Source organism: Tinamus guttatus, unplaced genomic scaffold (genome assembly GCF_059628265.1).
Source record: "Tinamus guttatus ecotype Peru unplaced genomic scaffold, ASM5962826v1 Tinamus_guttatus_pri_ptg000153l, whole genome shotgun sequence".
NCBI classification, from domain to species: Eukaryota; Metazoa; Chordata; class Aves; order Tinamiformes; family Tinamidae; genus Tinamus; species Tinamus guttatus.
The window spans coordinates 1-129,519 of NW_028288687.1; the positions used below are offsets into that span (position 1 = coordinate 1).

At 51.0% G+C, this 129,519-nt stretch overlaps 1 protein-coding gene across 2 annotated transcripts; it reads right to left on the minus strand.

Annotated features, from left to right (window-relative positions):
• Positions 1-3,745: 3,745 nt before the first annotated feature.
• LOC104572611 (3',5'-cyclic-AMP phosphodiesterase 4B) lies at positions 3,746-114,870 on the minus strand. Of its 2 annotated transcripts, XM_088522397.1 has the most exons (16): positions 114,748-114,870; positions 112,582-112,817; positions 34,822-35,016; positions 33,690-33,726; positions 33,530-33,600; positions 31,819-31,868; positions 16,747-16,859; positions 9,915-10,008; positions 8,259-8,437; positions 7,708-7,806; positions 7,416-7,580; positions 6,936-7,035; positions 6,064-6,218; positions 5,830-5,952; positions 5,072-5,254; positions 3,746-4,172 (listed from the first exon to the last, which is right to left on the minus strand). In XM_088522397.1, the coding sequence occupies exons 1-16, from the start codon at positions 114,790-114,792 to the stop codon at positions 3,807-3,809; spliced, it is 2,211 nt and encodes a 736-aa protein (XP_088378523.1). In that variant the 5' UTR covers positions 114,793-114,870; the 3' UTR covers positions 3,746-3,806. The 2 variants fall into 2 exon arrangements, with proteins under 2 accessions (XP_088378523.1, XP_088378524.1); XM_088522398.1 differs by lacking the exons at positions 112,582-112,817; positions 114,748-114,870 and adding an exon at positions 98,628-98,878.
• Positions 114,871-129,519: the final 14,649 nt, after the last annotated feature.

Sequence of the window (129,519 nt, forward strand, 5' to 3'; positions counted from 1 at the left end):
CACCAGATGCATGCAAACAGTGGCAGAGAGAGGCAACTGCCTGGAAAATAAATAAATTAAAGGAATGAGAGGGGAAAAAAAAAAGAAGCAGCGAGAGGAAGGCGAGCAGTGAGTCAGAGCGCGCTGCTCGCGCGGAGCGTCATGCTCGCGGTACACGTGAGGCCGCGCGCCCGGCCGCGCCGCCAAGGTGCCTCCCGCGGCGCCGCCACAAGCCGCTTTGGGGCTGCCCGTGGGGATTTGCTAAATAAAGCGCAAATCCACCGGGCTCAGCCCGGGCAGCGGCGGCGCTGAGAAACCCGCAGCGGCGGCAGCGCAGCCGGCGCATCCCGCGGCCCTCGGCAAGGCCAGGGCTGCAGCCCCGCGCGTGGGGAACCTCGCTGCAGGGCTGTGGAGAGCCCCGGTGCCCCAAGGGCTGCTCACGGGCCAGCTGGGCAAACCAGCGAGCGCTCAACGGGGCAGGCTGAGCGCGTTGGCTCCCGGTACCACGTAGAGAGCAGAGCTGCAGCAAGGAGACCACGAGCCCCGGGGAGAGCCCGGGGATGAGGAAGAGGAGGAGAAGGGAGCCAGGCACAGGAGGGCAGGGGGTGCAGAGCCCCCCTCCAGGCCCCAGCCCCACATGACAGGGCAGCACAGGCCCAAGGCAGCAGCAAACCCAGCTCTGCCCTCTCCCGGCAGCCCCTTTATCCGGGGCCGGGCAGGGCGGGCGGACGAGCCCCAGCTGCGGCAGCCCCTGCCCTGGGTGCCCGGGGCTCTGAGCGCTGCCGCGCAGGGTGCATGCACCACGCACACGATGTGCGCACATGCATCGCACCCCGCATGCGCTTGTACGCGCCCGCTGCACGGGGCAGCGCGTGCGTGCGAGCAGCCGGGTAGCTCTCGTGCTGGGCCAAGGCCTGCGATATTCCCAGTGCGATTTTCCCTCCACCCACCCGGCATGCCGAGCTTAGCAACGTCAGACAGCTCCGAGCTGCCCCAATGTGGCTGCGTGCAGCAAATCTCCGTCCCCAGCAGCGCCCGGGCGGCCCCGGCAGAGCAGGAGCGGGTGGGAATCATCAGCCACTTCCAAGAACAAGGCCCAGGGCCGCTGCGCTTAGGGGAGCGGTTGAGGGTGCCCAACGCCCTGCGGGGAGAAGGGTGCAATAGCTCAAGAAAATATAGCCCCCCCCCCATGTCAGGTGAATGGGCAGCTGGAGGAGAATCAGGTGCAGGTGGCACCCGGCACATGGGCAAAGCGGAGCTGCAGGTGTGGGTGAAATAGCCCCTGGGTAAGACAAGGGCCCAGCCTTTGTGCACCCGGCCGGACTCGCTGCTCACCACAACAGCGCGAGGATTTCACTGAGGGGTCTGAGCTGCAGCGGCTCCGGCCGTGCCCGGTGCATCCGGCTGTGCCCGGTGCATCCAGATGTGCATGGGGGCTCCCGCTGTGCCGCCCGTGCAGTGGGTCCTGGCCTCGGCAGAGGGTGCTGTACAGCTGTGCTCCGCGCTGCTCCGCCGGCACAGGGCGAGTGCTGGGCAAACCGGAGCGGCCGGAGGCACCCGCGGCCACTGCGCGGTGCCCGCGGTGCCACCCGAGCTCCCGTGGGAGCCGGGGCCGGTCCCGGGCCTCGTTCCAGCTTCTGTCACCCCGCGCGGGCAGCGCCGCGCACGGCCTCGGCCCCCCTCAGACCCTGCAGTGCGGTCAGCGCAGGCCGGGGCAGCGCCGCGTGCGGTACCAGATCCTGTTTCTCTTGGGGAGCTGTGGGATGAGCAGCTCCCGAAGCCGGAGCAGCTCCCGGACACGGCTGCTTTGGAAAGATAAATGCCCGTGGCAGAGCACGACTTTCCCCAGCGTGCGGAGGGGAAGCAGTGCCCGGGGCAGCCTGCGTGCCCACACACTGGCACCGCACACGCTGGGGTGCTGCACGGTGCTCGGCAGCACGGCGCACGCTGTCACCGTGCCACCCCGGCACCGGGGTTTGCAACGCAGCCGCGGCGGCTGCGGGGAGAAGTGGGACAGGGCTGTGACGCTGCTGCTGCTGCAGCAGCCCCGAGGGAGCTGCCGCCTGCCAGAAATGGGTCGTTGAGAAGAAAAAAAACTAAAATGCATGAAGGGATGGGGGGAGAGGGAGCAATGCTCACCAGCGATGCACGCACCCGATGTATGCACCTGATGCACGCAACCATTGCACGTACCCGATGCACACACTCGATGCACACCCCAATGCATGCACCCGATGCACAAACACGATGCACGAACCCAATGCACAAACCTGATGCACACACTCGATGCACACCCGCAATGCACACCCGCAATGCACACCCCCGATGCACAAACGCGATGCACACACTCAATGAGCACTGTGTGCCCTGCGCTGGCAGCGCCGCGGTGCGCGTGGGCGCAGACGGGCACTGGGCACTGCGCTTTCAAGTGGCTTCGCTGGCAGCCGGCGGGTCTCCAGGAGGCCGGGCTCGCTCCGGGCCTCACTCCGGGCCAGCGCCCTGGGCACCATCGTGGCAAATTACAGGAGGAGAGGCTCAGCCACCCCCCTGCCCCTGCTCCCTTCCCCGTCCCCTCTGCTCTCCCGCTGCTCCCAAGGCTGCCCCACACGCAGAGCCCGGAGCCTCACGCAGGGTCATGCTTTTGTTTATTCACTTCATATAAAAATCTCTTAAGAATGCATCTGAGCACAATATATAATACTATAACATACGTCGTGTGAAACTTCTGGAAACAATAAAATAACCACCTGGAACAACGCAGTGTTCGACAGACATACAAACCCACCGATCATGCACGACTGTGCTACTGCCATCAGCTAGGTAGTCACGAGTTGGACCAAAAGCTGGGAACGCATTGTACAGACTGCGGGTGACACCGGCGGCCAACAAGCCTCGTCGGGAGCAGTTTCACAGCACGGGTAATACATGGGTTCACATTTTTGCCGCAGGATTCACATTGGGTTGCTCGGCCATCGGGACGCGACGCTGGGAGCCGGCCGGTCTCTCCTCCGTTTTTCCACGGAGGCTTCCGAGCGCCCGGCCCGGGGTCCGTATGTCTCCTCCGCTACGTTCAGGTTCGTTTATTTTAGGCAATACAAAAGGGTACGAGAAAAAAAGGCAACTCTTATTCCGAGTCTTCTACCCAATTAACATCACCGCTGACGGGCGAGGTTAATTCATATAAATTAATAACTTACAAAACATTACAGTATGTACATTACGTAATAAATACACTGTTATAAACAGTACTGGAGGTGTCAGAGCTCAAGGCAGTGCAGGAGAAGGACGGTGGACCTAGACCTAGGGGAGGTGAACGGCAGGCGGGAGAAACACAGATATCGGAGCGTGCAGCTTGCAGGGAGGCGCGGAGCCCGCGGGCCCGCGCACCCCGGCCTCCTCCTTGCTCTGCGGAGGCCGTTAACCGCAGCAACGGGCCGGTGCTGCCCGCGAGGAAAAGGAAGACTGCTTCTTTCGACAGGAAGAATCGGGAAAGCATCCGCCAAGGCGGGAACGCGCTCCGGGCCGCTGTCCGTGCTGACCTCCATGTGGGTGACGGCTCTTGCGGGGGGACAAAGAAGGCACACAGGGCTGCGGGGGCACCTTTCCTACGCCCACGAGGGGCCTCAGTAGTTTCTCCCAGTGCGAGGGGCGGCTCCGCGCGCGGAGCCTCTCTGCGGGCGCCGCTCGGAGCCGAGGCCGCCCCGTTCCTGAGCGAGGGCTGGCGGCGCCGGCCCGGCCCCGACTGCAGCCTCGAGACGCGGGGAGGCTCTCGCAGGCGGCCGGCGCGTCGCCGAGCGTTGCAAAGCCACGGGCGCGGGGGCGGCCCCTTATGTGTCCACGGGGGACGTGTCCTCCGTCACGATCTCGATGCCGGCCTCCCTCGGAGGCTCCTCCTGCCCCGCGCCGGCCACGCGGAGGCCGGCGGCGCTGCTGAAGAAGCCGCCGCTCTCGGCCTCCTTCTCCGGCCCATCCGAATCCTCCTCCTCCAGCGTGAGCTCGAACTGGAACTTCTCCATGAGGCCCTGGCAGTCGCGGCCGCGCTCCTCAAGCGGCGGCGAGGGGCTCTGCGGGATCATGCTCTGGTACCAGTTCCGGTTGTCCTCCAGCGTGTCCAGGATGTCCTGCGCGTCGGGCTGCACCAGGTCGGCCCACGTCTCCCACAGCGGGTGCACGATGTAGTCGATGAAGCCCACCTGCGGAGCACAGTGGCACGCGGCGTCAGCGTGACCCTCTCAGGAAACTTCCACTCTTTTGGCATGGCAAAAAAAAATGCTATTCCAAAAAAATGCTTTCTGGGAGGAAGGATGGTGAACTAGGGAATTCACCTAAGCCTGGCCAAAGGATTCGCTTCTTGTTCACTTACCAAATAAAACATTCTTTTTTTTCTTAGCCCAAGAGGACATTTGGAAATAATTATCATCAATTTGGTTACTTATTCAAGATGAAAAACCTCTCTGATGACTTGTTGAGGTCATTAAAAAACGACGACCAAGGCACCATCACCCAAAGGCTGGGATGTGCCTGGGCAAACGCGGGTCCCTGGCTCCACCACGGCCTTCCCGGGGGAAATGCCAGGGCTTGGGTCACACAGGCCAGAGCAAACCTGGCCTTGAACGTCCCAGCTGTGAATGAGACAGAACTGGGGCGGGCCAGCCAATGCTCCCAAACCAAGGAATGGCGAAGGGAGGGAATGCCTAAGGGAAGGGAAACGGAAAGGGAGCTCCGCTCTGCTCCATGGCTGGATGTTCCAGCAAGCTTTGGGAGCTGCTAATTCAGTGCCACGGGGGATGCAGAATGTCACCTCTCGAGCCCAGGAAGGAGAGGAAAGCAACTCGCCCTGGAAACGGGGACACGAACAAGGCAGGACAAACTCACACTTGGAAAGGAGGGGAAACCAAGGGGTAAACAGAGGAGTCTGAATAGCCCAGTGAGAGCTGATGAGCTTCGGGCACAGCTGGATGTCAGGGTCAATCAGAGCCAGCCCTCTGAGCTGGCTCCTTGCCTAATTGCATCAGGGAAAGCAGATGAATTTTGTCTCTGTTTTAAAAACACGAACTTAGGGCACAGAAAAATGCAGCTGAAGGCCAATTACCTGTGATTTTTCCACGGATGCCGTGTGCTTGTCACACATGGGGCTGATTTCCATTCCCCTTTCTCGCTCCTTGTCTCCCTGCTGGAAGAACTCCTCCATGATCCTGTCCGTCCACTGCCGGTACAGTTCCAGAGACTTGGTGGGATTACTCAGGTCTGCACAATGTACCATATTTCGGAGAACCTGCAATTGCGTTGATCAGAAAAGTCATAAAATTAAATGGAGAAAGAGGGCGATTTCAGGCTGCATGCACTCGCTTAATTCTATAAAAATATTAATATTATAAAATAATATCCCTTTCCAGATATGAGACCAGCCCCTAAAGTCTGCTTTAATAGTAAATTCTGTGCCGTATTTTGTTCAGACTACTCAATACCTAACACGCGTGGCGTTGGACTAATTACATCACATGGTTTTGTGCTTGAATGCAGGTGCTTCCCACCATTCAAAATTTATTTTCCTGTTCTCATATGGTTAAACGCTCCTACTTTATTAAATGAGTAATATCCCTTCCACACAAATAACACCTGCCTGATTAACTGTGGCTGGAAGGATGCAGACAGCCATGGAGTGACCTGTTTTATCATCATCATCAGTTTTAAATAAAGACGCCAAGAGGTTTTGCTATGAGCTTGTTGTTAGGAGCTGCCCATCAGATGGGGAAAGGATCAGGATAAGGCTCACGCTACTAAGCGAGCAGCTCTCTCCTGTACCACGCTGCCGTTTCTGTGAGTGAAGGACTGGATTATATGGAGCACCTGTATCCTGTCGGTGTAGTTATCCAGCAGCAGCACCCCCGAGCTCGTCACCTTCTTCGTTTCCACCATGGTCTTCAGGTCAGCCAGCAGGCTCATGTGCTTGGACATATCTGTTGCCAGTACCTTTGCAGAAGGGAAAACATGACCTTAAGTAGAGGTGGACACAGAAGGGAGCCAGGTTTTTGGTTAAGAGGAGTGGATCATGCGGGTGAGAGCACGGGGCGTAACGCGCACCATGTCGATGACCATCTTGCGCAGGGTCTGCCGCTGCTTCTTGGTGAGGTTCTGGAAGATGTCGCAGTGCTCCTCCTGGAGCAGTTTGAAGCCCACGGCCAGATGGTGGTTCTCCAAGACAGACTCATCGTTGTACATCAGGGCGAGCTCCGAATCTAGCAAAGACACATAAATATGAGACTTGACTATGGGAAATGTGGCTTTGAGCAGGAGCCTCAGATGGCTACCGATGCGTTTGTCCCAGCACAGTGAACCAGGGCAAGGTTTTTTCTTTGGGCCGTGTCAAGAGCATGTGGTTTTCTAATCTGAGCACATATGTATACAATATAAACAGTCCTTTGCTCAGTTCTATTGAACAAAATACTACTCAGTTTACTTAGTTACAAGCTTCAAAATCACTGACAACAGAAAGCATGAAGCCTACAAAGATGCTTTCCAACACAGAACAATACCCATATTTTGGAATCAAGATATGTGCTCAGCCCGTTGCAGAGCAACACACAATATTTAGAGGTATCGTTGTCAATAGCAATAGAAACAGAAAATACATCCTGCATTATCTGTCTATTATTAATGATAAAACTTCCAGGACTGGAAGGCTTATTATGCATAGGCAAGGAATAATATCCACAGGCTTCAAGGTGACTTTGCAAACTGTACTGCTATGCCTTCCTGTGTTTTGTTAGGAATTTCATTTTAATTGCTTCTTCATTTCAAAATGTGTAATCATTTCAAAATGTGTAGCTAGTTTACTGCATAATATTTTGAGAAAGAAATACAGGCTGAAAGTCATTTTTAGTGACCTCACTGTAATGGAAAATGTGTGCCAGGTTTGTAGATGAAGTTATTGTTGTATCTGAAGCTGAACTCACTTGTATTAATTAGAAATTGATTGGAGACACCAGGGTGATCCACATCATGAATTGCAGCTGCAAAAATCGCAGCAAGGATTTCCAAATCAGTGAAGACAGCCTAGAAAAAAAAACAGGCATTTGTCAGAAAAGCCCTTGTATGTTATCTCTCAACAGCTTGGGAGGCTGGTTTAGCAAAAACAAACGGTTTGTGCTTTTGAATTAGTTTTCTGAGGCCCAAGCAGTTACTCAGAAGCAGAGTCTGTGAGCAGCATGTGCAGATGGGGCAGGGATCAGGGACAAGCTGCTGCTGAAATTCCTTCACAGGGACTTCCAGCACCGAGCTGAGCGCGCACAGAGCAGGCAGCCTGCGGCATTTCTCATATATCTGAGTGCTACCAGGGACCGACTCAATTTAAGGCTCTTCTTCTGTGCCCACAATATTTTCAAGCAGCCGTGCAAAGCATCCCGCGGGAAGATGCTCCTAGCTGGGCAACTCACGTCCAGGGCAGGGGTGGAGAGCAGCACGTGGGTGGACTGGGCCACGTCGGCCGCGTGCAGGCTGTTGTGGTACGCGACGTCCGAGTGGTAGTGGTCTTCCAAAGTCATCATGTACGTCACGAACGTGTCCGAGGAGATCTTGAACGTTTTCAGCAGGTCCCTCTCCTGCACAGAAATGTTCAAAGTACAGATAGGTCAAATAAGGAGGTGACACTGCCGAAAGCAGCAAAACAGAAAGTAATCTGAAACTGTATAGTGTAGCAGAAAAGCAGGTGGGATCACAAACACTCACCTGGAATATAGCATACATGATGCAGGTGAGGGGCCTGTTGTGGGAATACCTCGCGACGTTAAATATGTTGAGACCCCACTTGTTCAGGTCTTCCAGCTCCTTTTGAGACAACAACAAGAGTTGCACTATTTTAACACGTGTCCATATTTTGCCAGACGCTTCTGCATTCATCACTTTCAAAAAAGTTGGGAAAAAACAGGCGGGAGCCCTTAATTGTTGGTAATTACCCAAGTGCACAAGGGATAAGTGACACCAGGGACTCCCGGAATGACATCCTGCACGCAGGGCCCTTTAGCTGCAGGTGTGTTTCCTAATGACTCTCCTTAGCCTTCACTTTGTTTTTGGCCATTTTAGTGACATTTTCTTGAATTGTATATATTTAAGAATATGCCATTAGGGCCTGGTACTATTAATTACAATATGTAATTAGTCACACCCCTGAGGGGTTCTTTACAAGAGGCAGTCGGTCCAGGCAGCCCATTCCCTGCTCCAGGATAACCCCGACTCCCCTCGCCAGCTCCCGCCGCCGGGACCCCATGGGCCCGTCCTACCTTGGCCAGGTGGTCTTCCTTCTCCGTTTTCACACCGAAGCGGGAAATGCTGGTGTTATTTAAGCTCGAACTGTGCATTAATTTCTTCACTCCGCTGATCTGCGTCATGAGCTGCTGCTTTTTCTTCTTCTCCCTGTCCTTCTGCGTGGGCGAAGGGATCTCCACATCGTTCTGCTTGTCTGAGGGGAGAGGGCAAAGGCATCAGCACCCATCAGACACCTCCCAAAAGCCCCCATCGCTGTTGCTGATCCAACAGCTCTGCTTCCATAGGGACCTTCTCCAATTTGGGGGCTGCTCTGAACAAAATTCCATGCGGAGCGGCAGTGCAGGCTCCTCCTGCGCGGCACAGTGATGCCCAGCGAGGAGCCTCCACAGCACCAGGTCTGCCCAAGATCAGACACCTCCATTGCATTTATTAACCATTTTTCTGCAAACCCAATGTACATTTGGGCAACACATCTGCCCCTAGAAAAGCACTCAGTCTATATTTGCAGATTCACCCTACCTACCAGGGCCAAGCTCAGCTCTGTGCTCAGGCTCTCAAAACATCAACCCAACTACAGATTGGTGCCATTGATTTATCAAAGGTTTGCCCTATATAGCACATCCAGCTCCTAAAAAAGCACAGAAAAACACGCGATTCCCAGGGCACATCCAAGTCTGAGACAGTGTCTGGGATAGCAGGAACACCAGCGCGGGTCACGCAGGTACCCGGTGGGCAGAGCTCGCGGCCTGCGCCCGCTGCCGCCGCGGTCCCTGCGCCGCCGCTCTCCTCCCTCGTCTCCGGGGAGGACGGGAAGAGCCCCAAGCGGCCGAAGCCCTTGGAGGAAGCGGCGACGAGGCAGCAGCAGCCTCGGCGTTTTTGTTCAATGTGCAGCACAACGTAGCACTGCTGCTTGCTAATACAGAAGGCTGCATAAAAATGCTAATATAGCTAAATATGCCAATTAAATAACCTCAACTTTTAACTGGCTTTTTGTAATGTTTAATGCAGGCAACTGATGGCTCTCTCTGCTTTCGCCACATAGCGACAAGCGGGCACATATGGGTATCTTCATTTTTCTCCAGGCGTGCTCCAGTCTCTATTAACTCATATTCGTGAGGCTGTGAGTAAGCTGGATGGAGAAGAGGCCCAGTGGATCCCTACAAAGCTGTCACTAATGTTTATGCAGGTTGCTAACACTGGGATGTGCCTAATGATCCTGCGATCTCACTGAAATGCCCCAGGAAAGCAGGATTGGGGCCTTGGCAGAGCGCTGGCATCCCGTGTGTGCAGCACTCCCCGCTGCTGCCACCGGGACACGCGGGAAGGCTCTGCGTAACGCTGCTTTCCTCAAGAAAACAGCCACCAATCCTAAAAACGCAGCAATTTATATTTCTGTAGCAGATGTACTTTGTGAGCGCAGAGAACCCATCCTCAAAACACTGATTCTTAACTCAGCTCATGCGGGTGAGCGATAGCTGACGACACGGGGAGCGCTCCGCCTGCCAGCGCTGCCCTGCAGCGTGCCCACGACACGCACGTGGAAACGGGCCATCCCCGTGCGCTCGGACAGGCCGAGGGAGGCCTCGTCCCAGCGTCTCGTCCCGCTCCTCCTTGGCGCCGCTGGGAGCGCGGGGCGAAGGCGCGAGGGCAGCGGGGGAGGCGGCGCTTACCCAGGAAGGTGTTGGAGATGTACTCGGACACCTGGTTCCCGGAGCGGCTCATCTCGGAGAGGTGGGTCAGCTCCCGGTTCAGCATCCGCTTGAACTGCGGGGGAAGCAGAGAGAGCGCGGGTTGGCGGGGGCTGCAGCACCCAGGAGGGTCTTGGAACAGAGTCAGCAACACGCGGTTAATCCAGACACTACCCAGCACCCTCACGAGTAGGTATTTCTGCTCAGTACATTATGCTACAAAATGAATTTCCCTCAAAGATGCATATTAGCTTTCACTGCAGCAAATGAGAAGATCATGTTTCAGGTAATTTAGCTCAACCATCAAAGTCTGGGATTGGCTTAATTCTGCATCCTACAACCTTCTTTTGTTCTCAATTTCAAAACGCAAGTTTGCTCTATTCTGAAGCACGCAAGTAACAAATAATGCAGGACATAACAGAGGAGAAACATGCCGTAAGCCTGAGGACGCGCTCGGGTCATTGCAGCACAGCGCAGGATTTAAGCGTTTTTCCACCCGGATTCCTACAGGACCGAAGCTCCTCATTTCCTCCGCGCACGTCTCCACTGCAGCATCCTGGTCTCCTGCGCGGACGCGCTGCCGCAAGGCAGAGCCACCCGCATGCAGGGGAGCCGCGCGTGCAGCCACCCACCTTGATGTACCCCCAGGACACGCAGAGCAGTGCGTTGGCTTCGGGCATCTTGGAGAGCAGCCTGCGGCGCCGCGCGGGGGGAGAGGCGCCGCGCGCGCCGGCTCCGCGCTCACCGCCAGCCCTGCCGGGGGTTAAGATGGAGGCGGTGCGGGCTCCGGCTCCGGCACATCCCGGCCCCTTCCCGGGGATGCTCCGCGCTGCGGGGCTCCCGCGGGGGGGGTTAAACTGGGTTTTCCCGGGCGCGTTCAGCGTGACAGCGCGGGGACAGCTTGCAAGTGCATTGCAAGGGAAAAGGGCTAAGCCAACGAGAGCCTCCGCTCTGAGCAATGTAAATACTGCCCCTGCACGCCAGCAATCGCCACCTTACATCTTGAGCACTTCTGGTAACGTTGCTCATACGGTTACATTCCAGATTCCTGGTTTTTAATGGAAGTGTGGCAGCTCCCTTTGGCACTGAGTGTGGCCGGGGCCGCAGCGCCCTCCAGCTCTGTCCCCAGGCACCAGGAAGGGCAGCGAGCTGCGGTGCAGCCTCCTCCGCACCCCACGTCCCCAGAGCCCTGTGCAGGGGTGCAGCGACTAATATTAAACAGCCCGCACAGGGCCCGCACATAAAGGACCTTTGCACTCGCATGTCTGATCTTTAAGCTGCAATCAGTCCCACCATCTCCTCTAGGAGCTTTAATGGTACTCTCTTTTCCAGGCTTTTAATCGGCAACCTCTCCTAAAGGCGGTGCAGACCAGGGCAGTGCCAGCAGCAGGCAGGGTGGCCACGGGGCGCCGCGTGCAGCAGCACCCGGGCGTCGTGTCCCTGTCACCGGAGCGCAGGGTTCCTCCGGAGTGGGGTGGTGCCCAGGCGGAGAAGCTGCTGCAGAGGCCCTGGGCAATCTGTTTAACCAGCCGAGCCTCCCCCGGCCTCGAGCCCCTGGTCAAAGAAGCTGCTCAGTGGCTGTCATTGCTCACGGGAGCCGAGGGCGAGCGCGGGATGCACGGGGTGCCGCGAGCCTGCCGGGATGCCGAGGTGCAGCCGGCCCCGCTGCGCTGTGATGGAGGGAATCCCCGCCGTGCCCGGCACAGCATCTGCAGCCCCTGCTGCCGGCCACGCAGCCGGCATCGCCCGCCGCTCCGACACCCCTGCTGCTCCACGGCTGCAGGAAGCCGCCACGCACAGGATCCGAGCTCCGACCCGTGTGCGAAAGCAGCTGGGCCCAGCCCTGCTGAGTGAACCGCTCCGGGAAATCCCTCTGGATCCGGAGGGTCATTTCTGGTCTCGCTCATTTCCACGGCGCCCTTCCTAGCGTCACGGGCGGCGGGGGAGGCGGCAGGAATGCTGCTCATACCTGCGCCGGCCGCGGGCAGCGGAGCCCCTCCGGAAACCGCGGAGGCACCGGAGGGAAATTACTCACGCGTGCAGCAGCGTGTGCAAGAGAGGGTGCCCTTAAACATGATGCTTAAAGAAAAAAATATATTGCAAGTTAAATCAACTTCAGATTGATTTCCAGATACACCTCCGTGCCTGCAGAAAAGTGGAACGGCTGCAGTCAGCTATCAGTCGTTGCAAAAATCAAATGTTTCTGCAGTTCCTCCTAGTTCTTGTTTCCTAAAACAATATAGTTTTTTAATGTGCGAGAAACTATTTTTAATGAGATACAAACTACTATTTGTTTTCTGTTTCTGCTTGTTTTTCCTTCAGCTTCTTTTTTAAACCAAAAAGTAAACACAAGGTTATGAAATCTCCAATTTCACATCAAAGGAGACTTGATTTATATATAGGTTCAAAGGAAGACTTTAAAGGAGGAGCATCATGACCAACTTGTTGGCCTTATGCTATTAGAATAATTTAAAAATCCACAAAGTAAATGTTGATAAATAAATAGCGCGTTGCCATAAATCAGCGTGTGGCTGCACATGAAAGCAGAGCTGTCTATCTGATGGGGTGGGAGGATATATATTATATATATATATTTTACCAGGGAAGTTTCAGTATTTCACCTGGGAGCGGCAGAAACTCCCTTGGTGGGAGGTATTTGGGCAGCCCAAAGCGCGTTGTGAAACGCAGGGCGAGCTGCGAGCAGGGCGACCGCGACGCTCCCGGTTCCGTAAGAGAAACGTGGAAAGCGGGAATATGCAAATTGCAGTAAAATGCCAGAAAAAAGACATAAGTGCACGGAGCACTGCACCCCCGGGAAGGCCGGGATGCGCCAGGCAGCTCCCGCACGGCGCCGGCGCCTCCGTCGGGCACCGCCGGGACACACGGACGCTCCCGCGCTCGGCGGAAGCAATGAGCATTGATCGGGGTTAAAATTTCCGCCTTGTTGTTTATGCCCCGGGGGGAAAGGGCGGCAGCGGCGATGACACAACCGGCAGCTGGACGAGTTTCAGCTTCCTCGGAAGGTTTGGTCCAGGCTTCCTCAGAAATACCCTCCTCGGACGTAAGACGCGGCCGCGCTGCGCCAGGCGAGCGCGCCCGGTGCCCGCGGCGCATCCCGAGCTTCCGCGGCCCGGCCGGCGCCCGGAAAGGCGGGCGAGCGGGAAGCGCGTCCAGCCTGTCCTGGAGGAGCAGCGCAATTAACAAGGCCATCTCGTTAAATGTGCGAAGCGGCAATTTAAATTTAATTTAAATTTGCATCAGGCTCCGCAGTCATCGCTTAGGCAAATCCAGCAGGGGTTTTACCCAAGTCGGAAAACAGGCTTTGGAAAATTCAAACAACTCCATGCCCTGAAATGACTTCTCGGAGACGGTCAGGAGGGAAACTCTGGCAGCTCCTGCTTGGCACAGCGGGTTTCCTCCCGGAGCGCAGGCTACGGAGTCGCTCTCCCCGTGCAAAATCCAGGGGCTGTTTGTGCTGGAGTGAACACGACCCCAGCACCGAGCCCCAGGAATGCACTGATTAATGTAAATGCGTTCCCAGGAGAAACCCGTCATGTAGACAGGCAGGCAGCTCTGCGGACGGTCGTTTCCTGCCCTTAAACCCTCCTGCCCTTACAGTGAGGAGCCTTTCAGCAGCACGTCCCAGTCTGCAAGCCTGGGTCGGCATGGGGCTGCCCCGGGAATCACATCCTGCCTTTTCCAGGATGAGCCAGCAGCCCCCGCCGCGGTGCCGAGCGCAGCCCCCGGGCTCCCCGTGTCCTGCCGAGTCTCCCGGCCGCGCGTTCCCGCCTGCCTCCCGCTAGGATTCACGGGGAAGCTGCCCCCGAGCTGCGTTTGCCGAGGTCCCACCCTGCGGGCTCCCACGTCCCGGTCTGAGAACGCAGCGCTCGGCAGGTGCCGGTGTCGCGTCTGAGGGACAACTCGACCCCGCGCCAGCGCGTGCCCACGCGGGGCCGCCCGCCTGCCCGCCACCGGGGCCCCTGGGAAGCTCCGCAGCGCCTCGGTGCCCGGCGAGCCCCGGGGCCAGGGAGCTTGCTTAGAGTGGGAGCAAGCACAGCGCCTCCGGGGCGGACCCCGCTCCTCACGATGGTGACTGTGTCCCAGGACACCCACGAGCTCCGAGGGTGTCCACAAGCCATGGCCACTTCCCAGCTCGGTGCGCAGCATGGCTAGAGCACTGCAGCGCGCCTGCAGCAACCTCGACGCGGGCACCGCGGAGCAGGCTCCGAGCGCGGCGAGCTTGCCAGAGACTCCGCTCCGAGCGTTTGTCCCGCTCCGTGGCGGGGAATCCCGCTGGGCGCGGGGCCACATGCCGTGATTCATCGCGGCTGCGCCCGGCTCGGGAAGCCCCGGCCCTGGGTGGGCGGCGGGGCCCGGCCGGCTGCGGGGCCCCTCGGGCACCGGGCCGTGTGCGGCTCCGCGCCGGCTGCTTCGGAGCGGAAGCTCCGGCTAAACATCCCGTCCGGAGCGCGGAGCCGTGGGGCGCCGGCACGCAGCGCGCTGGCACGCGGCCCCGCCGCCGTTTACACTAGTGTCCGCGTGCTCATCCGGCGCCATGGCCCGTGGCGAGGGGTGGCTGCACGCCCCCTGTGCCCGCTGCGACCGCCGCAACGCCGCTCACGGCTGCGTGTGCGAGCGGCGACGCACGGGGCAGGGAGGGTCCGTGCTGGGCAGCGCGGCCAGACGGCAGCGCCCGAGGGCATGGAGGCCACCAGGCTGGTGCTGCAGGGGACGCTGGGCTCGGAGCGGAGCACAGGCGAGACGGGCTGCACAAAGCCCCAGGTCACGCTGGTGACAAGGCCGTGACAAGGCAGCGCTCATGGCTCGGACACAGACGCGCTACGTGGGGTCTGCACCGCGGGCTGCACGAGACAGAGGCTGAGAAATAAAACCTCCTCTCTATTCCAATCCTAGGATCTTAAAGCCGCATAAAGTCTCCGAGCTGCCAAGACTGGTGTTCCCGCAGGGAAAACGCTCGCCCCTCTTTACTCCTCAGGGGGTGGCTGCGGCTGGCAGAGCCGGGGGCTGCGCCGGGCCTGGAGCTGAGCGGGTCCGGGCACGGAGGCTGCGGGTGGCTCCTCGTGCCACCGGCCGGGTTGGGGGCGTCCCGCAGGGGGGTCCTCTTCACGCGCAGGGATGGAGCCCACGGGCACCCCCTCCTGCCCACAGGAGCAGGGAGGCCCCTGGCCTCGCTGCGAGCAGCTCGCCTCGCAGGACGCCCGTACGCACGTGCGCGAACGGCCCTTTCCCGAAAGGTGCCAGCGCGCGGCCGGGCCGTGCGGCACGCGGCGCTTCCCCGCGGGCGCAGGAGTTCTGGGAAGCGCCCCCGGCCGCGCCGGCCGCCCTCTCCGCCTGCTGTTGTTGCAACTCTGGATTTTCTAAACTACGTCTGTCAGGAAGGAGACAGGAAATTCGAGTCACACTTGCAACAGCTGTGCCATGCCTACTATCAGCCTCCAGTGACGTAGGTTGGCCGCAGCGGCACGGGGCCAGCGGCTCGGCAATAGCAGAGGTCAGGAGATAGGTCGCTGTTTATTCGGCTCTTGCGCGCGGGGCCGTGCTGAGCCTATTTGCTTTCTTCCTATCTATCCTGTTTCTCCTTCCGTTCCTCTCGCGCGGCGCGGAGCCCCAGCATCCTGTTTTGAAAACAGGCGGCCGCTCGGCTGCTCGCCGCGGCGGAGCCGCGTGCCGGGGCCGCCCGCTGCCTCGGGGACGTCAGGGTGGAAAATGTGACAAAGGGGCGAGTGCTCCGGAGCGCGTCCCGGCGCGCGCGCTTCCCGCTGAACCGCTCGGCCACCGCGGGGCTCTCTTGGAACGGCAAGCCCCGGCTCATCCGTGGCGGCATTTGCCGCGGGAAAGCACTGCGGGACGTGGCGGCAGCTCGTGCTGCTCTCCCGGGGATGAAATAGGTCCCTGGAAGCCACCCAGAACTGGCAGCACTGCAGGGAGGGGGCTGAAGGCGGCACCGCGCCGGGGCTGCGAGGTGCAGGGGTTCCGTGCGGGAGCAACACGACTCCTCACCGCTGCGGAGGCCGCTGAGCCCCCCAGGTCCAGCCAGGGCACGCGGTGACACAGAGCTGTCCCCAAAGCAGGGACGTTACCGCCCGTGTTTCGGTGCTGCTCCTCCTGCAGCCTCCTGCCCTCAGACACAGCAGAATTCCCCTCTTGGAAGCTCTGTCTATAAAACTTTTATTGCTTCCTCTGCCCCAGGCCGCCGTGGCCATCGCCGACAGGGAGGGAAGTGGGGCCGACACGGGACTCGTCTGCTTAACTTATTCCACAAAATCACTTTATGAGGCATCATTTCTGCCCACAGTAACTTGCAGAGCCTGGCGGCTGCGCAGCACCGCGGGGCCGGGCAGCGGGGACCGGGGCCGCGGCAGCTCCTTGGCCCCGGGGGCTCCCGCTGCTCCGGGGGCTCCTCTCGCCCATCGCCACCCGCCTGGGCCCCCTCCCACCGCGCACCAGGGCGAGCAGGGGGCCGGGCGCCCCTCACCGCGCACAGGGCAGCGCGTCGGGGCAAGGACGTGGGCCGGAGGGGAGAGTCAGACACGAGGGGAGAGTCAAAAGAGAGGGGAGAGTCAAACACGAGGGGAGAGTCAAACACGAGGGGAGAGTCAAACACGAGGGGAGAGTCAAAAGAGAGGGGAGAGTCAAACACGAGGGGAGAGTCAAACACGAGGGGAGAGTCAAACATGAGGGGAGAGTCAAACATGAGGGGAGAGTCGAAGGCGAGGGGAGAGTCAAAGGCGAGGGAAAGCCAAACTCCTCTCTCCTCGGAGGGGGCGCGGGGGTCCCACCGCCGCGCTCTCACCTTGTTGGAGGCCATCTCGCTGACAGAGCGGTACGTCTGGATGGTCTCCAGCTGGTCCAGGCACCAGTCGAGCTCCTCCAGCGTCTCCATGGCCAGCTTCTGGTAGGGCTCCTCTGCCAAGAGGCGCGCGGACATGCGGCCCCGCTGCGGCCCCTGCCCGCCGCGCCGCTGCCCCATCCCCGCCGCGACGCTCCGCGCTGCTCCGCGCGACTCCCGCGCCCGCCGCGGCCCGGACCGCCCCGCTCCGCCCGCACCGCCCCGAACCGCCCGGACCGCCCCGAACCGCCCCGTGACGGCCCCGGCGGGGCGGCCGCGCCCGGCCCGGCCCGGCCCCCGCCCCGCGGGGCGGTCCCGGTCCCGGTCCCGGCCCGGCGCCGCCCGCTCCCCCAGCCCGAGAGCCCCGCTGGGCCCCGCTCCTCCTCCTGCGCCCACCCTGTGCCCTGTCCCCGCCACTCCGGCCCCTCCACGGCCCTGCTCCCCACCATGTCCCCGCTCCCGGCCCACCTTGTCCCGGCACCGGGGCCTCGCCAGCCCCCCAAGGCCCCGGTGCCGCCGGGCGCTCGCCCGCGGGCCCAGCCCGCGCTGGTCCCCAGCCCCGCCAGCTCGCCACCTCGCCCGCCCAGAAGGGCAACGCGCTCTTGAGCGGGCTCGCCGTAAAAGCAAAGCTTTACATAAGCGGATACAGTGAATCATAAAAATCTCCCTATGAACGCAACCGCTTCGCGCAGTGCCGGCGTGACACGCGCCTAACCCGTAAACCTCAGCGCGCGGCCTCGCGTTTCGGCCGGCGCCGGCCTCACGGGTGGCCGTGACACCGGGCTGGGCTCGCGCGGACACGCTCCGCGCGGCGGACACACGTGCGCCCGCGCCGGCTCCTCTGCCCGTGCCCACGCACTGCCAGACCCGCTGCCCGCAGAGCCGGGAAGGCCCGCAGCGAGGCTCGCAGAGCCCCCGTTTTCCTTGCACTCGTGCTGTCACCTCGCTCCGCATGTGAACGGGCTGAGCTGGAAGGGCTCGGGTGCCTTCCAATCAAAAATGTTTGCATTTCCTGGTAAGATTAACACAGCCACGATCATTACTTTAGGAACGGGAATAAAACAGTGAGTCTGACAAGCTGAGCAGGAGCTCAGCACGTGTTGGAGTAACCGGCCGCGACGCAGCGCTACGAGGCCGGTGCACAACGACAGCGCTGTGCTGGGCCATCGCTGCCTCTTGGGCACAGCGGGGCCGCCCAAACGGCACCCGCCAGCGCCGCGGCTGCTGCAGGCTCGTGCGCTCCGCGCGAGCGGGAGGATGCGGACGGTCGGATACGGCACTGACAGCGGGAGCAGAAGCCGCGGGTGCTCGGTGCGGTTCTGCAGTACGCCAGGTCCATCCTCCACGCCGCTGCCCTGGCACCCGGTGCTCCTCAGCAGGGCCTGGTCCCGCGAGCGGCACGGCTGGACCTTCCCTTCTCCCCCTTGGGCGCCCGGGGGGAGCAGGAGCGATGCGGTCCCTTGCTGAGGCAGTTGTCCCGTTCCTGCATGCGATCTGCTGGAAAACCATCTGACGTGGCCCCACTGGATCGCGTTTCAGTTTATATTTGGGCGTTGCATAACCGCGCTCTTACCAGCACGACCGCTTCCACGCGTTGCCGGCACTTCTGACATTTTTTCCAGTGCCATATGCAAAATCACTTCTGAGGTGTACGCAAGAACGCATGAAGGCCAATGGCCAATGCAAGGAGCTTGTTCCAGTTCTGCTCTAGCCTTCGGGCCAGGCTTTGGATGCCCACCGCGACGTGGCCGGCGCTCAGGCCACACTTTGCCGCAGCCCTTTCCAGGGATGCACGTGCCAAGGCTTTGGAAGAAGCACCATGCCCGATGCTTTTCACTCTGTGCTTAAACGCAATTCAAACCTATGCAAGGATTTTGCAGGAATTAGATTATTATTTTCCATCTTTTTGATCTTGATGAGATGATTAAATATCTCTTAGTAGAGAAGTGACTTACAAGTCCCTTTTTAGAAGCTTCCTTCCCACTCAGTGACCTGCCCAGGCAACAGTTTCTCACAGGGCGCGCTCCTAGCAAACATGGACTCGAGGCTTTTCTCTTCTTCAACATCTGCAAGGCGACGGGTGCTCCTTGCCGTGACCGGCACCACGTCACGGCCGCCCGCGCCGGCACCGCAGTTTCGCCCTGGACTTACCCGGGCCACAAGCCAAGTTAAGAAACACTTTTTTTTGCAACGAGATCCAAAACTCCCGAGTGAGTTATTCCCTCTGCTGATTCACGCCTGAGTCTCCCCAGTCACTCTAGTCACCCTTATACAAACAGAGACGCAGGATTTCCTGCTTCTGCCCCGAAAGTGGAAAAGCTAAAACGCGTGGCCGAAATGTCAGACTGCAAACAGGCAAGTAGAAACATAGGAGAGAGCTCCGAAGAATCCAGGAGATGCCAAATAACCGGGTTTCCCATGTTTGCATGTGCTAAGCACAGCGAGACAGGTCCCGCTACCTGCCCTGCGCCGCCACTGCCCCGTCTGGCAGGGGGAAACGCTGAACTCAGCATCTGCAGACACCGGCTCGCTCCAAATCACACACTGATTATACTGGAAAAAGACTTAATCCTCAACTCTGGAAAAAACAAAAGGGAAACAGCAACGCCTAAGGGGTTGTAACTTCAGCCGCAACCATGGGCAGGCAGAAACTCAAAAACAAAAGCTACGAGGCTCCACCAAAAAGGCCTGCTTTTTACGTAGAAACATTCAAAGAGAAACTTCTTACTGTGAAGGTTAAAAAAGTTCAACTTGCAGTGGTCTTCACCAGTTCTACAGCACATGCTATTCTGCCTGCAAAGCAATTTGTTTCCTGTGCCAGGAAGACGTCTTCTGGACTATTTACTTTTAATTGCGCCTTGGCTGCAATAAATTGCAGCCCTTGGTAATTACGAACTCTTTAACGTTTCCCCACAACGCGCAGCGCAGCTCTGCCTTTGCCGCGGCCGGCGGCTCCGCGCGGCCCCGAGGGCGCCGGGGGCCCAAAAGCAGCCGGTTCCCAGCGATTCCAGCGGCGCGGTGCAAGATGCCAGCGCTGTGCATTAACCTCACCTCGAGAGCGGCTCCGGCTCGTGACCAAAGCTGGTCATTTAAAATAAAGCAGAGCAGCTGTCTGCTTCGCCTGGGAGCGCCTCGCAGTGCTGCATCCGACCCCAAATTTGGCATATCCAGCTTGCCAACAGGTGGGCTCCGAGATGCTCCCTGAATGCGTTTGCTTAGCAAACGTAGGAATTGTAAGAAAAGCCCCCAAAAGCAGACCACGTACAGGGTCTGCTGAGCGAAGCACTGACACACTCAGGAAAACCCTTGCTAGCTCACAGCTGGGGCTCCCAACACAGAGCTGTCCTCGCAGAGAAACATGTAAATGTTTATCCACCGCCCCAAACTGCTTACAGATACTCGAAACGCTGCTCCGAGCGTGCCGGGAGGAGCCGTGGAAAAGCTTGGAAATAACCCACTGCAGCGGGAATCGACAGGACACGACCTGTGTTCCTGGGGGGTTTGGGCACAGTGGAATGTTCCCTATTTACAAATATTTACAAAACGTGACAAAAATGTTAAGAATTAAAACGCATTCAGACCGAGATGGTTGAAAAAAAAGCCATGCACTACGGAGCTGAGGAGCGTTAACCCCAGGGGATGCAGGAGAGGCCTTCAGGACGGGTCACCCCGGGGCTGGCACGGAGCAGGTCCCCGCCGCTCCGGGGTGACGAGGAGGACGGCGCAGGGCAGGGAGCTGCCGGGTGAGTCCCGTGCCCGGTGGCCGTGCAAGGCCCAGGAGGGCCAGGGCTTGGGGACAGTGGCTGAGCTGCCCCCCGTGCCCGCGGCCGCCGCGCGCTCCCGTTCACCCGCCACCCTCGGCGGTGCCGAGCAAACAGCCGGCGCTAAATAATTCATTTGTTTAATGCATCCTGTTAGCGCACTCGCCAGTGCCCATGAGCAGGGAGCCACTTCCTTGAATTAAGCCATTGTTCTAACAGATCCAGCAAAAAAAAATTGGAGAAAATACCCCCGTAGATGGGCTTGAAAATTCACAGGAAACACAGGAACCAAAGCAGAGCACAACCGCAGCGATGTGGGGAAAAGCTGGAATGAAAATGCCCAAGCCTCGTGGCATCAGCTCCTCCACCCTGACAAGGTCTAAAGCCCTGCACCTTGCAGCTCCGGGGTCTCCTATGGGTGCCTGGCAGGTTTCAAACTATTCCCTGTCTGTGTTTCCACTCTAGGTCAGATGTGCAATTTTTTCTCATCCACAAAAGCTAGAAAGGGAAAAAACCCCAGCAGAGCCTGGGCAGCAAGCCGGGCCTTGCCCTGCACCGCACACGCACCCGCGCAGCTCGCAGCAGGCCTGGGAGCGGCACGAGATTTAGATCCACTCTTCCTTCCCCCCAACATCTGATTGCATGCGATGAAACTAATTATATCTCCTGCAGAGATAAGTGCGGATGTGCTAAGGAAGGCAAAAGCCCGAGCACCGGTGGGACAGGTGGAGCCAGACTCGAATCTTGAGCAACTCCCCGAACAAATGGCTGATCCTGCCCTTCCGCCCCTGCTCGGCACCCGGGGGGACGCCAGTTCTGCGGGAAGCGCCAGCTGTCCCCGCTCGCGTTTCTCACACCTGCAGCTGCACTCGGGGCTCCCGGCCACAGAGATGCCGGGGGTGCCGGGCTCATCCCAGGCGCGGGGACGGGGGACAGCGAGGCTCAGAGCGCAGCGGGCCTCTCGGAGCAACAGGCTGCGCTCGGAGGCAGCGCAGTGAGAGAGAGAAAACAAAAACCCGAAGCGAAAGCTCACTGCTGCTCATTGCGAAAAAACGACAGGAAACGCGTGAGATGCTGCTGCCAGGAATAACGCTGAAACTGCTGGTGAAAGCGCTGGGCATGTGGTGAAACCTCCGGCAAAACACGGCCAGGATTTTGGGAGGTCTTTTGCGTTTTGTTCTTTCCCAAGCAGCAAGTGGACGAAGGCACGAACTCCTCGGCGGCGCTGCTGGGAATCGGGGCACTTGCGCCACTCTGGCGCCGCTTGAGAGGCTCTAAGGAAAGACAGGTCCTTTCTGGGACACTTGGTCCAGGGCACTGGGAAAGGTGCGGGGGAGAGCACAGCCCTCACCCGGGGCTCTGCGAGGGCCGAGGCGTCCTGGCGGGGATTAACCCAGCACGGGATGGCATGGGGAGCAGTGCGAGACAACTCACGCGGCGAAGGCCCGGGATGGCGCGAAGCAGCGTGAAAGGCAGCAAGAAAAATGTCCTGCCTGTAGGGAATGACACAGAAGCTGCGGGAGGCCAAACCACTTGCTGCGTCCCCGAGAAGAAACGAGCCACAGCTCATGTGGTAACCGGAGAGGCGAGGGCAGGCGTGCCCGCGGCAGCGCGCGCCGCGGCTGCTCGTCACTCCGCGGCCGCGCGGCGTTGCGGAGGCGGGCGCGAGGCCGAGGACGGCTCCGCGTGGGGCCAGCTGCGCCGTAACCCGAGCAAGGCCGGGGGGAGGTAATATTAGCCCGCAGAAATGTCACTGCGCGGGGAGCTCAGCTGGCTATCTTTAGCCATCTAAAAGTTAATCACCTAAGCTGCCTGCACAGTCAGTGGAAAGTGACGGGGACCTCCCGAGGGTGACTCTGGTCTATTCTGAGCGTGTCTCCTAGGACGGCTTCAATCACACCCCCGAGGTGCCGGGCTCGCTCCGATAGCTGCCAGGGGCGCCCGGCTACCCTCAAGGCCCTGCTGCGGGCTGTGCCGGGCACTCACAGACGCCCCTTGCTCTTCCCATCGCCCGTCACCAAGGGCACAGAGAGCCACGGGTCACGGGCCACGCCGCGATGCCTCCTGAGGTGCCGCGAGCCATGGCCATGCACTGCCCCGTGCCCCTGCAGGAGCAGGCCGGGCTGCTCGTGCGGGAGCTGCCCTTGCTCAGGCCGCATTCACTGATCCCGATTTCTTCCGTGCCCTTCGCACGCTGGGAAATGGATTCCCACAAACATGCTCGGTGACGTCCCCAGGCACCGCGTGAGTCTGACCAGCCACAGAGGCCAGGCCTCACGTTGCTTTTCCAAAGAGGGGCCTTTTCCCGGTCACCAGGGAGCTCCCTCAGCACCCTCACGTCTCATGACTGACAAACGAGGCCTTGCAAACACCTCAGCCAAAGGGTTTTCACCTTGAACCCTGCCCAGCGCTCTGGATTGGAGCAAATCCATCCCTTCGATGCTGTCCCTCAGCTGCTGCTCTCTCCTGGCTGCCTGTCCCTCTCCTTCCCAAGCCCCACAGAGGCCCAGTGGGGACAACCAGGACAAAAGAGGCATGGAGTTCCCCAGGCTTTTGTGTCCCTAGGCTGCCTCCCATGAACATCAATCACCCTGTATCTATCTCTGAACGTTGCACCACCAGCAGAGCCATGCTAGGATCCCTCTTGCTCCCCTCCGTGTCCCCAGCTAGCAATAGCTCCAGCTGGGCTCTGGGCAGCCCCATTCACCCCCGCAGGCCAGGACATGGCTCCTGCACTGCTCCTGCTACCAGGCCTCTTCTTGCTCTTAGCCTGCTCTCCTGCTGCATTTTACTTTGCTAGGGAGCTCCTTGCTTCACCGAGTTGCCTTCTGCTGAAATTCCTGATCTTCCTGCATAACAGGATGATTAGCTCTGGGCTCTCAGCAAGGTGTCCTTAAGAGCAGCCACTAGTTGAGAATGTTCTCTAATTTTTAGGTGGCTGAAATGAGGTGAAATGAACCTTATGTCAATTAAAGCATCTTGACATCAAGCAGTAGATGGAAGCCCTCAATGACAACCCAAAGAGCTTGTGAACAGCCAGGATGTGGCACTGGGCAGGGACCAGCCTCAGACCTGGCTTTGATCGTGACAGCTGTGGTTCACAGGAACGTCTCGGCGGCAAGAGGAGGGAATGGGTCACGGCAGGCGCTCAGCAGCGTGCTGATAGGAAACTCATGCCCAGAGAGCAGCCCGGCGCCGGGCTGCGCGCTGCCAGCCGAGCCAAGGGCTCGCTGCTGATGGAGCGGCGAAGGCAGAACCGGACAAACCTGCAGGGAGTCACGATGATGCCCAGCAGTGCCGGGCCGGCTGGGTGGATGGAGCTGGGTCATGGGAACCAGGTCATCCAGGGATCCACAGTAATTGGCAGCTCTCAGAACAGACCACTGACTGTTAGCAGTAACCGGGCAATTGCTTAGCAATTAATCTCGGGCTGGGCGTTAGCTGCTTATTATGTCCGGAGCTGGAGGAGTAGCTCAGGTCTCCGGACAATTAGGCCAACCTCTGTGGCAATAACCACCGGCGCCACAAGCAGCACTTGCCGTCCGCAGCACCTCTCTGTGGCGGCGCCCTGGGTCAGCTGGAGCGGCCATCAGGGCACCGAGAGTTTGGTACCAAGAGCGTTGCTTTTCTAGGAGAGGATGGTGACATGGAAGAGGCGACCAAGGGCCAGCCCGAGACGCCAGTCTGGTAAATCCCTGCAGTCTGTCGGGTGAGAGGCAGGCTGAGCACACAGAGGCTGAGGCCCCGGAACGGAGGAGGCTGTCGTGGCACTGCGGTGGCATCTGCTGCACTGCCCACTGCAGAACTGAAGGGACGGAGAAAGGGGGAAATGCCTAGGGCCTGAAGCTGCTGACGGAGAGCAGCAGCTGATGGAGTGCCCAATTGCCTTCAAGATGCTCGGCACACCACTCAAGAAACCTCTGAGCTGCGACAGCCCCAGAGAAGTGGAATGATCACTGCTGAAAAGACTAGAGAGCCCAAAATCAAACTGTCAGAAAGAACGAAGGACCTGGGAGAAGACCTCTCCTCCTGAAGCAGAGCTGTGCAAAGAGCCGGATTCCCCACGTTGCCTTGGAGAGAGAGTCTGAGGCCTTGGTAGGCACCGCAGCACGTTGTAGAGCATGTTCAGTCGTGATTCCTCCTTCTCGAAGAATAAATACTACTACTATCTCTCTAAAGCTGAAATGGAGTGCTGGAAACACACTGGAAAAGTTTAGCCAGCAAAAAGCTAAGGGTCTTGGATGCAGTTCAGAAAGCACTCCCCCATCCCGCTGTGTGCGCGCACGCATCAAAAGCGCACGCAAACGCTCCACATCAGCTGGGTAAACCTCAGCTTTAAATCTTTGGGTGCAAAGATGAAAGAGCGGGGCTCCGAAAACAAAGCTAGCGCTGCGCCTTGGGCATGGCGGTGAGGTGTAAACACTACGAAAACCTTCAGGTGGCTGAAACTTCTCAGGGAACTCGTTTCTGATCTGGAGATAAGCCCAGACACTTAATCCCGAACGCTGGCTAACCAGAAAGCTGGAGGAGCTCCGAAGCCGCCTGGGATGGGAGATAGCATCTCCCCCGGAGGGAGGGCCGGGCGCTCCAGCACGGGGCAGGGCCTGCGCTGCCGCGTCCCCCGCCGAGGCACCCACCGCCCGCGGCAGCGGCGCCCGCCGCCACAAATCAGCGGGTAAGTGACAGGGCTGCGGTGGTGCCAGATGGCAGCCCCGCGCGCAGGAAGCGTTCTGTCAAATGTCACTTAGCGGTGATATCACGGGCAGCCTGGGAGGGGGATTTGCCGGCATACTGGGAATGCCTCACTGGCCACGGGGAGGGAGCGAAATGGCAAGAGGGGCAGGAGCTAATCCTGGAAGGAAAGCTCGCTCGGCTCCGTCTCGAGCCTGCGGAGCAAGCGCACGACTCGACGTGCTCCCGTCTCAGGCGGCGGGCTCTGTTCCTCGTCACCCTGTAGTATTCCTGCCCTGTTCACAAGCATGGGGGAAACACGCCCGTAGCAGAGTCCCTCTCTTCCAAGCACCCCAGGAAGCGAGGGCCGTTGCGCTGCCGCACACGGGGCAGCACACGGAGCACGGGGACTGCTGCGAGTCTCCATGGGCCTCGGGAGGAACCTCTGCTCCCGATGGGGAATTGAGTGCTGGGATCTAAATCCCAGCTGCTGTTTCCTGCCAATCCAGGAGAGCCCAAGCAGCTCCCAGTTGTGCACAGGCCGGGTCACGGCCCAGCGCCCGTTCGCCTGTGCGGTAGCTCCGCTCTCTCCCCATGTGAAAGGCACCCGGCCGCGCTCTTGAACCCCCGCTGCCCAGGGCCGCCCGCTCCCCGCGCCCGGCCGGCCCGCGAGCCTCCCCGCGCCGGGACGCGCTCCGGGAGCAGCCGAGGCTGCCGGCGAGGCCGCGCCGCCTACGCCGATCAGCGCGGGCGTAACGAGGTGGGGCCGTGTGGCGGCTGCGCCACTTCCGGGGCCGCGGCGTGGCGAGGCGCCCTTGGCCCTCGGCGGAGCCTCCGGGTACCTCCACAGGAGGCCGCAGGGGAGGCGGGAGCCGCCGCAGAGAGGCCCCGGTGACCGTTTCAGCTCCGCAAGGGGGAGGAAAGCAGGGCTGGCGCGAGGGACTAACGGGACTGCGTTTCAGGGTTTCGTAAAGCTTTTGCAAACCACAAGCAGCAGTGGCTGGATTTGGGCCTGCCGCAAAACGTAGGTGCTCTGCTCACCCACGGACCCATCCGCAGCCACCGCCGGGCCAAGAAGCGAGCGCGGGCAGTGCGACTTAGGCACAAACGCCATGCGGGAAGGGAAGTCCTCTGAGCGCAGGGAAGCAAATGTCGGAGCAGGAAGGGTAAGGAGGAATCTGAGAAGCTCCCACAAAAAGTCTCAGTTGGCTACTGCCCTTGAACATAAAGACAAGGTCAATTAATTCTTTTTATGAGGTATATTCTCCAGAAACGCTAAATGGGGATCTGAATAGCGCTACCCTTAGCATGGCAGAACCGGCAACCGCTAAAAGGCTAGACCTGTAAAATCAGATCGGCTTCTAGAAGGGTTGCAATCTAATATAAAATTGTCCTCCGTTCCATCTTAATTTAACCTCCTTAGGGTCTTTGGGACCATGTTCAGAAGGTGGCCGCAGCAGGACCCGCAGTGACAGCTCGGAGGGGCTGCTAGGACATTGGCCCGTGCAGCGTGTGCGAGCGGCAGCCACGACCGCCGTGCTGCTCGCGGCCATCACGCAAACCGCTTCCATCGTATTAATTATAAAATACAATTAAATGGATTTTTTCATAGCTAAATGCAATTTCTTGAAAGCATTATAATTAAGGATGGGAGCTTAAAACATTGATTTAGCTTGGAATTTTCATCTGTTTTCCTAGAACGGGTATTTTACGCACTCAAAGGGCAGGAACGTCCACCTCCCTGATTTACCTTATCTGAAGCTCTGACCCTGCACAGCCTCAGTGCATGAAAATGACTGTTGGCTTTGGTGAGACCCAGCGATCCTCTCCTCTGCTCCGCATTCAAAAGGGCGATGAGGAGCCTGGCCTTTTCCCGGGTAGTTAGCTCCCACTCCGGACACAGGGAAACCTTTCCAAGTCTCATACAGTGCAGTTCAAAGGCAGGAAGCTGCTAACAGCCCGGGACATTTTAGCAAGAGGAATGTGGGGAAATACCTTGTCCGAAGAGCTTGCGTCAAGGTGGATGCCCAGCACAATCATCTGACGTGGACCCTGTTGTGTAAAGTATTCCTGCTGGAGTGGAAAACACTCCTGTTTTGACGGGGAACTGGAACCCGGATCCCTCCTCTCCAGGGAGGACCGCTGAGAGGGAAGGAAGGAGCCCAATCCCTGCTCAAACGCCAGCCAGAGCGAGCGCTGACCACGAATGCATCGCGAGGGAAAGCAAACCGCCCTGGCCGAGGAGCCCCGCTGAACCTGCACTACGGTCTGGGCTTGCAGAGCCCCTCGCACCGCGGGGCTGCAGGGGACGTGCGGCGGCGGCGGCTCCGGGCGCTCGGCAGAACGCCGGGATAACGCCGCTGCGGAGGAGTGCGGAGGTGGGGAAGGCAATTTTCATGGGCACAGATGTTTCATTTCCTCTTGGAAAGGGATATGAAATGACAGGGGAATATTTATATTAGAATATCTACATCAAAAAAAAAAAAAGGCAGAGAGGCTTTTTAATTAAAACTAACTACCCAAGTAGTTAGTACTTAATAACGGCTACTGATCACGGCTCCTAGGAACCAGGGAAACCACAGAACAAGCCTGCAGCCTTGGCCGCGCTCAGCACCGACCTGCTGCCCGGGGGCTGCCCGGGTTTTACACGGTGAATCCTGCCCGTGACGAGCGCCCGCACGGCACAGCCCGTGCACCCAGCACCAGGGGGTTTAGACGTTACAGGCTACTCCATGGGGCCACATTTCGATGCATTTTTAACTGTGCTGCTTGATAAATCAAAACCTTTGCAGACATAAGCATTTTTCCAAGGAAATGAATTAACTCGAGAACCTGGCACGTTTTGTTAATAACCATCAATAATTAACAGTTGTTTCGTTCTCGTCATAAAAATGGTCCCAATTACACACTTTTTAGGAGAAACCGCCATTTGGGGGCACATCTGACAGGTCAGTACCGATGAGCACGGCCTTCCTCAGCAGCTGCACCGCGGACACCAGCAGTTTCACCTGCGTTGTCCCCAGCGAGGGCCTTTGCTGGCGCAGGAGGGTCCCCTCCGTCACGGGAACGTCCTGCTGGTCCCCTCCGCCTTGAGTGACACGTGGGCTCCCATCGCGGGCTGCACCTCCACGTCACCTGCGCGGGGCAGCTCCTCCCTGGTGGCACCGCGGGAGCGTGACGACGGCCACGTGCCGGTGCTGCCCGCGCTGCCACCAGGTCACCTGAGCGCCCGCCACCCCCACACACAGCGGGGCCGTGTGCTTAGGCAGGGGTCATGAAATCCATCCTCACGGCAGTCAAAGGCTGGGCAGGTTTGCCGGAGCAGCTCCCGTCACTGGATACGGGAAGAAATCCAGCCAGGAGACGCAGAATGGGTGTCGTTTTTCAGCCGGAGCTGATCACAAAACCGCACTCTTTAGCCCCATTTAGAGTTGTTTATGTGCAGGGTAACATAACAACAGCGTCTTAAATAAACGCAGCAATTATCTGAGCAGTAAAGGAGCCTTAGAAAATTAAGCAAAAAAAAAAAAATAGCCGTATTGCAAAGCACAGTGACTTCAGAAGAAACTTTTCCCTTATTCTCTCAATTGCTAAAAGAAAACCTGATGTTCTTCTTTTAAAATGTGTCTGCCTCTAGGTCGTTGGCACAGGTTTGCTGATGGGAGGGCCGGCAATCTATTTAATGACTGCATTGACGTCAATAGCATAACTGAAATACTTACTAAGAAGCATGAGTCCAACTTTCGGGGGGGTGTGTTTGCCGGCAGGACGAACACGCGAAACGGACTCGGGAACGAACTGCGGCGATGGCCCCGTCCCCCGGCGCCGCGGCTCCGCTCTCGCTGTCGGCGCTGCAGGTGACCTCGCTGGGGAACGCACTGGGCTGCTTGGTAGTTGGGCAGCCCTGGTTTGACTCGCGCAGGGCATTAAGGTGACTTCTGCTTTCTGCTGCAGCTTTGCTGGTCTCGGGTTACCTGCATTGCTATAGCACTGCAGCCTTCAAAAATCAAACCTGCGTTATTCTCCAGCGCTTTATCATCGAATTTCCAAATTTCCTGCGCACAATCGCTACCTTTTAGCATTGCTTTGCTATTTGGCGGTCTGGAGGAACAGGGCTCCACACGCTCGTTTGAAGCCCGAAGCACCATGATCTGCTTGGCTCATGCGACCCATCTCCACGCTAACTAGCCAGACCCTGCGGCCTGCACTCATGGCACGAGCTCGGGGCACCGTTTCCAGCTCAAGCCACTGTCCTGTACGTGCCCCGCGCCACCACGGGATGCCCGGCCCCACGCACCGTCCTTGGGGCTGGGGCTGACGTGCGGCTCCGGGTGGGCTGGGATGCAGTTTTCCCTGCTCCGCCGAGCGGGGCTCTGGCCAGCACGAGCGCCAGCGTTATCCAGTCTTTTGCTTCTGCTCCATGCAGCCCTTCACGCACGGGGCCGTGCACGTCGCACGCCCACACGAAAAGCGAAGGAGCCCAGGCCTGGAGCTCGTGTAAAGGCATGTGAGAAGGGCAGGGGTGCAGGGGAGCGGGGCCGCGGCACCGGTGGGCAGAGACACCCGCCGGCGCTGCCCGCCCAGAGCAACTCGAGAGGCGCTTGAGACGCCGGCAGCGACGTGTCCCGAGGTGCCACCCGGAGCCTCGGCCTGCGCGGGACCAGCACGAGTGCTGCTAGCAGCGAGGCCGGGCCAAAAGGAAGGGGCACGGCGTGCCCGCAGCTGGGAGATGCCCCTGGAGACCTCCCGGCACCACTCTGCCCTGTCCCGAAAGGACCCGCGGCAACGAGGCCACTCTTGTTACAAAGGGTCGAGTATATGGGAAAGCCACGTGGCGTTGGCTTGTGTGCAATGTGCTCGGGCCCGTTTCGGTGCCCCAGGCCCGTGGCTGGGGAGCCCATGGGGTCCCGGCGCTGCAGCTGCCCGGGGACCTCCCAACCTGGGCACTGCCCGAGCTCATTAAGGGTTTCTGCACTCTGCTTCTCTACCTATTTCCATATTGCGCTTTCTTAGTTAATGCATAAAAGCAATTCTGTTTGTTCCTCTGATCTGCAGTTTTAACAAAATAACAGGAAAAATCTGCCAGATTTACTTAAGCTGATACCAAGGACAAAACACAGGATGTTCAATACATATTCCTCTTCCTTTTATGGCCTGGTCATAACGTTAAGAAACCTCTGAAACTTGCACTGACATCACTCTCGGCATCGAGAGCGTTAGTCTCATGAGAAGCTCAAGCAGGATTTTTCACGGTTTCAGGAAAATGAAAGCCAAAATTAGAATTTGCAGCTCTCCCGCTCGGCCGGGTCCTTGTGGTGCAAGTCCTCGGCACCACGAACGGATTTGGCTCCTCTCACTTTGCAACAACTGACAAATCCTGTAATATTCTCCTCTGAGTAAACAGCTGGCATGTATTACTTCCAATGCAAACTCTGAATGTAATTTATCTCCCTCCGGGGTAATTTTATTAATGCATGCTAGTTTGCTTTAAACCCCGAGTTCTGTACTTTCCATAACAGGATATAAATCACTGCACTAATGACAAATCAAAGGAGACAGATACGAGGTGCTCACACTGATGTCAATTGATGCTGGTAAATCTCTGAATCAACTAGTGACACGGGAGAGCGAGACGAAAACGCTGATCCTGACCGGCTACCCAATCTGCGGAATATAAACACATTGGATTTCAAAACACATTCTTTTATCTAGAAGGATGTAAGGCAGCTTAGCCCCAATCAAAACATCACGGCTTCCTTCTCCAAAACCTGCAGGAAAAACACGCCGCGTCCTCCGAGGCCTCGGAGCCGCTGGCGCAAGGCAGGACGTGCTCTCCAAGGGAAAGCTCTCCTGCCTTCCCTACTGCCCCCATCGGAAGCCCAGCTGGGGAAAGAACGCTGCAAACACTGAAAAAGCCCCTAAAAATCCTGGTTCTTGCTGCATTTAAGTGGCAACTTCCTCAGAAAGTAAGGGGCCATCGTTTGCCTCTGTGGCCCCTTCCTACCTAGTCCCCACCGCACGCGGAAACGCGGCTGGCATGGCCCAGCGCAGACCTGCACGCTCGCTCCACTCACGGCAGGTAAGGCGGGAATAGATCTCATTTTAGACCTGCGAATCCATCTGGATATACTCGGAACATTAAAACTCATGAAATGGCCAACGGAACGCTGAACTCCTGCATGAGGACGCTCAGACCTGGCGGGGAAGCCATGGCGCGGCCCCGGCGGCCGCGCTCGCCCTGACGCCGCGCGGGCGGCACTCGTCTGCTCCACAGCTGCGAGGCTCAGACCGACCCTCCGCTGGACGTGAAGCGGAAATTCCCCCATTTTCCCAGAGCGGTGGGAGCGTGGGTGAGCTGGAGAGGATGGGGCGTCCTGCGGCTCGCTCAGATGCCCGGAGTTAGGAAGGCTGCAGTTGGGATTTCCGAGGAGTCTAACACGAGCTCTCCGCACGCCCCAGCCGCAACGACAGCGCGCGGGGCAGCGGCAAAAGGCCGAGCTTTGCGAGTCCCTCGTGGCGCGGGGCGCGCGGGGCGGCCCGGGTGGAGGGCAGGGCTGTGGGAGCAGGACCCGTGGGCTCCGCGCGCCCCGCGCCGCACACCTACCTTGCAGGCTCACACGCGACACGGGTGGCTGGCTGGCGGCCGGAGATCGCCTGGGGAGACAGAAAGGGCACTCTGAATAGGTGCCGTTTAGCACAAATGGCCCTTTTCCTGCTCACCCGCAGCCTTAAACGCTGCAGGATGGTTTGGTACTCGATGGCCCATCGCAAGTTAACAGAAACCCCGCAGGTTACGTGTCCCCGGCTGCCGGATGGCCACTGGCCCAGCCCCAACTTCGCCAAGGCCCTCGGGACACCAGGAGCCCCAGAGCCTGGCTCGGGCCTGGCTAGCAGGACTCCCTGGCAGAGCGACCCGGTGTTTCTCCAAACGGCCAAATATTTCCAGGTGAGATTTGCCAAATAAAACTCTCTATTTTTTTTCATGTTGAACCATGATGTGTTTTTTCAAGCTCTCATTTTTTCCGGCTGGGGAGGCAGTGGCCGCGGGCCCCGGCTGCTGCCCGCTCCGCACATCTGCCCCGGCCGCTCTGTGCGGAGCCTCTCAGAGCCCTGCAAGCCCTGGAGGGCAGGGGCCCCTCGCGGGACCCCGGGAAGGAGCCGCGGGCAGGGGGCCGGGCGCCTCCTCGCACGCGTTCAGCTGCCATTAATCACGCTCGCCCCTTCTCCAGGCAGGAAACTGTCCTAAAATCCTCACACCAAAGTCCAAAAAAATCTGCGTTCCGGTTGTGCTTTTTTCCCTCCATCTGTAAGACTCAGATTTTCCAGCAGCTCCTGAGGGAGAGCGTCCTCCTCTGCTTCTTGGGAGGAGGAACACCGAGGGGAGGGGAGAAGCAGAGCTCCGATTCTCATGATCCCCAGAGCGGAATTTTAGGAAAAATTCCCCCTATCATGAGATGCCCGGTAAAACCCTGGGCTATTGGCAGGTGCAGCCGGGAGTGAGCGCGGGCCTCTGCGGACCCACAGGCCACGGCATATCCCATGGAGCGCTTCTCCTCGGGTCTTCGGACCGAGCCCTCGGCCAGTGCCGGGCAGGGCTTCAAAGGGAGCCTGTGTCACCCGGGCCACAGCCCGGCTGCCTCCTGGCCCCGCTCCGGCTCCTCGGGAAAGCAGAGCGCGGAGGAGGCACCGCTGCGGGTCGAGCGGCTGCCGCGCTGTCCCCAGGGCCCTGCTGGAGCCTTCCCTGCTGCCTGATCCCCATGGGTATCTCCTCTTTATCCGCGACTCTGTTCCTTTAAAACGTGAGTGAAAATGTAGGTCAGGCGCAGAGCTTAGCCCAGCGCGAGTGACGTGCGTGCTCTGAAACCGCGCGGTGACGCCAGCCGGGGGAAGCCCAGGTGGCAGAATGGAAGGGATATTCTTTCTCCTGGCTAAACGAAAAGGATATTCTTTCTCGTACAGACCTAATCTTCCCAGAAGCGGAATCTGCTCCTCCTCTTCGGAGTCACTACATTTTCCAGCGCCTGGAGCCAGACGCGATGACTGAGCGGGAAGCAGCAGGGCTGGCCTGGCCGCCCGGGGGCGGCTCTGCCGGGCCAGGGAGCAGAGCCTGGGCCCTTGGGCGCTGACACACATGGGGACACGGGGACACACACAGGGGACACAGGGGGACACGGGGACCCAGTGGCACGCGCCGCCCGCCCCGTTGCAGCGCTCTGGCGCCTCCTGGTGCTCCGCGGCTCCGCTCCCGACCCCGCTCGGGAACGCCGCTCCGTGCGTATCTGGGGAATTAACACAAGGAAAAGGGGGGTTCTTACTTGTTCGCTGTCCCGTGCAAATTGGTGAGCAACGTGAAGTTATTCCTCACGCTCCGCAAGCTTGCCAGGACCTAGGGCGAACGAGAACGGAGATTTCACGCGACTGAAGCGAGGGCTCTCAAGCGCCGTGTTAACGTGAGGCTGCGGGCGGCAAACTCACCTGTGCGAAAGGTGTGACGATCAGGTCGTCCCCGTGCCTAGGGAGAAACGAGAACCTTGCTGCGCAACACAGAGCATTCCAGGGACGCGTGCAGCGTTCCCCGGCCGCGCTCCGTCGTGCAGCCCGGCTCGGGAACCTGCACTGAGCCCCTCTGCCGAGCCAGTGCCCTTCGGCACGTGTAGTGCCAGGTCCTTCTTGGTGACACGGGGCCACGGTGCTGTGCAAGGAGCTATGCACCCTCCTCCTCGCCCTCCTCTGTGCAGGGACAGCTCCATCCCGCCCTCTGCGAGCTGCAGGCAAACGCTCATCCTGAACGGAGCTTCCTCTGCCTCGGGGACAGGGGCTTTTGGGGCCCTCAAAAAAGCCTTAACCCACGGGGCGTTTCTCTGTTTACTGTGGCATGGATGCTAGTTTCTGATGGAACCTCCAAGAAAACCACTCTGTCATGGTCCAGAGAGGCTGTGTCCGGGGCTACGGCGGAGATGCAGGCACTGGGCCCATTGCCTCGGCCTGGGCGTCAACGCTGCCGATCCCCAGCTTTAAATAAAAGTGGTCTCAGAGGCCACGTCTAGCACAGGCCAGGCAAACCCATTCGCATCTGGAGTATTGTGTCCAGTTCTGGGCTCTACAGTATAAGAGGGATGTGGAGCTGCTGGAGAGAGTCCAGCGCAGGGCTACGAGGATGATCAGGGGCCTGGAACATCTGCCCTGTGAGGAGAGGCTGAGGGAGCTGGGCCTGTTCAGCTGGAGAAGAGAAGGCTGAGAGGGGACCTGAGCAGTGTCTAGAAGTACCTCAAGGGAGGCCGTGAGGAGGATGGGGCTGGCCTCTTTTCACTGGTGGCCACCAACAGAACTAGAGGCGCTCAGTGCTGTGCTGATCCGTTCAAGCTCCGCCATCTGCCTCGGTTCCTCCCTTAGTTCTGATACTTTGAGAATATGGAATATTTATATTTATTTATAGAATACTTAGAATATGGATTCGGAAATTCTTATTAAATGTATTAAATGTTGGAGCAAAGGGGTCTATTCCCATGTAGGCCATGAATGCGAGTGGCCCCGGGCCTCTTCCCAGGAGATCGCGGGAAGCTCCGGGCTACGTCTGGGATGCAGCAGGAGCCACACGGGCACTTACTGCTCGCTGGGCAGGGAGGAGTTCCTGGACATGGTCTTGGGCGACAGGTCGTAGTCGCTGTCGGAGCGGTAGAGGAAGGACTCGCGGCGCTGGCTGTGGCCCGGGAAGGTGGTGTGGAGCACGAGGCCCGACGAGGAGCCGGCCTGCGGGTCCAGCGGGCTGCGCCCCGGCGACGGGCCATTCTCCACGTCAAAGCTGCGGAGGGAACACAGGCGAGTGACCGCGGTGACAGGGACACTCGGCCCTTCCGCGCCACCTGCCCGGCAAGGTTCAGGGAGCTGCGGGATGGAGGGTTGCTCCAAGGGCAGCCCCGGCCTCCAGCAGCCGCTCTCGTGTTTCCTCACGTGGCTGCTGCAACCCGAGCCCGAGGTCACGGCGGCACCCTCGTAAGCACGGCAGGACCGGGGCCTTTTAATCTAACACACCAAATACCTCGTATCAGCCGCGGCCAGCAGAGCCGCTGAGGAGCGCGTGGCTCAACAGCAGTAACAGCACGTGTTGGGCACTGCAAACTTTGCTTCAGCAACTGTATTTTTAACGTGAATATTTATCTATATGTGTGCGTGTGCTGGGGAGTGTTGCAGATAATTGTTTGTGATGCCCCCAGAAACCGCTCCTCGGGGTGCAGGAACGCGGGACCGGCTCTCCTGGCAGTTGTGCTGCTCCTCGTGTGTAGGGAGAAGATAAATACTTTGCTCCTGTGCTCTTTGCTCCTACGTGCGGGTCCTCGAGAATGGGGAAAGGCCCGAGGAGAGTGAGCACAAGCAGCAGAGCGAAGATTTTTAGACCCCTAAGAAACCAAGTACATTGCAGCATCAGTACAGCAAAGGTATACATCACCCAGGGGGATTCCCATGTGTGTCGCGCTTCTGTAAGAGTTTGCTTCCCAGACTGCTAAAGCACCCCTTGAGGCTTGCAGGGGCTCACATTATATTATTTTTGTTCTTTACTATCTGTTCTTTCAGTAACGGCAGCAGGAACACACTTTATTTCTGCTCAAAGAAACAACAGAAGGAAATCAGCTCTATGACTCCAGTACAAACAGCTGCCAGCGGGGAATTAATCCATACCCATCCAGAAAATGAGCTCCGATTCCTCAAAATGTTTTACGGCAAAACTTTAAAGCCTACAGACGACAAGAGCAAATATTGCCGTGAGCTAAACCTGCCCACCTCACCTTGCCTTTCCCTCCTGCACTGACCCTGCTCTTCCTTGCCCCCTTTTTTAACATTACAACCGCTGTTCCTTGTCGGCACCTGCCTCCAAGGCTGCCACAGAAATTCCCATGCCAGCGCAGGGATTTTCCATCCCTTCCATCGCTCGGAGCAGTTTTCCAGCAGGAAGAAGCCTTTGGCCTCTGCTGGAGGTGGCGGGACGCTCCGTCTCGGCCGAGGTGACGGGGCTCCCTGGGAAGCAGCTCTCCCTGCTCCGCTGGAGTTCTCCGCTGCTCGCGCTGGGATGAGCGGGAGATGCTCAGCTGCTTCCTGCAGCACCGTGGGATGGTGGAATCGTGTTATGTAAACACAGAGGGCACAAACCCGTGGCTCTATAAACCGCTGGGGCTGAGTTACGTAAGGCCGGGCCCGGCGTGCGCTGCCTGCTCGTGCTGGGGCCGGCAGCAGCACGGGGACGGCAGGTGGCAGGCGTCAGCCGCTGCGCCGCGGCCAGATGCGCCTGGGTTGGTTTTCCCACAGGATGGCTTCCACGCGCTGCATGCGATTCCGAGGCGTTTGAGCGGCCGGTGGTTGCAAGGCACCCGGCCCTGCAGCCCTGCGCTAGGCGATGCCGAGTGGGCGAAGCGAGTCCCTGGGGCCCCAGGCGGGCGCGTTCTTGCGAGCGCGGCAGCCGCGACGCTGCGAGCGGGGCTGCCACCTGCCCGCTCCCGAGGGTCCCGTGCGGCTCATCCTCCGCTGCAGCACCAAACACCCCAGGCACAGGGAGCCCTGGGGGGCAGCGAGCACCGAGGAGCCTCCCGCAGCCACTGACTCCCCTTCCTGGATTCCTGAAGCCAATAGGAATGAGGAAGGAGGGAGCTTCCGCACCCGCTTCTCGACACTCTGTGCCCTGCTGCAGCTGGTTGCAGCCCAGCCTGCTGCTTTCGCTGGGTGGTTGCTTAGGTGTTAAGGGCTGTTCTTGCTGCAGCGTTTCCTGAGGCAGGATGACACAGCCGGCACCGTGTGGTCCCGTGTCACCCGCCGGAGGAGCCACGCTCTGCCCGTCACCGGCGAGGAGGAGCTGGGTGTCCCCGGGGTGACCCCCCTGCCCCGCTTGTTCAGGACTCACAACGTCGACCGTCCTTTGCTGCAGAGCCCGTTACTGAGCTCCAGCCTGCAATAAACCAACATCAGGCGGTTGTTTAAGTCCCTCAGAGAAGAAATCCCGGCTCCCCTAAAGCAGTTGCTTCTCGGAACACATATCCGTGGCTATTTTACCATCTGCCCATGGCATTACTGCCATAATCTCTGGAAAACGCAGGGCACGGCACAGCAGGGATCCCCCCACCCTCAGCACTGGCAGCAGTGATGCCACCGCCCAAGGGATCTCCTTCTGCCTTCTCCTGAACATCTGCCCTGTGAGGAGAGGCTGAGGGAGCTGGGCCTGTTCAGCTGGAGAAGAGAAGGCTGAGAGGGGACCTGAACAGTGTCTAGAAGTACCTCAAGGGAGGCAGTGAGGAGGATGGGGCCGGCCTCTTTTCAGTGGTGGCCACCAACAGAACTAGAGGAAACAGCCACAAACTGAAGCACCAAAAGTTCCACAGGAACTTAAGGAACAATTTCTTATCAGTGAGGGTGCCAGAGCCCTGGAACAGGCTGCCCAGAGAGGTTGTGGAGTCTCCTTCTCTGGAGATCTTCAAACCCGCTTGGACGCAGCCCTGTGCCACGTGCTCTAGGTGACCCTGCGTGTGCAGGGGGTTGGACTGGATGATCTCTAGAGGTCCCTTCCAACCTTGAGCACTCTGTGATTCTATGATTCTCAACAGCAAATGGTGGAGCTGCTGCTCCATCCCCCCTGCTGCTGCCCAGAAGACGGGGTAAAAGGCCAGGAGAAGTGGAAGGTGCTGCCCAGCAGTGCAGACTGGTGCCCTTCAAAGACAGGGCACTAAAACTGGCTTCGCGGGGGTCCCTAGCAAACGCGCCCACGGCTGGGATCGCGGCGGGAGGAGGAAACGGTCCTGCCCCGAGGCGCCAGGTACCGCTCACAGAGCTGTCCCCACACCGGCTGGGGGAGCAGTCAAGTGACGGCAAATCCCGGTTCTCTCACGGAGAGCGTGGATTTTTCCGTTGTCCTCGGCTTAACCTGAACAGCAAGGGAAGGTGTTTGTGTCGTCAGACTTGCACATTTTCTGCGCTAACATCTTGAGCTACTCTGAGCCCACCTACGGATACTGAAATCAGGTCAGGCCGTGAACGTGGGAGATGCCATTGCACCAAGAACTGCGCCAAGCCGTTTCACTTGGTCCGTAAAGTCACTATTTGACCAGGTTACTGGATTTATTTCCATAACTTGTATCTAAACAGCCCCAGTTCAGAGCATGTTCAGGCTTGCAGCAGTCTCCGTCTCCCTGTTTCCAGGCTGTCTCCTTGCTGAAGTCCTGCCTTGAATCCCAGTCCCTCTGTAAAGCCCTTCAGGAAAGCTCCGAGCTCCCAACCGCCCCTCATCAGACCCACAGCATCCAGGCATCCTCTCCCCTCTGCATTTAAAAAAATCTCTTGGGAAAGAATTACTTCTGTGATGCGAACACCGATAGCGCACTGCTGGCACCCAAAATATCCTTTAATAACACCGCTGGTTTCTCCCAACCTGCAAAACTTCTCAAGACCTGCTTCAGGGCTCACTTTCATCTTACTTGATTAGGGATCTCTCAGAAGCTCTATCTCACACTGGAAACCATTTGATGGATTTCCTACTTAGGAGTCACTAACGCCAAATCATAAAGCCAAACTGTTCAAAAGAAATAAATCTGTGGGAGCACTGAGCAAAACACTTGGCAGTCCCAAACTGTGAATCTGTTAAAAGCAGCAATCAGTCCCCAAGTCCTGCAGCAGCAAACAGTGCAGAAATACAGCCCTCCACACCTGGAGTTTAGAAGAAAAATATTAGGAGAATGTTTGCTACAATTGACTACAATTTAGTAATGCAGCAGGCGAAGTATTCAGTGTGAATAGGTAGAGATGTGCAGGCATGGCACAAAATCATTATATCTGATTGCGTCTTAAGGTTCAAGTCATCATAACAAAAGCTTCATTCCGAGGTAACAGAATTTAGTTGTTCCGACTATTTTACTGTGTTTACAAAGGTTTGTACAGAGATAACGAGCAAAGAGTTGGCAGGGGTAATCAAAGTCCAAAATGGTCCCATTCAAAAAAATCAAGGAACTGTGCGAGAGCATCGAGCGTGGCAGACCAGGGGGGTTATATCCCGGGAGAACAGGGGTCAGGACGCGCGGTGGCCGCAGCGGCGCCCGTGTCCCGCGGGGCTCAGCCCGCCCCGATGCTGGACCCCGTTTACAGACTGGACTTTCCTGCCAGCTTCCTCGAGCCCCAGCACAAGCCGGGCTGAGACCTTCTTTAAAATGAGGAATGGGCCAGCTCAGGGCTCTTGGGCTAGAAAAGCTTTTCTCAAATGCGTTTATGGAGCTGAAATTGGGTGCTGTCCAGGAAGGCCATCGGTCACGGGACTGGCTATCCCCGCGCCTGCCTCTGGAGCGTCTGGGAACGATCAAGATTAGCAGGAGAGGGCAGGAGAAACATAACAGGCATTCCCTTTCCAGGGGACCGCGAGGACAAAACGGGACATGCTGCATTAAAACCCGCGCAGACCCTCTCCCAAGAGGTGCTTCGGGCTCTCAGTTTGCGGTCCCTGCCGTGTTCTCCATGACTTTATGTAACTCTACAAACCAACCTCTGCGCCGTTAACCAGCCCTTGCAATTCCACAAGTTCCCTTTGCTGTCGGATAATCATGGAAACCTCCGTGAGAGTCTAGCCAAAAACCAGCCTGGTCCCTCCAAGGGATGAAGAGCTGACCTAGCTCCTAAGGCATCCTGCTGACCCTGGAAAGCGGTGGCTCCTCAAGCAAATTCATAACATAGAAAATGGGAGTAAGGGTAACGGAGCTGCTTGCTGACTGTCAGGATGTAAGAGATTTCAGTTGATTAACCAGAACAGTTCGTCACAGAAATCCCGCGTTAGCAACGCTCCTTCCTGGCCTCTTGTAGCAGTTGCACGAGTGTCTGAACAGCTATTTTGTACTTGAGCCTCTTGCGAGCACAAAGACGGTGCAATAATAGCACTGGAGTGCAGAGAGTCGGCCTGGCTCCACTCAGGCTTCACAAAAGCATGAAATTCTTGCGGCAGTCTAAGGAAGAAGAATCACTTAGCACTAATAAGGTCTTTTTTTAAACCACTGATTAAATAGATATTCACAAGACTGAGTACAACAGCCTTGATGGAGGCATTGCAACCTATTGCGCTCCTTCTGGGCCTCTGAGAGCTTTTCCTTTTCTTTTTTTTTAGTTACGGAGGAAAACGCTGCCATGTAAAGGATATTAAATTGCGGAGAAAGGTGCGACTGGTGAGCGCGCGGTGTGAAGAAGCCAAACGGCCCCGCGCTCGGGCTCGAAAGGCCGCCGTGCCCCGGCGAGCCGTGGCGAGGCCGTGCTGAGCGTCACGGTCCTCCCGCGCCAGCACCAAGGACCAGAGCGCTGGGCCCGGCCCCACGCTCCAGCCTGGCAGCTCGTGTCCCCAGGAGGCGGCAGGGACACGGGCATCGGCCTCCAGGGACCCGTCGGGACGTTGTCGTGGGGAGCAGACACTGCAGCAAAGACGCTGCCGGGTCTCAAGCTCTATAGTAAAACTTTAAGGAACGAATGATAAATAGAAGCACTTTTTTTGTTTTTTTAAATCTTCCTTAACAGAGATTATGGCTAAGTAACGCTTATCCAGGCTAAAGCGGAGCGTGGAGCTGCTCGGGGCTCGGCAGCCGGAGCAGCGGGGTGCGGATGGGGATGTTGTGGTGCGTGTCAGGCCCCTCCTAAGCAGCCGAGAGGCGCATGACGGCCCCTGCTTCGCGCCACGATGGGGACGTTTTGTTTCTTTTCACCTAAGGACGTGTCAAGGGGCTCTGCAGGACACAGCCAAGTGAGGCAGGCACGGGGCAGAGATATGTCCCGTTTTAGTAGACGGCACAGAGAGCTCGTGCTTGTCCAGAGAGCTGATAAGCGTAGTTGTTTGGGAGGTGTTTGCCAAACTTTCCAGCTCCGATCCCAAAGAAGGTCACGGGGGACGGATTTCGGGTCCCTCCGAGGCCTGCAGAGCATCGCCAGGCACATGGGGAGCTTCTACCAGGGCAACCCAGATGGGCTGGGCAGCCCTCTGACCTCCGAAGGGACCAGGGAAGGGGGCCCAGAGTCTGCTGATGCTGGAGGATCAGCCAGAAAAAAGTTACCTGCAACTTCACTGCTGAGTCTGCTGTTGTTGGTGACTCTGCAGGTGTAAATCACGAGCGCAGAACGGCTGGAAGGGACCGCTGGAGCCACCTAGTCCAGCGCTGCTGCTCACGCCTTTGCACGGTCTCCAGCAATCCCGTGCTGGCATACGCGGGCGGGAGATCACGGAGCCGCGTGGGAGGGTGCCCGGGTGCACAGCACCCCGGGGTGCACGTGGGGACACCCCAACGGGGCAGCGCAGCGCTGATACTGTGGAGAAGGATGGATGGAGACACGAGGAGGGGAAGCTCTGGGCGGTTCCTGAGCTGGGAACACGAACACAACCCTGCGCGGATGCGGCAAAGCAAGCGGGGAACGGGGCCCGCTGGTGCGGGGAGCAGCGGGGCTCCCGCGAGCCCCGTTCGGGCACGGAGCCGCGGGGCGGCCGCGACCACCTCCCCGCCTGCCCAGGACGGAGCAGGTGCCCACGGCCCAACGCTGGTTCTGCTCCCGGAGGGACCCAGGAAAGAATCCTCATCCGGAAAACAGGCAGGAGCTGCGGGGGCAGCGCGCGGATCGGCTGCGGAAAGCCCGAAATCAGGAGGCGCCCAGGACGGCGCCTTGAGAACTGCGGACTCGCTCCTTCTCCTCCGAGGAAACGCGGAGCTGCGGCTCCAAGATGGACTTTTCCCTCCTACTAGTTCCTCCCTAAGCCTGGGTGATTCTGCCACAGGTATTTGTTTATAAGTGTATTAAACTACAGAATGAGGGGCTAAGCATCTTTGCAAAAAAAAAGGTGAAGTTTGTGCAACAACATCTAGAAAGCTGTATTATTAATTGATAAAATAAAATAAAATGAACATAAACAAGGTAAGATTTAATCTTGTGGTTCTTCTTGCATTAAGTCATTCTGAGGGCTTCATTTTAAAATACAGAAGTGTTCTGAGAATATTTTGTAATTACAAACCAATAAGAAAAACCATCCAGGAGGAATAATTACATAATTTCTAGATGAACTCACTGCTTAGAAGAACTCGCAGCTTAGAGGAGCGGTAATAAATAGTTCCTCATATCATTACTGCTGCTGCAGCTGATGACTCACCACTGTTACTGGGATCATATCCCAGAATAGTCATGCTACTCTGTGTACTGCATGCAAAATGAGTCAGGAGGGACTTACTATTAAATGGAACAGATTTGGGGTTTTAGGATTCATGGGGTCATATCACAAAAAAAGAGCTGTTAAATATTGTACTTGAACACGGTGAATTTTAGATGCCAAAGCTGAAGTTCTCTCCTCTTGCTCAGGCAGAACTGGCATCTGCACATATTGACTGAATTGATTCCCAGGTAACCACTTCACTTCATAACCACCTGGTATTGCAGCGCTCTCAGACACTGAAAATACCTCTAGAAAAAAATGTTCATCATCTTCTAGAAGCGTCAGGGAACGAAGGGGACGACCGAAGAGCATTTATCAAGAAGAAAGAGGACAACTAATTAAAATAGATGAGCAGAAGCTGGGATAATGGTGTGTCAGTTTGATAAAGCTGGATTCCAAACGCGGAATGAAGCAGAACACAAAGTTAGCAGTGTTGAAGCCTCCGGGCGCTCCCTCGACCGAGTGCCTGCTTAGCCGCACCGGGAGCTGCTTCGGGCCGCGTCCAGCAGCGGCTTCTCGGCAGCTTTCAGTAAATAACCAAACGCTTTACAAGCATTTAGGTGAATCTACAGGTAAACCATGCAGAAAAGGAAAAGAGGAGAAAGGAGTTCTCCCACCTAACCTTATCGTTTAACTGCCAGGTATTATCTAATCATCTTCTCATATCCGCACCCGATCGCACGTACATCCTTCTCACAACACATTTACGGGAGGAGTGTTCAGACACCCGATGTTTAACTTTTGGCTGAAAAATGCCCTCTCCATGTGCGTTACAAAGTGAAGTAGTATAAATTACAAGTGAAAATACCCTTTATTTGTTTCTGAATATGTTTTGCACACTGTCAAGCTCACCCCGCGCTCCTGCAAGCTCTTCCCGGGTCTCTCCCAAGCCTCTCGGTAAGTGACCTTGAGTGCGTGCCCGGTGCTGGCACTGAAGGCTGCTGCGACCACCCTCCTCCTCCTCGCTGAGCCCTGGGCCTTTTGGGGACTCCCAGAGCAAACGCGGGTCCCCGCTCTGCCCTGTGCCCCGCTCCCTCCCCGGAGCAGCCCGGCTGTCCCACCACCGCGTCCCGGCTATCGAAACCCTCTCTGTCTGCTGGGGTTTCTTCTCCACCGGCTCTTCTGCGCTCTGAAGCCACCCGTGTCCTGTCTCTGCTCCCCGTGGCCTGTTTGTTGTGTTTCTTCACATAACTTGCCCGCAGATCCCCGCGCCAGGAGCACCCGCGCTCATCGCCCGCCGCGCTCACCCGCAGCACCTGCATCACCAACCAGCCCCCTTTCATTCAAGGCTTCTAAAAGATATTTTATAGCTGAATCAAAGCCCCTCGGTTAAATTAACTCACTTTTCCATTTCCACCTCTGCTGCCTGCATGTCGGGCAGCAGAGCAAGCGGGTTCAAATGTCTCCAGGCCTGAGGACTAGCTCCTCGCGCCAACCCCAGCACCATCCTCCCTCAGTTCACAGCACATCTCGGGGCCTGGCGCGTGGTGTTTAATCTCAGGGCCTTTATTCTCTGTCACAGGAACGGTGAGCGTCGCGGCGGCTCTTTGGAAAGCAAAGCAGGGAGGTTTAAAGCATCATTTCACTCCTGAACTCTGCATGTGACACTTGTATAATAAACATGATCATGCTGATCTATAATCCAAGCACACACATCAATAGAGAGGCAGAGAGCAAGGGCAGCGATCCACCGCGCGCAGCGCGAGGCGCCGGTGACGCTGCACAGAATCTCCTCCCCATGGTATCCACCAGGACAGAATTAGCTGTTTCATTTCTGTTGCTTCTGCTTCCTCTGCCTGTTGGGCTTGGCGTTGAGGGCCAGGCACGCGGGACGTCCCAACACCTCGGGGTGGATGCGCAGGAAAAGCCCCCGGCTCCCAGCCTGCGCGGAGCCTCCGACACGAGCCCGGCACCATGAACCTGCCTGGAAAGCTCCTGCGAGGACTGTGGAGCTGCTTTCAAGAATCAAATTATGCAAAACAAGCTCTGCCCAGAATAACAAATGGTCTGTCAGGAGCTATCTGCAGGTTTTAGGCTGCTTTTTTCCTTTCCTTTCACACAATTGCTTTAAAGGTCTAATTTTAAATTTGGCAAGGGAGCTCTGCTGGCGTCACCAGGGATAGATCTTTCGCCCTCTGTGAAAACAGGCCTCCTTGCTGACCCTGATGGAAAACCCAGCACCCCCGGGGGCCTTTTCCACGTGTTCCCACACCAGGCATGCGGGGGAGGAAGGTGTTTTCCACGGGGCGCATCACCGCGACGCGAGCACAGCGCGACACCTGCGACGTCCCGCGCTGTTTTGCCGGACGCGGGTGCTGCGTCCTCGCCGCGGAGGCTCGTCCTGGCCTCCGTCAGGTCTCGGCGGAGCCGCGGGGGCTCCGCTGTCTCTCCCGTGGGATTTTCCGCGCTCCTCTCTGGGTTTCAGGCTGCAGATCCGCGGCTGGAAAGCACCAGGATTTCCTTCATGACCCTCTTTCCTGGTGGTTAATATGGGGATGAGGACTTCCTTCGGCAGCCCTAGTTGGCAAGGCCATCGCGGGGCAGTCACCTGTGACACCGAACGAAACAGTAACGCAGCACAGCTCTAAACCCAGCTCTGCAGAAAGTAGGATGAAACTCGGGGGAGCTACAGGATTGTTTTTCATCAGAGAGGTGCAGAAGTGCCGTGAACTCTTCAACTCACTGTCCCACGAGCAGCTCCGCGTTTCCAAAGACTCCGGGCCCCCGTTCATCCTTCACTGATGGGAAGATGGAAAGGCCGCGGCAGGGGCCGTGCGACCTTCCCCTGGGACAGGAGCTGCAGCTTGGAGCTCGGTGCCGGCACAGACCATCCTCTGTATCCCAGCTGGATGGGGACCGTCCTTGGGAGCGGAGGCGCCAGCCGGAGCTGCCTCGCCTGCTGTTTGCCCTCGTTTTGCCCTGGAAGCGCCCGGCTCCGGCAGCTCCGCGGCGGCACCCGTGCTGCGAGGACGAGCGCGCAACACAACACAGCGATGGCAACAGCGCGCGTATTCCTTATGAGTATTGCAAAATTACCCTCTGCACAGTCTGAACTACAGTAAAAAGGGCATTCAGAGCATCCATCTGAATGCAGGCACTGCTGCTGCTTAGCAATGCAGCGGTGTAACGAGCTCTAAGGCACCTGAGCTGAGCCGGCTGCTGTAAGACATAGCAGCATCATCAGAGCTCCAGAAACTAGAGCTGGTTTGTGTGAGCATCCAGTGAGATTACTAAAATGCTGCATTACGGCACTTGGTAAATACTCGTAATAAGCATTTTCAGGCAGACTGAGTCGCGTGTAGCAGGTAAGAAAGAGGAGCCCCTTTCCTGCAGCTCTCTCTCCAGTCTGTTCTTCTTCATTATCTTTATTGCCTTTAATTTATCACAGACAATCCCTAATGCTTATTACAACCGTAGTCTTATTTTTTTAATACTAACTGTACAAAGGATGCAAAAACTGGAGCAGATTAACAAAGGGTTTTCCTGAGAAAAGCCTATTTTTATTGTGGCGAGCTGGCTGCCGGGCCGGTCCCCGCGGACGCGCGCGGCCGGGTGATGAGGGCTGGCACATCCCACCCACGCTGCCCCGAGGCCGCGCCACAGACTGCAGAAATGTGACCCTCTCACTGCAGCGCTGCTGTTTATGTCTCCATAATCATCCTGTAATGCTTCTGAAAATCCTTACGGAAAGCATTTCCCTGTAATTAGGCACTAAAATAAAAGGGGGGGGGAAGGGGAAATATAAACATTCCTAAAAGCCGGGAATGTGAAAAGCAGGATGCCGGCGCTCGGGCAGAAGAAAAGCAGCCGTCTAATCCGTCCCCGGATGGCGCATGAGGAGCCAGCGCCGCTCTGTTTTTCCATTTCATTTGTGTGCAGGGTTGCGAGCCGGCCCGGCCGGCTGACGTCAATGGGCGCCGCGCGGCGCGCGGGGCCGCGGCGCTTTCATCCTCCCCGCGCCGGGTGACATCCTCCCCTTGGCGGGGGACGGCCGAGACGGATCGCAGCGACCAGGCGCTCCCGCCGGGAGCGCCTGGTCGCTGCGATCCGTCTCGGACGTCCCCCAGCGTCACCCCAAGGGTGGAAACGATATTACTGATGTTAAAAACCGCAGATGGCAACGTATTAAAGCATTAGAACTGCATCCAGCGTTTCCAGCAGGTCGAGGGAGGGGATCCTGCCCCTCTGCTCAGCCCTGGTGAGGCCACATCTGGAGTATTGTGTCCAGTTCTGGGCTCCACAGGACAAGAGGGATGTGGAGCTGCTGGAGAGAGTCCAGCGCAGGGCTACAAGGATGATCAGGGGCCTGGAACATCTGCCCTATGAGGAGAGGCTGAGGGAGCTGGGCCTGTTCAGCTGGAGAAGAGAAGGCTGAGAGGGGACCTGAGCAGTGTCTAGAAGTACCTCAAGGGAGGCAGTGAGGAGGATGGGGCCGGCCTCTTTTCAGTGGTGGCCACTGACACAACTAGAGGAAACGGCCCCAAACTGAAACACCAAAAGTTCCACAGGAACTTAAGGAAAAATTTCTTGACAGTGAGGGAGCCAGAGCCCTGGAACAGGCTGCCCAGAGAGGTTGTGGAGTCTCCTTCTCTGGAGATCTTCAAACCCGCTTGGACGCAGTCCTGTGCCACGTGCTCTAGGTGACCCTGCGTGTGCAGGGGGTTGGACTGGATGATCCCTAGAGGTCCCTTCCAACCTTCAGCCTTCTGTGATTCTGTGATTCTGGAAGCTTAATTTGGGGGTAAGGCAGAGTTGCAAAGGGGCAGAATTGCTGCTTTGCTTGGGAAGGGCTTTGTAACGCCTTCTGCAGGACACACGCACCCTAAACCGCCCCAGGTCATTTCTACAGTTGTGGCTTTTTATGTAGCTCCCAACGCAAATTCTAGAATGGAAAATGACTGCAAGTGTTTAATAACATTTCATCTTTTCCAGCTCCTCTCTTTTTTTAAGGGAAGCATATGCAGACATGTAAATTCTGGTTAAAGATAAAAATGACATCAAGAGGAATCCAGATTCCAAGGCCATTCGATGTTTTGGGTGAGGGATGCGCAGGCAAGTAGGGCCGTGCGGAGCCCGGGTGCCAAACGCTGCCGCCATTAGCCCAAAACTCTTTTCTGGTTAAAAATCACGCCTTGGCCAGGCATGGCCTTCAGTGAGGACCCTGCCACACACGTTCACTCTGCTTCCTGCAGCTGCTTCTGTGCCTACATGAGCAAATATTTGGCTTCCCCTTTCTAGCTTGTGCCTATAGATTCCTGAACTATGTCTCTCAAAGACACTCCAGGCTGATAAATTCTTTCTTTGCTGAGGAAATTACCTGTTTGTAGAGGATGCTGCTGAACTAACACAGCGAGACCCCCACACCGCTCTGTCGCAGTCCTCCAAAGTTAGAGCCAAGTCCCACCAGAACGAGGGGACCTAACAGCACGAGAGATGTTACCGGTGACGTTGGATGGGGCCAGCTCTGCTGCTGCACCTCCATCCCGTGGGGAAACACCTGCCCCGGAGCACCCCGATGTTCGGACATGGTCCTGCCCTCCGGCACCTCCTCTGCCCGGCTGCCAAAGGGAGACGGCGGCTTGTTGAGCTCCAAAGTGTCGGGAACCGACTCGTGGCCATGGACCACGTTAGGGGACAGGGGACCTGCAGACACCAGCTGGGTGCAAGGAACAGGATATGCACTGAGGCCAAAATCCAACCAAGCTCCGACACCTCCAGCACACAGAGCAATTCCCGGTTCGGTTACAGACCTGGTGAGGGGAAAGGTGCCGCGTTTGGCTCCTCTAGTTTTAGCACCCACCCGAACGCACGCGGGTGCAGAGAGGACGGCGGTTCCTGCCGCCGCAGCCATCCACCGTCATCCAGGCTCCCCTGGGCACCGCAGACACCCCCGAGCGCTCGGGCAACGCGACAGCCGCCAGCGCCGGGTGGTAACCGAGGACAGCGGGACGGCCCGGGGCCTATTCCCGCAGCAGAGACCACACCAGCCCCAAGGAAACCCGGCCAACGCGGGCGACCCTCCTCCTTCCTCCCCCTCCGCTGCCTCCAGGTTCTTGCCTCCAATTTCTTAACTTCTGTCTCAACCTCAAGGCTTCTAATAACGTATTTTCTCCCTCTGCACTGATGCCTTTTTCCTTTTCCCTAAATATTTACGTTTTCCTTCCCTGCCCCTGGAGCACCACACGCTGCCTTTCTTGACTAGTGAACTCTAGGGAAAAGGAAACCTAGGTGCACATCTTCAAAGCCTGGATATTTCCATTAATACATACAAATACTGAGCTACAGAGGGGTCCGTAACTGAATGCACGATAAGCAGTGAAAAGAATATGTAGAATAAATCCTAATTTAAGCACAAAATAGGTGTACATGGATATATGTAGATATGTAAAGCTACTTTATAGAAAATCATATTTAAATACATAGAATATAGTTTTATATGTGTTCTATAATAAGTATGATTATAATATGTGTATCATATGTCATGATATACGGTTTTTATAGCACGGATTTCACACCTGAACAAGGGCAATGCACCTGTCCTACAAACCCAGAGCCAGGGCCCTCGAGCTCCGCACGGGCTCCCGGCCCCAGCGGCGGCAACGCGGGCGGCTGCATCGGGTCAGGACCATGTGAGACCAGTTGATAACGCAGGCAAGAAGTCCCAGCAAAGCACCGGGAAATCATGCCGGGGAAAGGACGTTTCGGTGACTCATTACAGCTCCAAATCAAACATTTATTTTCGCACAAATGACTTGAGCCCGAGCCCCTTTCGCTTTTGAGTAAGCCTTCCAAAACAGGTAATTGGGAAACGGCCCGCACGTATTCAGCTCTGCGAAGGTGATTCAGCAGCAGGTATGACATGCAGTGATTACAGCCAAAAAATAATTAAGCACAGTGCAAAATCTCATCTTCTTTTCACCACCCTACCAAATTACTGGGATTCTGTGGTACTAACAGTACCAGAGCAGGAAGACTCAGTCAGCTCGAGATGCTGCAACCCGAGGCTGCCTCTCGCAGCTGCAAACACACTCAGAACCTGCTCCTCTGCTGCCGATGGGCATCGACCTGGGCAAAGACGTGCCACACTTACCATATCCACGAATGGCGGCGACTAGGCACTAAATTAATATTCAACATCTTGCAAGGTGGTATTTCTCATCCAATAGTCTGAAAACACTCCGTACAAATCCCGCGTATTCCAAACTTCTGTCTGCTCTTAGTGTTCTTGGTGCGTCTTTGGGGGTTCTTGGTGTTTGGGATCCCACGCCAGCTCCCCTGGCAGGGTGGACATCACTTGGTGCTCCGGCGCGAGGGACGCGGCAGCCGAGACGCCCGGGCGCACGCGGATCGTCCTCTAGAGACTCCCATGTTTCTTCAGTTATATCAGAAGGAGAAAAAAAAAAAAAAAAAGCTATTTCTGGCAAACCCCTGCCTGCAGTTTCCTGCGCTCATTTGTATAATCCCTCGCAGCGACGCAGACGGGGAGAGCGCCTTTCCCCAGCGACGGGACCGGCCCCACTTTCCTGTTTACTCGTTCCTGAGCGCGCTCGTTGCTCACCCGCCACCACCTCGGCGAGGGGTCGGGGCCGCCGTGTCCCGCCGGACGCCCCGGTGACACCTGCCCCGGCGGGACGAGCGGCCGCGGCGGCGGCGCGCGGGAAGTTGGGCTGCTCTTCCGCAGCAGCAGCAGCAGTTTCGTAGTTTGGGAATGTTGAAAGCGTGTCTGCCCACGCGGCTCTGCCCACGTCATGCCTCTGCCAAGTGCAGAATGAGAGCAGGAAAGGGGGTTACTCTAAGGAGGCTGGAGTAGCGCCGGCGCTTCGGCGCGCGGGGAAGGCGATGCCGGCTGCGGGGCCGCGTGCGGCAGCACCGGCAGCGCCCGCCCGGCGCCCTCCTGCCGGGACATCCCACGGCGCCTGGGTTCGATGCTCGAAAGGACCTCAACCCAAATGTCACTACTGAGCATCCCAGGCACAACCTAAGACCCAACGGGGTTGGTTTTTAGAAGGGCAGATCCAGCCCTTCCGGAGACACCGCCGTGTCCTAAGGCACAGCTCTGTATTTTGCAGCTATGCATTAAAGGCTAAGAAAAAACAGAGCTGTGAAGAACTACGCGCTCCTCTTCCGTAACCACTAGTTAAGTGGAAACATGAACCCGTACTGCACCGCTTTGCTTGACATTAAAAATCACTTTATAAAAATGTAGGTAAGACCTTGAAATGCAATAAAAAGTGAGTGCTTATAAAGGGGAAGGGATCGCCAATATGTAAACAGTTTGCACTGTCCCAGCTGCTTTCCTACATCTCTATTTCTGCCATTAGTTTTGAAAGGAGCCAGTATTCTCCACACTGCTTAATGATTTTGTCTTTCAAGTCCCTCGAGACCACAGATTTCTACATCTTATATCCAAAACAACACCAACCCCAGAAGCATTTACAGATGGGAGATAAATATCCAGGTACACAGAGAGATGCAGCGCTCCAACCCCAGCACCCCGAGCTCCCTGTGCATCGGGTAGGGACACAGATGCCCATTTCCACACGCAGCCAAAAGAGAGGCGGATCCCACTGCTCTCGGCTTCAAGAGGGGAATCTACATTTTCCAAAGGGATGTTTTGTTGCCCCTGAACAGAAATACCTGTTGATTCAGACAGTTGAAAATAGACTCATGAATAAGAGACATTAAGGGAAGGCTCAGGCTGAGCTCAACGCAAGCCGCATCCTGGGGCTAAGGACAGCGGTGGCCCCTGCGGCTCCCGCACGTCCCTCTGCCCTCGCCCCATCACATCTCGAGCAAACGAGCTCCAAACTCACAGGCTTCAGCAGCACTCGCGGAGCCGCTCTTGCATTCATATTTTATATGTTCTTCTTGCCCTGAACGCTTTCGCCCTCGTTGCTTTTCCCCAGCTCTCAGAGTGCTGCATTTAAATATTAAACCCTCCTAAAAGGCTGTGCTACCTGCGGCCAGGCAAGGGGAGTTCATCTCCCTGCTCCCCATCTTGCTGTGTGCACAAAGCCCCAGTTCGGGCCTCCACGCTGGCTTTTAACAACATCCTTTTTTTTACTTTCTTTTTTTTTTTAATGAAAGAAGTCAAAATCAGCAGACTGTTAATACGCCAAGGGAGGTTTTCATGTGCTCTTGCTCCTTTTGCAGCCGACCACAGCCAGGTTCTGCATTTGCTGGCCCTGTCCCTGTTTTTCCGGCACGCTGCTTGGCGCTTGCAGCCTCCTCCTCAGCCAGGCATCCTCAACTTGATGCGGATAATTGCAGGGAACATGGCAGTAATCAAGCGGTGCCGGGGTGGGAAGGATAATAAGTCTTTCTCCTGTTTTCTTTTCTCCCATAGCTTCTCAGACAGTTAATAATTACTCTCCACTAAAGACCCAGATGAAAGACTAACAATTTCAGCCCCAACATGACAGAAAGGAAGGTAACTCTTCGGGCTGTGTTCAGGACCCTGTTTTACCTTCATTGTGCTCTAGCCACTGCTGGCTGCCTATTCCTGCGCCTACTCCTGTCCTGCACGCTTGGAAAAACCTTGCAGATGTTTTTTTTTTTATCTTTATCCATTGGGTGCTACATGTTTAAAATGCTTATAAAATAAGAGAATAAGTTGGTTTTGCAGGCCCTACCCATGATGAGTCCTGGTCCTGGCAGTTAATTCTGGAAACCCCAATATCAGTGCTCCACACACTTCCTGTGCTCTGTGAAAAATTGCACAGATCTCTCAAGAACATTTAGCTGCAAAATAGCCTATAGTATTTGTTCCTGCCTTTCAGAAAGGTTTCACCATGCTGCTGGGGAGACCGGACTGCAGTCACGATGGCTTAAAATGCTCCGTTCTTGGAGCGCTCTTTTACCTTTATCCCCTAAATCCACAGATTGGTGCCACGGTACAGCAGGGCTGCCCCTCCTGGGAAGGGATGGATACAGGAGCTGGGAGAAAAAGCATCTGACGCTGCTTGTATTTTGAGAAAGTAGATGCACAGCGCGTATACAAACCGCCTGCACGTTTAATGGTATCTCCTTTGAGATTATGGGCCTTGCGATAATCTGTGATCATTCTGGGGGTTTTGCCTACGATAAATAAATAAATAGATGGATAAATAAATAGAATACTAAGCCTGAGTGGAGGAATACTGGTGCCCTCATGCTGGTCGTTAATAGTGAGATATTCACCCGCTCCTGCGGGCCACGCTGCTTCATTTCAAATGTCCTGTTTTGCTTCCAGATTGGCTGCCTGGGAACGGACCCACGAGCTCTAATCACGTTACCTTATCAAGCCACGTGCTGAATACCCGCCTTGTGCGCACAACATGGGAAAAAACGCACATTTAAGAAAGCCCAACCGCAAAACCCGCATCTATTTACTGTATCAGGCATCCTGCTAACAGCAACGTTTCTCCTAGCTCTGCAACCCCGTTCCCAAAAGGCCAGCCCCGCGTTGGGCGCTGCGTGGCGGTGCCGGGAGGGACACGAGCCCCAAAAGAGCCGCCGCTGAGAGCCCTTTGGCAGCGGCAGCCCTCGGTTTCTGGAGTGGGGCTGTGAATATCCCACAAGTTATTTTACATCAACAGCACATCCAATGGCATCTTCGGAACGCGCGTTCTCAGCAACAGTGCACTGCAACCCCACAGCTATGAACACGTCACGTTCAGAGCCCTATGGGGCCGAACGTCCACCACGTGGATCACGTTGGGAGCTGCGGCTTTGCGGCACCTTTGGGGAGCCGCAGCCTCACGTCCCGCTCCGGACACGCTCCCGCCGCCCCTCCACGGCGCCGATGGACGCGTGGAATCGCTGCTGCGCTGCACGTCCTGACACGGTGACGTGGACCTTGCTCCCTGTGAAGAGGCGGGTGACGAGGCGGCGCGCGCTGCTCCGGGAGCTCCGGGATTTCCGCACGGAGCCGGGGCCGCGGCGCTTCCCGCCGCCGCGCTCGCCACCCTCCCCGTGCACAGACCTGCTGTTCTGCCACCTCTGATCCACGGCTGCAGAAAAGGCCCAGAACGGACCCAAAATGTGCTGACCGAGCTGGATTTCCAAAGACTCCGCAAGCAGGAAATGAAAATGAAAAAACATATGGATGAAACACGAAAAATACAGAATTATCCTCCTTCTGAGGGGAAAATAAATGTCAGCTCTGCAGAGCCTGGAGCAGTAAGTGAGTATAAAGAAACACCGGGGGAAATGACTTAAACCCACTGTCAGTGTCCAGGCTTCTCGCCTGAGTTGAACCTAATTAGCAAAAACTTAATAAAGGTCTACCCGGACAGAATTTGAAAGCAAACCTGCTTATGTTTCCAAGCAGAGCGTTTTCACAGACAGGACCCTTTGCACCGGCTAGCGCGAGCGTTTCCAGCAGCTTGTCCTTTAGATGTGCACCAACGAGGCTGGGAATGCTGCGGCACGGCAAGTGCTGGCCCATGTAACGCTGCTTCTCCCAGCACCGCCCTGGCAGGGGAAATCCACGCAATTCCCGGAGCTGGGAAAGCACGCAATTCCCAGAGCTGGGAAATCCACGCGATTCCCGGAGCTGGGAAAGCACGCAATTCCGCGGGCTGCCCTGGCATCCGCTCCAGCACCTCCTCACCTTGCTCGGCCGCTGCCGAGAGCTCCGCTTCTCCAACCAGATCCGTGTCCAAACTTAACTCCCCAGTGCGTCGCTCTCCCAGAACCGGGAGGATTTCCGAGCGCCGCCAGGCAAATCCTCAGCAAGAAACTGGGGCTGGAGCTTCGCGCCAACGCTGCCAACCAAAACCCCGCCGAAAATACACATCTATTTTAATGAAGTTAACGAAGCCTGGCATCATATCAACGTTTTGAAAGCGCAGTGACACCGCACGCAACTTGTTTTAATACACAAATATTAATTTGGGGCAGCTGGCGATGACAAGGCTCGTAGATGCCACCAGCTCATGAGCACCCCACGGAAGAGCCTCATCTCTCAGCACTTTCCCTAGGGACCGCGCTCCTCTGGCTTCGGGATGCCCTATGGCGGATCAGAAGAAGTCCTATTCCGGAGCAGATTTCGTAAAGAGGTTGAAGTCCTTCAAGGGACTCACTGATGCATCTCGGGACAGCTGCATCGCAGCCCTGCTTCGGGAGCGTATATATTTAACTTATTCATTAGCACTTACATTCTATCCGCTAAATAGCACTATCTCTGGAATAGGTTTCTTCATAAATGTCTTCTATTTTGGGGAAAAAACCCTGGAATTTTTGCACCTGGAATCTGTCCAGTTAGTTTTCCTCTTACACCATGGTTTCAAGCTATTTTTTCTTGTCCTCTTTTCCCTAACACAACCAAGTTGCGGATTCACCCCGGGCACTGTATTTCCGAGGAAAAGGCAACAAGGCAGGAAGCATCCCTGCTGCGGAGCACATAACACGTGTGGACTTGTACATCTGGCAAGAGCAACACATGGAAATCACAAAAACGCAGGGCTGAAAGAATCTCCCCAGCTAATATGAAAAATAAAAGCTAAACATAAAAGTAGGCTCGTAAGATAATATTTCTCAAGTGCATTACTTTAACTGGGGAGGATGCTCTTAAATGCTGCGTCTTCCTCCAAGAGCGGCGAGAACAAACGAACAAAGGAAGGGCTGCTCCAGCAGGCGACAAATCCTGACATCCCAGAATTAGTATTCAAATCCTACGCTGCTTTTTTAACCGATCCAGTGATTTAAGAAATACACTAATAGTTTCAGGAAAACACAAAGCCAAATGTTTTAGAAAAAGGCTCCCAATACATCGCAGTTACCTTATGACACGTTATCTCCTGGGAACCTGGTTATGGAATTTTCTTACAGGAAATATTTTATGCAATGAAAGTGCAGTGCATTTGTTTCCTTGGAAACAAACCCTTTCAACCTTCATTGCACAGGATCTTAAGCAAAAGAAAACTCTGTAATTAGGCCCAAGGTCTAGCTATTTTAAGCCAGCAAGATGTTAAATCACAACTATTTTATTAGCAATAGGACACAATGAAAATGCACTTATCTCAATTATTGGAGTAGTAAATCTTCAGCTCACCCCAAACAATAAATCTATTGAATTAAATGGAGAAAGGTAATTGCTTGCCCATTGAAAGGAACGTGGCAGCCTGTGACTCGGCTGTGCAGTGACACAAGGAACTTCCCAAAGGAACCGCGGCGTTCCTGCCCGGGAGCCACCCGCATCCACTGCGAGGGAGCAGGCTCTGCCATTAGAATCACAAATACAGGACCGAGGAGCTCGGATAAAAGGAACTGGAGAGTTTAGTTGAAATAGATTGTCTAATTCCATTCCACGCTTCCTCCATGTTCTCCCAGCAGAAAATACTACATTACTTTCCTATGGAAAGTTCTATACAATTTCAACTAGAAAGAAGCCAGAAGAATTCCACAAGAAAATACCTGAAAAGGTACATGGATATATTTGGGTATTAAATGCTGCTGGGAAGCTGAAGGTCTTTTTGCTACATAGTGCAAAAAGTACCAAAACATTGTTTGCATTAAATTCTACTAGGTTACTTGGGGGTAGCTGGCAATTAAATATATCTATTTATAAAAGTATAACTTTATGTTCCAAAACTGAACCTTGGAAGCAAAACTGTTTTACAGTGCTTAACTTTTATTTGCCATTCTCTGGAGATTCTCTTGGCTCTGATAGATTTTCTTTTCCTTGTATAAATGTTTTAGAATGAGAAAGATTTATTCTCTGACACTATGTCTCCTTGAGTAAACATTACACTGCTGTTTTTTTCTGTAAGAAATAAAGCAATTCTCAGTGAAAGGAAATGTCGTGACACTTCTGAGCTCAATCAGATGAACAAAACACAGGTAAATCACAGGGGAAGGAATTTTTCTTCCCACTTGCCAGTTTGAAATCTGGAAAAAATATCCTCGCTGTGAATTTCCAAGCATGTCTCGGATAACCGCGGGGAAAAACAAGGAGAGGCAGGGAATGGCAGAGGAGGGAAAGGGATTTGAGCCCGAATTTCCCTGCTTGCTGTCACCCACACACGCGTGTGGATGCACCGGCTGCTGCCACCGGCGTTCGGTTTCAGATCCCACCTCGTGTTTGGCCACGGGGGTCAGTCCGACGCAGGGAAGGGGAAAGGCCCACGTGGAGCACGACCCCAGCCAGGAATCCCGGCTACGAGAGGGGCCGTCAGCCGTCCCTGCAGGATGGACGTCGCTTGCAGGATGAACCTCAGATGAATCCATCTTCTGGCCTCTTCGGCCAGGGCGCTTTTGGACTCCTGGGAAAGCTGGAAAGGGTGGAAGGCCATGGAAGGAGGCTCCCTGCAGCCTCCCGACCTCAGCATTTCTGCTGTCGCTGTGTGATTCACGCAGCAGTTGAAGGGGATCGCTGCAGAAGGGCTCCCGACGTTTCCAAGCCCTGCAGGGGACCTTTCCCACCCGCATGTGTGAACGCAGCCCCCCGGCCCGGACCCCGTGACTCCGGTGATGGGTAGGGAGCGCGCTGAACGGCCAGCCCGATGGCGTGCGCGTTATTGCAACGGCATACAGTGCATTGCTGCTTTCCCCGAGCACCAAGATCAGGTATTAAATTGGCTTTTTTCTCTACCCTGGAAATAACTGACGCAACAGCAGAGAATTCCCAGAGACGGGCCCGGTGCCCGCAAGGAGGCGAGGCGCAGCGAGACCCCGCGCTGCTCTGCCGGCCTACGACACGCTTCATTAGAGGGACAATTCAACCCCAGTGCTCACAGAAAAGAGATCCACTTGTTTAGACCCTACTACCACGCACCTCTTCAGCGGCTCCAAACAACAGCTGCACACAGGTCTACCCAAGGCAAAGAGACAATCTACCTGCTGAGACAGAAAATTGCCCTAGTTGTCACAGAAATACATAGCCCAGGAAGCAGCTGGCGTGAAAGCTATTTGCTTTTGATGGATGGGATGCTGAGCTGCTTAGGATTTTTTATTCCTCCAATCTCTAGCGCATATTGGATTCCATCCTGCAATCCCTGGCTTAAGTGCACTGCTAACACGGCTGCTGTTGCACCGCGCTGTCCGGGTCGCTGGTAAACACGGGCGCAGCGGGACGGGAAGCGTGTCCTCCCTGGAGCAGGACCCTCTGTCCGGACACGCCGAGCAGCTGCCGACGCTCCCGGGGCCACGTCACAAAGGCACTGAGGCCAATTTTTCTCCCCGGAATCAAAACATCCATGAAAATGTCATATTTGAACATCTGAAAACCTACAATGCTTTGAAATCAGAGGTGCATTCGCTGTGGCGAGCAGGATGCGCTTGTTCCTGAACACTGGGGAAGGGAATTCACACAGACCAGGTTTCTCCCTCAGTCCATCACGTGAGAAGTATGTGTGGAATAGATTAGCCTTCCATACCGGTGAGCTTAGATGGAAAAAAATGGAAAAAACGGTTTCTAGAGCATTCGGGAGCAGCTCAGAAGTGTTCATGTCTGATATGAGCTGAAATTATATCTAGCTAATAGCATCGGAAACAAACAAATTACATGTCATTTCTGCTACAGAAAACAGTAACATAGAGATTAATGTTTGCCTAATTGTACATGGCAGTAATTCTACCGAGGGGGCTTCTAGCGACACTAACGAGATCGAGGGGGTTATTAATCTCGCAGAGCCCCGTGATGGCATCTCAGCACCACATGCATAATTCAGCTTGTTTAGAAAAAAACAGCTTAATATGTATTTTATTCCAACTTTTATTAGGAATCTTCCCCTCCCTGTGCTCACGGCTTTCCAAAGTGAAGCAAGTAACCTGGTGAGCCGCATCTCCCATTGCACCGATTTTAACTCCTTCCTTGCCGGAGCCGGTGCCTTCCCGGAGAAGCTGCTGTGTCTAACTGCCCTGGACTTCCCTGAGCCTTCCCTGAACCCTGGGAATATCAGTGCGTCTCTCCTGGAAAGGCTGAGAAACCAGAGGCTGCTCCATCAACAGCAGCTGGGAGATCTGACTGGAGGCAGGGAGTAAAAAAAAAAAACATATTTTGCTCCCAAATAGTTAAACAACCGGCTACATTTTTCCAAAAGGCCAAGCATCAGGAGCAGAGCATGTCAGAGCTGCGGTAATTCCTGCTAATAAAAATGCAAAGTTCATTTAGCGTCGGGGCGGGTAATTAGGAAAGCATTATTAAATTAACTCCCGCGGGCCCCTCCTTGCTGCGCTCCGCGCGGGGGTCGTCCAGCGCCGGCCGCGACGCGGGACACGCTGCTCCGGCCACGGCAGCTCCGGCTCCGCAGACCTTGGAGCACTTGGCCTCATCGTTTCTTTTTGAGGACAGCACAAAACTGGCTGCCACTTAAAAGCTGGTTTATCAGCAGCTAAACAACCCGCTCTGTACTGAGATCCTCTGCTCCGGGTACAGCAAAACGCAGAGCCAGCAGGAAGGAATCGCTGCAGACAACACCGTCAATCCGCAGGCCGGGTCCTCGCGGGAGCTCCCTGCGGGAAGGGGGAGCGCGCGGCTCGTCCACAGGTACCTCTGGAAAACCGCACTCAACAAACCCATCCTCGCGCACGCGAACGCCTCTTCGCACGCTGTTAGGCATTTTAAAACCCATCCTGGTTGAATATTGCCAAACTGCACCGCTTTGGTATTGAAATGCAACATGAATATTGAAAAAGTGACTACGGCCAACCCCCCCAAGCACAGGTATGGTCAGAACACCCAAATCCACAAAATGATCCACACGAACCTCTGAGATGCACCTCCTTTCCCCGCTTGTTGCCCGCGTGCGGCTGTGGGGCTGCCTCCCCAAGCAAGGTGTCGAGCCCGGAGGGTTGTTGAACACAGCCGCGCTTTAACCGGAGAACTTATTTTAAGTCAAGTCTAGTAAAAATCTTTAGTCAAACAAATGCAGTCGTAAATTGTAACCTTTTACTATTTTCTGTTTGCAACAATTTGCTGGCACTAACATTCATTATTCCAAACATGAGTAATATAAAAATATGAAAATCACATACTAGGAAAACATCAAAATGACAGCAGCAGCAAATACATAACTCTTTAAAATTAGAATCTGCTCTTTGCAATGAAGTACGGCTATTTTCCATCGCTGCAAAGTAATGTGTAAACCAGTAATTTGATGTGCACTGCAAGGTACGAGATAAGAATTCAATAGCACTTAATGTTTACAATAAGCTTTGCACGTGCCAGATGTGAGCACCAACTTAAAGAGCAGAGTTTCTGGAGCTGCAGAGAGCGGCCCACGGGCGGAAGGTGCAGACCTGCCCAAGAGCTGTGTGTCACATATAGAATCATAGAATCACAGAGTGCTCAGGGTTGGAAGGGACCTCTAGGGATCATCTAGTCCAATCCCTGCACACACAGGGTCACCTAGAGCACGTGGCACAGGGCTGCGTCCAAGCGGGTTTGAAGATCTCCAGAGAAGGAGACTCCACAACCTCTCTGGGCAGCCTGTTCCAGTGCTCTGTCACCCTCACTGGGAAGGAATTTTTCCTTAAGTTCCTGTGGAACTTTTGGTGCTTCAGTTTGTGGCCATTTCCTCTAGTTCTGTCAGTGGCCACCAGTGAAAAGAGGCCGGCACCATCCTCCTCACTGCCTCCCTTGAGGTACTTCTAGACACTGCTCAGGTCCCCTCTCAGCCTTCTCTTCTCCAGCTGAACAGGCCCAGCTCCCTCAGCCTCTCCTCATAGGGCAGATGTTCCAGGCCCCTGATCATCCTTGTGGCCCTGCGCTGGACTCTCTCCAGCAGCTCCATGAAGACCCATGGGAAGCCCAAGGGGAGTTTTTGGCAGCCCTGCTCCACGCTGACGGAGCACGGGGCTGCCCGCAGCTCCCCGCATGACCCGGGGCTGCTGCTGAGCACAGGCGAGTTAGGGAAGAGCCGACGTCCCCGCGTCCCCGCGTCCCCGGTGCTCGCGCGCTCACCAACACCCCTAACCCCCCTCAACGTTCCTGTTGCTGCTGGACTCACAGGCGGCACCACCCCAACACCCCGAGCAGGACACTTCCAAACCCCGCGCCGCTGCCACCGCCTGTGTTTACTTTCCATGCACAAGCACAGGTCACGCAGGAGCGCGGGACGGCGCAGGGGGAGCTCCAGCTCCCTCGTCGAGCAGCCGGGACACGAAGCGAATTCCGAACAAGAACCAGCCTAAAGCTTCCGCAGCTCCCAAACAGCCTCTTACAGCTTCGGCTGTTGCATTTGACATCAAATCAGTAAATTCTGAGGGCCGGTCGCTGGGGAGTTCATAAAAGTAGGATTTTTCTCTGCAGAAACTACTCTGTACATCTCTGTTATTTTTACAAAAATAACACAACAGCAAAAAAGCTGGTATGACACCTGCGGATGCCTCTGGTTTGGGACCGGGAGGCCAGAACGGGGCCTAGACACCCCCAGGTCAAGAGGAAAGCAAATCTTTATCTGAATACGACACTGCTCTTCTGGAAAAGAAAAACAAAAAATCAGTGATGTCCTTTGAGGCTGCCATACAAATAAAAATACCAGTCCCACCAGAGGTAAGGGCAAACTTGCACCTGGAAGCATTCCGAGCTGCCAACACCATCATTTCTGTGTTCGCTGCGGCTCCTAACACAGACATCCAGTGTAGTTAGCACTGCTGTCCATTCGATTAAAGGCCGTTCCATACGTCTCATCTTTATTTACTGCCTGGGAAGTTTTTAAGAAGTGGGTGATCCCATCTAGCCAGTAGGAACGGTGGCTGCAAAGGGGTCACTTGCACCCAGTGAAGCAACACCCAGTCTGTACATTTTAAATGCACAGGACTCTCCAAGTAACCTGTAATGACATCTGTGTGGGACGTTTAATACAGCCTGGGCACTGAGAGTGCGTCCGAAGGACGTCCCTGCCTGGGCACAGCGGGGACGGGGTGGCAGGAGGGGGATGCGGGGCCCGGAGGGGTGTCCTGGGGAAGCAAGGAGACCTGCAACGCTGCAACCTGCAGCGCTGCAACCCGCAGCAGCAAAACCCGCAGCACTGCAACCTGCAGTGGTGAAACCTGCAACACTGCAACCTGCAGCGCTGCAACCCGCGGCAGCAAAACCCGCAGCAGCAAAACTTGCAGCACTGCAACCCGCAGCAGTGAAACCTGAACACTGCAACCCACAGCAGCAAAACATGCAGCAGTGAAACCCACAGCACTGCAACCTGCAGTGGTGGCACCCGCAGCACCGCAACCCACAGCAGTGAAACCTGCAGCACTGCAACCCACAGCGGTGGCGCCCGCAGCACTGCAACCCACAGCACTGCAACCCGCAGCAGCAAAACCTGCAGCAGCAAAACCCACAGCACTGGTGCCTGCAGCGCTGCAACCCGCAGCAGTGGCACCCTCGGCGCTGCATCGCCCGCAGCGCAGGCCGCATGCAGAGCCAGGGCTCCCCTAAGCCTGCAGCTCAGGCCGGGCCTGCTAAATAGCTGAGCCTGGCTGGGTTGTTCTTTTTTTTAACAACCCTTCCGAGCCGTTGCCTGTTTTCCCCTTTCTCAAATCAAAAGAAATACAGAACTAAATAAGCGACTGCCAACTATTGAAATCAATATTACAGGGATAAACACCCAAGAAACTCAGCTGCCAAAATGAACATTCAGCCTCCACACGTATCAAAGGGCTTGCAGAACAGACGGAGGCTACGCCTGCATTTCCCTGTGCATATGCTGTAATTACCTCCCATGAAACCAGGGCATTGCCCGTGGCACTGCGTTACACAGGGTGACAACAACCGCCGGTCCCAGCGCAGCCGAGATGCGGGACGCAGCGGTGAAGCCTCCCGTGGGCCCACGGCTCCGGGTGCAGGCAGAAATGTCAAGGCCTGAATTCAAACAGGACATGACGGCGAAGGGACCTCACGCTCCGCAGGCTGCTCCGAAACGCAGCTCGGCAAGGCGGGAACAAAGCGGGTAAACTGCTGGGGATGAACCACTTCAGAAAGCACTGATCTAGTATAAATAACGTTTTGTATGGTGGTTCCTAGAAATTAACGCGTTTTAAAATCTGCTTTCTGACACCTGCGCCGTAACCTATCTGAAAATAACTTCAGTATCTATTGACTTTGACTGACTGAAAGGAAACATAAGCAGGGAAACCTCTTGGACCCCCAGCAGTGAGTCTAGACAAGGCGAACCCCTGCGTTTTGCCCAGCTTTCCTCCCGAGCGTTTCCCAAGCCGCGGGTGCCCATTCCCACGGAGCTGCCGGAGGGGACGCCGTGGCCACCAGCCGCACACGGTGTCAACCGGCATGAGAAGCCATCGGGCAAAGCGGGGCGAGGAGACACAGCCACCCCGTTGCCATGAGACACTCAGTTATTTTCAGACAGATTACGGCGCAGGTGTCAGAAAGCAGGTTTTTAAAAACACATTAATTTCTAGGAACCAACATACAAAACGTATTTATATCCTCTTACTGGGAGCTAATCTAATACAAAAGTAAGAAGACAGAGGAACACATTCTGATACCCTCACTGGAAACTCAGATAACAGCATTAGGTTTCAAGCAAAACAAAATGCTTCATTTTTTTCTCTCCTTCTGATTTGCTCCAGGTTACACATTAACCTGCTGCATTTGGGAGGCAATCGCATTGTGCGGTGTGTGGGAGTCGGAAAATTAAATTGTAAAGCTTCTGCGAAAACAGTCTACCCACGGAGAACACAAAGAAATTAAAATGGCAACAAATAACGTAAATGACTGAAGTGAATGAGATTTTCGGCTTTCTGTGTTTTTCCAGGTAGGCATCAGTTATCACTTGCACCAAGATCTTTGTGACAACCTTCTCCATTTGGAAACACCCTCCTCTAAATAATTAGACCTCCTTACATTAGGGTTATTTTCACCTAAAATCTAGCTTTGTGTATAATAACAGGAATATATTCTTCATCTTACTGTGCTTTTGTTTCCTGGATTTAATTTGCAAGGAAGCCTGGAAATGCATTACCTGTAACTCAAGAATTCCCAGGGAACAGAGTTGCCAGGAAACCACGGCATTACCTGGGATGGAAGAAACCCCACGAAGCTCCTCCAAAATGGATTAGCTCGGAAAGTTAATAAACTCTTTGGCTAGTTTTTAGCAAGATTCACTCCTTCATGGCCTGCTGAAAATCTTGCAGTTTATGACACCGGTTTTGAGCTATTTGCAGGAAAGAACAGCACTGCTTGCAGCTGAGATGCAGAATGTTGTAATTACATCACACATACAGCTTACACCTGCCACCTGCTTCAGCATCCACACCTCTCCCCTTTCCTTCCCTTTTCCCATTTTGCATGTTTCCCATTTCCCATTTTTAAGAAATACGCTCCTCATGCCCATCAGCTCTTTCCGAACAAGCAGCAGATTTTTGCAATACTCATGGCCCAGCTGGAATGGATTTTAATTGGATCTGAAGCAGGAGCTGGGGAGATAATTTATGTTATCAAAACACACATTTTCATGAGCAAAGGATGCATGCTGAAAACTCAGACTTTAAAAAATACTATCGGCTTAGTGGACACCCACATAACAGCCATGAAAAATATGCATCCTTTGAAACAGCGTATAAAGGTTTGGGTTTAAAGACATATTGGCTCTTCCAGTAGCGCCACTAGATATTCTATGAAGGATGAATAATGCATGGCGTGTGAAAGGAGGAGATTATTTCCCGCTCGCCTACAGCAAATAACGGGGTCAGCGGCGCCGCCGGGGTCGCTCGGCGCGCTGGGCCGCGCCGCGGACGCTGCCCCGTGGCGCCGGCTCCGCGCAGCCCCCGTGGACGTGCAGGATTTGCACGTTGATTTGCTAGTAAAAAACGAGATTCAGCACCACGTCCTGGCAGGTGAATGTGCAAGAAAAGCCAGGCCCCAGCAATACCCCACGATCAGTTAGCAAAGCGGATGTGTGCACCAGGGGATGCTACCCAGAACTAATGTTCGCGGGGGGATGACTTATTTCCCCAGATGTTTTTAAAAACCTGATGCTTTCAACCTACGGCTGCAAGAGCTGCATGTGAAAGTAAATAATTCACAGCAGCAAAACCTCTAAATTCTATGCTTTTTTTTCCTAATAGTTATTATACAATTAATTAAAACCTCAAATTCAAGCCTGTATAACATTCCCTCTATTAAGGCGTGCTGAATTTCTGCAGGAAATATTTTGTTTTCAATAATGAAGTAGAACAACACTTTTCTAATTCGAAGTTAACACATCTTTATCTGTAAGGTAAAAGGCTGTAAGATATTGGGGCCTTTGAAGGTGGTGCTCTTGAGTCACGCCTCTGAATCGCAGCACGGCTTCCCGCAAACAGCCAGCGAGCACAAGTGCTTGTCAATAGAATTTCTCTTTCAGGCAGCAGAGCTCCGTGTTTCTTGTTCTCGGCTCGTGGTTCTTTCCTATCTACAAATTAGTCTCATCCAGCACTCGGCTTTGACAAGCCTGTTGCAACGCAGCAGATGGAGGAATCGGAATTTCCTCACAAACGCGTTTTTCCTGGAGCTGCGGAACATCTCACCCCATGGAACATCCCCCGAAGGTTCCTGAGGGTTAACGCAGCCCACGGCCTCCTGCAGTGGCCGCAGGGCCCGTCGCGGGCACGGACAGTGTCCACTAGTGACTTGTGCCCAGCCTGCTCTCCCTTGGGTCCCTTATTTGACCAGGATTATAAACGCATTCAAAAACTCATGCCAACTAGTCCACACTAGTATTTATATCATCAAAGGGAAACTTCAGAAGGATTTCCTGGCCGGCCTCTGTTTCCATTCGGGATGTGCACAGCGGGGTTTGGAAGCAACGGGCTGCGCTGCACAGGGTTATCCCGCGTTCCCGGGGGATCCCCGCCGCTCTTTTGGGTTGGGTTTGGGCAAATTGCGGCTCTGCGCGGAGGGTGTCCGCAGCGCGCGAGGCCGAGCAGGGCCAGGCTGCTCCGCACCGTCCTGCCGCACGCAGAGCGTCTCCGTACAAGAACCTTCTTCATAACAGGTGAAGCCTTTGAGCTGGGGATTAAAAACATCACTGAGGGACTTGGGGAAAAAGGCAAAAGCATCTTTTCTACTTAGGTTTTTTAATCGCGCAATTCTGCTAAACCTGCTAATGGATTCATTTTGTTCTAAAATAGAAAGCAGGTTATTTATCTGTATATTCCAATACTCTACGCAGTCGTTTTCCCATAAGAGACAAGAGGAACCCGTTCAGCCCCGCGCAGCGTGGATTTGCCGCAGCGATGCGCCTCAATCCTGCTAGAGGCGGCTGTGCCACGATTTCATTCTGGTAGTATCAACATCACCCGTTTCCACGCAGAAAAAACGAGGAACAGAAAGGGCCAGCGGAGCTATGGATCAGTCCCTGTATCACATCTGTCACGGAGGACACCAGGCTCATGGTTTCTCCTCCCCAGCCGCTGCCACATGCTGCTAAAGTATCAGCTGTCCTACAAAAACAGGAGGAGGAAGCTCTCTCTGAAGCCCTCAACCAAACGTCAGCACAGGGAGGAGTTCCTCATCCCCGCATCACGCAGAACGAATCCTTGCTCTCACACCTGCTCTTCCGGAAGACTTTTCCAGAAGGAAGTGAGATATTCAGCACAGCTTCCCCAAGGCATCTTCCTACCAAATCTGACCCAAAACGGGTACGTTCTGCACGTGCAGGATGGCAAAACTCCGGGGCACCTCCTGGGACAGACGCTGACCATGGCAAGGGAGCGCAGACAGAAGCACCTCGGTGACACGTCTCGAAGCTGCAGACACCTTCAGCGCAGGAAGGGTCTCCAACACGGCTTCCATCTGCTCCATGCAGAACCCGTGCTCTAAAAGCCTAGAAGACACCCTGTAAGAACCCTCTGCTTTGCCTTGGCGGGGCAGCTATTCCCGACGAGAAGGGAAGAGGGCTGCAGAGCAGCTCAGGAATCCCGCGCAGGGACAACTCGGACCGTGGGAACAGCAGCCTGGCAAGATCCAAGCGGGGCATCCAAGTGGACACAGCAATTATTCCATGACAAGGACACTGCATGTGTTCTTAAATACCACTTTTACTTACCTCAATGAATTTATTTTCATTCAGACGGATTTTTTGCAAGCTCTGTTCAAGACGGATGAAATGTAACGGGTGAAATGCTTAACATACTATTGAGGCACTTATTTACACAAACCAAAATATTTAACAGCGCTTGTGTTAACAAGCGGAACCAGAGCACCACAAGACACAGCGCAGAAGGCGAATGTTTCTGTGACAGGGAAGGGCCGCGCGGGAAGGCAGCGCTTGGCCAAGATCGAGTTTAAACAGGAAAACATGAGCAGGAGCATCACCATCCTCTAAAAACACAGAATGAATAAAAGGACATGAAAGAAAAGAACCTTTAAAGAATATTTAGCTAACTTTAAAAACATAATTTCTATGGAGTATTTTCAAGGTGCATTTTTGACGCTAAAGAGCCTTTACTTAAGCAGATGTGAGCAGCTTTGCTTTATGAGGATAGATCTGTCTCAAGTCGGAGTATTGAAATCTACACCACTGATTAAAGTGATGACCATGAGGGCAGCTCACAGCTCTTAGCAATCATCTAGAAACCGGGTGTTGGGAAGCCGGCTAACGGGGTCGGTCTGGGTCCCCTGGTGATAGAGGCGATGCTTCTGTGACTACGTTTTACTAGAGGGGACGTTGCCGGCCGGGGAGGTGGCGGCAGCGCCGTTCCCGCATTCCCGCCCGCTCCCGGCCCCGCTGTACCCAGGCAGCGCGGCAGCCACCCTGCAACGTCCCAACTGACGCGTTCCGCGTTAAAACGGGGAACGGGACCGACCCCAGGGCAATGCACCTACCCCGGGGCAGCACGTGCTCCCAGCGCAGCGTCTCCCTGGTGCCGGTGCTCACGCCTGCACTTCCAAGCAGCAAACTTGCTTCACAAACTCAAGGATTTCCAGGAAGCAAGTGTCCAAGATGCACCAAGTCTGATTATGTATGATGTAATTTGCATATAAAGTACATTTTAAATCAGAGAAGAACTTTTAAACATTCGCAGTGCTCATATCAATGTACATTTTCCCCAAGGAAACGGAATTTGTTGTCTACAAAAATTGTTTAATCAAAACTAATTAGCATTCAATGGTAATTAAAAAAAAAAAAAAAGCTGAAGTGCCCATCTGCCAACAGCAAAATGCCCATCTTACAGCAGTTTATCAATCAGATTTAGACAAGCACTGTGTGTATTAAAAACATTCTCCGGGAACAAAAAGAATCTTTAAAATGTTGGATGTTTGGTGAAGTATTTTGTTTGCCTCGAGCAATGTTTCTGCGAGCCCAGGAGACGCCGAGCGGAGCCGCTGGCACTACCCAACGCTGCTGCAAAGCCACCCTGGCCACCAAGTCCCCACGTTTTGGCGTCGCCGATGTGGACCCCAACCGACAGGGACATCATCCGAATGTCCGCAGGGGAATGGGGCACCGGACCCTTCCGTCTGAGGGAGATCTCCCCTTTTTTGGGTCGGGTTTGGGTGTCTCTGAATTTTTCCCTGCGTCTGCGCTTTAGGCTAAATGTTTGAGGGTTGCCATTGAGTAATGGTGATTCACACCTAGGTGACACACGGAATTTTGTAGGATGAAAACTGCTATATATACTTACATTTTTGTAACAAAGCTTCAAAATCTGACTTCCCCTGAAATGGCATAAATATTACATATGGCCACTGAACATTTTTTAGTGTCAGAAACACATGGAAAAATAAATCCAAGCAGTAGTTTATGGCAGGAACACATCATGAATCATTTCTGAGATTCAATTATTTGTAAAGATCACAGCCCAACATGGAACTAAACATCTCATGCTTTTACATAATTTGTAATGAAGGCTCAACGAGGAATAAACATAGGGTGACATTATTTGTTTTTTAAGTTATAGCTCTGGTAGCACACGGGTAGAAACATTTCCACGGCCTTTTGCTTGTACTTTCTGAGTGAACACGGTACTTACTGGCAAGCAGACACGCTCCGCTCAGCTGCACGGGGCGCTCGGGTAGGACATTGGGAAGACGTCGAAGTGGATTTACCTGTGGATTTACCTTCAGGAAAGGGGAACCTGCAGGCTGGCAGCGGGCAGATATGTGCAGAATAAAGCTTAACACAACTGCTCTTTGCTTAGCACAACTGCTCTTTGCTTAGACGTATGGACGTTACCGTTAGAGCTCTCCAGCATGTAACGCGTTTCCGAAACGAGGACCTGTTCCATTCACACCGTTCATTCCACTAGGAGAATTTAAGAAATGACTACACAGATCTCTGGCTCACATTCTCAAGATGCACAACCATCTATTTCCATAAGAGGAGGGCGAGCACAAACTCAGCTCTTATTAAAAACAAATCCTACTTTACAGGAGAGACCCCATTAAACACGTCCAGAACCCGCTCAAGTGCCAAACCCCCAGGGCAGGTCCGGGAAGCAGCAGCACCAGCTCACGCTAGGTGAGGAGGAGGCAGCGCTAAAATATGTGTGACCTGTTTTATGAGGGCTCCCCTGCAAGACCCAGAGCGGGACCGAGGCGCTCCGGGTGGGAACCGCGCGGATCAGGAGCGCTCGGGACAAAACGGGGACGATGCCGACCCCCTCGCACCACCCGCACGATGACAACAGGGACTCCCTCTCTGCAAACAAACCCCCAGGACGGGTCCGGTGCTGCAAGCAAAGAGCCCATCCCGTCGAGCTGTTCTTCATTAACGCCTGCACATTCACTTTTGGTCTGACTGCTGAGCAATGGATGCAGCTGCCTTGCAAATCACCTCCACTTTCCTTTTGTAAAAAAAAAGGAGGGTTTCAGAGATATTCCCCAGATAAAACAAAAATGAATGAGGTTGAAACACGGTATTATTGGCATAAGTGATTTTAATTAAAAGTATGGAGTGATCTTAAGCTGCACCAGAAGCTTGTTCAAGAAACAATAGTTATTTTCTTAAGAAAAAAAAATCTGCAAATGTCCATGTTTCCATAGAGACAACCTCTATCCTTCTGTGCTTACTAATCTATCTTGGTCGATCAATACTTTATGGTAATTGTTTCCATGGTAATTTCAACTATAATAATCCCCCTTTTCAGAAGAAAAGGAATGTATAAAAGCAAAAACAAAAAAACTTGGGAAACAGAATGAGTCTGCAAAACGGACAGCAGGGCATATTCCTTTATCGCCATCAAAATAATCTAAATTTTTGTCCTCTGTTAATGCAGCTGCTCTTGGCAATTTTGGTGCCCTTTCATATGGAAATTCAGGATGAGTGTCACCCCTAGTGCCCCGCACAGAGCTGCCCTCAATCCTTTATCTTAGTCATTAACTTAGTCATTAACTTATCAAAATGACAATTTAAATGTTTACTATCCTTCAACTAAAACAAGCTATAAAATGAAGCAGTGATGCAGCCTCCGTGCTGGTCCGTACCGGGCAGCATTTCAGTTCCAGGTAACGGGGAGAAGGCCTCCCAACACAGGTACGTAAAATTAGATCTTAAGTAAAACTGTTTTCTAGTTTTGCCCTTTATTATCTAATTTTACAGTTATCTCAGTTTATTGGTGCACTTTACCTGCATTAAAAAACGAAGCTTTGAATGCTACCTTTTTGCACAGTTAAGAGCTGTGACTTCCAGACTGGTACTGCCACGTCGCTGAATCTCTGAGTAGTAGGGGAAAGGTAACATAAGGTAAAATGAATTCAATCAATATAAAGACTAGCAATTAGCAGCTACCTAAAAAGGAAATTGCCTAGGATATTTAGGGAAAATACTCCCTCCAAATTAGGATCAATTTTGCAATCCCTGATAGCTTTCCATTTTAGCCAAGTACAGCAACAGTGTAAGAATTAATCACGTTGATTATGTACTTGATTACAGTGTATTAAGAAGCATTATACAAGTGCGATTCCCATGACAGTGCAAATGGAGCTACTGCTGCTTCCCAGACGGCTGCCCTGGGAAGCCAGGCTGGCTGCACCTTGCTCCTCGAAGAAAGAAACTGCTCACGTTTATTTTCCAACCGAAACATCGAGAAAAGCTGAAACAGGTCGTTCCGCCAGGCTCACTGCTTGAGCTGTGCGTCAGGTCTGCTACATCTACACAAGCAAAACTGAAAGATTGAAGTAGTCCTGAGCCAAAGTTTACATTTGCTGCCTTGTGTCGATCCATTTGCATCTGCGACGCCAAATGCTCTGAAAAGAGCTGCAGTCCATCACTGTCAGGGAACGATCGTCATCACACCGAAACCTGCGACCAAACAGCACATATATATTCCTTCCTTTCAATTAGAACAAAAGCTAAAAAGAAAAAAAACCCAAAGCTTATTTGGCAGGGAGAGGAGCAGAACTGACCCGTGTGTTTATGCGACGTTCTGCGTCACACAGAATTCCCCAGCCCGTCCTGGGGCTGGAGGCGCCCGCTCGCCCATCGTCTGCATGTTTTAGATCAATAGCTCAGCTGAAAAAACGCGGGGGCGAGGAAAACGTAAGGGGAGAAATCTGGCAGGCCCAGAAAAGGCTAATTCTGCTTTCCCAACAGGTCACCTATTTTAAGGACGGAGTTGCCAGGGAACCCCAGGAGACAGGGAGCTGCCAAGAGGAATCCATCAGCGCCTGGGGGCCTCTCCGCAGCCCGCGCTGAGCGCTGACCCTCTGCACCGCTACTGCACCGCGCAAAACAGCAAACCGCACCCAAACGTGGCAAATGAGAAGCCATTTTCCTGCCCAACTTCATGCACGTTTTCTGAGCCATTCTCTTGAGGGAGGCTTTTAAAAACGCTAGGTAAGTTTTGTTCTCCGTGGCCCTGTGTTCGAGAGCCGCGGGAGCTGCGACCTGGCACGGCGCGGTGGGGAAACGCTCGAGCTGTTTGCTCATTCTGCAGCCTGGTGTTTTATGGTGCGCAGGCAGCACGGCTACTGCTCAGAGCCTGCACCTCTGCCTTCCTCCGTGGGAAACTGCTGCTCCTGACACAGGGAGAAAGGAGGAGACTACCCACCCCAGCGCTGGAACGGGGAACTCTTCCATAAACACGAGCTTGCAAAGCACAGGAGTAAGAAAGAGCAAAGGAAAACGCATGGGCACCACTCGTGGTGCATGTGTGTGACCAATACAGTCCTGATTTGGCCAAAGACATTCCAGTGCTTGAATTATTTAAGGCCAAACTCTTTTCAAAAATGATTTAAATGTACTAGGAGTTATATAAAACATCAAAGTATACTTCTTTTGGTGTTTACGAGCCAGAATACAGAGTGACCAAATTTTTAAACATAAAGGTCAGAAAAGGTCAAACGCATAAAAAGCCCTACTAAATACCAGGGAAATATCACGGTGGTATTTCCAGCAGCGCTGCGCACAGGGCACGCCGGCGGCCACGGCGCCCCAGGGCCTTCACTCACCCACACCAGTGCCTGCAAACTGGAGCTCAAGCGTCTCAGAGACCCCACGGGTTTCCTGGTCACGTGCAGGTATCCCCTACTGGTATCATTTAATTCTACGGAGACCTCAGATGACGACCAAATGAATTTGCATGATTTATTTTAATGAAAAGGGGGTTTTAAAGGCCTTAAAGACACTCAGAGGCGCTGGAAAAATGCAATCTGTAGTTGCATCAAACCAAGGGACAGGAGGCAGAACTGGAAAGCAGCAATGCCACGAGTAGAAGCCGCAGCTTCTGTTCTTCCATCTTCCTACAATCATGTCACACCTAAAAAGCCAACCAAGAAATTGTATGATTTTTTAAATCTTAAATTGTTGATTTAAGAAGGAAGACCTTTTGACAAGCTCCATTAGATGACTGAAAAACTATAGCTGTAAACAATATTTGATGGAGCTGTTTCAGTAGGCGATGTTTTACATTAACATTATGTTGTTTGGGTTCAATTAGAGAGATGTTCCCTGGGCGTTCTTCCTGACAACCCCAATACTCGCAGCACAAATACCTACTAGGAGAGCTCCAAACGATATCTTAAAAAATGAATTTGAAGTATATGTCCTCATCTTCTCAAAATCCTCATTAATGAAGTTCATTTCTCTTCCTCCTTCTCAGATAGCAGATGGTAGTAAAAATCACACTTCCACACTTCCATACATTGCTGGAAAGCAATCTGAATAAATATGCCTAATTTTTTAAAGCTGCCCGTAGCAAAAATATGAGAAAGGGGGCTGAATATATGCATCAGATGGACTGCCACATTCCAGGTAAAGTGAAGAGGTAATTTCAAAAATTAAGTAAAAAGTGCATATAGCTGTATATATATGTATAAGTAATATTCTTATCTCACTGGAGGATCAGCCTTTGTGAAAAAATGGACAACAAAACGGTAACAGATTGCATGAAGTAAGACAAGCCACTCTGCATCTGGAAAACCAGCTCTTTCCATCCTTACTGTGAGTCAACAATATATTGTTTTGATAATGGAACAAAAACAGACAATATTCCAAGAGCCCTGCTAGGGCTTCCTCCAGAAACCCATGGTCCTGGGCAGCGGCCCCAGCAGCACCAGCTCGGGGTCACTCTCCGGGACGCCGTGCATCGCCCCAGCTCTGAGCGGCCTCTCGACACCGCTCGCACGTCCCCTCCGCTCGGAAGCCTCCTCCGGTGCTGGAGTCGTGGCCTGTGAGCTCATCTCCTGTCTTTGCTCTATTCTGTCCTCCAAGGAAACGCTCCAGGTAGGATCCTGTCCCGTGCTCCCCTGAGGGCAGGGGAGCTGTCCCGGCCGCTGTGACCACCTCAACCCCTTTCCAGTGGAAGTTCACCCGAACGATCCCACAGCAGGAATGTGGGAAACAGCACCATGCTCTTTGTAGGTGACAGCATCTGCAAGGCCGTCGTCTAGGGCCAGGGCTTTGGTAGCTCTCGGCAGCGCGTCCGCTGCGAGCGGCGCTGCGCGCGTCCCCCGCGGCACTGCGTGACCCTGCGCTGAGTGACGAGGCTTCTCAGAGCTAGTGCCTGTCACAGCTGTGCTAATGGTGACTAATTTCCAAGGGCTGCAGCCATGCATGCTAATTCCCATCCCTCGACAGCACTGCTACGACGCCGGCGGCTCCCCAGGTGATCCCAAGAGTCACCAACATTCTTTCTCCTTGTTAGATGCATTGAAAAATCTTATAAACTGAACTACTGACGAAATTCACACCAACGCAGCTTTAGCTGTAACAGAATAAACACTGACTGCACCTGTCAAATATATAAAGTCATGGGCAGTGCTTGATATTCTAAAATACAGGCTCCAGTTCAGTGAAGAGCTGGCCTTAGCTGAAAACCTAGACTGGAAATGTAAAGCATGAATAGAAAATGAGAAATATTTCCAACTTGAGAAGTTTACCTGAGAGGTAAAAAATACTATTATTAAAAATGCTATGTAACGTGGTTACCACAAGACAATGTTAGCAGCTCGGACGCTCGGGAGGTTTGGATTCGCTTGCCATGTTGTGAGCAGGGAGTGAGAAGCCATCGAGATACTTCTGCCACGTTACCTGCTGGTGCTCAACACGAGGACCTGACATACGGCTGCGTTACCGGAGGATGCTCCTTGCTCTAATAGCACCCTGCTGCACTGCAGCAAGCCTGGAGTACGTATGCAGGGCAATCGTGTCAGGAAATCAGACAGAATACAAACGCCAGGCACGAGGCCAGCCCTCAGAACCGAATCGACGGAACAGCCACTTATTTTGCCCTTCTGAAAGCGGTTTTGTGAGCTCATGGCTCCCGTGCCTCTCGCTGCTCACTCAGAGCCATCTGAAGGCTCTTGTAGAGCAAGAAGCAGTCGACGGAGATCTAATCAACGACGCTAAGAAAGACAGCGTGCAGACAGAGGCAGCTTTGAGCCACAGAAACAGGAGTGCAAGGCAAATGACCAACTGGTTTTGGCAATACTGTCTATGATGATTCAAACTCAGCTCTGCCTTTACTTAAGGGATTTACCTTTCTTCTCAGGTTGAAAGATCTTTTTTACCAGATGATACGTAACATTTTGATTCCTTTCATGTCTGTTATTCTATGTTAAATATATTGACTCAAGCTATGCGTGGTGCTTGTTGCCAGGAGAGAAAAGTTTCTCTAGAGCCGCTTTCTTTGCGGGATGTTTTGATATGAAGGATGAGTAAGCTAAAGAGGAAAATGAGTCAGACCTATCACTCAATGAGCAGCAGGGAAGAGAGCCTTTGAGCTACCGGAGACGAGACCGAAGCCCTCAAATGCACTGGGGAAAACTTGCACAAACGCTTCCTTCAGCTGGGATGATAGCATGAAAAATTGCTTCATGGAATACAGGGTACCGACCTCGTTGTCTCAGTTATGGTATGTTCTTAACATATGCTCAGTGGAAGAAAATGTTCCCTTAGCTCAAAAGTGAGCACGCAAACCATTACACAGCTCCAAACGTTTAGTGTAAAAATATGTCCAGCTTCTCGACTCAGAAAGCCCACATGAATGAAAAAACCAAATTCTTACGCTTGCAAGCATTTTTGCTAAATCCATTCCCTGAAGTGAAGCTTTCCTTACCTTTTTACCAATGTTTTTCAAAAGTCCTGAAAATGTTCAAAAGTTGTATGTCATTTATATTCTAGAGACAGAAAAATACCTATCGCCAACCTTACTATCCAACTATTGAAGGCAGGAAAGAGCTCTACTAATAACTTTTATTTATTAGTTCTGCTTTTTGAAAGGAGGTCAAATGTCCAAAACAGGAATTAATCTTTCTCTTCATTCATTTTGTTAAGCATCAGTAAACTTTGAATTTTCATACGAAAAAGACATTCCCTGCAAGAGGATTAGCGACTCCGTGCATCTCTGGGGAGGCCGTGTCGGACTTGCAGCACTCGTAGGCTTCCCTTATCACAGAATCATAGAATCACAGAATGCTGAAGGTTGGAAGGGACCTCTAGGGATCATCCAGTCCAACCCCCCTCCACACGCAGGGTCACCTAGAGCACGTGGCACAGGACTGCGTCCAAGCGGGTTTGAAGATCTCCAGAGAAGGAGACTCCACAACCTCTCTGGGCAGCCTGTTCCAGTGCTCTGGCACCCTCACTGGTAAGAAATTTTCCTTAAGTTCCTGTGGAACTTTCGATGCTTCAGTTTGTGCCTGTTTTCTCTAGTTCTATCAGTGGCCACCACTGAAAAGAGCACCATCCTCCTCACTGCCTCCCTTGATCATTATTTACTATTCTTTCTCATGCTGTGTCGCACGTGACCTCCCGGCGAACAGCTTCCTTATGCAAAATGTGGGGTTTCCTTCCCGTGCATTGCAGGTTTGGGGGTTCTCTGGTAACGTGCTCCCTGTTGCGAGGCCGCACAGGGGAAGGTGCCCGCGGCCTGCGGCCCTGCCTCACGCAGCGCCGCTCTGCAGGCTCTGCGGCTCCCGCTGCCCCGTGAGGCGCTCGGCGCCACCGTCACAGCGCGGCCGCCTCGCCGGCCTCCCGGCTCCCGCCCGCGGACCCAACGCGGCGCCGGCGCGGCCCAAGGCTCCTCCGCGGCCTCGGGGCCCCGCCGCCATCCCGCGTTCCTCAGAGCGCGGCCGCTGCGCTGCAAAGCTCGGCCGGCAGCACGGCGAGCGCCGTCTCGCCACGTCCCAGCACGGGCCCTCCGCCTCTCCTCTACAAGGTGCCATTTCAGCGATTCCACCTGCTATTCTACCCCATGTAGAGGTATCGGGCAACTCATTTTTCCTCTCGGCAAACCCTCACCCACCTAAACCACCAGCCTGCGAGCAGGGGGAAGCTGACCTTCCCACAGGGGTGTCATGGACCTGCCTTCACAGCACTCATCCAGTGTTTGCGTATACGCTGCCTCTCTTCCATGGACTTTTCAAAGCTCCATTTGAACTTTCCAAAAGTTTCCCCTCATCTCTTACCTCCTTCCAGAGTCGAGTATCATAACGTTATCCTGGTCAATCTTTTTCTTATGTATTATCTTCTTATTTTTCACATTACCAAATACTACTGGCATTCCACTACTAGCAATATTCAAACCAGAATCAAAGGAGGGTTTTTCTTTTTATTTTTCATTTCCCTTTTTTTGTTTTTTTCTTTTTTGTTGTTTTTTGGGAGTTAATGACTCCCACCTGTGTCTTTCAGGGTGGAAGGCATTAATTAAATCTGCAGAATTTCAGACATTTTCTTGACACAATGGTTGCTTACCCATTATCAGACTACCATTTTTCCTCCACCACTATTCTTAAAATAACGAGCAACTGACAGGCACGAAATGTCAGCGCAGAAAACTGGCAGATCAATCGAGGGAGACTTATGACTACATACACTTCACTAAGTCTGGCCACCACCTCTGACTTAACATCAACATGGTTAAAACTGTTGTTCAAGCAATTGTGAAAAGGGCAAAATCTCCACCAGCAGGTTGTGGTTTGTTTTCTCAGTCAGCTGAAAGCGTCGTGTGCTTCATGGCTCAGACATCCTCTTGCTCATTCTGTGGCCAAAGGAAAAGCAGAGGCCATCCCCATCTTCCTGGGATTTGCTGCCGGCGGCTGTGCCCGCATCAAGATCAAACACACAGGTATATTTAGGTATCTCCCTGATGAGCCACAATATTTTTATAACGTGATTTACTTTCCAGTTTCCTCATACGTTTTCCCTGTTGGCAGGTTTTCTTTTTCCCACAGAACACCAAAAAGGCACAGAAATCCATATATTCAATATTCTCCCCACAGCTTATCTGATCCCACTCCATCCCCTTCTTTACATTAGCCAAATTTCAGTCTTTTTCTCTTGTACCTTCTCTCTCAACTCTCACTACCCCAGTGCACTCCAACCCTGGTTTCTTAGTGCTTATTTTGTTTGGACCTTAAACTCTGGCTCTCTGCAACTGCAGATCTCCCTGCTGCCTGCCTTAGCCATGAATACCATTTCCACGCTCTCTCTATAGCTATTTAAAGGTCAAAATTCCCAAGCAATCTCTTTTCCAAAGAACTACAGTAAAAATATCATTTGTGTGCATATGTGTTTCCAAGTCTTAAGCATTCCTCCTTATGCTTGTGGTAAGAACTACTGCTTAATGAAGAAGGGGACATTTAGAAATCACTCCCAGCACTCACTCCATTTCAGTGAAAAGGAACAAATCATAATTCATTCTGCAAAAAAATAAATGCTACAAATTAGTCCTCCTCATTGCTAACCCACAGAAATCTGCAATCATTTACCATTGTTCTTGATTTGTTTGCATTAAACTTTCCTGTATGCACAGACAAGATGACCCTGCCAATGTGAAAATTACATGATTTGCTCAAGAACAAGGATCTCCATGAACAACCAGCAAAGTTGTGAGGACAGAACAGAGCAGGAAGGACAGGCAGTGCCGAGACAGTCATTCCCAAAGACTCTCAGAAGCAAAACAGATCGTTTTCACTATATATATGAATCTATAAAGTCATCTTATGGTGAGAGCGGAAGGCGGGGGCTGATGGTGCTAAAGCACCACCCAGCAAAGAGCAGACGGGTGGTTTGACCCTTGTTGCTCTGTGATAACGGATCCCGGCCACCCACCGGAGCTGGGAATGGAATAACGGGGCTCCTTCCTTCGGGGTGGAGGGCTGGCCTTCCCCGCGGCTGCCGGGACCCGAGCCCACACGATGCTTCTTTAGAGAGAGCCCGTCCATCAAACAGGGCATTGCTAAGAGCACATCAACTCCTGCAGTTACCCCTTCTTTCGGGGGCGCCCATAATTAGAGGTCAAAACTCTGCTTATACTTCTCCATTATGTAAGTGACAGGTAGAGGCTTGCAGGAAGAGATGCCGACAGTTAAAGGAAATAATCCCTGTTTTACAACATGTAACACTTACAGAATACTTAATTACTAGAAATTATGTTTAAATTTTTAGTTAAAAACAGAGTCTGCGTGACTACCTTGCTGAACAAAATGCTAGGAGAAGGAACATACAGCACGTCAGGTGAAACAAAACAGCTATTAACTTAAGAGCAAGTGACACAAAATACGGAGAACACAAGTGTCACTAATACAAAAGGAGGACGGCTTGACTGGGGTTCACAGTGCAAGGCCTACTGGAGTTAAAAATAAACCAGACAAATATATTATTGAGGCTGGTACCTAAGTGGTTACATTCATCCAGGTTGTCAATCGCCAAGGCAAGATGCATTATAAACAAAATAAAAGCTTATTAAGAGATGTAATGTTATTGTGTTCCAAATCTGTGGTAGGTATATGCAATTCTGGCCAGAACAGCTGGTATCAAGTAGAGCAAGGGATTAGCTGCAAAATTATAATTAACCTCATATAAAGTGTTCCGGGCTAACAGAAAGAGCTGCCTTTTATTCTACTCAGTAAGACAAGAAGAAACCCAAGAATTAGATTAACAATACAAAGATTTATACTTTAGCAAGACAACTATGAAATGAAATCCTGGCCTCATGGGTCCTTTGACATTAGAGGGCTAGACTTCCAGCCTGCATCCCAACAGGCCCCTAACCAATTTCAGCTTTCTGTGAAACTGGAACGAATAGCAGTGCAAAAAAGAATGCAAACAATTATCCTCTGGCAAGGAAGGAAAACAGAATCTGAACGTATATTATGTAACTTCTCCATGAAAACGTTTAGAAACAGCCACTATACTCTTTTCTCTATCACCTACTGTGAGCAAGCGTGGGCGTTAATGGAACCCCGGCTGGTTTCAGGCCAGAGTAACCCAGAAGGGGCACTCCAGATGCCCACAAGGTGCCCAGCCCCTGTGGGACAATCAATTTGTGGGTCCAGACTCGAGCTGGTCCGAAGGGAAACCTCCAAACCACAAGTACTTGGACGCTGGCTCCTCAGCAACGTTCTGACCTCTGCATCCGCTCCTACTCCTCCTCCTATGACCATTATTTATTCCCATGGACATACTCTTAGCAAGGCCACCAAGATGAGAGCCCCTAAAGACCAAACTAAATCCAGCCTACCTGTTGGACAAGAATACATTTTTTTCCTCCCTACAAATCCACCAAATACATGACAGTTCCATTAATGTTAGTCCTCAGCAGACACTTTATTGGCTCTATCAAGGATGCTTTTTCTTCCACTCCTCTTTAAGGATGTTAATTGAAAAAAATGTTTGCCAATATTCTCCTTCCTTTGGAGAAAGGACTTCGGTTGCATTAAAGAAAGGGGACTTAAACAGCAGAGGGGTTGGTAATGGAATAGGGCTTTTCAGACACAACACAGATGAAAAATATTGGGAGAACACAGAAAGGAGCTTAGCTGCATCTTACGTAAAAAGAAAAAAGAACAATTAATAAAATGTCCTACTGAAGAAACGTGGAGGATTTGGAACTCATAGGGTTTGCCCTGGAGCTCAATAAATCTACACGAGTTACAGTCAAATTCAGGCTGGAAATGTTACTTTCACAGCACCTCAGACGTGTCTGACAACCCCAGAATATGACTGCAGGGGCAACTGCAATGGGATTCGGGATCTGTGCTGTCTGCATGGCTATAATCAATCTTTCCAACAATTATTTTCCATTCTGCCCTACGGTTCAGAAGGACAGACACATTTGTAAGGTGACATGAGCCCTCCCAGTACGCACGGATGAGAGAGACACTTCGGAAGCGACGAGCAGCAGCCACGGGGCTTTGCCCACGGGAACGGCAGGGCTGTCAGAGCAGCAAACGGGAAAGATCCTGTGCGGAGGGGAGCCAGGAACAGATCAAACTATCTGTTCCTGCACCAACGGTACCAGGAATGGTAAGAGCCTCCGTTTCCACCACACCGAACACCCTCGCCAGACTATTTTGACAAGGCAAATACACCTGTACCTTAGAGTTGTGTGTACGCCGGGGTGTTGAACAGGGAAAGGTGGAGGGATGCCGATGCTACAGGCGCGACTGCTACCACACGTCTCTGCTCTGGCTTTTCTGCAGCAGAATGAGATCTGTCCTCAGCTCATGTGCACCTATGAAAAGGCTCTTTGAGTAGATTAAGCAGTATTTACACGAGTAGTATTTACAAAAAAAGTTTTTAACTTCATTCCTATTATCTTACTATACATACTACACTGCTACAGAAAATCTCTTTAAAGGTGCCTCAGAAGTTCTTTGTAATATCTAAATTTTTATCTTTTTAATCTTTTTAATATCTTTTTTTTGAGCAGAAGGACAGATCTGCAGGAACATAACCTCTGATTTACTGCTATTCTACATATGTTAATTAAAAAGCACCTTGAAAATCAGTATCTTACACTGCTTCAAGTCTAGAACTTTTCTTCGTTTTGTAAAATTTCATACAAGCAGCATGTGAAAACACAAGTAATTTGCTAACCTCCCAGGATGTTTTCCCAGGGTCCTCTAGTGTTAGATTCATTTTTCTTGAGACAGAGATTACAAGTGAAAATATTGCCTTGCCAGCCAAATGGAGATATGTATTGAAAGGACAAGAAAATTATTATTGTAACGGATTACAATGCACAAAACAATACGCTTCTGCTGCTGTAGGCAACAGTATCTATCCACTCGGTTGGCCTAATATCAGTAATTCAATATTAAAGCAAGGAGGCCTTCCAAAAGAGTACAGGCTTTTCAGTGGAAGTATTCTTCAAATGTTGATATCTGTACTCAGACCTGACATGCACATCACAACCATGAAATTCGTTAAAAATATTCTAAATTAATTTAACCATTACAGATGGGAAAATGCATATGGATTAATGAATTACAATTTGTCTTATGAATATTTTCTCACGTAAACAAGCTGCAAAATGAGTGCATGCTATTGTGATGGCTTATTCAGGAGCGTTGCAGTTCCTACAAGAAAGCAAGGGTGAATCATCTCAACAGTCATACTTTCCAAAGGAAAAAAAATACGCTAAAAGAATAGATTTCTCATGACTCTGTTTCCAGAGCCCAAGGAAGCTCTGCACAACCCAGTGCCGGAGGGTCACCCGGCCAAGGCAGCACAAGGCTGGAAGGCGCCGAGTGCCATCTTCTCTACCCTGGAGTGGCCGCCAGCAGCCAAGACAAGGCGAGGAGTCTGCACGACGCCAGATTTGTGCCCTTTCCCTCTCTTTTCTCGTTACGTAGGTGAAATAATTCACAGAGGAGGCTGCTGGAGGCTCTCCGTGCAGTTATGCCAAACACAGATTCCACTAAGTCTTTTTTGTGTGGTTTCAAATGGAGGTCAACAAACCAGATACATTTGATGCCCATAAAGCCTGACCACGATAATCAATACAAAAAAGCCTATAGATACAATTTACTTATATCTGTAATACTGTATCACTTGCATTACTGAAACGCTACTTAAATTTCATGAGAGACTTTTGCGGATGACTAGGAGCTTCAGAAAGGAAAAATCCCAACATGGGAACTGCACGCGAGCCCTCACGCTGGAGCTGGCTAAACCACAGCGGGAGGCACCAACAGGAACCCTAGCAAACGGTGCAGCCGTCGGGCTGATTTCTGCTGGAAGCGGAACAGAGCTGCACCCTGTTGGGCAGAGATCATCAATTACATAGAGTCATGAAACAATTCCCAGTTTACACAGGCCAGATATCCACCTATTACTTGGAGAAGAACACTGAAATAATTCTCATTTATACTCCGTCCGGACAGCCCATCAATATTTTCCACACCAAAAAGCTAATGCATTAGACCCAAGGACAACCTAGACTGCGTAACAGATTGTTTTTTAAACTCATGTGAAATGGTGGCTTCACAAAATCCACTGATGCTCTGTCAGGGACTGCAGTTTTAACCCTGGTTGGTTTATACGGAGATATTTTGAGAATGCAAGAACAACATATAGATACTACACTACTTAACAGTGTGAGCCACAGCACTATAGATTACTTACTAGGGGACAAAAGGCCAATTAAAAATAGCAAATGGCCTTAAGCAGTAATTGGCGATAGTAGTGCATTCAGGCCACTGTTTCAATCACAGCACAGCACCCTGCAACGCCAAAAAAAAACGAGGGATAAATGTAGTTTAAAAAAATGTAAAGTTAATCTCCTCGCACACATGCGATGCTGCTTTGGGATAATCTCCCAGCACAAGCCAAGGCAGCCCCCGACACGGGAAGGCAGGGAGGGCACAGCCGGCAGCGCCAGCGGCTCCCGCGGGGCCGGCTCCTCTGAAGAGGCCGGGAGGGCCCGTGTGCGGCCGCGCCGAGGGGCCGCGGGGGCTCCGCTCCCCGGACACGAACCCGGGCCCTGCAGACGCCGGGTGACAGACGCACGCGGTGCCAAAGTGGCCTTGGTGAGGAAGGATGAAGGCTGACGAGGCGGAGATCGCACTTGGAGAAGGTGGCAACGCGCCGGAGCGGCGAGGCCCCACGGCGCCAGGAGGACTCACGGTTACGAAGCACAGACGGCCCGGGGCACGCGCGGGTCCGAGCGCCCGGCGAGGCGCGTCCTGCGCCAACGGCCCCGCTCCGGCGGGCGCGGGGCTTTCCCGCCGCCCGTCCTCAGGAGGCTCCGTGATGAGCCCGGGATTAATCTCCTGCGTATAATGGAAACCCATTGCAGAGGCCACGCACGCAAACCAATCAGCCCCACCAGTTGAGCAAAGGATTATTGCAGGGGAATGGAAAAAAATATACATACAAGGCATTTTTATAAGCTAAGTAACCCGCCCAGCAACCAAAAGAACACTGAAAGACACAGCGATGTCCCCCGTGCTTCTAAAACATATATGCAAAGCAAAATAAATGTGAAGTCACTGCATTTGAGGTCGGTTTGGATTCCAATTCACATATTTTTTACAAGGCACAAAACAGTTAAAAGCAGCAGTGAAAGACAGATGCTACGGCTGATTAGAGCTTCAGCTAAATGAATTGTCTGCAGGAAAACACATTAGCCTGCGAGCCGCGAGAACAGCGGGACGCTTGGGCAAAATTAGATTCTTCAGATAGGTCTGAAACATTCATAAAATTCTCCTGATTATCAATAAAAATTAATATGATAGAGACTCTGCAGGCGGAGAAAAACAGACCGAATATTGACAACTGAACTGACAGCGTGTGCTACAGATAAATTAGATGGGTTTGAAAGCAAATCAAAAACACACATAGAAGGCCCTGTAGGATTAATATCAGGAAAGATTAAAATAAGATGGCAGTCATCTTTTATGCATGTTATAGCTAATACAGTTATAGCGATTCTCAACATTTGTTTCCAGGTATTAATACGATGAAGTGAAAAACATAATAGTGGTAATAGATTAAAGCATTGCTAGAAATAATGGGATGAAATGAAGAATAAAAATCTAGGCTATTAAGAGTTGCTTGTAGATAGCCAGAACGGTCAGAATGTAATTGATAAAAAACTTAAAAATGTGCGAAGTTTGATCCCAGTTTGGGTACCAAGCTTGAGCATCAGCAGGGTTCTCTTTCTACGGACTTCAACTAACTCCACAAAAAGCTTTGTAGTTCTTCCGTAGTCAACTCAACACCAAATCTCTCTCTTTGGACCCCTCCAACAATGTTTCAGAAGGTCTCAAAGGCTGCAACTGCTCCATTGCTCGAGCCTCTTTCCCCTGGACACCGCCACAGTCCCTCTTCAGGACGCTCTGCCAGCGCAGGCTTACACGTATTAAGCACTAAGAAGTTTTTAATCTTGGTTATTCCTTTCACTGGAGTCATTACCAGGATACTTTACTGCCTTCCCAATACGATTATTAGTAGGGACCTTTTTAGAATTGGGAATGATCTTTTCTGCATGCCAAGTATAATACCACACGTTAAACTAGAGCAGCACCCCAATCTAAGTAGAATAAGCTCTGTCAACAATTAATTTAAGAAAGTCAAACAAAAGACTGTCATCGGTAGCATTTTAATTAATTCCTCCTTTTTAATAGCCTCCTCTAGGAAAGAGTTACTGCTGACTAAACCAACCACAATTGTCTCATCGATTTCATTCTTTTGAAAAAATTCAAACTTCGAGTAGCTGCAAAGATGAGCACGTCGACATCGTAAAATCCTCCCTGCTAGGTCTCCTTGTTTCTGGATCCTAGAATAAGGATCTAGATTGGGCAAACACTATGAAAGAACAAATTGCCATTAAGACACATTTTTATCACCTCTTACAAAAAAGAATTTGTGCCCCAAACACACAATTGTACCAGGCCCATCAACAAAATGTTACTTGAAGAAGGTATCTGCCACAAGAAAAGACTCACTGAAATGTAGCGAACAGCTCTGAAAGCTCTAGCAATCATCGCAGTTATTTCTTCTCATCAAAATGAAACCACCTCTAATTTCTGAAAATGGCTCCTTTGGAGCAGCCAAGTCTATTCAATCATTGGGACCTACAAAATCCCCAGCCCAGGGCCCTTCCTGTGGCAGGCAGGTATCAGATGGTTGTTTACACTGGGTCACTTGGAAATAAAAAGTAAAAAGTAGCACACACTACTTTGTTTCAAGATTTGTAAATAACTCTTTTTAAACCCAAAGTTCCCCCAAAAATGTCCGTCTGGAAAGACAAAGCGCGTATGCTGCAACGAACTGTTCCTCAAGCCTCCGTGAGATGCTGCTCGCGCTCTGAAGTCCATCGGACTTAATTCCTAAAACCGTAGATCCAGTACAAAACCAGGCCGTTTACAGTGCAGAAAAAGTGTGTTTTTTAAAGTCTATTCCTCTAAGTAAAGACAAAAGCTTTTGAACCTGGAATTCTGCCTGCGCTCCTCTCTCCTGGAAGCGCTGTGCGTGGGAGCTGGCCCCGAGGGCTGCGGGCGGCAGCGCCGGGCACTGCTCTTGCACCCCGGACGCTGCCCTCCACAGGGCCCATGTCCTGCCCAGCCAACAGGGACGTCCTGGGCCGGGCCGGCCCTGCAGCCCTCGTCCCGCCGCGCTCCGGAGCCGCGGGCCGGGTGGCGACGCTCTTTGAGGTCCTCGAAGGTGGCTTCTAGTCTGGATGCTTCACAAATTAGTAACGCTGAATTATTCATTAGATATTTAACCAAATGCTCCACCAAAATCACAGCAGTTGCATCTCAAAAATACACTCTATATTCTGTTCTTCTTTCTAAAGCACTAAATACAATATTTTTGAAGGCTTCCTTAAGAGACCACTAGATTTTTACCTTTTTCAGTTGCTTATTGTCCTTTTCCTTGAACCATTAACATAACTAAAAGCATGAATGTAACTCAGCTTGTTATCTTTGCAAAATCAAATACATTAGACAGGGTATTATTTGCCTCGGGCGATGCCATTTCAAGTTTGTGTCACCAGCAGCCGGAGCCCTCCCGTGCGCAGAGAAACGTGGCTACGACAGGGACGGCTGCTGCTCATCTGCAACGAGCAACTGCTCTTGCACCAAAAAAACGCTTTTCCACCCCACTTTGTCCATCTGACTGGACAAACCTGTGGGGTTTATTACAGAGGAAATACTTTTATTGAAATAATTAGGATTTCTCTTCCTTTGCCTTCATAACACACTACCAAGAGAAACACGGAGCTAGCCAAGGCCTTTCTTATGGCAGCAGATTTAACTTAAATTTCTTTAAACAAAGGAAATTTTTAACAATGAAATAGCATGTTCACTTGTTTCAAAATGAACTACTAAAAAAAAAATAAAAGATTAAATATCTGGGACATGAACCTGCATGTTGATAGCTCTGATCCTCACCAGCCCATTGGGGAGAGGGCCCTCAGCATGACAGTCGTTTCGAGTGCCTGGTCGCTCGTCTCAGTCCAACTTAGATACTTTTGTACGTAGCCCCGTGCTCCTCTTGACCCACACGGTTCATCCAGTACAGCACTTCAAAACTTGGGAAGATTAGAGAGGTCAGTACAGAGCCCTGAAGCACTCGCTTTAAAAATACAGAATATTTCATAGTGTCTTGCTGGGAGACATTGATACAACGTAGTGGAAAACTACAGTACGGAATTACGAAATTGCCTTCTAATAGAAAAACAACATAACCATGGGTCCTCGTTCACTCAACTTTTGTAATTTCTTCCACATCTATTATTACTCAATAGATCCATGATCTTATTTCATATTATTTTTCAAATTGCACTTTGTGAATTAACATCAGTTTAAGTCCTTTTAATTCATTCTAAGTTATTTTATCCATCCATAAAAAAATAAACCCATTTCTCAAATATACCTCAAGGCTTTTTTGAGTGAACACATTACAAAGCAAGTACTTTATCAAATATTGCTACTGGTTAACATTATATGAATCCTAAACAATACAAATATGTTTGGAATATAATAAAGATACCTATCAGAAAACATTTTTATCCTACAGAGCAAAATTCAGACATTTTTTACTTCATTTTAAGTAGAGTTTTACTTTCCAAATTTGGAATAAATGAAATTTTAAGCCGAAGACTAAAGAATATTCTCAAAAAAGCTTCACTGCTCTCTCAGCACTGCCAAAGAAGATTCACCCTCGGTGCACAAAAGGTTGCCCAATGGAAAGCATTAACATACAACCTGATAAAAAATTCTTTCCTCTAGAAGGCCTGACAAGCACAAGACAAATGGTAATAATTGTCTGCTGCAGACATGCAGGGAACTGCAATTGCGAACGCACAGAGCAGTGCGGGAGCCTCCTTTGGGGACACGCAGTAAAAATAGCAGAGCTTGACATTTAGAGATTTCATTTTTTTCCTCGTGGAAGCAATTTGGAAGAACAGTAGTTTAGATTTTCGTCGTTCCTCTCTTGCAAGGCAGGGCAAAGCCTCAGGTCCTGGTGACTGGGGAAGGTATTTTTGTTGCAGGCAGAGAACGGGAGAAAACATCCTCATGTCTCTGGAGGTGACAGCTTAGCCCTGCCGTGAGTTAGAAACAAAATGGCAGCCGGCTGCATAGCCAGGACCTAGAGATGCGGCACTGCAGAGACGGCTGCTTCAGGATCACATCTGAGAACATGGGGGCTTCTCATCACAACCGCTTTGCTCCCCGGTGTGCGGCTCCTGGCTTTACTGTCTCCATCACGCACCATCTTCTCACTTTTACCCCTTCCGTGTCGCCACCTCAGCATTAACCACCTTTGTTGCATTGCCAGCATGATGGTGAGGAGATCTCAACACAGAAGAATTGGTCCTCCTGTATTTTTAAGTATATGTTTACCTCTATTTTGTAAATATCAACTACTCTGCTCTTCGTTTTATTTTTTTATTTATTTTTTATTTTTTGTCAGGACACTGTTTGGTGTTGGTTATCAGCTGTCTTTAAAAGCAAGCATAGGGAAGGTGTTGGCACCGAGGCTCAGCCAGGCATCCTCGCCCCACAGCACTCACCGCACTCAGATTCAAAGTACCTCACAGGGAAGAGACAGCCATGGAAAACTGCCATTCCCGTCTCCGGGGTTGCAGGTGACGGAGACTCGCCGCTACAGCGAGCACAGCTAAGGCACTGGGTGACTGTTTGCCTTGAAGGCTCCTTCCACCTCACACCAACTGCTACAGAAACACTCCAGCGCGGAGCGCAAACGCGGTGCATCCCCGAGCGCCACAGTCCATCACACCCAACGTGCGGCCTATGCCACGGGTAGCTGGCAGCTCTGCTTCCAGCGGGGAAGTGTGTGCTTTCCAGCCTGTGTGTCCACATCCCTGCAAAAAGTCACAGCTCAGGAAACTGAAAGGCTCCAACTGCCCTCTCACTAGCTGGCCTTGAACAAGACAGGTAAAGTTTAAGTAGATAGACTTAACTGGGTATTAGGGAATAAACCCTGCCTCACTGTGCTCCTGCAGGACTGCTGTACTACACCCCCACAGTCTTACCCTAGGGATCCAGGACAGACACCACAATGCTGGGATTACCAATGCTGCCAGCAGCTTTGCTGGAAAACAGGGTGGAAAAGCTAAAGCCAGCCTAGCCTTCCTCCCTTGGGGTATACGCCCTTGCTGATGCCGCCCGGGTCAAAGTGTCACAGCATGTCCTTGTTCCCACAGTCTCGCCAGCACCAAACTGCTGCTCTAATGTACCAGCTTCCTGGGGTGAGGACACAGCCGGATCCATGAGCACAAAGTGAGTCCCCTCAGCAGCAACGGCCGGGGAAGGCACCGCGGCCGCGAGACCCTGCGAGCAGGTACCCCCAGCCTTGGCTGGCGGCTGGGACGGGCACGGACACCGACACCGCGCGCGAGGCCTCCCGGGCCAGAGGACACGCAGCGAAGGGGCCAAGACCTCAGAATCGAGTTGTTGTACACACGGTGAAAGCGCTCCTCATAATCACCGAGTACGTACAAGACATGAGCTTCCCTAGAATTATTTGCTTCATGCTTTTATACAAGTATTCTCATTTCCTGCCCATGTGACTCTCCTGAAGGAGGCAAAGGAGCTGAAAACCTCTTAAATGAGCACTCCTGTGCTTACGGGCAGCAAGGAGACCCAGGGCTGATCCCATCCTCGTGCCTGCAGCCGCCGCGCCAGCCGCGTGGGGCAGGCCATGCCACCCACCCTGCAGCACGGAGGTGTCTCCATCTGTGGTGCACGGGAACAGCTTGGGTTTGTGACAGAGAGGAAGCACCGCGCTCACTCCGTCTGCTCACACTGATGGTCATTGCACTGCCATCCCTGTTCCCCGAAAGCTGCAGTACGGACAGACTTGGATGGAATCTGAACACGTCTCCAAGTTGTGAGGGAAGGGAAACCCATAGAATAATATATGCCCAGAGGAGTAAAATCTAATAAACTGAGGTTATCTGAAGCTGTAAACAAGAGATGCAAATGTAGACACCAATATGTAACTCAAAAAAATTACATAATCTACCTTGTGCCTGCAGCATAGTTGTGAGAAAACAGCAGCATTCTACGTATCTACACTATTGTGCAGAGTAGCAACTCCAAATGCTGGAATAAATGCCTGGAGATAGCAACTGCAGTGGACCGCCAAAAGCAGTTGCTTATGTAAGGCTCTCCAGAATACCTTCCCAACGACACGTACCTATATGTCTTAAGCAAATACTTCTGCCTGAGTCATTACCCAAGGCTCCTGCACTTCAAATCAAATGATATTGGTATGAAAATTAACAGGAACTTGCTTTTTCTAGATAACATTCTGGTTTTTGAAGATGTGACAGTTGGTAGAGCTTTTCAGGTTTCTCATGCTGTGAGCATTGCTTATTTTCTCAGAAGTTTTGCAGTGCTGCTCAGATAGCATCAGAACCTGGATCTGCTTGATTCTGCCTCCTTAGCTAGGTGAATTAGTCCCCACTCTTTCTCAAACATTCAAACACCAAGTGTCTGCATATATGTTTGCAAATCATCAGGGAAGACACGCTCAATTCTCCCAAAAGCTGGTTCAAGAAAGGTCTTGAAAGCCATCCCTGGAAGCCGGGCTGTCCCTCGCCTGGTTCCCCTGCACTGACACTCTAGGGAAGGGACAGCTGTGTTAGGAGCCAGCCGGAGGGGAGCACAATCTGCTGCAGATACAAGGAATAATGAACTAGGTCCTCACCTGAGGGAAAAGGACAAAACCTCCTCAACAGCATGAATATGAGGCAGCATTTCAGAGGTGATGGTCGGACCCAGAAGGCTAAGCAGTAGTCCTGGTCACCCCTTCAAAGCTTTTCCTCTATCAGTTGCTTCGTTCTTCATTAATCCCTGCAACTGGCTTTCCTATCAGTAACCACCTATGGACCTTCTGTCACACGGAATTACCTGACAAACGCACGTTGATCCAAGTGGGATTGATGCCGTGAGGGATCTGGACACGGTTTCCTACAGCATGAGCCCACTGCCCAGCTCCTCCGCTCCCATTCCCACCGCCCTTCCTCTCGGTGTTCCTCATCATCGTCTTCTTTCCCCAACCCTCTCAGAGAAGAAAAAAAAAATCTGGGAGAGGAACGAAAAGAGATGCCATTAACCTGTTCATTTTAGTAAGGCTTTTTCCTCCATTTTGTTTGTCTTTTATGCTTAAAAAAGGAAAAACACTGCAGTATACAGCAGCCAACAAAGCAGAACTTCAATCCTAACGGGATGACTAGGACCTTAATAAGAATTCGTTGTAAACAATAACACAGTCTGAGTTAGAAAAATGTTCCAAGGAACATAGAGAGATCTGAAAATACATCTGAACCTCCAAGAACTAAATGTCTTCTGCTTCAGAGCGTCTTTAGCCCTCGCTTCCGCGGCATGAGCTCCAGAAGGTATCGCTCACCGGAGATTCAGATCCTACAATGGCCTTGATAATAAGAAATCCAATAAAATAGAAGAGCTAATTTTACATTATTGTTACGAAAGGAAATTTTTTCCTCTAACCTAATGAAGTTGTCCATCATTATGCAATTACTACCTGCATATGTACCATGTCAGCAGGGTTCATTAATGCGTTCTGAAATTAAGTAACAGCAGAAGATGTTTCTCCAATTTACAGGGAGAGCTCTCTACATTTTATTTATATATATATATATATATGTATTATATATATATAATGTATTTAAGAGAAAAAGGAAGGAGCAAACATTCATTTTTAAACTGCATTAAGCACATTTCAAGACCATATTGCAAATACTGTAAGATCACAGTAGAACCTAAATGCCAATACCGTAAAAGGAGACAACAGAGAAACCTAAATGCTAAATCAATAAAGGAGATAATTCATTAAGGTTTTATATGTCCATGGGCTTACATGGACTTTGACAACCTGTATCAGTATAAAAGCTGATCAGCATAGAAAAGTGTAAAGTATAAAAAGTATAAAAAAGCTGTATCAGTATAAAAGCCAGGAAGAAAAATCAACTGATTTCTATATTCTTTTACTGGTTTAAAAATAAATAAAGATTAAAAAAGATGAATTTTCCATATGTTTTCTTTCAGAAGGTATGATTTGCTTGCTTCTCCACTCCAATAGCTATACGGCTACGTCAGCAATCACAGAGTACACGAGGATGACTTCATTACCAAGACAACTTTGCAGTGAAATGCGTCTGCTCAGCACCGTGCGCAGGTACCAACGCACACCTGCGGAGCACGGCTAATCAAATTCCCTTTGCTGAGCTCTGCATCGTGATGCACATTTACTATATACAATGGCACAAGGAGAAATCATCATCGTAACCAAACTGAACTATGGAAGGCTGGATACGTGGAAATACTAGAAATGCAACAAAACTTCTGCCCTGGCACGAGTTCAGAACGATTCTGGGCAATTTGATGAAATGCTTCGCATTTAATCCCATTAACTGTCATACGGTTATTTTGCCTCGCTAATATTAAAGTCTATTGTGGAGAAAGCCGCAATAAATTGATCTATCATGATAAAATGCAACTTGCTGGCTTAGAGAAAAAGCAGGAGGCCACTAGAGCGGGTTAGGTTAAGCCCTGAGAGGGTATGGGCTTCTAGTGAAGGTGGGCATCCTAATTCCACCCGGAAAAGCTCTGCTCTGCTGCAGAGCTGGCCAGCAGCAGAGATGACAGTTTCCCACCACATCAGATTATTATGCAAAGAATTCCCCGTGCTTGGGGCCCTTTTTTGCCAACGCCAGCAAGGCCAGCTGGCGGCGGCAGCGAGGGGGCCGCTGCTGGCATCCCCTTCATCGTCCCCGTGCCTGCTCCATTCCCGACTGGCAGGGCCTGAGCTCGGCAGCGAGGACAGTCCGTCTGCACCGCAGCACCGAGCGGTCTGGGAGCAGTTTTTTCCTGCTCTGATGCTGCCTGCAGTGCCAAAGCCTTTGAGCTGTGGCTCCTGCGCCTCAGCACTGCCTCCCGCTCCTGCCTTTCCTCCCTGCTCACCTCAGCGCTGGCCCAAGGCTGCACACTCCTGTCAGCCTCCTCATTCCAAGTTCTTCTCACGTGTTGAGGGATTTGTTTATTGGGAAAAAAGTCGCCAATTGTAGCAATCTGGGTGAAACCTTCCTGCTACTCACACTCACCTGCTGGTGGCACGAACATCTCAACCATGAGCATCCAGCACAGCACATCTCAAGGAAGAGGATATCCATTGTGAGATACTAGCACATCAATCAACTGCTTGGTTCCATGCAGATAAGTTGTTATTATTATTTTTAACCATAAAATGAAATCAAACAACAAGTTGCTGCTTTTCCACAATCTTGGTCCTGTACCATGACTGAAAACCTCCTCTGCCCCAAGCAATACCTATTTTTAGTGGTGAGAGAAGAAAAAAAAAACTTGAGAAAGTTGAGATTGGTTTGGAATTTGTTTTTCTTTCAGCACTACCTGGAGGCAAAAAGATTTATCTGAAAGAGATTTAATTATTCATGAATTTTTTGGAAAGTAAAAGTGTATTTCATACTAGTAATTTGTGTATGGGTGGCTGTGATAACTTTTTTTCCCCAGAACACTGTCAGCTGTTCTTGCAGCAGTATCACAGCCCGTGCCCCACCGAGGTGTCTGTTACCCTCTCAGCTCTGGGATTGAAGCTGGTCACGCCGAGCAGCGCTGCCCGTCGCTGAGCTCCAGACCTTCGTCCAGCCCAGCCTACACATGGGAAAGAAAAGAAGTGAATCGTGCGCTAGAACAAGCTGGATCCAAACAGGTCCACTGCAGGCAACAAGCCCCAACTCTCACTAAACATCAGAGCACCCCTGAGTTGAGTTTGGTTGTGTATTTGCATGTCGTATCTCACACGCATCCACACTAACTGCTTGGGTCTCTTCTGCTTCTCCAGGCCTCCTGTGCTTGCAAAGCTGCTCAGCACAGCACAGCAGAGCATCTTCTGTGACACTGCTTCAATTCGCCGCTGCCAAGATCCTCCTCCCTGTTTTAACCCAAACCCAATTCTGACACTGCAAAACTCTCGCACGGGGATCATTAGGGAACGTCTTGTCACCATGCCCGGACTCACGTTGAAGCAACCACGCTGCAGCCATCAGATTTGCTAACTGAAGGTAACACAAGTGAAACACAGAGCTTCATTCAGAGGAGTCATCTGTGGTGATTCAGAAACAACAAAAAAGCTGCAATGAGGAAGAAAGGGAGGACGCCTCGATGTGCAGGAGGCTGCTCCACACCGCATCACTGATGTGGCAGACATCTCTGCACTAGCAGCCTGCACTGGCAATCACCTCCAACGCCTAAGAGAAGCTATTCTCACTGGAGACATATAGCACAAAAATAAAGCTGCAGATGCTACCACAATGGCTAGTTTCCATAGTGTTATACACAGGTGAAACGGGAAAATATTGACTTAAGAGTCTAAGCTTATGTCTGAGTCAGAGGTCATTCTGCAAGTGTCTCCACGAGGACTTCAGGAAATCACATAACCTCCCGGAATCTATATTCTTAGATCAGCACACTCTAAACATTAATAATTTACTCTGGAATCATATCCCTAGAGTTGGAATAAGCTTTTTAAAGGAACCCACTCTATCTGCCTTACAGGTACATTCCATGAGTTATCAAAAATATCTTTAGGAGAGGTCACATATTGATGCAAATCATCATTATCTGTGAATCTGTATACACCTGTAATCTCCAAATAGACACTTGACATTGAGTCCCATTCTCCCATTTGATGAAAGCAGGAGGTACAGGAGCAGTGGGAGATATATACACCTATATATATATATATATATACATACATACATATATATATACACACACACACGCACACATCCCTAAGAGTGTTTGTTTCTGCCAGAGCAGTTCCACTCTCTCCGAGGAATGCCTGGGCCCACCAATATCAAACTGTTGTTGATACCACAGCCCTTGTACTTTGTTTGAATCTTTAATAGCTGGTAAATATTTTAACACTATGTTAAAAGTTTCTTTTCCCACATAAGTGCTTGGGAGATGAAAGAGGTTTTCCCTTTCTGTCCTCATAGATAGGGTTTAAAGACATACATGCATATGCATGTACGTGCATATACGCACCTACCTCCACAGCCAGAACAGTTTTAAAGGTCATGCTGCTGGTCTTTTTCTTGCTTGCACTTGTTTTTGTTACTCAGAAAGCTCTTCCCTCCCCACCTGCACATCCTCTGCACGTGGGTTTGGCAACTTTTGGTGGGGGGGACAAACAGGAGAATGTACAAAGCACAGAATATCCCCCATTTTTTCTCTTTTTTTCTTTCCCCTCCCCTTTTTTTTTTCTTCTTCATTCACTTCTGTCTATCACATCAATTTGTTTCTCCTAAGTGTTGCAGTAGAGAATATCCAAGTATCGGACCTGGCTAGAAAGAGCTCAGTGACTTCAGAAGCAGAAGATCCCTCCAACTGCTCCAAGGAAAGGAGGAAAGCCTGAAATCCTGTCCCCATCCATACAACGTCCACTGTTGTGGGAAGCACAACAGGTTGGGTAAGGGAAGGAAGACAAATACGCTCTTTAGTGTGGAAACCAAGGACATACATTGTGCTATGCATATAGCACAACCAGAAACATGGATCCAAAGTTATTTCCTACCGTATTTTCAGGGTGACAGGTTACGCTGAGACTCAGCAGCTTTGTCTCAAAAGCAGAAATCCCAGCAGGACTCGTGCGGCGGAGGCGTTTTCCCTTCCCCGCAGCCCCGTCCGTCCCGCGCTCCCGGGACGCGCTGCGCCCTCGCCCTGGCTCCCATCCCATGAGGAGGCCTCATGCACCCGTACGAGGGCACAGCACGGGCAGCCCAGCCGCGATTCCGGCTCGTACAAACCCTCCCTGTCCTCGGGACACCGGCAGCCACCAACATCCGAATTTCCTCAAGTACCATTTCCACCTCGGGTGCCATCAAGGCTTTCCTATTCGGTTCTGCAAGCACAGGAATGATGAGAAGCCAAAACAATGTGGAGGCTCTCGGTGCCTTTCACATGCCCACAGCAGATTTTGCAACTTCAAGTAATTAAACAGAGCGGTTGTTGTTCACAAGGCTTGGAAAGCTCAAATGCTACCCCTCTGACTGGCTTTAAATTTAAATTGCTAAGTTTCAGCACTGAAAATTATTTTGCAATGAAAACAGATCGTGTTTTCAAAAAATTAAGGCTAGCATATGATGTACATTTTACAGTATATTTTAAAAAGCAAATCTGCATCTCTATTTCAATCCTTTTGAAAGATAACCAAAACAAGAAATCAGAGCAAGATTTCTAGCACACCATTTCTGTTCTGTATTGTATTTTCTTTATACAATAAGTAATAGACATAAAGAAAAAAAAAGCTTAAAACCACTAAAATTATGAAATCTAAATGCAAAATATCTTTTAAAAAAGCTTAGCTAGGAAGAGTCAGCAAACCCCATCTCCTAGAAATTGCCTCATTAAAATGCTAGTGCTCATCACACACTGTAACTGATGAGTGACTATACATTAAGAAAAGGAGCAAGTGAGCTGGGTTGCATAAATGTTACTGAAACACTGTTGATAATCTTGGGGATAAATATTGAAATCAAGCTGCATCACGAGCAGCAGAGTGCACAGAGTGTGGATGATCCTTCCGGAGGCAGAGAACCTTGCCGGGCTGCCCGGGCGCAAGCCCCATAGTAACAGTGCTCCTTCCTGGGAGCAAAGGGGCAGACCTATTGAATTTGAAGCCACGCTTTTTTGAAGGCTTTTCTGCTGCGAGCGTGTGTGTGAGTGAGAGGGATCCCTGCAGGGCGCTCCGCGGAGCCCACACACCCCGGAGCTCGTGCGGGTGCTTTCGGGGGCAGCCCCGAGCCCTGTTACCATCGGCGAGCGGCTCCTGCCAACTAACGCCCGCTCTGCTCCCTGCACGGGAGAGGCGCGGGGAGGCGGCGCGCGGGGAGAATCGGCAAGCAGAACCTGCAAGACAAAAGCACGATGCCCGGGGAGAAGGCTCGCGGCTTGCGGTGGAGAGAAAGGCCCAAGGCGGAGGAGTTTTCCTGCTCATAATCTATAGGAACGGGACGCTGGAAGGCTGCACGCAGCAAAGCACCCTGCAAACCACTCAGGGGGTCACAGCAGGGAGGCAGCAGCTTCGCAGATGATTGAGGGCAGCAATGCCGACTGTGGTCAAGTATTACCATAAAAACTGGATCCTGAAGAGAAGCCAGTTGTTCTTATTTTTCTTATTTGAAGGAAATACAAGGACTTCTCCACACTGAGTTTTTCTTATTTTCTTTTAGTTCTGAAAAATAAATGGATTTTTTGTTTGTTTTTGAATAAGAGTTGATGACTGGATATTGAAGACGACTGGAGGTAACAGATTTTGGCAGCATAATCAGGAAAAGAAATAATTGAAACTGTATGAAGCTGTAAGAAGAAAAAAGCCTGGAGAAGGCAATTAAAGACACAAGGAAAGGAGAGCAGGGGAAGGCCGAGAAAACCGAAAATGCAGGTCACAGACGAGGGAGCAGAACTGAAGACGCATGAAGCAGCAAGATCAGCAACAACGACACAGCTGCTGAAAGATGGTGATTTGTGATGCCACTGCCCCTCAAACTGAGGCAGTTTACTGTTCACGACACTCTAAAAGATACATAAACGGCTGCAAAAGTACGGATTTATTCCCTTGCTTGCTACTACCTGTACAGTTGATATTTCCAAGACATTTACTTCAACGAGGCAATTCCTTTGCTACCCAGATGCTACTTCCTAGCTCGACATCGAAGCACAGCACCTCATGGACACGGAATTTTTGTGCAGTGCATGAAAGCATCACTTATGCCGAACAATAAATTATTTAATACGAATATGCAAATGCAGGTATATAGCTGAAGGTGCAGTATTTACAAGGCACATGCAACACAGCCATGCAGACATCCTCATGAAGTGCTGTGTCACCTCTGAGCAGTTGAAGTTCCCACCGTGTTTCATAACGTGCTAAAGCAAACTGACCGTGTCGCATTTGGGGTGTGTTTGGGCAATGTCAGACACGTACATGTGCTCACACAGTTTCCAAACCTCTCTCACATGGGCTAATTCTTCATTTCTAAAATAGCTTAATGTCTTACCTAGGATTTAAACATAACCACTGGATTTTGAAAACTTACAAAACTGAAAACATATGATAAACTTCCATTCAGAATCCATCTGGAATAACCCCCCTTGCCTTATGAGTTGATCCAAAGAGAGGCTCTTACAAAGACATCAGCCGTATTTAACCAAGCAATGCAGAGGGCCGGCGGGAGCCCGACCGCATTCCGCTCCCCCATTCCCGGGAGCACCATCCTGGCACGCGCCGGGGGCCACGCGGGAGCACCCCAGCACCTGGCTGCTTTAGCACAGGAGGAGAGGACTCGTCCTCGAGGGAAAGCCCGGTCCAAACCCGGCAGTCCTGGCTTAACCCGCTAAGCTGCTGCCCGAGGCCGGGCTGCCACCGCGCCAACCGCGGGGTGATTGTCACTGCTCGCGCTCCAGAAGGCAGAAAGACCGAGCGATTCTCGAATTACAGCTTGTACTGAACACTGATAAGTCACAAATGCAATGCAAATTGTGTTAAGAGAAATAATCATTTATCCCAGTTTTACCCAGTTCATTGGCATCAAACTTGTCTGTTTTCTCCTCCTATTTTTTTACTGGTTAACATCACGTAACAACTGTGAGAGCTACTGATCTGCTCTAAGCAAGTACCAAAGCTTCAGTACTTTCTTCAGAAGTAAACATAGCTTTGAAATCTTTCATGGCTCAAATAGAACATTATTTTAAAATGGTTTATGACAGGTATTCATATACCCTAAAACATTTGGCCCATGCAAATATCAAATGGGATATCCTCATCCTCCTTCCCTCTCTAATTCAATCTAGGAAATGTGAGGGTGATTAACATGGGTATGTCTGAGCATGTTTTAAAATGCTCATGTTATTAAAACTTCGGGGTTTATGTCTCACAGTCACCTAGTGCATATTTATGGAGTTTGGGGATTTAAAAGGTAACCTGTTCCAGGCACAGACAGTGCAGATTTCGGAAGTGAAGCCCTCAGTCCCGCGGATTCTCCTGAGCTGCATCTCTGGATTGTTGTTTACCACAAGGTTTAACCCCTGCACCTGCCAGTCCCACCCACAGCGCCGCGGTGCAACCTGCCCGCCCTGGTTAGCGGCGCCAAGGGAAACCAGCCTCCTGGCTAGACCTTCCTCATAAAAAATGGCTGCAAGAGGGGACATGTAAGCACAGCAACAACTGCCCAGGGCCGCTCATAGTGGAGTTCAAGCCTTCGCTGGCATTTAACCCCACGAGCATCCGAGGATGCTGCCCCCCAGCCTGCCTGGGGTTGTACTGTGAGCTGTAACCACAGCTGGGGGGGAGACAGGAGGGGGAGACGCATTTCAACGGTCCCAAAATAAATTCCCTCTGCGTGCCGAGGCCGGGAACATCCCGCCCGGGCGGTTACCGCTGCCTCCCCTATTCAGGGGTGATTCGGCACCGTACAGACACCCGGGGCTGGATTTCCCCCGGGGAGCAGCCGCCTCCCGCGCCAGGCCGCCCCGCGCGCCGGCACAGCGCTGAAGGCAGCGCCGCCACGGGAGCGGAGCCCCGCGCGCGCCCGAGCGCGCCGCTTACCAGGTATGCGCCACCGTGAAGCGCCGCCGCTGCCGGATGCTTTTATTCACAAGCAACTTTCTGAAGAAGCACGGAGAGTTCCTCGGGGAGCTGCGGGGAGAGATCTTGGGAGACGTGGGTCTGTTCCCGGGCAGTTTGGGAAGCTCGAGCTCCAGGTGCATCTGCTCCTTGAAAGTCCTGATGTAAACATCGGCCTCGGGAGTGGCGAGCTCCCTGGAAGAATCCTTCGCGGTCATCGCTGCGGCGGGAGGGCGGCTCTCACCGTGCCGAAAGGGCAGCAAGAGGCATCAGAGGGGCCCGGCGCGGCCGGCTCCCGCAGCGCTGCCTTGGCGGTGCCACGGCCGGCGGAGGCCGTGCCGGGCGGGCGCTGCCGCCGCCGCTCGCGCCGGTGCCTCCTTGTGGATGCGGCTCCTCTGCGAGTCCCCGCTGCCACTCGCCCAACTCATTGAGCTCAACACGGCGGCTCATGAAAAATTCATGAGAGCTGCCTCCCCATCCATCCCTTTCGCATCACGTTTCTGGCTTGAAGCACTTCGACAACAGAAAAATAATGGATTTTTGGTGTATGCTGATAAAATCAAGGCATGCCCAACTATATCACAAAACGTGCAAGCCGATTCATTCAGGCCCAGGGTGTTTAATAAAAAGGTCTTCATTCAGAATTATTTGTCTCCCCATCCTGCAGTGGCTCCTCCCCTGCCGTCCCTATTGGCTCGGTGTTATTTTGACAAGTGGGCTCTGCTCAGCTCCGGCATCTGTCAGCGCCTCATGAAATTTTCAGGAGCGCTCGAACGCCGCCGCGGCGCTCGCGGGCCCCAGGCCCACCCTGCGGCTCCCTCCGGATCCCGGCTCCGAGCGCAGCCGTGCCGGCGCCCGAAGAGACATGCAGAGAGCCAGCGTGGGCCAGGAAGCAAAGGGCTATTAGAGGCAATGGAGAAAATAAACAACATATTGCACAAGAATGAAGCGTGCAGGAACGAACAAGGCCCTGCTGGAGCAGCGCAGCAGGGAGGCAACGGGCTCTGCCATCCTGGCAGCCTGTGCCCGGCCGCAGGGCAAAATCCCTGCCAGGCAGAACCCACGGCTGCAACGCCGGGACCAGCAGCGGGTGCCTGGCGAGAAGGACGTGCTGAAGGACAACAGGACACTACAGAGGAGGGAGGGCAGCACGACCTGCCACCCGGGCCAGAAGAGGCCCAGGAGGAGAGCGGAGAGAGCGCGCTCAGCACAAGGCCGACGGGTGATCGCGGTGCCAGAGGTCGATCGCACAGTTTGGACATAAATTATGCAACAAATCACTCCCTATCTATTCCAGTGTCGTTCTTGCTCGGCAAAAAGACTCCAGCAGTTACCAGATCTCTTGCCTAACCTGCTGCTAGGCTGGTCACCGTCTCCACTCTACAAAAAGGCAGAAATCCTGTCAGAGGCCAGCCCAGAGGAGGCTGGAAATTACGTTACCTGATACCTGAGGTTCACAGAGTGGTAGAACAGGATCAGCTAATGCTTTGGGAATTAGGATGTGTTAGATTGTGGGATCTGTTATTCTTCCTCTTGATTGTACTGACAGTCAGTGAAAGATGAAAGGAAGCCTGAAAGGTATGCTGAATGATTAATAAAATCCACACAAATGCTCAGAATCTGCAATTCCACACAGAACAAAAGAGAAACTTTCTAATGCACCAGAAGCTAATGGAGCTTTGGAGAGGGTTTTTGTGAGAATGCATCTGATACTAGATAAACAGTATTTCAAATCCCCTTCATAAAGCAGGAAAATGGGAAGGAAAAAGAAAGGGAAACCCAGCTTTTAAAAACTCTGTGCAACAAAAACACAGTGCATTACAACACACTCGTCATACTGAGCACGTACCTTCCACACCTGAACTCTGAGCGTTTCCCAAAGCAATGTCCATTCAGGGAGCTCTTCTCGTGATTTAGGCACCACAAACTAGTTACGAGGTGCAAAGACAAGCCATGGGGCTGGCAGAAGTGCTGGGATAAGATACACAAGGACCATGGACTGAGCGAAGAAATACCAGAAAGGGCAGGCTAATGAGATGGGAAAGGGAGAGCAGGGGAGATGCAGCCCCCATCACTGCCCCGAGGAAGCAGAGATGGAAAACCCAGAGCCCTGGGGAGCCAGAGCACGAGCGTTCCCCGAGGCCGAGGTCTAGGTACCGGCTGCATCAGCAGTTACGTTGGGACCATGAACGATTGCTAAGCAATGAGAACTCCCACTTTCTGCTTACAGTAACTCTGTTGCATACCTGTTTTTAAGTCACAGTTGCCAGGACAAAATAAAATGCCACAGAAGATGGCAATGGAGGATGTCCTGCCTGGTTCGGTGGGAAGGGCAGAGCGGGGAGCTGACGCTTCCCAGCACTTTCTGTCGTGGCAAGGTAATGGGATACTTCTCCCGTACGGCACGCGTTGTAGGAGCACATTGAGATAGAAACAGCTAGGAAAGGCAAAGAGGGGAAAAAAAAGATGAGGAAAGGAAGAGCTAGAAATGACTTTTGGTTTTATTCAAGAGAGAACTAAGATATGAGCAGAGAGAAGCAAAGGCAGTGAGAAGGTAAAGGATATGGAACTAGCCAGTGGTACGGCAAAAAAAAATCAATTAAAAAAAGATTGCAGCAAAGGACACAATAAACCTGAAGTGGAAACCTCACAGGATTGACATGGACATGTTCTTCAGGGAATCAACCAAAACAGGGAAAATATCTCTAGGAGGAAACTTAGAAGAGAGAGAGAGAAAAAAAAATCAACAAACTGGAAGTTATGGGAAGACAAGTGACTCGGGAAAGAGATGCCTAAGAACAGGGAAAGATGGCCAAGGCCTGAGGCCAGAACACTAGCTTGTAAATAAGAGACAGGTAGGCAAAAGGGATGTGAGAAGAGCAGCTGTGTGCAGTGCTGCTAAAAACTGAAAAAGATGCCAAGAAAGCCAGTATTAGACATAAGGATGCACGTGGATGTCTTTGGAAAATTCAAGTCTTTCTAGTGATGGAGTTAATACTCTAAACACTGCAACAGAATTGGAGAAACAAGAAAACAGAGGACTATGAGCTGAAGAGCCTGACATGAACTGTCACGATGAAGCATTATTTCCTTTCTATCAAGGCCGAGATGCTCCCTAGATCTCTTCCAGAAGTGGTGCTATCTGCCTATCTTATAGGCAGAAGTGGTCATAATTAATTCTACCAATCTGCTCCCAAATTTCCTATTAGTTTTCTTTAGAAAAGCAGCAAATTTGAAAACAGCCTCTAGTTAGGCATGTATTTATGACCGACACGTGAACTGGCTTACCAAATTCTGATGCTTTGAAATAGTTATAAGGCCTGTCTGATAAGAACTCACCATTCTGACTCTTCCTACACTGTGGTAAAGGAAAGCCACAACCTAGCACAGCAAGCAGATTTCCAAACCACACAGTACAAATCCAGCCTTTAACAATGATATAAGTGTAACTGAAAACAACAATATTTGGAAGCTGCGAGGAGGTGCTGATGCATCTCAACCCTCTCCTCCCTACCAGTGTGTTCTTCATTGAAGGCTGAGCAAAGTCCAGTGCTGGAAACTGGTTCTAGGCCTCAGAAATGGGGAGGTTTTCTTCTAACAGTCTGCGTTGTTCCTCATGCAACTCGCACGCTCTCCTCTCCTTTGCTCAAATGCAACATCTGCTGTTTCACAAGCTACAGCTTTGGAAAGATGGTCTCTGAACAGCTCCGTGAAGGAAAACGTCAAGGGACACGTTTGAGGATTTGTCTTATATTTTCCTGAAAGTTTCTAAAATTGATATGTTGATTGAGAGGCATAAATACATCACTAATTACTGGTTTGCAAGACATATTTCCCACATTTAAAAGAAAAAAAAAATAGCAATTACAATTCACTGCAATTTATACTATCATTAGAAGATAAGGCTTCTATATTTAATTTAATAGTTTCAAATTCTGTAGTCTCTCCAATAGGACAGATTTAGGTGCCTCTGAAATTGTCCAAGGGCAAACAGCAGCCCTTCCTGCACAGGCCCTGGAAGGGACGTTCTGGAGTGCTCCAAGTGGCCCCGGATCAGAGCCAGAACTTTGGTCCGCAGCACAAGGGCTGACCCTCCTGCGAAGGGCAGACACGGCTGGAAGCAGATCCGTCCTCCTCCTTTTAAAGCCCGGACACCAGCGCAGAGCAATTCCCACCCCCTTCCCTATCCAGCGGGCAGCCTTTTGAGCTCTTCCCATTTAACTACGTGCAGTTGCTTTAGAGCAGATTATTCCCAATTCACTGTTTGGAACACCTTTTACATTAATTCTTGGTTCTGGCATCCCATGGTTGGAGGCATGTATATATTATTTCATATATTTTTGTCTCTTTAAAGCATCCAGTGCCTCTAACAAGACCCGAAATACTTCGTTCTGGTTAGTCATACACAAATGAGCTCCAGCACCATGGAAGATGCCTTGAGCTGGTGTAGCTCCATGCCCCTCTGTTGGCACTGAACAAGTCACCAGGTTCTCCTAGGTGGCTGCACCAGCTGAGCAGAGCACTGGTGACAATGGCCTTAGTCACCCAACACCTATCTGCATTCAGAACACAAAGGCAGAGCAGTAACAGCAAGACCAATGCCTTTCTTCCTGCCATTTGGTCCTCCAATGGATTTGGTACATTTATCTTTCCTCATAGTGAATCATGCCATAAAAAGACAAAGACAAAATTTATGTGAGCTTCTTGCACTTTTCAGCATTTAAACAATAAAAGTCAAATAATTTCTTGTAGTGCCATAGCACCATTTTTTTCCTTCAAGGTGTCTATGTTGTCTTCTCCTCATAACTACATTTGAAGAGACAAAACTACGTTTTATAAGCTCCTGGTGCATACAGTAGGATACAGAATTCATAAGGATAATTTCCTTAGCACCTTTAATGCTGCTTGATTTAGAAAATTTATCAGAGAGTTTTTAACAGCCTTCTGTGATATCCACAGTGAGTAATCACAGATATGAGAGCAATTTGTACTACTTAAAAGATTATTTCCTGATTACAGAGCTCCAGCTTAGCATCTTACAAGTGAATTCAATAGGCAAACTTATTCTTCATATATGAAAACATCTGCAGTGACTGCAGAGCAGAGTCCAACATAGGGAAGCTCTAAGCTCAAGCCCCCTTCGTGCTGGCCAGCGCTCCGTGCACGCTCGCTCACAGAGAGCCTGGCCAGGGCTTAAATACCATCTCTTTGGAATTAATTTTCACCGAAAAATGCAAAAAGGTCAAGTTCACGATGTGTGTGCATCTATGTGCTGTTCAATAGCATCGTTGCAACTCCCGGTATCGCATGTGCGCAGGGTTCTGGTGCTTGGAAACAGCACCGCCGTGCCGTGCGCGACGGGCTGCATCGCGGGCTGCTCGATCCGCGACTGCCCCAGCAAGAAGCAAAGCCAAAGCCAAGCACAGCGTGTTGCCAGGGCTGACAAAATCCACATCCCGGAGGAGGGGAAGCCGGGAAGACGGGCTTCGGTCTGCCCGAGGACAGAACAGGACGGAATAAACCAAAGAAAGCAAAACCATGTTGATTCCTGCCTGGGGAGCTCCTGACCAGCACAAAGCTACCAAAGGGAATCACCCAGGGCCACTTTTCCAGTGTCCACGTACAGAGCGGGTCAGGCAAGGGAGTCAATGCTGGCAGCACAAAGGCTGCAACCAAATGGGCATAAATCAGAGAGTGTTGCCAGAAAAGGAAGAATTTACCTATATTTGACATTCATGTACTATGGAGAGTCATTTTTACTTCCCTGAGAAAATTTAATTTACCAACATACCAAGTATACGGAATATTATCAGTATCGAATTTCTTTTTGTTGGACACAATGTACTTCACACAGTTATTTCAGCTAATGAGGAGTAATAAGCAGTTGGTATGTGCAATATATAGTAACTGGCATCCACTATCCCCATATAGCTTAATGGAAAGACTTCGCTGGAAAAGTGAACTGCCCTAAGGAAGACCAAATAATCATTCTGCACTTAACCACTGTTAAATTACAGGGCCGTGCCAACCTGACAGGCAAATACTTTGTGCCATGGCAAATGAAGAAACACAAACCTCCGACAACAGCCTCTGAGACCGAGAAACAGGAGCGAGGCTCAGTGCTCCCATTACTTCCCAAAATGATGCTGCAAGCCTCCAAAACTGGGGAAGATGCTACAGATCACTGCTGCGGAAGCAGAACAGCATCCCCCCGGCTTGCCCGGCAGCACCGCCGCAACCTCCGCTGACGCCGCCTGCGCCCGCGGATGGAGGATTCGGCACCCGCAGCACGAAGAGGTTGATGGTGTCCTGACAAGGGAAGCATCTCAAGGGGGATTTGCCAATCGAGGGAGCAGTTCGGAGCAGATCGGAGATAACAGTGTTGTTAGTAAACTCATTTAGTATCTTGGTTACGAGTATTTAGAAACACGAGTTATAAACGGACTGGGAAGAGCGCATGGCACGTGGGATCACGCGCTAAGCAACGCGCGGAGCCTGCGGCGCCCTGGTGTACACGCAGGGCAAGACACGAGGGGTCACAGCGTGCGCCAGCGCTCACGGCAGGGCCACATTTGTCACCAGCCTGATGGCAGCGAGCCGGCACCGGCGTTCAAGCCCTTTCTCCCTGTACTCCCAAGCAGAGGGACAGGTCAGGACAACTAAAATGGTATTGGGCACATGCCACAGGGCACGGTCACCGTGCTGGAGGGATGGGACTCTGCCAGGCGCCAGGGCACAAAAGTGGGAGCCACTGGGAAAAACAGAGCACCCGGGGGCACCTGGCATTCCCCCGTGCTCCGCTGCAGGCGGTGGCGGTGACCGTGCCCTCGGTGCCAGCGGTAACGGCGCCCTTGGTGGCAGCAGTGACGGTGCCCTTGGCGGCAGCGGTGACCAGAGCTTTACCCAGAGCATTAAGCACAGGGCGGCACGAAGCAGCCGGGCACCCCCGGCACTGTGTGGTGCCCAGCACAAGCGCCCGCAGCGCCGCGGAGCGGCCGGGAGCCACAAGCTGCCTCTGCACGTTTCAAAACGCACCGGGCTTCATCTTTCCTCTCAGATGAAGTTATCGTTAGTCAGAGGTTTCAAGATAAAAAGAAAGTTGTTTCAAATCCTGGTCTGATTCAGCTTTTATATCAGCTGTATCTCCATAATCTCCATTTATTTTATATTCTTCAGAAGATGACGTTTGAACATAATATTTCAGAAGCTTCATTGTCTTCTGCTAATTAACAGTGACTCATTTCTCTCCATTCCAGATACACTTCAAGCTGTCTCATTTCATTTTCTCTGGAAGTACAGAGCTATTATTGTATCATTAAAGCGCTCTCTGCGTGCCTGCAGCCACCTCTGCTTGGAGCTCCCGCATCTCCAGGCAAGTCTTCCAACACCAAACTTCAGAATCATTTCAAATAAAACTAATGGGCTCACCACGTAACACAGGCAAAACGCAAATGCCATCATTTGGAGCACATAAGTGGACTTAAATCCAAGGAATCCAACAAATGCAAACCAGAAAAAAAAAAGATTATATTGCAATAACAGAATATAAATTGTATGTACAAAAAGATATTTATTAAATAATGGTTTTTAATTCAAGATCTATGATTAACCAAACATTACATACCAATTCTACCATCACAGAAATCATAATTATTCTATCTAGGCTTTCTAGATAATATAAAAATCAAGAATTATTCCTACTGAGCCGAAGATCCAAGAGTTTCAAAAACTGACAGCAACAGATGATGTCTAAAAATAGGCAGTCAAAACACTTAGCTGTATATTTTTAGTGGAGAAATAACTTCAATGATAACTCAGAGATTGCACAAATTATCTCTGCAGCAGCTTCTTTTCAGACAGGTTTGCACTTGCTCTGAACTGCTATTTATAAAATGAGCTATCAGTGTCCCCATATACCTGGGCTGCCTAACATCTTTTTTTTTTTTTTTTTTTTCCCCACTCTGCAGGATTCTTGTGGTTTATTCTCCTAGGAAGGTCTCTGGGACGCGCTGCATCACCCTGGCTGAGTAACAGGGCAAACTGTTTCTCCCTGTTGAAAACGAGAGACGTGTTCAAGAAAGAATAGAGAGTTCTTGGTTTAACATCTTCCCCTGCACCCTGTGTGGCCACTGAAACGCCTCTAGAGCTGCGGGATGGACAGGGAACAGGAGAGGGGACAGAAGGACGCCACAGAGAGGAACGTGGCCCCGTGCCCCCTGCCTCTAGAGACACTCTCTGTGTGGTCAATAACGACCTATAACTTAATGCTTGGCTCATGTGCAGCATATCCAGTAGAAGACGCTTGAGATTTAGTCATAAAACCATCAATTGCAATTTCCAGGGCAACGGGAGCCCTGGTTGCCCAGAAGACATGGGAGTAAAACACCAGAATAAAAAAAAAAAAAAAAATGTTCACAAGAGTGGCCAGTTAGTAGGCACCATGTTAGCAGGCACCAGGTTTCCTCAGCTGACCCTCTGCACCGCTCCTGGGCAGCAAGAACTCTCCCAAATCGGTGAGACGGGACATCTCTGGCAGAAGCACTTCACTATGAGAAGGCATCTCTCTAGATCATCTCATTATCCACCTTTCCTCCTCCTCATCTTCCACATACATGAAGCGTTAAAATGAAGGTGAGGGGAAGGGGACGGGCAGGGAATAAAAAAGGAAAAATCAAAGATTTTTCTGCTGCCGAGAGCACACAAACAGCCTCTGCCCCCCATGCTGGTCAAGCCAATAGTTTGAACCCTAGTGAACTCCCTTGTGGGGTTTTCACAAACTCCCTGTAGAGCAGGAGGCAGCGTCGGGGCCGGGGCACAGCGGAGCCTCCGCGGGCTCTCAGAGGCCTTTCGGTTTTACGCCTCTCTGTGGTAAGTGAGGCAGAAATGGAAAATCATCAGGAACACAAACTCTCTCTCTTAATCAATACAACTGAAGGGTCCTCTTAAAAGCTACCACTGTATTTTCACACAGTTTGGACATGTTTACCAGTTTTACCAAACAGAAATGAAATATCTGAAGCTCCTTTGCAGGAAGGCCTCACAAAAGCCCTGGTCACAAGCGAGAGCCTCGAGGGTGCCCAGCACGCCAAGCTCCGCTGGGTCTGGGGCTGGGCACCCGCACGGGCCACAGGACACGGCAAAGCCAACGGCAGCAAAGGACACGCAGCAGCCACAAAACCACGGAGCCCGTGAAGCCCGCGAGGCCGGTCCCAGCTCCAGCACCGCTCGGTCTCTCGGCATATTGCTCGTTAGGACAGTCAAAGCAGTTGTGTTTTTCAAAACTAAGCTACCAGAGCTATTTTCCAGAAACAGCAAAGCGTAACTGCAAGTATTTCCCCCACGGCACACACGACGTGTCAGGAGGAACACGGCTGACCTGCTTTTTAAAGATGAGTGCGTGCCCCCTGGAAATGCAGCACTGGCTTCGGAGCGAGAACTGCTTTCAATCAGAATAATCGATCCTGTTTTATTACAGAAACATTGATGCGATTTATATAAATATTTCAATATTTTTAAATCATAGAAATAAAAGACAGTCAAAAACATGGTTCAAGCAGGGGGGCAAGGGTATCCTACGCTTTTGTTTTGTCCGACTGTACGTGAAGCCAGCTGAACTTTTGCAGGGTTACGGCATGTTTCTGCAGTTCTCATCCAGCTGAATTAGAAATAGCTAAGGACTGAGACTTCCACAGGTCATTACACCACAGTCAGACACAGCTTTAAAAAAGAAACAAAATAGAACAAGACGACAACATCTCCCCAAAACAGCGTTCATTTTCCTTGAACTTCTGTGCTTTACTTAAACTTTCTATTAACTGAAGCATCCATAATTCCTCGCATTCCCTGGGACACGCGGACCCGGACACCCAAAGGAATGACTGGGCACGTTCCCACCCGCTGGGTTTACCAGCCTGGCTATATTTTTATCAGCTTTTCGAATCATTCACGCAATTCCCCATCCCCTTTATCATTCAAACCTCCCGCACCCGCCGCTCTGTTCTTGCCCCCCACAAACCAGCCCAGGAGTGCCAAGGGCCAGCCCCGGGGGAAGGTGGCCAAGGCCAGGCCCAATTTGTTCAGTTTAGGTTTTCAGTTTGTTTTTTCCCATCTCTATTTTGTTGTCCGCTGTCACCACCTGGAGAGCAATGGGAAGAACTACAAGCGCCGGGTTTGCTGCACCCACACACACACTGGGGATGCAGCACTGTGCTCAGGCCCTGGATGCATTCACGCTCTAACAGGGTATTCTTTGTGCACCCCAAATTCAGTAAGGGTTTGATGTGGATGTGAAAGACAGGATCAGTTGCACAGGCCATCTTTTGCAATGGAGCGTTGACAATATACGTATTTCAACATAGTATTTTATATAGTAGTCTAAAGGTTTCACAGAATCTGTTACCTCAGAAAGTGCCATCCTTGTTAGATTTGGCATTAGTCATATGGAATCTTAATAGAATTCCTAAAACCTCCTTATTTCTTTATGGTTTGGGACAGATGATACAAAAGACTTCTGTTTCAACATGGGAATTTTATGCAAAACAGTCAAAACTTCTCCACACACAGGTCAAATGTGTAAGAGCAGCATAAACCATGATCTTACCTTTGTGCCAAACCTAATCCAGTAGCTGTTAAGACTCAAAAACAGGGTAAGAGAACTATTTTGGATGTCCTAAAGGTAGCTACAAACAAATTCTTTCTGCTCTAGCTCCTCCAGTTTTCCTGGATTTATTATCACAAAGTTTTACTTAAGAAATATGGAGCAGGACAGCTGAGGACAATTTAACAACTCTTATGAAAACACAGACAAACTTCATGTAGCAGTTGCTTACAAGACCTCTATATTTAGATTATCACTTGAAGATCTATATTTTGCATATCTCTTCCTTTGTGTGCTTTAGGAAACGATTTTATAGCTGTCCTGCCTTGCCACTTTCACACACTTCCATTTCACTCCAACTCGCTCAATATTGTTGCTTTGGGGTCAGCCCGCCCGAGTGGTGCTGCTGGTTACAGACCTGGTCACAAGAGCAGCAGGGTTAAGAAAACACTTCTGCCAAAACAGAAGAAACCCTTAGCCTCAGAAGTAGTTTATTTCTTAGGTTACCAGGTAACTATTTCTTATGTTACCAGGTATTTTATATAAAAATAATACAAAGTTCATGGCTTAACCTCCCACAGTTCTCACCTTTCTTCTCCGTGGAAGTTAAATCTCAGACTATTTATGAAAAAAAATGTGGCAGAAAAGGACTTAAAGAAAAAGGAATCAACTATACCTTATTTTCTTCTATATCTCCCAAATAATATGTTCTATACTTGATCTCTGCTATTCTTTTCCTTCAACAACAGTTATTGGCATCCCAGGAACAGTCACACTTCCATAATTATTCCTCTAAGGTATTAACTATTTGGCTCTTGTGGCTGTTGCGATGACCAGCACAAACTCAAGGCAGAAAACTTCACTCAAAGCATTGAAATGCTTTGGAGAAGTCACCATCAGGACAAACCTAAATGCACTACCCACCAGAAAGTGTAACGATGTTCAACTCCTTTCTGTTTTAAGATTATGAGTTTCTACAAAGAGTGTAACAGCTTGCACAAATAGGAAACAGAGTCCCCAGAGAGAAGTACCTTCCTCGTTCAGCAGGAACTCAGCCTCATTGCCATTGTACCCGATGCAGGTGACAAAACACCCATGCCAAAAGTTCTCCATGCCTTCCTGAGGACACACCGATGCAGACAGGAACGCGCACACCCGCAGCAGGGCTGCCACGATGCTGGTACTAGCAGGTTCTTTCACAATCTTACAGGCACCTTAAAGAAAGGCAATAGTTCCTCGAACGTGACAATAAATTGAAGACATCTGTTCTCAGGATCATGTTCCATATCATAATATCGAGGTGTTCCACATCTCTGTTTTTATCAGCTCTAAAATAGCTCAAGCAAATCTACATATTTCTAAATGAGTCCTACTGATCTCTTCTAAAAAGCCTCTCCAAGCTACAACTCTGAACCCTCAGGAGAAGACTGTGCTAGTGAAGGCTGAAAGACTTACTCAGTACTTAGATGCATCAGAGTTATTATGTTTAATCTTACAGAAAGTCTACGTCTGAGCCTTACATTACTGAAGCACTTCCACTGGGTGCCCCAGAATGACCTTTGGCCAAGGCCACTTACACTGACGTTTCGGAGCAGTTTGGTTTGCAAGCCCTGCTGCCTCCTCTGCCTTGCTCTGTGCACAAGCTGGAGCAGGACTCGCCACCTGAGGGGACACAGCCAAGAGGAGGTCAGGAAAACACACGGGACCTCAAGCAAAACCCAGGGAACACGGTTGGTGAAATGCTTCTTTGGCCCATAGGCACAGGTTGGAGGCCCAGAGCTGGGCACGCTTGTGCAGGTGCGTAAACGCCCCACACGGGGCATGCAGCACTGCTTGCCTCTTCAAAAGCCTTTAATGGTTCAAACGTGGACACAAACAGAGAGGTTAGAACAGCGTCCTGCCCAGCTACGGGAGCAGACAGCCTGGGCGGTGCTCGTGTTGGAAAGGGGATACACACATGGCATTAAAACGTGCTGGAAGAGCACGCTGACTTACACAGTCAAAGCAGCAGCAACACCAAACTTCCCCGTGGTTATAAACAGACAGAAGAATCAAGCTGAAACCAAGCAGTTATTAACTAATTGCTTACTTATTTTAAGAGGTCAATAACAATAAAGCAAGGGAAGCGACTTCCGTGTCTGTTTTAAGTATTTCCCTTCTCTGACATAACGTTCTGGAAAAGCATCCAGGCGTGCGCACGGCTGCTGGAACGGCAATGCCCCCTTGTGTTCCGAGGGAAACGAATCCACCGAACGCCTCGGGTTCACCTACATCACGAGATCCAAGTGAGCCGAACGGCAAAATTATTTCCATGTTTAAAACCACACATATGAATGCCAGATGCTCCACTGTCTGGAATTAGGAATTACTGCAAACGCACCCCAAGGGATATATTCAAAATGCTAATAAATGGTAAGTTAACCCTCCCATTGTCAAAACGTTCTTTCCATCTAGAGTTAGGTGTCTCATTAACTTTAGCCACGGCTATTAAACACAAACATTAAACAAAAGTGCCTGCCAAAACCCCTTTGATTTTTTATCTCATCTAACTCAAGCGTATAGTCTAAAAATTTATTTTCAACATGAAAATTGTTATTAAAAAGTCCTAACAAATGAATTCAGGTAGAGCTCCCGATACAAATGTTCAGTACAAGCACGAACCGAAATGCCAGCCTCGAACAGTGCAGAACTTCACTTAAAGGAAGCTAAAGACCTGGGCCCAGTGAACGTGCGCTGCAGGCCGCAAACACCACTGCTGGGAAGCCAGAACCCAAAGCACACGTGAAGGCTGAGGCTGAGCCCAGGCCCCGGCTGCGCTGCGGGGTCTCGTCAGGGTTCCCTCCAGACGAGCCTCCTTCTTGCAGCGTTTCATATTCCGTTTCTGTTCTGGAACTCACCTCTTCACAAGCCGCTCTTGATCAGCTCTGACAGTTTCCTCAGGCTTACGACCAGATTCAAATGCTTTTGATGAGTCTTTCTACCAGCATTTGGACAAGAAATAGCCAGAGATCTAAAGCCTTTTTCCTCAATCTGTTGCATAAACATCGACAGCCATCCTGAACTCCTCCGTAGGTGGACAGCTAATAGCAGAGCTTTTGGCAGGGATCAGAATTTACACAACAAAAATAGCACGAAGGTGCACAAACAGCAAAGAGCTTTGTAACAGAAGGAGGGTTTCGAGAGAGGCAAGCAATTACTCTCCAAATTTAAGTTCCATCAATCAGTAAACATGCATGACACAGATTAATACACACTGGATTCATATCAAGGGACATTGTAAAAAAAATATAAAAAAAGGAAAAAAACACATTAGATTGATAACAAAGAAAAGCAACCTACCAGTCTTGGTAAGCAGTGATTGCAATACTGGGAGGTGTCAACAAAGGCAGAGTTGTTGGTCTCGAGATAGTGTCTCTGTCGGGGCTCCTTGCTGTTTCTGTTTGTCTTTGGGACAGTGGTGGCAACTGCAAATTCCCAGAACAACATCTTCTGCCTCTCCAGAGGTCTATGCCCAGGGCATGGCTAGAGGTACTGTAGGACTTGCTCAGCCCACACTCCAGGTAATCCAGGGCATTCTGAAAAGGCAAAAGGAGCCACTGGAGTTGCGCTCCCAAATGCTTTTCTCTAGGTAAGAACATAAGGCATTCAATGATGCTGTTCTGCAATCACAGCTACTCACAAGAGCGAGCTGCATCATAAAATCCTGGCAAGCTTCTGACTGCTTCGCATTGTTACTTTAAAAAAGTTTGTAATTTTCAAATTAATTCATAACTCTAAGAAAAATCAACATATAATTCCAAATACTTTAATAATCCAAGTCACTTTGGTGACATGTTAGAACTTTTGATATTTTAAACTTTTAGAAATATATTCCATTCAACACTCATCCGAACAATCATTTCTCTGCACACCACAGGCATATTGGCTGGCCATATTTTCCAGATGATTCTTTGGGCAGAGAAGGTGCTGGGAACATTGGACTTGGCCATCCTGGAACATCAGAGCTCTTCATTATGAAGGATCCCCCACTAGGCTACACTAAGTCTGATATTTCTGACAGAAATAGCCTCAAAAGATTTCATTCCTTTGAAGCAGTTTTTCTGATAAGAGTTTCTACCAATTTTTATTTCAAAGTATTGTCATAATCACAAAGCTGCCTGTGAGTCCTCTCAAAGCCAAGTGAAGTGAAGCATCACTGCGAGAGGGTTGTCAAAGTAAGACAAAACTGGGAATTTAGCTCCAAATGAAATTGTTCGATACAAATGAGAATGTTTCTGTGATGTGCCCAACATGCTGGTACCTGCAGCTGGAAGGTCACTATAACATCTGTCTATAGCTATTTCAACTCCTCACATTTTTCCTCCTCTAGCTGCTCCGGAGTTTTGAAGCCTGAAGTGCTATAAGGAAGCAGTCCAGATTCATTAAGTTATTAAGGCACCAAAATCATAACGTCGTACACAGGAGCTTAAGTATTTGTCATGCTGCACTTCCAGAAATATGCTCAGGATCTGCAGTGATCTAAACCCTCCTGTTCCACAACTCAAAGCTGGACTCGGGTCAAAAAGAATCCTAGGAACTCAGAAGGAAAAGCCAGTCTTCTATATGGGGATCTGACTCGACCTGCCTTTATTAATAATGTTTAGAAGACTGCTTAAAATATTAGAAATATATACACACACAGCAGAAGCACACTGTTCTAACTCCTCCTCAGATTTGAAAGGTTTGCCTTCGTTATAACGAGCATGGACAGACTGGATTCCAGCAAACCCAGCATCATCTGAGGCAAACTGCCTAGGAAGCAGTGCAACGTACGGCCTGGGCGCTATGGAATCACTCTGCTGTTGGAGGACTGCTGTGAGATGCATCAGCTCAGCTTCTCTGCTGTGTTTTCCTATACATTCCAGGCAGTTTTCCATTTTTAGAGAGAGCAAGCTGTGACAAACAAGACAATTAATGCTGCAGTTATCATGCCATCATTACAAATTGATGCATTTCCCCAGAGAATTGGAGCTGGAGTTTAATTAATAGGGGATTATGACGATGATTAGCAAGGGTAGTAATGGAATGACACTGCAGCATCACATTAGGTGTTCAGCAACTACTGTAATGAGAGTTGCTAATACTTATAAATCTAAACAGGATAGCACATTCGCAAGGACTGGATCCAGAACAGAATTCAAATAATGTATAGGAATGTTTAGCCCTTGCCGGCCTTTATCTTGCTGACCAAGAAATATGAAAATACATAAGACAACCCTGAGAAGTTTAGGTGCCTTTGGTTGTTTTTGTCATGTGTGACTAGATGATCTCTAAAGGTCCCTTCCAACCTTAAGGATTCTATGATTCTATGTGTGAGTCTTAGCTTCTGCTTATTACATTAGCTGTAAGCAGCTCTAGGGAAATCAACAAGTAACTAAAACCAACAATATTTTTAAGAATAAATAATCTTTTCATCTGACTTTCATAAAGTACTGGGAAACAAAAAACAGCCTTTTGAAAACTTACCTCATCTGCAGTTACTGCCATGACACTTCTGCTCTTCTTCATCATAGAGACAAAAGGGCGGCCCGTTAGTAGAACTGCTCTTGTTCAATACAACTTCTTCAGAGGGGCAACCTGAAAGAAAACACAGTTGTTGTTGTATTTTTGAATAATAATCAAGCCCTTATTTGGAAGTTTAACACAGAGGATCTCAGGGAATCCCTTGAGTTCGCTCTGATAGAAGTCTGTCCAAAAACTAAATACGAGAAACTGTATTTGCATTCGATTTTGGGTTCTAATCCTAACTCACAAACATGGGTTATTTATTAATATAAACCAGCCCATGGGACCCACGGGCCTCGGAGGGCTCCCCGAGCACCACGTCCTTTCCCCCAGCACTCAGTACTCATGGAAAGGTGACAGTGATAAAGACAGGACACGGAACTCTCTTTTTCCTCCTAGAATCACAAACAGCTGTTGCACAACTTTTATGGACTGTCAAAGTGCTCTAGCGCATTTTAGAGGAGCCTGTCAAGAAAATCCAAGACTTTCATTAGTCGTGACCAAATTATTGTTACAATTTGAGTCAATCTTTCGTTATTTCCTAACTTAGGATATCTAATACCTGGGATTAATGACATCGAGGAAAAAAAGAAGAAAAAAAGGAAAAACACAACAAGGCTTAGGTGAAACTTTTACCGTGCGTATTTTCTAATTCATGTAATTTTCTGTTATTGGAAAAGAGATTCTTTCTACTACCCCATGTCTTCAAGAAAGAAACATTACCCCCGTAGGTTAGTTAACTAAGGGTAATAGAGAACGTCTAATGCATCAGAGTTTGCATTTCACATCAAACTACAAAGGAAGTATTTTGCAGCGGCGCAGTTGGGTCTACCCCACTTTGCTGAAATTTGTGTTTTACATGGTGTCGGAGATCTATCCTTGCTCCACGCTGACCTAGTTCTTCCACTTGAGCATTTGAGAGCTCAGTGGGAGCATTTTTCAAAAATTGCAGTAATGCTTCTGTAATTTCAAAGTGGTGCAGACCTGTCCTAAAGGTATGAATTAGGCATGTGAAACTAGCAACCCAAAGCGGTGAGGATAACAAACTGTATGGTTGTGTGTGATAAAGTCTGCTTGTTCCACACACTTCCTTAAAAACAGCTGTTCAAGTCACCCAGTGTAAAATCCGCTATTTAAGGCATTTCCAAAAAGACATTTCAATGTTCAAACTCAGGTGTGGTTTGCATCCCAAGACACTCTTCACCGTGGCACTGTTCTCCCCGCACATTTTGGCTGCTCCACGGGCCACTCCAAGGCAGGGATCCCTCCTCCCGGCCAAGGCCTGGAGCACAGTGAAGGCAGGGCCGGGAAGATCACGTTTTGCTGACCATGTGGCGCTAGTTCTTTGGATTAACGAGGCTTTTGGCAAACCCAGCTGTAATCAAGTTGGTTTCAGGCTCTACATTCACTCCCTCCCAGCCCTTCTAGGGGGTGAGACATGAAGACATAGAGATGGGGAAAAACAAGCGAGAACTGGGTGAAATTGAGCCCCAACAGCCCATCTGCGGTTCGGAAGCTGCTGCCTCCCGGCTGCCCCGGCGCCAGGACCGGGACACACGTTCCTGGGGACCGTGTTTGCCCTGGCCACAACCTGCTCTGCAAACCTGAACACCCCCAGGGATAAAAACACCAACCCCAACTGCGAATTGAGAGAGAGGCTTTACTAAGGACAAGGCCGGGATGAAGGAGATTATCCGATCACACGGATACATCATTTGTGAGCTGGGATAACATTCAGACAACCCAGTTCTCTTTAGGGATCATCAGAACTCCACAGGGGGAAATACATGCTCAGACGAGGTGACGGTCACTAAAAAAGCAGTAATCTCAGGTGTACCTCTTCTCTCAGAGAACCAGACATCTCACTTAATAATTGGAAATTGCACAGAATGCTCATAAACAAAATTAATTTCATCCGCCTTTGGCATTAATCAAAGACGAGCCATGACCCAAACAGCAACTGATACCTGTGCTGTAATCGTTTCGTATTTTATCTTAAACAAAAGAAGCAATTTTAAAATGTTAAAGCAATACTTAGGCCTCAGGTTGCTAAAAAAGGCAACTCACTCACGACTAAGTAAGCGGAGGTCACTGGTTCCACAGCCTGGTGGCAGCTCCGTGCACACCACGGCTACGCACGGGCAGCACAAACACACATTACCTTGACAAGCTTGAAATGCAACAAATAAAACTCCAATAAAAATACTAGTCAAATGTTTCTGCAACTGAATTTTTCTAAAAAAATCACTGTTTCATTAATTTGACTGTTTTTTTCCCACCATCACAGAGACAAAATCAATGTACTGAGCAAGTTCATGACCATCTGCACCCCTTCACCCTTCACTCATGCAGGCTCTAGGCTATTTCTTTCCCATGGCGAGCCCTAAGATGTAGTTGTGTGACTACTATTTACACGTCCAGCGACTGCTACACACATCCCAGGAAATGAGGAGGCTGTTCCCAAACAGCCTCTTTCACTGTTTATTTAGCAAGCAAAACAGTCGTTAATTTTTCAGTGGTCTTTTCCCATTTCCCATGAACAGAAACAGCTACATCAGCCTGCAGAGCTTATAGCAGCTCTGTGGAATCCATTCCCCTCTAGGAAAGCTGGCCCATTATGATATTTATAAAATGCTGAAGCCCGGGAAGGCTAGTTTTAGACTTTATAGCGCTACATAAAACAAAAGTAACAGCATCTCTTACAACGAATGCCTGTAATTTGGAAAAACAGACCCAGAAAAGACAGAACTGCCTGGAAGAAAAAAAAAAAAAAAAAAAAAAAAAAAAGAAAAAGCTTTATTTCTTAGCTGGGCAATTCTCACATTGGAAACATTTGCTACAGAAGTGCTAACAACCTCCTACTATCACCGAACTGGGGAAGAACAGGCTACTTCACGTGTCCTTGCTCAAGGATGCTCTAGGCACAGTTGTAAGTGACAACCTGTGAATTACAGGTGGAATCTTCAAACTAAGCGTGAGCTCGTTAGCTGTCTTTAAGCAGACAGGCATCCCTGCAAAGCAAGACGAATGCAGATTTATTATGTAAATGGCACCGATTGTTTTATTTAAAAACAAACAAAACCCACGCCAGGCACAGGACACTCTTCATACATGTTAGGAAAGTTCTCTCCAAGGCAGAGCACTGCAAAGGCAAATGAAAAGCTCCAGAGGCAGCTCCCTGCCCTGGCACCACTGGTTAAATGACCCTTGTTAACATAATGCCTTAACTTTCATTCGGAGATTTCTTACCGAGATAGATCCAAGGTTAAGAGGATTGCAGAGACTCATCTTTTCTCTGGCAACCTAATCATTAAAGCTGAGAATAACAAAGTTAGTCTATTCCAGAAATACCAGTAACTCTTTCATTTCCAGGAGGGCGTTCAATTATACTGTCCCTGTTCTTCATCTGCTTCAGTTATGACAGGAAAATCAATACTAATTTGAATGTAATATTACATTGCTTACTGTCATTAGGCCAACCTGCTCTGCAGAGCTCCAATGAAATATAACCAATATTTTTTCCACTGTTACCACCAAGAAAATGTTTCATACAGGAAATTTTCAAGCAAATGTTAATAATCTGGGAAGATGAAAAAATTACAAATAAACTATTCTATTTTCTTTACTATGTTAATGGCTTTTAAATCTTATATTTGGAAAACAATTTCTCTACCATTGCGGTCAAAAGCAAGTAATTTAAAAATCATTTCTGACAGCAACAGAGAATGAGCCTTAATAGTGCTACCTACAAGTGCATACAGGATTTCCAAGGTAATTACACATGAAAATGAAGCATACTATTAAAAGGTGCAATTTATACCTTTCTTGTTCTATGTGCAAACAACTTTCAGAGCTTCCCACTCCATCGAGTGGAACCGAACAGCATTCAGAGAGCAAAGAACTGTCATTAATTAGGCTTAAAAAAAAAGCTGTCAATTTAAAAATACAACAGCAGTAAACAGTGCGACAGAAAAAGCACATAATACAAGTTTTCCCTTTTACAACGGTCTGTTGCCTTTTTTAAAAAAAGAAGCTTCATGTTCTCTGTGTTTGGTTTATTTAAGTCAGTGAATGGGCATAATCCCTGAGCCTTGCTGGGCTGCACAGGTAACGTGGCGCTGCCGGTCCCGCGGGAGCAGCGCGTGCCGGGCGAGCCGCGCGGGGAACCGCGTCGCTGCGCGTTAGTGCAGCGCTTACCCCGCGCCACCGCCACCGTTCACCCGCCTGGGCTCCCTCCAGCATCGCTGCAGCCACGAAAGCTCTGAAATCCTCCAGGGAGCTCTCTTTTCTCCGCAGTTTGTAAGTGCAGAGAGACAGACCCTTATAAACCAAACGGGTTGAAAATTTGCATGTTTTTTTCTTTGAGAAACACTCTACCGTGTGGATGATACTGTGAAAGGATGGAAATGCAAAATGCAAAGCAGGCTCCAAAATACCTCCTGGCAAAGCCTGCCCCAACAGCTCGCTGGAGCCAGCGGGGACAGAGAGATCGGGTACCCAGCTCTTCTCACCACAGGCACTACAAGTAAATAAATAAATGTTGAGGCTCAGTTTCGGGGTAAGCACCTGCTTCTGCGTGTCTCCTCCTTCCTCCCTTCACCAGAAAGAAAAATTTTGAAGCTGAGGAATTTGTGTTTGCACAAAGTCAGCCCCACAGACTGCACGTAGAAGACGATCCCGTACAGAGCCCAAGGAAGGAGACAGAGAAGTGCTGGAGGGAGCTCACCGTGCCGGCGAGGCCTGCTGGCAAAACGAGGTTGCTTTAGGACAAGAGCATCTACTCGCATCCAGTGTATTTATTCTAACCACTCTGCCTAACTACTGTATTGGTCTTGTTAAAAAATAAAGAGAGACCTTGGAAGGCTTCACTTTTCAAGATCACCGATTTCATGAAGATGTGGCTGCTGGTAATCTATTTACTAGGCATTAGAAAAACCATTTTCATGTTCCAGGGCACTGTCTCACAAACTTCACCAAATAAACCAGAACACATACACCATCTCTCATAGCCGAGAGCCGGCCGTTCACTAACCTAAAGTTACCAATTCACTCAGCAAGGGTTTGGGTTCCTTCAATAACAACGTGGCAAGGCTCTTCACCTACGGACCTCAAGGCATTTGGGGGGACACAAGGGCACAGAGAGACTTACTCCAAACCATGCGCAAGCCAGAAGCAGAGCCAGAGTAAAACTGCGAACGAGCTGCAGTCACCCGTGCACAACGGTGTCCAGGAGAAAATGAAGCATACATCTGGATGCATATATTAGAAAAGAGAACCTATTTTTAGCCCACACCCTTCTCTTAACTCCCCTCCCTACTTCCGTAGAGTGGATACATGGAGCGGTTTCAAAAGAAATCATTAATTTAGAATCAAGGAAATTGTCCCAAGATAGGCTTTGACGCTTGCCAGAATTCAGCTCCATTTCAAAATTCGTATCTAAGAGCATCACATAATGCTGCCACTTTGGAAGATAAGTGGTTCATTAAATGACTTCACTTTCCTGAAATGCCCTTTTTTTACAGAATTGAAAAGTAGCTAAGAATTAAATTGCACGGTTTCAGCTGCAAAGGTAAAGCCGGGCATTTACATCACCCAAAAGGATGGTAGTGCATTACTGCAGACTGCTGAACTGCAAACCCGATTTAATCTAGTTCTCCTACACTAAGAGCCCTTCCAGAACAAAGTGCTCTATCCAGCCCATTGAAGTCCACTGATAAAATTGGCAAGTATGAAATTTGTCTCACTCTAACTGTTCGTATCACCATGAAAATTCTGGCTCTTCTGACAAATTAAAGCATAAATGCTGTAAAATACCCAGGTACATGCACGCTCTGTACATACCACTCCTGCTCCATCAGGAGGGGAGGAAGCCTTTCTCTGGGTAATACCTTCCCTGTGTCATACTGTTCAGAATAATGGGAAAGTTGCAAAGCGAATTGCAGAGCTGGAAATTCCAAAACAGAGCTGGAAATGGAGGCAATCAAGATGCCTCGACGGTGCAAACAACTTGCCCAGTCTCTGCACATCGCTGGCAACTTGGAGAAATTAAAGCGACTGAACAGAGAGCCTTGGGGGAAAGGATCAGCATTTTTATCCACAGATGCACCAGTTGTCAGGAGTTCAATAATCTTCAGCTCATCAGGTAAAAGACCTTCAACCACTGCTAAAGAGAAGGCTGGTAATTGCAATGAATACTACTCTTTTAATATAATTTGAATAACTGGGGGTAAAATGTGCTTCCTTAGCTTTGTAGCAATGAAGCAAAAATATAACTTTGAAATATTTGGGGTTTTCTTTATAGTAGGTAACACTACTGGCCACAAATGATGAAGTCCAACCTCCTGTATCTTCTTTCCAGAATAAAATTTTTGTAGACTATCACTTCAGGAATCTTTCAAATCGATCTTTCCTTAGGGCAGAAGAAAACAGCTCTGCTCATTCCCATGCAGGAAAAAAAAAAAAGCCAGAACAAGAGCACAATTCAAAAATAAATGCCCTTTTTATACCACATGATGCCGGTCTCTAAAAGGCTGTAATTCACAAGACTGGCATAACATTTCTGCAAGGTGGAAACCTTTTGTTCATAGGCTGTACTTTACTCAGACTAAAAAAGAAAAGCGCTCCCTGCCCTGGAAGGCAAAGTGGACTTTTCTGTGCAGAAGAAATGGCAGCTCTGGGGCAGACGTGACGCTGCTGGTAGCAGGGGAGTGCAGGACACGCAAAGGAAGGCAACGCTTCTCAAAGGCGCATTTTAAGCAGGTTAAGAAGATATTCCTTATTTTTGCAGAATGATTCCATGACCATGCGAGCACGCAGTCACATGAACCGTCAATGCATGCACAGTATGGAGGTGTTCTAGAAATCCGCCCTTCCCGAATTCCCTGGCTGGAATGCTAAAGGGCTCCTGCAATCCTGCTGTACAGGAAGAGAACTCAGCTGCTGGATGGATTTTACAGCAAGGATTAGTCCTCCTGCAAAATCGAAAGCAAGATATCCACATATTCCCTGCAGTTTGGGGAATTTAATGTTTTTTAAAAGTCAGATAACAGATTTTCACCCTGTTTACTTTAATAATACACTGTAAATCAAGTACAAGTTAGATTTGGATCAGAAAGTAAACACTCGGATACATTTCATCATCACTGAATGTTTACCTACAGCACAGCAATTCCACATAAACTAGAAGCAACCGAAACACTAACCCAGGGGATAAATCAATCCAGAGGTAAAACACACTGAGAAATCTATACAGGTTGCCACAGTCATCCTTTTACCTCTTTTACTTTTTTTTTTAAATAAATCCAAGTTCTTATGCAAGAATGACAAACCTTTTTAATACCAACTGTTACCTGAAAAAAAGATGCAATAAACTGCTAGCTACTGTCTAAATATTTTAAGATCACTGTGGATGATTACTGCGCTACATCATCTCTAGGCTGAGAATTTGCCATTATGCCAGGAATTGGTTCCCGGTAACTTGGTTGCTCCTCCGGCAGGAGCCGCGCGCGGCCGTGAGGACTGCGGTACGGAGAGGCCAGCGCGGCTGCGCCGAGGGCTCGTTGGGAACGCTGCAAGCAGCACCACGCACCGAGCAGCAGCGTTACCGGGGTGAAAGCACCTTCACGAGAGGCTGCACGGAGCGGCCCACGTCCCCGCGCTCCGTGTTCCTCAGCCGCCTCGCGCCATGCGCTGAACGGTGCCTGCAGAGTGAACAGGTAAATGTTTATGCGCATAAGTTCTTGGAGCAGCTGTATCCCCAGCGCCTCGAGAAAATACTGAGTGCAAATAATTGAAATACATAGACACCCAAACAAAAAAAATCCTTTCCCACATTCACTCAACACAAGCTGTGTCTAATGAGGCCAAAGAAAGGAATGGGCTTTCTGAATCAGAAGTAGATCCTAAACAAGTCACAGGAAAATTGTTGGGGGGTTTTGTGTGCGTGTTTTTTTGGGTTTTTTTTTTTTTTTTTTAAGATACTCTCGAAGTCGCAGTGACGCTCTCCTTCCAGGGCCCCTCTAGGAACAAGGTCGAGTTACCCTGGAGGATACCAGCCTCCTTAGAGCTTCCCGACTGCACATTCCGGAACATCCCTGCAGAAAGACCCAGCACTGCTGACATCACCACTTATTTTGGGCGAGTTTTGACTGCTCCAAGGATCACAAGGCAGAGCGGCCTGCGTGCTGCGGAGCGGAGCTTTCATCGGGATGCAGGAGGAAAACCCCGGGAAGGGCCGGGATGCCCGGGACGAGCTCGTCGCTCTGCGGGCTCCCGCGCCCTGCGCCCACTGCTGACTCACCCACCTCATGCATTTTAAACCCAAGCTTCCCAGTTACTATAACAACTTAATGGGTTTCTTCTTGATGTTATTAATTACATGCAGTTTAAGCTGTTCGTACAGGATTTAGGAGGAAGCTCTACATGATGCTTCTCCTCTCCTTTCAAAAGGCTTTTACACTCCTAATGCACTCCAGCACTCGCACGCTCCCCCCATAAATTCCCATCCACGAGATGGGAACACTTATATCCCTGTCCTTCAAGAGCTTAGGGCATTTTTGTTCCTGAAACCAAGTGAGATGCCAGTACCAAGTCTGGGAAAGAGGCACCTCAGCTGTTTCCTTGTGGCAGACACGCTGCACAGAACGGCTTGCAGCTTTGCCAAAAAGGCATTTATACAACATCCCGAAAGGGAAAAACCGTGGGCACTTTGGCAGCCCAACTCCCGGGAGAACAGGCAGGGAAGCAGGGGGAACGGACTCGAATTAGGTCTGCGTTTCCCAACGGCAGGCTTGAGCACACAGACCTCTGCTGCCAAAAATAGCAGGAAAAGCAAGAACCAGGACAAGAGGCAAGGGGCAGCGGGGAGATTCAGCCCTTCTCCTTCGCCCTCTCACAGCAATAGGGCCGGGGTGGGCAGGACGCTGTGGGCTTCCAGCTAGCGGGAAATGGCCAGAGAGTCAATAAAGGGAAGTTACAGCATGGCTTTATAGCCTTATTTTTAGGGAAAAAACACACTACTGCTTATTGGGGAAATATATATATAAAATATATATAATAGTACTTTAGAGGACCAAGCTTTCAGGAGGACAACAACAGAGTCCAGCCCAATGGAGCTCCAGCTTCCTACAGTGCGCACGGCTCCCGGACACGGGTTCAGATTCATCCACGGTAGCTGCAGAGCACAGACCCGCGCTAGCTGCAGCACCGTTGCCACACATGATTCAGGATAATTTTAACCCCGCAGACATATGGAGAAGGGGAGAACGCGCCTTTCACCCTCCTCTGCAGAAAAAGCAAAGACGATCCGGCTCCACAGGCATCCAACAGGGAATAAGGTCTTTTCCAGGTAATTTAAATTGAAAAAATTCATGTGAATAATAGTATTGTTTGTGCAGTTGTTAGACACCTACAACACGCACCCTTTTAAAATCTGTAACTGTAACCATATTTGGAGAAATCAAAGTGTGCGTGTGAAGCAGTCCTAAGCACCACATGGCTGCCTCCACAGCATTAATACAACTTGTCTGCCCTCAAAAACCACAGCAGCAGTAATGAAAGACAGAGAGATGCGGTTTCCTGAAAAGCCTTTATGAATAAAGTCTGTTTTATGAAACCACAACGAAGTAGTGGTACCAGCGCAGACAGGGATGAATGTGCCCTGGGTGCCCGGAGCAATGGAACGCACGCGCGTTCATCCCGATGCGCCCGAGCCGGGGCTGCCGCGTCCCTGCGGAGAAGCACGAAGGGCTGTTGAACTTCCACTTGTTCCCAGATCTCGCACGGCTGCCAGGCCGGGAAGGTCCCTCGCGTGCACAGGTACCCTGGAGACGGCGCCGCGCTCGTGGCGAGGCGCTAGCGTCAACCCAGACACTGCGTGCGTTTGATCGCTCCAGTTTCTGTGCTAGGGCTGCCGACAGGTCTTGGACCCACGGAGCCACCACAAGACCTACCACGCACAGAGGCATCGGGCTTCTCCGCAGAGCGATAACCAGCCCAGGGATGACACCGCCTTGCAGTTTGCACCGTGCTCATTGCGGCTTCCCCGGCGCGCTGAGCCCCAGCACGGAGCTGAGTCTGGCAGCAGGAACATCCACCCCATGCTGGGGCGAAGGGCCGGAGGAGGCACGTTGCTGCCGGGGAAGAGGCTTTCAGCACCGAGGGCTGCTCCAGAGAGGCTTGGAGACGGGTACCGCGTGTTCCTTGCTTGTAAATAAAGCAGCAGCGCTCACAAAACACAGGCAGCTAAGACCTGTTCCTCCCGGCAGTGAGAACAGCAAGCAAACCCCACTGGAACAACACCTCGTGGCAGAAAAAGGGGAGCAATATTGAATCTAGCAGCACCGCAGGTTTTCAGTGATGCACACAGCCTTGAGTAGGTTGCTTAGAGCTAAGTTGCCATTTTTTTTCAGCACAGTTTCCCCTCTATGAGTCTAAACAAATACATTCTCTCTTCCTTACCACGCACTTTCAAACTTTGACTACACACAACAGATCAAGGACTTAATTTCCATTACGACTATGCTAAACAATAGGTGCCTTACAGGAGAACAGTACTAGTCTGGTACACTAGAATCTGTACAAAATAACTTTACACAGATGGGTGATTAAGAAACAAGATAAGATGCTAATGGAAGCCTCTTTCTATCCCCTAACAGTTAGGGATTCGCCTATGACCCACGTTTTTTGGTTTTTTGTTGCTGTTGTTTTTCCTAAATAAATACATGTTATTCTGTGCGTCTGTCAGTAGGCTCCACAAGCAAATTGTGCAAGTGTTCTTACTCTTGGCTTCATTCTAGCACTGCTTTATCCAAGCACTTCTGAGGAGACACATATAAAGTCTTCAATTTATATTTGACCCAACTCAAGAGCGACACACAACCAGCTTGAAAAAAAAAAATAAAGTTGCCCTCTGGCCCAAGGAAAATTATATAAATGATTTAAAATAACACCAAAGTCACACAGGCCCAATTCCAAATACACACACAAAGACCACTAGCTGACTGGTGTCAAATCATAAACATTATGCACGGATGATTGCAGGATACAAAGCACTATGCATATGCTGAAAGCAAACAAAGATCAGAATGGGAAAGGGATCATTAGCTTTGTAAAAGTAGCAGACTTCTGATCATCCTGCTTATTCCAAATATTTCTCCTTTCTTGGTGGTTTTCATCCAAAGGTCCTTAGTTTACCTCATTCATTAGGAAAGTACAGTGGTGAGGACAGATTATAGGAGAAACTTCTAAATGAGTTCTAGAAAAAAAAAATAAATAAAACGGAGAAAGAAAAGGCAAATCACTCAGGCAAATTCACTTCTCCCAGCTCGTTGTATTTGGGAAACAAACAAACCAAACCAAGAATGTTACCGTGAACCCAAAATACCACTAGACACTCTTGCAGAAAGAGCCAAGAATCTTGTGCTGCTCCAGCAACAATTCTGCAGGCTGCTCCCTACAGAGATTGCTAATTTTACATATGGCTGCCTCTTCTTCAGGTGGAATGGCCAAAATGGGTAATCTTGCAGCACACGCAGGCACCACGAATTCGTGATTAGCATTCCTAAGCACGCTGTGCATCATCTGAATATGATTTTCTTTGAACAGAATCCCATCAAATGGAGCAGCTTCACCCTGAAGCATTCCATATGTTTTACACTTATTTTCTTCTCAAAAGCTCTTGTGAGGCTAGATCACTTTCTGTTTCTTACTTGGGCTTGTAGTTTCAGAAATGGTTCCTACTGAGAATTAATCATTTCAGATTCCTCTCCTCCTGAAGTTCCTGCTTTCACTCTTTAAAGGCACACTTGAAAGTATCCCTGCTGCAAGGAGCTCCATTCCAGATTTACCTTTCACATTTAAGAAGCGCTCCACCAACTTCAGAAGATTTTGGGGGCTATTTATTCAAGTGGTATGTGGTCCAGAGTCTCCTCAAACAATTACTGAATTAGAAAAGCATGAATGAAAAATAGAAATCACTGGCAGTAATTTATTTTTCAATCTAATCATACTCCAACACAACTCCAGTGTGTGAATTCACTTGTCACTGGGTGGCCACCACCTCGGAGGCAGAAAGCCGTCAATCAGCTCCAACATGCAGGACTCGGAGGGTGGAATCTGTTGAGGCACAGAAGGGCAGGAGGGGTGCAATGGACCCCCCAAGAACCTGTGCGGTGCCAGCCACCCCTCACTGCTCTCCAGGAGCACTCAGAAAGAACCACTTCATGTATCTGTCAAACAGGTATTTGCTTATGCATTTTTATATTCCCCTCCAAAGTCTTCGCAAATCCTCCTGGATTTGCCATTTTCTCTTTTGTACAATCCCCTCTGCCTCTCGTGCTCTCGTATTTTTTCTTCGACACTAAACACAAGTTTTGGAGAAGGACCTTACTCCTGGCACCTTGTCATATTTATTTCAGGCCACTCTGGCATGCTGAGCAGCATTCTGCAATCTCAGTGGGGCATTAAGAGCGTAGCAACCTGTGGTATTCAAGCTCTGCTTTCATCTTCTGCAACCCACACCTCTTGCTTTCATGTCTCTCCACTAAAACACTCAAGACCTTGAAGGGAAGCTGCTGGGCAGGTCAACCTCAAAGGACGATGAAGGTCCTGGTCCTTTCAAGCCGTATGTCACATGCAGACTTCAGGCTGCATCCGATACTAAAGCTGATTTTCTCATTCTGAATTTTCAGCCATGTTTTTAGGTGTTCTTACAGCACAATATTCAGATCAGATGGGCTATATAGACATTCAAAATTTACATACATATTTAATTTTATTATGACAAACCATGCCATTAAACTACCAAGGCTTGCTATTCAGACAAGTCCAGCTTTAACTTTTGACCTGCCCAGGGATAAAAACGCTCTGTAAAATTTGTGCTGCGGATTCGTACGTTGTGCTCATTTCAGTCCCTTACTTGTATTTGTGATACGATATATTCACATAAGAGATTACATCAATACAGTTTTTTTTTTTTTTAAACTATGAGCTCTTCCTCCACTCCTGCTCTTTTCCAGAGAGGCGCTATGTCATTTTATCTTTATGTTCCTGGGAAATTTCTTGCCTTTTTTACTGACGTTTTGTGGTTTAAGCCACAAAATTGATCTTTACAGGTTAGTGAGCATACACTGCGGCTCCAGCAGCTCCCAAACCTGCTGTATGTTGCAGACAGCCACTTTATTTGCATTTGTCTCCAGAAAAACAGTTTCTCATCCCTGTCGGTAGCACCTGAGCTCACTCGGGACGCCAGGTAAATATAAAAATGAAAACAGCATGGTTATTTATTCCAGCACAGAAAAAGGCCCAACTTTGTGCTTCTAGATTTAGAAACATTGTTATTAAAGAAAAAACATTGGTAAGAACACCGAGGAGAAAATCCTGGCGTTGATGCTGGCCCTGGGCTCTCATTCTGGCTACGGGTGCAGCATGGTGGAGGTATCGTCTGTAGAAGGCAATAACCAGCAGAATGCAGCCACCAAAATGCTGCCCACCAGGTTACGTTTCTTGGCGCTTCTCGGATAGCGGCTCAGCATCCCTTGACCTCTTAAGTGACACCTTCCAGGGCTGAGTTAAAAAGCTACCTTAAAACAGGGGTAAATCAGCCCCAAGCTGTCGTGCTCGCCCTGCTCTCCATCAGGGCACCATTTCCTTGCACTTGTTCCGGACGCAGGAGCCCTCTGCTCCGTTGTGGCTCCTTCCCGCTCCCTGCCCTGCTCCGAGCGCGGCTTTCCCAACCCCACTCCGAACGGCTCCTGCAAAACGGGCCCGTCACTGCAAACACCGCTCGCCCTCCCTTGCACAAGGAGAAAAATATTTCTAACATGGGGAATAATACCTGCTCTTTGGTTGCCTTTTTAGCGAGACTTTTATTACCTCTTATGCACTAACTACAGTGATTTAGCTCTCTCACTGCTCACTAATACCTCACATTTGGAAGGCATACATTTACCACAAATAGCCACTGTTCTCTGCAAAATCTGCTGCTTATAATACCCCTGCTTTGACCTGGTTATCAGCTGTGCTGCAAATAATTGGAGTGCAAATAAGCACATATGTTAACTGTTTAGCAGCTAAGTCTGCCCAGCTCTCAACAGGCAGCTGACTATCTGCAAAAAAAAGGGCATTTTAGTGAATAATTCTTTGCATTATGAAAGAATGTTTATCCGAAATGTCGCCTAACAGTTTGCATCCTCTTTGTGCTCCCACTGAAAGGTAGCCTAGACCTTCAATCCAATGCCTAGACGATGCACGAATGATGAAAAACTTCTCAGTGCTTTTGCATTATTAAGGACACTCCAAGAAACAAGAAGTTTATCAGCCATCTCAATCCTCTGACATATTGCAAAGGCTTCTGGTGGCTTTCACTGCTTTTCTGCTATCAGGGACTCATTTAACATATGACACAATATGTCATACCCTGAAAAACTGGCATTTCATCAAACTACCTGCAGCTCAGAGGCGCACAGAATTGCTGTGAGCTTTCCTGGTCAACCAACAGGAAAACTCAGAAGCTTTCAGAGTGCGAAGGGAAGATCCTCTGCATTAACTGGTGCTTCACTTTTAAGAAGAAATTTTAAAAGGCTCATTGATCAATGTAGTGTTACCATTTTCAAATAAAGAAATGTAATGAGAGGGGAAAATACCTCTGATCAGTAGTACTAAAGATATAAGTCTTCAATGATCAATGAATTTATGAAATGTGCCTTTTTTTCGTTTCCCCCCTTCTGAGCAAGC

Excerpts from the sequence above, each read along its gene's own strand:
- LOC104572611 (XM_088522397.1), bottom strand. The coding sequence starts at position 114,792 with ATGATGAAGAAGAGCAGAAGTGTCATGGCAGTAACTGCAGATGAG. Across the intron at positions 112,818-114,747 it reads TGGCAGTAACTGCAGATGAG|AATGCCCTGGATTACCTGGA; the intron begins GTAAGTTTTCAA and ends TTGCCTTTTCAG. Across the intron at positions 7,036-7,415 it reads TCTCCACCCCTGCCCTGGAC|GCTGTCTTCACTGATTTGGA; the intron begins GTGAGTTGCCCA and ends TTTTTTTTCTAG.